This window comes from Lissotriton helveticus, chromosome 1_1 (assembly GCF_964261635.1).
Source record: "Lissotriton helveticus chromosome 1_1, aLisHel1.1, whole genome shotgun sequence".
Taxonomy (NCBI): Eukaryota; Metazoa; Chordata; class Amphibia; order Caudata; family Salamandridae; genus Lissotriton; species Lissotriton helveticus.
This window is the reverse complement of record NC_136057.1, coordinates 1,772,137,524-1,772,261,156: the sequence shown is the minus strand read 5'-3', so window position 1 is coordinate 1,772,261,156 and position 123,633 is coordinate 1,772,137,524. Positions and strand designations below refer to the sequence as shown.

Sequence of the window (123,633 nt, the reverse complement as noted above, 5' to 3'; positions counted from 1 at the left end):
AACAGGCAAAGTCCGATTCGGGAAGCCTAATGGAGGGCTTGAAAAACATTTATCCTGCAATCAATCGTGGGCATGTTACCCACTGGAGGGGATAAATAGTGCTTAAATGGACTACGCTGCCCAAAATGCAACAAATTCGGCATTCGGAAGCCAATTAATACAATGGGCGGCGAGTCATGCACGTCATTTTTTCCTGCTCACGAGGCCTCTGAAGAGATGGTGAAAGTCCATCGAAACGCGTCAGGCCACAGGATGTATTACGGAATCGGAAGCTGCCTGTTTCTTCTAATTAAGGATGTTTCCTTCATCGCAGTGTTGTGCGGCCTCAAATGCTGGGCATTTTTTGGTACATATATATATATATATATATATATATTCCTGATTTCGCCTCTAGCACACAGGAATCGAATCCCAAGAGACGATGCTGACCCAATATCGTGCTGAATATTCTTTATTGTAATTACTCGCCCAACACCACCGCCATGACGCGTTTCGGTCCCTCTCGGACCTTGATCACATATATATATTCACTGAAAAAACCATAGGTTTCACACACGTTATAGTTAGCTGGACATTTCACTCCTACAAAACCATGGAAATTCCCCCGTTATAGTTAGTTCAGCTAACTATAACTCGCGTGCCCGCAATGCCCTGCTGATGATGTCACATACTACATCACTCATGACATGGTCAGTGACATCCCTCATGACATCTCAAATGACATCACTGATGACATCATCAAGGGAATGTGTGTTTTTCTGAAATTTAAATATGTTTTATATATGTATATCTCAAGGTCGATGGAAGAATAAATGGGTATATAAGTGTCTAAATGGATGATTTCTTTGTAAAATTGATTGTATAACTGACTGATTAATTGTATCTTAGTGAATACATGGGTTAGTGAGAAATTTTTAAATATGTAAATATCTGTATCAGTCTCACACATTTTTTGAATAAGTGGCTGCATGGGTTGGTGAGTAGCTACATGAGTGTCGATATAGGTTATTAGTTGGTTTTTTGAGTATCAGTATGAGTGTCTGAGTGTCTATATGGTTCGGTGGGGGATATTACTTAGCGCTTAGACGCATGAATGAGTGACTCACTGTTTGTATGTGTTTTGAAGACAGCATGTGTGCAGGACTGTATGGGTGAATGAGTGTGTGTATAGGTGTGTTAGTGAGTGAATGACTGTCTCAATACTGTCTTTATGACTAAGAACATATGTTTTAAACTACTATATGTGAGTATTGGTGTATATAAGTGATTATATATGAGAGTGAGAGATTGGAAGAGTTCCTGTATAACTAAGTATGTGTTTCTATAAGTGATTGTTTAAGAGAGTAAGTATGTGTACATTTCTGTACAAATAAGTGTAGTGGTGTGTGTATAGCTATATATGCAAGCAAATGGATGTTTGAAAGTTTATTTGCATTTGTGAGTATGTGTGAGAGTAACTTTATGTATGAGTGTAGGTGTGTAACAGGATGTATAGGTGTATGACTACATATGATGAGTGAGCACATGTATGAGTGACTATATACAACTGTTGGTGGATGTGTATGTAGATTTTGGAATTACTGGTTAGGTTGTTCAAACTAGTATTGGTATCTCCATTGTTTTGAAAAGTTATGGGGCAGATTTAAGAGCCCCTTGCGACACTTTTACGCTGCCGTTGCGTCACTTTTATGACGCAACGGCATCGTAAACAATGCGCCATGTTGCGAATTATTTACGATGTGACGCATCTAGGCAGATGCGTCACGTTGTAAAGCCCTGCGCCACATGAAATCTGCGTCAGGTTTCATGTGGGCGTTCTGTCGCAGGGTGGGCGTTCCCTCGTAGGAAAGTCCCGTAAAACTGACGCAGTGAAATCTACAAGATTTCACTGAGTCAGTTTTATGATGCTGCTGCGTCAAATCCTTACGCATGCTTGAAGCAGGCGTAAGGAGTGACGCACCACGTTATGTATGGGTGGCCCCTGTGCATTGCAGGAGTTGCGTCGCGCTTGCGACGCAACTCCAGCAATGCGCCGCCCGTACGCCACAAGATGCATCACGCATCTGCTCTTCCTTGCACCAAGGTGCGCCGCATTGTAAATGCAGCGCATCTGTGGTGGCGCAAGGAGTGAATTGCGTGAACCATCAGTTCTGGCGCATCCCTGTTGATTTGCAGAGATGCGCCAGACCTTGTAAATATGCCCCTTAGTTTCTATTTTTGAATGTGTGTATCAAAGGCTATATTAGAGTAAGAGGAGGTGTGCCACTCTTTCACAAGGATGATGCCATCAGTGATGTCATCAGTGATGTCATTTGAGATGTCATGAGTGATGTCATGAGTGATGTAGTATGTGACGTCATCAGCAGTGCATTGCGGGCACGCGAGTTATAGTTAGCTGAACTAACTATAATGGGGGAATTTCAATGGTTTTGTATGAGTGAAATGTCCAGCTAACTATAGCATGTGTGAAACCTATGGTTTTTTCAGTGAATTTCTAAGGTTTTTTAAATGCTAATTCCTAACTATAACGTGGCTGAAACCTATGGTTTTTTCAGTGAATTTCTAAGGTTTTTTAAATGCTAATTCCTAACTATAACGTGTCTGAAACCTATGGTTTTTTCAGTGAATTTCAAAGTTTTTGTAAATGATAATATTTAAATGTATTAATTGTTATATTTTTTTATATTGATTTACTACATTGTTTTAAAGTATTTCTTTTTAGATATTTTATTTTTTAAATTACATTGCATATTTTTAATTTAAATTGAAAAATTTTTTTTTTTAAATATTGAAATTGTATATATATTTTTTTTATATATATTTTTATTATTTTATAACACAAGAGTAGAAATGCACATAACGGGTGTCATTTGGTGGGACATATTACAGCGGTGAACGGGCGAAGGAATTGAGGAAATACATTACAATTACAGGCTTCTGAAAATATCAATACCAGCTTAGAGCTGAGGCAAAACAATACGATACAGATAACCATAAGCATACCTTATCAGAACCCGCCCACCAGGAATACAGGATACGCAGATTGGACACTCGACACCCGGATATGAGGGACAAAAAGATCAGGAGAATATGCCACATCTCTTGTGAAGAAGGGAAAAGGGAATAGAAAGGTCATAGAACAAAATAAAGGAAAAATAAAAAAAAAACTCAACCCCCCACCCTGCACCCCTGCAGATGGCTACGACCTAACCCCACTAGCAGCGTGCCTGTCGCCCCCTAAACTACACCCCAAGGAAGGGAAAAGATGGAGGAGGAGATGTATTACAAGACGATACGTGCTCCCGGACTCCCCTCCCCCTCGCCAAAAGCAGACATCCCCTACCGTGGTATCAGGCAAGTTATAACAGACTAATAAGCAAACCAATAGGGGAGCCACCGACAGAGGAAAGACCGTCCCGCCCAGCCCCCGGTACCACAGAGGCAGCAAATCCCTTTTCGATCGTAGCAGTCACACCAAACCCAGACAATAAGAATTCCATCTGGCCCGCACTCCCACAGATACAACCCAGCAGAGCCAAAAGAAAGTCACTGTACCGAAGTCAAGTCAAATTCAGCCCTGGCCCTTACGATCCATTGCACAAACCCCATCCAGTAGAACCAATATAGTAGCAAAAGAGTCAAAGCGTTGTTGAAGAAGGAGATCAATATAGCCTGAAAGAGTCAAAAAGGTTAAGTCTCGAAGTCTATCGGATACACGAAAGTCAATCCAAAAAATATTAGTGGTGGTCTCCAGAAGAAAAGGAAGAAGTGAGTCCTTTGCGGGCGATGACTTCGCCGATCTTGCTAGGTGTTCAGGGGCTCCAGTAACGTACCGCTGTAATCGTGCGGGTACAATTGGCACCAGTTTCAGAACATATTCTGGGTTCTCCTCTCGAGGTAGATCAAGCTTCGCGGGGGTAACCGTATGTTGCAGGTCTGACACAAGGCTGGAGTCTGGTCTTAAACAAACAGTCTCGAGGCGCGCAGTCAAATTGTGGAGAGCAGCCTCCATTTGCAGGCGAAGAGCCCCGATGGCAGCCATTACGGTCCCCAGGGTCGTTCCACACACCGTCCGATCCATCTCCGCGTGTACGATAACAAAGCAGATCTTCAACCCCGGAGGCCGGCTACTCTGGGGGAACCAACAGGCGCGGAGTGGACGGAGGCGACTGGCGACTCACTGGCTTGGCAACCTGTACACCACTGCCGAGAGCGGGGGCCCCACCCGCGGACCCCGAGGGCTGCAGCAGCGTCCCGGGACCTGGCCCCCCACCCACCGCGGCAACCACGTCTCGTCGTCGTTCGTCCAGTATTCGCAGGGACCAAAGACCACCACCAGGGTAGAGAATATGTTCCACTCCGATGAGACCGGACTCTGCCGGGCACTCGCGGCCGATGTTGTTCAACTGAAACCCGGCTGGGTCAGTACTCGAGGCCCCGGCTTACACACTGGAGGAGGCCCAAAAATGAAAGACGGTGTAACTTCGTCAATAAAGGCGATAAAAACTCCGGGATTGCTCCCCTGGGCTCAGCAACGATTCAGACACACGGGAGTCTGGCGGGAGGTCAGGATGAAGTTCGGGATAAGTCCGCCAGCGACGGAGGTCGACGGAGCCGGGAGCTTATGCGGCCATCTTGGTTGCTTGCGTAGCTCCTCCAATATATATTTTTTTATTTTATATTTTTTTAATTTATTTATATTTCATATAGCAGGCAATGATATCCTATGGAAGGAAATTCAAGTTACTGGTAAGTATGGTTAGAATTACTTTTCAGGATCAGTAGTGGACTGAAAGATGCAGCACTGACGTCTCTCCTGATAACAGGTGAGTAAATCGGAATTCGTAGTTTGGCTGATTTTAGAGGAATTTTTTAAAGTTCCATAATTCCACAATTAGAAGAATTTCCAAGTGAAACCAGTCAATGTTAGCCTATGGAAGGACATTTAAGTTACTGTAAGTATGGTTAGAATTACTTTTCAGGATCAGTAGTGGGCTCAAAGATGCAGCACTGACGTCTCTCTTGATAACAGGTGAGTAAATCGGAATTCGTAGTTCCGCTGATTTTAGAGGAATATTATGCTCAATAGTGAAGGAAGGGGGCGGGCCTGAGGTGAGATGTGTGTAAACATGCCCTGTGGTGTGTTTTAGATTGCGGAATTAAATACTCTTCAATCCTGAGGTCCTCTGTGAGCCAACTAGCCCACCACGTACCTCCAGTATACGCCAGGGAACTGCGTTGCAGAGAGGTGTTCAGAGGGCACGCCCCCTTTTTACAACACTCTGCAACGCAGCTCCGTGGTGCTTACTGGAGGTACCTGTTGGAATAGTTGGCCCATAGGGGACCTCTGGATTGAAGACAAATTAATTCCCCAACTTAAAACGCGCCACAGGGCATGTTTGCACACATATCACCTCAAGCCCGCCCCCTACCTCCACCACTGTGCAAACATGCCCCGTAGCACGTTCTAAGTTGGGGGATTAAGTCCCCTTGCATACTAGGGGTCCCTGGGGGCCAACTAGCCCACCAGGAACCTCCAGTATACGCCAGGGGACTGCATTGCAGAGAGGTGTAAAAAGTGGCGTGGCCTCATTACACCCCTCTGCGTTTGCAGAGGGAGAACTAATTCCCTTTGCATACTGGGGATCCCTGGGGACCAACAAGCCCACAAGGAACCTCCAGTATGCACCAGGGGGCTGCGTTGCAGAGAGGTATAATGAGACCACTTTTGACACCTCTGCAACGCAGCCCCCTGGCTCATTTGCAGAGGGGGAACTAATTCCCCTTGCATACTGGGGTGCCTGGGGACCAACTAGCCCACCAGGAATCTGTATTTAGAGCGCGCACACACACAGCACATCAAAGGAGAATGTTTTGTTTAGGTATTCATGTTAATTGCAGCGCCATCACAAGCTGCAATTAACATGAATACTTTAAACAAAACACACAATCTGCCCATCACCCTGCAGCTGCGGCGCTCTATTAAGAAAAGAAATTCAGCAAGTCTACAAACAGGGCATGGAAAGCAAACCTTGGGTTTGTAGACTTGCTCAATTTCTCTTCTTACCAGAGCTGGGCTGCGGGGTGAGTGTGTGACTTTGTTAAAGTTTTCAGGTTACTTGCAGCTCGAGACGGGTGCTGCGATTAACCTGAAATCTTTAACAAAGGCCCTCAATCACCCCGCAGTCCAGATCTGTTAAGAAAAGAAATGCAGCAACTCTACAAACACGGCGTGAAATGCACACGTGATGTTTGTAGACTTGCTGAATTTCTCTTAACAGAGCTGGGCTACATCTCACCCCAGTATGGCAAACTTACATTTCCCTGGGGTACATTGTAGGACCTTGAGAAAACGGAATAAGAACTCATCAGTAGTTTTGACTGTAATAAGCAAATTACATCACTACCATTTTTCATAACTTATAACAGCTGAGTTGTGATGTCACGATGTATTCTATCGAACCAGCAGAAGGCACAGCACGAGTAGCTTTTCAGAGCGCTTCCATTCATGCAATATGAACAGTCATTGGCTGAAATTTATGGGGACACATTCATTTGTTGCATTGCAGAAGTTCAGTACAACTCAGAGGTATTTATCTATACATTACTACTCAATTTAGAATACACAGTTGGCTTTAAAAGTAACTTACACCAATTCCATTAAAACATATGTGCAACAGATTCCAAGCTGTTGGTGTGGTGTTTGTTTCCCAGTACCAATTCCACATTTACAACCAGATGGTCTTTTACAATGGAGGGAGCATGCAATCAAGTCACTAGAGTTAGTGGTGATGGTGCGCGGAGTTACCTGCTCAATTACCATACTCACCTGGTCCCACAAACATACACACTTTGATCAGGTAATCCGGCCTTTATCTTTGCCTATCAGGATTTTATTCACTTTAGGACTTATACCTATACACATTGACTTACCCATCCTTGTCACCTGTATTTAGAAACCTAAGGGATCAAAGGAGTTAGAATAATAGGTAGTAAATAGCATTTACATTCCTAAAATAACCACAGACTCTGGAAAGTTTTAAACACTTTATCTATGCAAAATCTTAAATGTCAGAGTCCATAAAAGCAAAGTTAAAACCTTTTGCAATTAAAAAAATAATAACAAATGCAATGATATGTAGAAATATTGTGAGATTTCTTTTAGGCATTGATATCTGGGAAGGGTGGGAAAGGGAAACAGTACAATGACATACCACACAGATTATATTTACCTAGAATGAAGTGAAGACCAACCCTGGCCACGGGCTGGGTAAGAAACACTGGACTCCCCACAGTATCAGGTGCAAACGGACAGGACAGATGCAGGTCAGGACAGGTGATGACCAGGACAGGACAGACGCAGGTCAGGACAGTAACTCTCAGCTAAGTGCAATGCCAGCGTCACAACCCTCTCTGCGGCTAACTGTCGGACCCCAATTGGATTATCGATTCTTCTCCTTCAGCAATTCCCGATTCTTCTGACAGAGTGCTCCGCCAGTACCTCTGCTCTTGATCTCCTATAGCATGCGTTGGGTCAGTGACAGATCAGCTACTTGGACAAGTCGGACAATCTAACTAGCTAAGCCTACCTTAGTTATACCATTTTCCAAGGCAATGTACCACCCACCAGTGTTGCAAATGTATTCCCTTGATTTGATTGGTCAGAAGACAAGGAGAGGTCATCACACCATACCAGTTATGAGATCATCTTCACTCAAAAATAATGATCAATGTTCCCGCCCATAATTTACTTTCCCATGGTTTATTTTCCACCCAGCAATAACTGTTTTGAAATGTATTCGATCAGTTCATATTTTCCTTCCTTTGAGTGGTCAAGCGGTCATCTTCCCAGGAATGTTACAAGTAAGTCTGAAATTGGCTGCGTTTCAATGCCAATGCTTCAGAGTTTTAGAGTTCCTCTGCGCAGATGCAGCTCTTTCAAGATGGAGTTCAGAAACTCTTGTCAGGCCCAAATACTAGCTAGTAGCAAAGTCAAAGAGAAACAATTTAGAACAAGAAATAAATGAATGCACTGTACACCACTTATCTCTACTCTATTCCCATTACTATATTTTAGCTATAGCATTAATAGTTAAGCAGAACAAACAAAGTTTGTTAAAGTATCAGCAGGTGCTTTAGTATGCGAAACATGAAGCGGCCATCTTTAATACTAGTACGCAGCTGTAAAGGTTTCCCACCAAAGCGAAAGACATCACACCACGTGAGTGTGACAAACGCATGCGCAGTATAGTTCCTGCGTTTTTGGCAGCCATATTAAGTCACTCGGGTTAATGTTAGTAAAAGCAAATAGGAAAGCTTCCCCATGATACTAGAAATGTTGTGTAATGCAATTATTAGTTAGACAAAACATGTTGATTAATAAATTACATATTATTTCGAGAGGATTGAATCCGAGCAAGTCTCTTTACGTATGAAACCTTGCTCCATCAGTGGAAATTATTGAAGTGAACATGAATAAAATACATCTAACAAATCTAAAACAAATTTTTCAAGCCATCTTGGAGTTAGACACCCTTATAGAGAAACCCGACCTTTGCCTCTTTCATTCATCAAACGTCTTGGTCACTTGCTATATTCATATTAGAGGAACTTTGCCCCATATATTATGACCCTCCTATCCCATTTAGGGATTTTGAAAGCACGATAAACTGTTAGGACTGGTACACCCAGACCAAAGTGGGTCTGTGCCAGGTCAGAACCCATCCTCTAGCATCATGTGTCTGTCCTGTCTGCTTGAACTCACACCGACCCCTTATCCCTCGGTCTCACAGTGTACCATGAAAATCTTTTGGCGTGGTGAGTTGCATTTACATATTTGCAGTGCTACTAAAGCTGGGTGTTGGAGATAAACTATTGAGGTGGATGAAGATGCTATAAACCCTCCACACAACAACAGTCAGCATAAGTTAAGTGATATCCAATTCATTTTGGAACCAGGAGAGAACCTGTAAAGAGGTATCACTGTCCACTTTAATGTTTGCTTGTCCCGTGGCGCTTTCAGCTTGTATGTTAGAGATAACATGGGACTCATGGGCTTAACTGAGGAGTGGGTCCCCTTGAGGAGTTTGTCTGAGTCTCTGGACATCGGGACAATTGATATATTTTATTTTATTTTAAAAGTTTTATGTAGCGCTAACAACACCACATATGGGTATCAGAGCGCTTTACATCTTGGTAGTTCAGAAGGTACAAGCTGTGGAAACCATATCACAAACAGAACAAGAAACAAACATATCAGATGATAACAAACGTAACAGATCTATAAAAAACAACTGTAAACAAGACCTACATGATCCCGGTCAGGCCTTATGGGAGAGCAGCCGTACCTGGATCTGGTTCACACTATGAGGAGGGAGTCACAGACGTTCCACTACTTTAGTACTCAGATTTATCACTCACTGATCTCATTCAAGGCAGTGCAAGTGGGGTAATCAGCCCATTCAGAATATTACTTTTTGGAAAACACTCCATATCACAGTTATCAGCAAAACAGTGCTATAAAAAATGGTGGCGGTACCACGCTTTTAGAATTTACTTTGCAAACCAACCTTTCTCTCTGACCACTATGCACTTCAATAAGCTAGATACCTTATTGCTACCATTGATCTGGAATGGTTTCTCTATGCACAACAGGCTTCCTGCATCGGAGGCAGGCAGGGGCTTCCCAATTATGAACTTTGTTATATACCAGTGCTTTGACACTGGGTCGCTAAATGGTTTGCAGAGTCGCCCAGAAATTAGTCTTGTATGAAGGCAGTGCTCCTCCTATCAGACGTCTTGGCACAGCTGGTAGCTTCTGGGCATGCTAGGTTGTGACTCCTGCAGTTACTAACTACAGCCAAATGCAGTTGGGAGAAGTACCTTTGCAAGACACGCAATACAGTTGCATGTGCTCTTGGAGTGAGCCGGGGGCTCACCCAGCTAGGAGGCTTGTGGTATCTGGATGATACGAGACCTGTACGATTCGGTATCATTATGGTGTGTGCTGAATCAGTTGTAGAACCCTCTTAAGCCCTCTTAAGGCCCTGTGCGCTTGCGGGTGCAAGCGCACAGGGCCTACCTCCAGCACACGCACACACACTTGCAAAGTGCGCACAGAAACCAAGGGGCAGATATACAAGCCCCTTGCGCCACTTTTGCGTCACTTTTCCCATGTTAAAAATGGCTCAAAAGTGGTGCAAGGGGCTGGTAAATCTGCCCCAAAACTCCATTCCTCAACCACTTACGTAAACATGCATATGCAGATGAGCGGCATAAAAACAGTCCCTTCCTGAGCAGGAGCAGTGGAGGCACTTTTGCAAAGGTCAGATGGAAGAGCGGCTATTCTGACACGGTCACTCTGGGTATGCTGCAGATTACAGATCTCACAGCTTCTACACTTGCTGCTTGCTCTGCTAATGTCAGGAGCCTGTAAAGAATAGCAGAAGCAGTGTGGTGTGATGGCAGTCCTGCCGACTTTGAAAGGAGGAGCCGGATTCGAATCCAAGCAAGCAAAAATAAAAAAATAAAATGTTCTGCCTCCAGAAAAGCTTCTGGGGCCTCATTTATGAGGCCTTGCGTCAGTTTTGCGCTGCTGATGCGTCACTTTTTGTGACGCATCGGCGGCGTAAAACATGCGCCTTGTTGCGCCATATTTAAAAAGTGACGCATCTAGGTAGATGCGTCACTTTTTAAACCCCTGCGCCACATTATACCTGCGTCAGGTATAATGTATGCAGAGGGGGCGTTCCCCCGCAAAAAGCCTCGTAATAGTGACGCAGTGAAATCTATGAGATTTCACTGCGTCACTTTTAGGACGCTGTTGCGTCAAAATCTTGTGCCTGCCTCACAGCAGGCGTAAGACTGACGCAAGCCCTTTCACATGGGGCTTTCCCCATGTGAAAGGACGCATTGCTGGAGTTGCGTCACTTTTGTGACACACTCCAGCAATGCGTCACTTTTGCGCTTACAGATACGTCAGAAATACTGACGTATCTGTAACTTCTTGCGACATGATGCGTCATACATTAAATATGACGCATCATTGGTGTCACAAGGAGTGCGCAGTGAAAAGTGACGCATCGCTGTTTTCACGCAGCGATGCGTCACTTTTCATAAATAAGGCCCCTGGAATGGTATCATAATATACAATGACTTGCATCCAGCAAGTCTGTATTTACCCTAATGCCTCTGGGAGAGAGACTGCGATCACGCTCTAATTTGAGGGCATTCAGACAAGTAAACCCAGGGGCAGCCGGTCCTATTGCAAGACTTATATTATAATATAGTAACCCAGACTTATATTATAATAAAGCTAGCCCAAACTGTGCTCTGCACATACAACTTTCCCTGCTCTCTCATTGAGACTGAGGGGAAAGAGAGGCAGTGTTAACCCCTAAGGGGAAATGTTTCCAAGCTGTGCAATTTCAACATACTGTGACTCAGGGCGAATCACTTAATCTCCCCATATCTTAAAAAGATATCTTAATGAGCCTTTGTGTAATGCAACTGGTGCTCCTACAAAGTGCTCCAGTCCCTTTGGACCAAGTTTGTCCTCATAAAACTGAAAAAAACTAGCAACATATGAGGGCACAATGCAGGAATTAAAGTATTGTAGACAGCATTTATTTATTGTGGTGAACTGACTGCATTTCATCCACAGAAGTGTAGCTGCCCCCATTATGTGATAGACTGTTTCTCAGTTCATGTTTAAAACCTCTCACTTTGAATGAATACTTTCCAAATATTTGGATGTGTTTAAGGGAAACACTTCCACATATTAAAGAAATGCACTTTCTTGAATATTGAATGCAACTGTATCATATTCTAAAATATTCTAACAAGATGTTTGTTGAATGTTTCATATTTCAAATATTATCAAGGATCAGCTCATACGTAGTCTTTTACATATGGTGAAGTTAGAATTTGGGGACATAGGGGAATGAATGGCTCTGTTGAGCTTTTTCCACTGGGTGCTGATCTTAGAGTCACATGCACTTTTTCCCAATTCACCATCAAGCCGCTACAGAGACATCATTGATGTGCAAACTCAAAAATTGTTGGTCGAGGTGCGACAACAGAATGGAGGTGCAGTCATGAAGAACAGAGTCATGCAAATCAGAGTCTGGCTGTCAACTTATACATCTACTTTTTTTAATCCTGCAGCAAAGAAATTGGCAATGAGGACAAATGTGACAGTAAATTTGTTCTGATGTAATTGATTACAAAGGTTGCACTTTAAAATATCTTATGGGGTTAAGACAACCTCTCCAGAGATCTTTGTTTGCCCAGGAAATCTTACCGGATAATAGCGATGGTCAGTTAACTCTGGTGCTTAGTGCAGTTGCTGGAGAGATTCGTGCTTTGTCTATTTACAGTTTTGACTCATAACGCTGCATAGTGGTTTAATGCATCTCCTTTAAAACACACCGTGTAACATGCAACTCACAAATTAAATCATTTTTTGTAGATAGGTAAGTGGGTTACTACTTTTGACACATAACCTTCATTACTGGCAGTACATAAATTGCAATCCTAATGTAGCACAGTGAGCTATCAACCAGCATAAACAAGCCTTTTGCAAACTGCAAGGCATGGGATTAGAACCTTATTGTTTTCTTTCTCAATTTGTTGTATAGTGCTGCTAATAAGGATTCCTTTGCGTAGTAATACATTTTTATAAATACAGACAGCCCCAGCACCATTATATTTTAAATCCATACTTTTTGTTTCTCCCAGTTATGCACTCTTAACATATGCCTACCCTCTTAGAATACATGTGTGTAGCTTATAAAGAAAGGGAAAACAAACTCAAAAACTTGCCTCAAATGTTTCAAGTACTTGACTTGTAAAGTGATACTTGTGTCCCTTTGCATACCCTCCATTATGTTGGAATCTAGATGTTAGGCTCCATGTTGCTTCCACTCAGGATCATTCTTAAATAAAAATAGGGTTGTTTTCCATTTAAATGAGGGCTTTGTTTTGGGCCAGCTTAAATTGTAAATAAGAAGAAAGTCCCTTAACAGCCTGCAGATTCCTGTTCAGAACTGAAATCAGACATCCTGTGGGCCATGCTCAATGTATTCCGATGGTGGTGAATTACATTGGGAAAAATGGGATGTATGACACTACAACGCATGTATTTACATCGCATGCCTTTACAACGCAAGTATTACAACGCAGTCCATTACAACGCATAGTGCTTTTGGGCACTGGATAGTGAATAGTTTAATTTACTATTCCAACTCCAGTCCCCGTGGACACTAGGGAAGGTTATTGGATAGTAAATTAACCTATTCCCTATCCTAGAACGCCCCCCAGAGCAATGTGTTGTAATAGTTTGCGTTGTAATGGTTGCGTTGTAAAGGCTCTACGATGTAAAAGTTGCGTTGTAAGTGTTGTTCACCGGAAAAATATTAGCATACTTCACTTGGTCCAGCCCGGATCCCAGTTCGAGTTCAATAAAAACTGCCTTATTCTTCTGACTGCTTGCATTACCCTGCTGTTCAGTAAATACTTATAATGGTAGCACCTTCTGTGTCCAGTCCTTTTCTAAACTAGGGTTGTAAGTGCTACAGGAGTAAACAATTCATGTCATGAGGGTGTGTATCTACATTGCAAAAATGTCTCATTACCTTATTAAATAGAGCTATATGCGTGTAATGCACCTGTTTCACACCATTGTAAACAGAGGTTTGGAGTGGTAATTTCCACAGATTTATATTGCTGAGCGAATCACTCCAATGCATTGTCTGTTCGTTGAGGCACATAGCCTTGGTTGCGGCGCACAGAGATCTTGAACTGCCACACACAGAGGAAAGAAATTAGAGGGAACATTGGTCCTAGGATGCTTGTTTTCAGTCCATAGAGGACCTGGCCTGGCAGTTCGGGCAGGACTGTTACCATTGGGCACAGGGTCAAGACTGATTTGCATATGGCTGGGTTCAAACCGGAATGGCATGGTGAGCAAACAATCAATGGATTTAGGCCCAGATCTCTGTACTGGGGTGAATGTATGACATTGTTCTGCATTCTGTCCATCAATTGTTATTTTTGCAGAAATATAAACAAAGCATTTACTTAAAAGCAAAAAAAATTAAAATAACAGCTTGCTTGAAACACGACTTTCTGAATGTACAAACAACCAGAGTGCAACACTATCTTGATGGCTGACTGAACAACTCTAGTTTTACAGTTATATTCACAAACATCTCAATCCAGCATACAGTAAAGCTCACTACTACTTAACTCGCGCCACCTGTATCTTAGGTGCATCTGGTACGACTTGAATGTAGGAACCAAAGGTCGGGTATTGCCTTTCTGCATTAATCAAAGTGAGTTTTAAACATGGAACGGAGCTTATGCTTCAGCCAAACATTGCTAATTGAGCTCTACATTCCCATGCAGGTTTTCACATTTAGTGAATAAGTAACTGAGCAGTCATAAGATGGTTAGCATGTAACACAGGTTATTTGAACATGGTGTTTCAAGTGTGCAGTTTTAAACAAGGCAATTTAATAAACCGGGATTGGCTAGAAAAAATAGCTCAATTATTCTGCCAAACTCATACCCTAATAAAAAACTGTTTAAAATATAAAGTACAAACAGTATTTTAGAGACCATTTGAAAATTAGCATGTTTTTGTGCTTTCAGGCAGCCAAAAAAAAGTGTCACATACAAATAGACACCAGCACCTTTTGCAAAAGCCAGAAGTGAACCTCTGAATGGATGCTACTTTCTCTCCAGGCTGGACCTGAGGGTCAGAAAGCAAACAGTCTTGCTGTTTGACATGCAGAGAGAAGGAAGCCTACCTGCATGCACAAAAAGCTGGACTGTACCTGCCAGGAGGAATAGCATGATCCAAGAAAGTCCCAGCTGACATGATGGAACATCACGAGGACCGCTCAAGGAATTGAGACAGCCCAGGACCAAAAATACCACCCTAGCCGGGCTGCATCAACTCTTGAAAAGCTCTGACCCACCATCAGAATCTTGGTACCAGCTTCAACGATCTTCAGTATGGACTGAGAGACATGAAGACCATTGACCATTGTATACCTCAATCTATGAGAAGAGAGGGAGGAAACCAATTTGACATCTTTGCCTATGGCGCAGGTCTGGCGGCTGCTGGCACAGCTCCTCCACGGTGTATAGCTCACGAACAGCAGGTCGGCTTGGCCGGCCTGGAGCTCATGGTGGCGGGAATGCCCAGGTGTCTCTGCGCCACGGGCTCAAACAGACAGTCGGAGGCCTCCGGGCTGGGCTCCTCGCCGTTACTCCTTGTCTACGGGCTGCCACTCCTGTCAAAACTATTGAGAGCCTGAAATGGAGAGCGGAGGCGGCTCTGTGGACTGAGTGCGCATTTGACGTGCGCCGCAAAGGGAACGAGGCTGCACGCACACACTTGCCTAACGGTCTCCCTCTCCTTTCTCTGCTTATTGCATCACTGACATGCACAGTCCGTCCTGCTCAATAAATTAGTACACAGCGTCTCATCGTTGTCGCGCGACAAACCCACACATGGCAGACGACACAGTACCATGTAGCGACACAGAGTTTGGAAAGCTCTGAGTTAGGGAATTGCATTGAAAAACTATAGAACTTCACAGAAAAAAACAGGGACATTATAGTGCAGAAATAGTATTCTAAAACCTTAGAAATTCACTAAAAAACATTTTACACAATAAGTAGGTAATGTTGATATTTTGGACTTCACTATTTTTAGAGAGAGATTTTTGAATTACAATATTTTTTGCCTTGATATTATGTCCTAGAAGCAATCAGAAATGTAATGTAATCACCTCTATCATTTGTGCATGTCTTAGCATCTTTTATTTTCTCTGTGACTGATAGAGACCTCCATGTGGCATCGTTCAGTTCAAACTAGACAAGCACTGGCGTTGCCAATAGGTTTCGCATTTAGAAAGTTGGAGCTATTGGTTTTTGTAAATGACATTTTATATTTATATATCGTTATTGGCATTGTCAATAACAATATATAAAGTAAGTTTGTGTTGGTCAGAGGGGGGTGGGGCAGACAGATATTTGAGGTTGTGGGAGAACACATTTGGCTACTACATGGCTCCTCATACAGGTTCTCAAGCTGGTACTGCCTCCATCTTTATTTATTTTACATTTTGTTAATTTGTTAAGTGCCACTGCACACATTCTCCTACCTCGTGTGTGTGTGTGTGTGTGTGTGTTTTTTTTTAAATATGAAACACTCCAGTTACTGCATGCTCAAACTGAGCCTTTTTGGATAAACATCTTTAGGAAAATCAGAGAAAATGCGACGCGTAAATAAAACACAAGCAAAGATAAAATGATGAAATACATACTTCTTTAAAATGAAAGCATTAAGCAAGAGGAAACGATGTATGAAAATATATAGCTTTAATCTTGAGACATAAAAACACTTTTGGTACAGAACAGACGTGGCGTTGGGGAAAAATATAATACATTGTTTTCAGTGTAACACTACCTACCTCGCTTTGCACAGAGAAACTTGATGTGCCACCCATACACAAAAGAGTGTACCCAGCTCTCACAACGAGACACACATGAGACATCTCTGATAAACCCGTTGCTCTGCAGAGAATGCATTATCGCGACAATCTGTCACAAGGGAAGGAGGTACCGAGCCAGCGTGAAGCCAGCAAAGTGGAATCTGATCAAACAGAAACTGGCTCTCGGCATTGCGTGGGCGGGGGTCGCATTCTGTTGAGGTGTGAAGCAGGCAGGTGGCTCGGGAATCAAATGGAAAGGGCAGCTACACTACCGTACTAGTCTAGGGAAATGCAAAGCAGAAGAATACATGCAGTCACAGGAACTGCTTTAATAAAAATGTAAAATAGCACGTTATTAATTTAGCGTTTAAAGTAAATACTGAGCAGATGTGGCGTAAGAGACGAACCTGCCAGTTTTTGAACTGGGGAACCAGGGGGTATATTATCAAGGGGTTTTATCTCCGCTTTTTTGGCTTTAAAAGCCAAGAAAGCGGAGATAAAATTATCTCCCTATTACCAAGCTGTCGCTAACACCAGTTAGCGACAGCTAATAGGAGATAGCGACCATCATGGGCCCCACTTTGCATGTCAGTGATATTTATCACTAATGATATGCAAAGTGGGCGTGCCAAGATGTTAGCGACTGGAAACAGTCGCTAACATCGCTATCTCCTATTACCAACTTTTGGAGATATTTGCGCTAAGCGCGAATATCTCCAAAAGCTAACACCTGCCCTGAGCAGTTCTTAGCCATGTTATCCAATGGGAGGTGGATAACATGGCTAAGAGCATTTGCTCGATAATGCATGAATATCGCTGACTTTTCAGCGATATTCATGCATTGCGGGCGTTTTTTATCGCATTTGCGATAAACCTTGCTAATAGCAAGGTTTATCTGCGATAAAAATCGCCGATGTGCGGCGATAATTTTTGTCTCTAAACAAGTTAGAGACAAAAATTATCGCTAGTTGTTGGTAATATGCCCCCAGGTTCGAGCACCGGTTACGGCTCAACATCCTGTGATCCTGGGCAAATCACTTTATTTCCCCGTGCTTTAAAAACGCCATGACTTTGTGTAATGTAACTGGTGCTCGGCTAAAGAGCTTTGATGCTCTCGGGCTAATATACCACTTCTCTGCTATTTCTCAGTGTTGTAAATAAAAAGGGTTGTTACTGCCCAGTGCAAACTTCGGGAAAGTGAGTCGTGATTCAAACATCTGACTGCAGTTCACCACATACCTCCGTAGCGAGCGTTTAACTCCCCGAGACGTCCCGCAGCAAATTGCAAATATAAAGAACACCCCCCCAGCAGAATGTGACAGCTGACCTTGAATGATGGTGACAGGAGCAGCGCTGTGCTTATGGACGTTGAATTAGAGTTCAAAGACTGTTGCACTGCTAGAGAGTGAAACTGAGTGAGAAATGATGGTGAGAAAGGAGGACGGAAGGATATCAACAGAGATGGAGAGACCGAGTGTTGGAACAGTGAGAGTGAACCGTGAGAGAAGGGGAAAGCATGGTCGGCCAGCTGAGAGAGAGGAAGAACAGATGGTGAAAGTTGAGAGAAAAGACTAAGATAAGATGGGGCAGAGAAAGGCGTGAAAAAGTTGCAGAAATATGCTGAGGGCGGTGGAGAGGAGGTGGAAAAGAGGAAACAGTTAGAAGGGCAAATAAAAAAGAGAAAGCATGTGGGGAGAGAGGCAGAGACCATGGAAAGGTGGGGTAGAGGAGGAAACAGATAGGGGAGAGCTGGGTGGGTGAGGGTGTGGCGTAGCGGACAGAGCTACTGACTTTGGAACCTGGGGATGGAGAGTCCATCCTTCTCGAGCAGGAGTCAATCCCTATCGAGGGTCGGAATGGGTAGGGAACACCTTACTAAACGGAAGGGGGCGTAACACCAGAGCTGCTTACTTTGGAGCTGGGGATCCAGGTTCGAGTCTCGGCGTCAGCTCAACATCATGTGACTCTGGTCAAATCACTTAATCTCCCAGTGCCTACCAAAAAGGAGTGTGGCCTTGTTTAATGTAACTGGTGGTCGTGTAAAGCGCTCCAATGCCTTCAGGTCGAGTTTGCGCTATATATAACTGCATAAAAAAACCAAATAATAAAGATGAGGGTTTTTGCATAGGTCAAAAATATTTTAGAGAAACCCTGACGTGCATTTGCACCAATGTAAACTCACTTCCGTGTGCATGACGCTCACCGGCGGTCTGGGTAGGAGGACATGCCTTGGCATAAACATAAGATTGGAGAAGGTACTACAAGATGTGGGTAATCACTGTGTCACTGAGTAATCGTGCCCTTTGCGGAACTGCGTGCTCACTGCGTAGTGCGAGGGGGCGAGAGCCAGCATGTACTGGTTGCTCCGTCCTAGTTATAAAGGCAGAGCTTGGGGTTAAAGGTGCTAGAAGATGTTTCCGAGTTCAAGCAATGACGCCTGTGCCTCCCATCCGGTGCCAGAAGGTGAGCTGGATTGGCATGAGGTGATTATAATGCGCAGAACGTCAAAATATTGATAACATCTGTGCTGCAGTGCTAGTGCATTATCATCGCTGCGGAAGGTCACAGTGAGGGATCAAAAGAAAAAGTCCAAAGTACTGGGCTGGAAACCGTGCCTGGCACAGGAAGGATGAACGTTATGAGTGCCCTCCTAATCAAATAGCAGAACATTATCCCAGGAATCCCAAACTGAGCCACAGTTGTTCCAGCCATTACATGGATAAACAAGCATTGGCCACACGACACGGCCAGAAACGAAGGCGAAAGAAGCTTTTAGGGGCGGGGGGAGCAGATCCCTTTCAAGCACGGCCTCGCGGCCGTGAAGAAGTGTGAAACAGCAGGGTTGTTAATTAGGGGGGAGGAGAAGTGAGCACTGGGGAAGCAACAGATGGCTTAGAGGGCCCGAAAGTGCAAGCAATTCTTCTGCGACATATTATTCTAAATTCTTAACATCGCTGTATTGAGAGAAGGCAGGGGCTGGAGAGTGAGGGGGTGGGTTGCCCATATGGAGTGGGAGGGGGGTGGGCTGCCTGCTGGGAGATGCGAGGATGCGAGTCAGGGAGTCACGGGGCCTGCGGCCATAAGGGGAGGAGAACTGGCTGCGGGAATGCGTGCGAGGGGAGAAGTGTGGCAGGCAGATACGCGGAGGGAAGCCGGATGGGGGCGGGAGAGCCTGGTGGGGTCAGGCGGATTAGAGAGATGCTCGTGCTTGTGTGGTCACGTGACCCGCTTTTGTGTTCACGTGACCTCACATGCACTGTGAAGAAACCGCAGTGAAACCGCAGTGGCTTCACTAGTCGATCAAGCCCTTGAATTTTCGCCTATTCCATTCGCAAGCGAATGGTAATAGGCGAAACCTAAAAAATAAACCTATTGCCACCTTCTATGTTTCAGTGTTTGAACTGTAGTTGTACCTCACACATTCCTTGTATCAATATTTGGAATGTATACCAGAATCCTAAGATGCTCTTGCTATGGAATAGTGCTTACAGCTTACTTCTGATATTGGCAGCTGTTCAATAACTTTGGACGTCCACCAAAGCAAGAAAAGAGGAGTGATGCTCCCAGAATGCTCATTGAATCACTTCCATTCTAAAAACAGTTACAATTTCATTCACACATTAGTATGTATGTAAAAATGCACCACACAGAAAACATACCTTACTAGGTTACTGCACAATGCACAATGCACAAGCACAAGGGGGCAGATTTACAAGCTCCTTCCACCACTTTTGCGTCATTTTTAACATGGGAAAAGTGACACAAAAGTGGCGCAAGGGACTTGTAAATCTGCCCCAAGGTATTTAGGGGCCTATTAGGATGGCGGGCGGACCCTAGCGGTGCTGGGACCGGCCGCCAGGGGTACCGCGGTCCCGCACCGGCAAATAGGATGCCATCACCAAGGTGGCATCCCCTATCCACATCATTGTGGCTGCACACTGTGCATTTGCATGCACAACGGGGCAGGCACCGCGCGGTCCCTGCCACGTTGTGTATGCAAATGCAGGGGGGTACCATAGGTACCCCCATGTACCCCCCAGCCCCCCAACATTCTGGGGGCCCACAACAGGCCCCCAAATGTGAAATCCGCATGCCTTTCCATGGCAGCAACGCCGCCACGGAAAGGCTGAATCCCACATGCATAGTAATATAGATGGCGGTGTCTAGCAGACACCGCCACCATATTCAACACTTTTCTGCCCGGTCGACTCATCGGCCGAGCAGAAAAGCGGCGGACAGTCTTCCCGTCCACCGTGGTACCCCCCGCCATCATAATATGGCGGGGAAAATGGGAGGCAGGCGGGAGTTGATGTCGGGCGGATCGCCACTGCCATGCGGGCGGTGCCAATCCGCCCTACATTGTAATAGACTCCTAAGTGTTGATACTGTAGTAGCTTCACAACCATGCTCTTGTGGTGATAATTTCATCAAGGTTGGACAATGATACATTTATGCTTTTGAGTAATAACATGGGGGCATCTCTGGTTGATTACTTCACAATACACATCCATTACTCTAATTCAAATACTACACTGGTAGCAAATGGGATAAGGTTGCAAATCCAGAAAATGGTCTTTAATAAACGTGTTATGGGGTTATGTATATGAACACTGCATTAATGCTACAGTTGATTGAATTGCGCCTTACCATCCAAACATCTTGCTACCTATAGATGTGGTTGGGGTGATCTGCAAACAGTCATTCCTTTCATATGAACAATACAATGAAACACAGTGCAGCTGTCTTTTTAATGGAACTATGACGCGGCCTCAAATATCTTCATTCTCAATAAGAAATGGTTAAGGACTTGTATACCTGGTTGACACTTACCTTGGACTAAAAGCAATAGCTGTAAATTTCTTTCAGATCTGTTTTACACGTGGCAGTGCAGAATTCGTCCTAGAACACAGATCCATGTTGGTTGTTCTTAACAGGGAGATCTTCCCATGTTAGGCATATCCTAATGAGTGTAAGAAGTTGAACAGGACTGGGAGGGTAAAGTAAAATCCCCATGCACATCAAAGACCACTGCTGTTACCTAGCCTCAATTTTTAGCCCAAAGGAAATGGGTGCATTGATTCTGAATACAAACTCTTGTGCTGATGATCATGAAACCTGGTCAGATGCCACTGGCAGTCTTGAGTTTGCAAAATTTGAATTACAGACTCAAAGTTGATAGCTGTGTGTGGTCATGCGCCAGCTGGTGAAAATGTAGATTTACTTTCAAGTTTCTCTAGAACTCTACACTTATTTGCTAAGATAGCGCTGTTACTAGAAGGTACTGAAATCTAGTCATTAAGCTAGTGCTGGATGCGGTTTGCATGGCTGTTTTGAGAATTATGGATTGCAGATCTTAGGGTAACTGTCAAATGTCAGTAGTGTTTCCTTTTTAATTTATAGCCTTAGCTGTACTTAAAATCTATTATTGTAGTGAATTTCAGTAGCCTTTTTAGACATTTGGTAAAGTCATATAACCAATCATAACCACCCTAAACATAACTTCGCTTTAAAAGTTGGTATTTCAGTGAATTTCTGGGTTTTGTTTTATGATATACTCCATCCAACTGTAGAACGTGTTATATAAACCAACTTGTTAAAATTAGAACAGTTATGGACATGACATCACCTATGGGGTATCCTTTTTCGTTTTTCTTTATTTTTCTTAATCTCCAGAGGGTGAGGAAATAGCTGATGATGTTTTTATTCTCCCCGGTCACATAACCGCACGGACATTGGAACAATAAGAAGAGATTATGGAAATTCTACAGTAGCGATGAAAAGCTCATCCTTCACAAATGGCATCCGGTTTGGTGTTTGATGACTGGGAAACAAGACAACCTGGCCAGAACGATGTTGATGCTTCATATATATAACCGTGCATACATCATAACTGACAAACATGCCGTGGTTGATGTTTTTGTTTCAGTGATTGATATCACAGCGCTCGCAGAGGAGCAGCGTCTTCCTGAAAGGCTCCATGGCACTGACTCATAAGTAAGTAGGATGTAGGGTAATGCTCATTATTGAAAGAGCTTTTTGAGTGCTAGATTGGCTTACAGTGGTGTCTTGTTTGTTTTATGTATAGGCATTCCAAATAAAAGGTCTTTCGGACTTAGTTGAAAATCCGAGTGGTTGGCCGCTACGGTGGAGTTCCACGCCTCCACGTAGCACCTGGGCTTCCTGTTCCTTGCTCCTCCTCCTCACTCTGCTCCACGAGGGTGATGGCGCTGGTGGTGCTTTTTGGCGTCTCTGATGTGACTGCGGTGTTCACGGTGTAACGAAGGTTTGCGGATACGTTTTGAGAAAATACATTTATTACCGCTGAAGAGATAAGGAGAGATAAGCGCGGCGTGTCAGATACGCTGCAGAGCGCTGTAGAGCCCGGATGTTCGAGGCTCTAATTAGCCGAGGCAGCAGAGAATTGACGACTGACTAATTTTGGACTCGGCTGTGGTGTTTCTGCCGTTGGTTATATGGAAGTGCATCGCCTGGCACTCGGGCGCACCTGAAGGGATTACGAGTGACTGGGGGTTCAGTCCTGCTGGTGATTGAAACCGTTCTGCCCCGCCGCTTCGGCCTTATGGTTTAGGGTTGAAGCATTCCCGACGACTTGGCTCTTCTTGGCGTTTACTGGACCAATTCTGCTTGTGGTTGAGGATTGAAAGGTCGGAGATCCTGAGGTGAGAAGACATCACCTTGCTATACTGATTTTTGCGCAGAGGGAATCGGCTCTGATTATGGGCAAGCAATTGACGGCCAGGGCCAGGGCGATAATACGACGTCAATAACTAAAAGATAAATCAGAAAAAGCTAAGCGGGCAGGATCTGCTACGGAGAAAGAAAACTCTTCTGTTGAAAATTCGGAAAGTTCTGGGGAGGGTGAGGACAATCTCCTGGGCGACAACGCGATACAGGTTTACCAACAGAACCCTGGTAACTCTAACACTAGTGAGGAGAAGGAAGTATTAGAGTTGCCCGCGGAGGGAATGGATATGGCTTTGTTGGGCTTAGCAGTGAAATCGTCGGAATTGATTCAATGTGTGAATCCAGCAGCTGCACTGGATCCACTGGTATCTAAAAAAGCCCTGACAGTCTGCACTCCTAAGGTCTCTAAACAATTTCCGTTATTTGAGCGAAAAGGGCGCAGTACACATTCCTGCTAATACAGCTGATACAGCTGGGACTCGGGCAGTCCTACCAGGGGCTCCAACCTTATTAATTCCTCCAGTAGTTACCCCTCCCTTGAAAGATTTAGAGAGTCCAGACTCAATGACATAGACTAGCGACTTAGCCAATTTAATAGACCCTCCATCTTTAAACATAAAAACTGCTTTTCTGAGTGATAATGAAGTTTCTACTTTTTCTACCAGTACTTCTATGGTTGTCCCCTCCGCCGCTTTGAATGTTTTGCCACAATCCAATCTAGATTCTATTCGCAATACTATGGCACATACAATGGCACAGAGTCCGATTTTGGGGATGGACACTGAGAAAACTGGGGACTTTCAGATTTCAGTGAAAGATATGTGAAATCTGATTTTGGGGGAAATAAGAGAGATGAAGCAATTTCAAAAGGCGGAATTGGCAGTGATTGTTAAGCGTCTGGATAAAATTGAAGATTCAATGGCTTCTTTTCCAATTCGACTTCAAGAATCTGAGACCAGAATTTCAGGGTTGGAGGACAATATGACTATCGTGCAGAAAGAGATGTATAGTGTATCTAAATCTTCGAAAGCCTTTGAATTTAAATTGGATGAGTTAGAAAATTATAATAGAAGGTCAAACCTTCGAGTAGTGGGCGTACCAGAGAATATTGAGGGCTCGGATATGATGCAATGGATTACTTCTTTCTTTTCTCGAGAGGTTATCCCTGAGTTTAAGGGAGACTTAACAATCACACGTCCGCATCGAGTTCCAGCTCGTCCATTTCTTAATTCTCCGTTTCCCCGGACTATTATTGTTAACTTCGCTGATGTTCGTGTCAAAGAAACAATCCTATCACAGGCCTTTAAGCAAAGACAATTTCATGCCAATCCAACTACTAAATGTCGGATTTTTTCCGACATGTCAGCTGCCACTGCCAGACGGAGAAAAGATTTTGTAAAGATTTTGCAATTATTTAAGGACAAGGGTGTGCAAGCCTCGATTGCACAACAGGCAAAGTTAAAGGTGTTGATCAAAGGCAAATTTCACTTGTTCACTGATGTTGATGAGGCCTGCGAGATGCTTAACCAGCTGGTGCAGGGTTAGGCCCAAATTAGATATTGGATTTTGATTAGATACGACTGTGGGGGAGGGGGCAGATGAGGAACAGGGGGGTCATGGGGTCAGGGGCGCAATAACAAGGCGCCTCTATGAGAGGGGTTGGTGCCATGTAGCCAGCGTGGGGAGGAGGTAAAGGTGTAGTACAGGGCCACGGGGCTAGGTGCTGGAGGGGAGCACCTGGGGTGGGGAGTGGGGTGGGTGGGGGAAAAAATGGAAAATTGAAGTTCTTGTTGGGCTGCGATGGAAAAATAAGTTGGCAAGAAGTTTTTTTCAATGATTTATCAATGATTTATATAGATGTCTATCGGGGGGCTTAGAGTGATTTCCTTTAATGTTAATGGGCTGAATAATCGGAAAAAATGCGAGCCTTTGAGCTATGGATTAAGTCAGAGCGACCAGCAGTTGTAATGTTGCAAGAAACTCATATTCCTGCGGCTAAAATTAATTCCTTTACTATGTTTAAAACCTGGTCTTAATATCGAGGGTTTTCATGCGCTCAAGAATCTAAAAGCGGGGTCGCCCTTTTTTTAAATCAGAATTTAGATGTGGAAATTATCCAGTTTGAAGACGGAGGGGTAGGGCGGTGGTGTTGGGTCACGTGTTTAATAAAAGATAGGAAGAGACCAATCACTTTTGGTAGCTGTTATGCCCCAGTGGAAGATCGTGCCCCAATCTATGAGGAGCTATTTCAATCATTGCTGTTAGTTAGGGGGGATATAGTGATAGGTGGGGATTTTTATATTCTTATGGATACAAAATTAGACTCCTCTGGTGCCTCGAGGAAACAATCTAAACCAAAGTCAAGAAGGTCTATGATGCAGAATATATCTTTATTGGATCTCTGTGACCCATGGCGATCAAAATTTCCACAGAAAAAAGAATTTACTTATTGGTCAGGAAGACACAGATCCTCTTCTCGTTTGGATTTTTTTTTGGCCTCTAGGTTATTAAAATTTTCTTATCTAAAATTCTTACACAACAGATTCTCAGACCACGCAATGTTGCTAATCGAATTTGAAGTAGGGGAAGAAATTAAGCCTTCTAAGAGATGGATATTTAAAAAGATGTATCTACAGGACAGCAACTGGATCTCTTTTTTAAAAATCGATATTGCCGAGTTTATTGCTCGTAATTTAGATACGGCTTCGCTGCATATTGTTTGGGACTCATTAAAAACCTTTATTCGTGGCATCATAATTAGTAAAGATGCAGAAGAATGGCGTACCATTAAACAAACTAAGATTCTACTCTATCAAAAAATCCATTCACTTACTCTGCTTCGACAATCTAATCCTTCTAGTGATGTACAAAAAAAATTAAATGAGGCCAAACGTGAACATAATACGTTTTTTTTCACACAGAGTGAACAGCAATTTTTGATAAAATCTCAGAGGATTTACGAGGAGAGTAATTTCTCTGGTAAACTCCTCGCATGGCAGGCAAAAGAGCAAGCTGCCGCAAATTTGATTCACTCTCTAAAGTGCCCTGTTACTCAAGTAGAAGTATCACAGTCGGATGCTATTGGCACTATTATGTTGTCCCATTATAAACAGATTTACAGTCAACAGCAAAAAATAGATCATTCTAGGCTCCAAAATGTTTTAACCAGATATGATATGCCCTCTTTATCTCAGGTAGGTAGTGATGCAATGATGCGCTTATTTTCTAAATCAGAATTAGAATTAGTGGTTAAGAACTTACCAATTGGTAAGGCTTGTGGTCCGGACGGCCTCCCAGCTGAATTTTTTAAGATTTTCTTTAGTGCCTTTTCCGATTTATTACTACAATTATTTAATTATATGTTAATGGGTGGCCAAGTTTCAGACTCCTTTGGGGAGGGGGCAGTAGTTAGCTTTCCGAAGAAAGGTAAAGATCCAAAAGATTCTAACTCATACAGGCCCATCACATTACTCAATACTGATTATAAGATCCTCACTAAATTATTATCAATACGTTTTAATTCTATTGCAACGGATCTTATTCATTCAGATCAGAACGGTTTTGTGGCAGGCCGGCAGTTAGTTACCAATACACATTTTCTCACGGAGGCTCTAGATTATTTTCAGATAAAAAAAATCCCGGCTTTAATTTTATTATTAGACGCTGAGAAAGCTTTTGATTTGGTGGTGTGGACAACTTTATTTGCTATTTTAAAGCACTTTGGAATCCCCTCACAAATTATTAGTTTAATCCAAAATTTATACACGGGTGCCAGAGCCAACATAATTATTAATTCTGTTATGGTGGGCACAGTGTCGGTCCAACGGGGCACCAGGCAGGGTTGCCCCTTATCCCCTATTCTTTTTTCTTTTTTTATTGAACCGTTAGCCACAGCAGAATCTGTAAACATCCCTCCACCGATTGTGTCTATGGCAAAAATTTAACTTTACGCAGATGATATTATGCTGCTAATTAAGACGGATATTCAATCTCAGACTGCTGCTTTACAGCTTTTTGAAGAATTCGAGGCCTTGGGAGGTTATCGAATTAATAAAAAAAAGACGGAAATATTAGTTTGCGGTGGGGGGAGGTGGATTTACATGATGATTTAGTTGGCTGTATTAATTTAAGACCGAAGAGGTATTTGGGGGTTATGTTTTCTACTTTGGTGTACAATCTTTGTTTACTAGATGGGATTCATTGCCATTTACTATTTTGGGGCGGGTAGCACTTATAAAGATGTCTATTCTTCCACTATTAAATTTTTTATTTTCCGCTATTCCGTGTTTTTTTGCGTAGCAGCTATTTCTCAAAAGTAGAATCTTTATTCTCAGGGTTTATATGGGCAAAAAAAAGCCCCAGGATAGCAATGAGGACACTTTATGTGGACACCGAATTGGGAGGCTTATCCGTACCTAATCTCAGAGATTATTATAGTGCATATTTTGCACAGTATTTAGAACGATTTAAATCCGGAATGCAGAGTCCAAATATATTTATAAATTTTTTTGGGATCAAATTTGTCAAGAGGCTCAGACGCCAGCTCCTTTGCAGATCCCTAAATCACCAAAACTCAGTCGGTATAAGATGATGTATTGGTTTTTTAAACGTTGTGCCGTTTTTATCAAAAGTTATTCTCTCCCGCAGTTTAATTCTAGAACTCCCCTAAGGGATGCTCACATTTTTATGGGAATGAAAATTGGAGTGGATACTGTTTTGCAATGGGAACGGGCTGGGTTTTACACCCTATCAGATTTTTTAAGGGAGGGGGTTTGGCTGTTACCAGGAGAGATGCAGCAATTAATTTCGGGGAATTTTATGTTATTAGGTTCCTATGTTTCGATGTTTAAAACACTGGAACAAGTTGAGCCAAGAATTATTGGTTCTTCTAGCCAGTTATGGGACGATCTGTTTTTGATTCCCCAGATGAGGAAGCCAGGGGCTTGGAAACGTTGTCTAGTTCAACACATTGAGGTATATCTTAGTACGAAAGCCATCAAAAAATGGCAAGAACAGGAGAATCATGTTCTTACTATTAATACCTGGAAAAGTATAAATAAACTGAATTTTAGTGTTCTTCGAGGATCTAATTGGAGGAGAATGTTATTTTTTAGTAAATGGCTCCTGTATCGCACTCCTGCTGCCATCTCTAAAATGTATGCTAATACTAGTGCCATCTGTTTTAGATGTCAGCAATATACTCCTGCTAATTGGTCTCACATTATAGCTCACTGTTTTAAAATTGTGCCTTTTTGGAATGAGATTTTCGAATATTTACAAAAGTATTGTGGGATCCAGATTACTTACAACGTTAAATTAATATTGTATGGATATGATTCTGATCTTGGATTATTAGAACAGATGGTTAAACTATTATTTATTGTAATGGCAGTGGCAAGGTCCCTGGTGCTTCAGAATTGGAAATTAATACAGGCTCCTTCGTTTAATACCTGGCTTAAAAAAATGAGAAATGTTAGAACGAGTGAATTTCGATATGCACAGCGAATTGGTGGGACAAGGAAATTTGATAACATTTGGAGATTGTATTTTGAGTAATATTGGACTTTTGTATTCTGTAAATTATGTTGTTTTGTACACTTACTTTCTGGTTGCCAATGTATGTTATTTTCTTCTATATATTGAAATCATGATACAAGAACTTCAATAATAAAAAAATAAAAAAATAAATAAAATCCGAGTGGTTATGAGTAAGTGCCCTTTGAAAAGTTAGCATTGTTGTGGAGGCAATGGTAGCATTTAAGGCAAGTTGGATAAGTATCTTATAAAATGTTTTTGTTGTTGACCCTGAACAAAGCCCACAATAGTTAAATAGATCGGCTGATCTATCATTGAATCAAAACGAGGTAAGCGGGACACTGCTGGTGGTGGCTAAAGAGAGGGAGAGGAGTGTTTCCCAATGTATAAGGAGAATAATTCCGTTGTTTCCATTTGTTCCTGTCATTACAGCATTACAGGTCCTGAGGAGAACATCACACAAACTAAGGGTGTTCGAAACGCGTCGACCTGCTCTTTTGACCTATTGAGTGTCTTCAACTTTCAGAATGGTTCTCTGAATGGTATTAACTATGCACCTTAGGTCTTGTGAATTTTAGAAAGAATTTTTGTTGAACCTCAAACTGTAAATGTGGCATTTAGTGTATTGGGATGAATGAGTGTTTTTGTTTTTCATATTGTGATTACCAGTGTGAGAGTATGCCTTTCATTTTTATGTCAATTAGTAGAATGTGATGACTATTGTGTAACGTCCTCTTTTGTATTTTGTAATCATGATAAATGTTGATAAATGTTGAAAAAAATCCAACTAAACAAAATCATGTTTAAAGAGTTTTGCAAAATAAATAAAAAAAATGAATTACTTAAAAAATTAAAAGGTCACGTTTGTTTAGGTCTAGGTGACTTCACCAAAAAATAAGTGAAACTAAATGTCAGTATTGGCTCTTCATTGTTTTGGTCTTATTGTGTGGCTCCGCCTTACTGATTAAGAGCCCAACCCAGGTTGTTTTTCATCATATATAACTCATCCATTGTTGTACTCTTTCCCTTTTTCTGAAGAAATATATTTTTTATTTATCCTCATTATTGAACATCTCAGTCCTCTATACCTAAGTGTTTGTGGATCCTTAAACCCAACTCTAGCTGTTCTTGTCAGGACACAGGGAACCATTTGGTCCATCTGTCCCTTTTGTTGTCCTCTATCTGGGTGACAACACGTGTTCTCTGTTCCCAAGGTTATCCCCCTTGCTCCTTTTTAGGCATTTTATTTTACTGTGCCCTGTAGAAGGTGGTTGGCTTCATTGGGATTTTATACAGAAAAGCGCTTCAGCGCAAACAAAGTGGGGGCCGGAAGATCTTACAAAACCAGAGAAAATGCAAGGGACATTGAAAGAAGATCCTTATTAGAGAGTTTATTTTTCTTGTATTTATGGAAAGTTTGCACATTTGAAAATGATTAAACAGAATGTATAGATTATATATGCAAGAACAGTGCACCACTGTTTGTACAACAACAGAAATGGTATTGTCCTATTACTTACCGGTAATCCTCATTACTCCGTGTCCCGTAGTCCTCGACACCTTCATAATTACAAGTGCAGATGATCATCTCCCGACAGAAAAAAACAAGAGGAATGATGGGATACTAATACTGCCCCACCCCCCGGGAGTACATAAGCAGTACTTACCCAGCAGCCCTCCTGTACTAACAAGCCCAGACAGGAAGGCCGGCCGCCCGGGAGGGAGGGAGGGGCGTATGAAGGTGTCGAGGACTACGGGACCCGGAGTAATGAAGATTACCGGTAAGTAATAGGACATTACCCCCAGGTCCCTCCATCCTTGACACCTTCATAATTACAAGTGGAGAATACCATAGCAGAAAACCCGGCCTTCCGCACGCACAAGCACACCCAGGAAACCACAACAAAAGCAGCCACCCAAGGGAGCACCGAGAAGGAAGAAAGGAAAACCGCAGGAAACAGCCGGCCTGCAACCCAGAACAGGACAGCAGGGACAAAGACCGGAGACAAAGAAAAAGGCCAGGGCTCCAAGAAAAGGAGGCCGCCAACCCGAGAAACCGGCAACCGGGACCCAGACCAGGACACCAAGACCAGCCAAAACAACCCACCGGAGAAGACCACCAAGGTCAGAACCAGCAGGAAGGCACATAAGGCCAGGCAGACCCACCAGAAAGACGAGACAACCCGGAAGAAAGCCAAAGAAAGAAATCGACAACAGAGCGCAGGCACAAGCACCCAGCCCAAAAAGGAAGGAGAAGCACAGGCCAGAAACTCGGCCAAACTCCCAAAAAGAAAGGAATCGAGCCCAAGAGACCCGAGGAGGAAACCCGGCCGAGGAGGCCCAGGAAGCAACAAGCACCCAGGAGCCGAACAGGATCGAGACCCCGACCCAAAAGACAGGGATGGGGAAGAACCCCAGAACCCAGCCGAAAGCCCACCAAACAAGGAGAGGCCAACAAGACCGGAAACCAGCAACAAAGAAAACACAACCAGGTCGGGAACAGAGAAACCGACCACAAGCCCAGAAAACCCAACCCCAAAGGGATGGAACACAAGGCAGGAGGGGAGCACAGAGCAACTGGGAAACCCCAGCCGCCACCCAACGAGGCACAGAGGGCAGCACAAAGAAGGCGCCCGTAAGACACAGGACCGCCCAGGAACCCCACACCCAGGCCAGGCCAGCAGCAAGGGCAGGAGCAGCGGGAAAAAGAAAGCACAGGGAGCACAGCACCCAGACCATCACCACAAGGCCCCAACCCAGCAATGCCGGAGAGGAGCCAAGCAAACCGAAAAAAAGAGGTCAACAAACGCCAACAGAACCGGGAAGCCAGGACCAGAGCCAAGCAACCCGACCACGCAGGAGGAACAGCAGGCCCAAGCAAACCCCAGAAGGAGAGCAGAGGACCAAGCAGCAGGAAACCACAGACAACCCGCAGCCAGGAGGGAGGGACCCGCAGAGGCACGAGCACCACAGAACAGCACCCCAACCAGAGAGGGAGGGGCACCCAAACAGACCCACACCGGGAACAAAGCCCGGGAAAGCAAGGGAGGAAGGAGCGAGCCAGGACCACAGAACCAGGAAAGAACCCGGAAACGGCCGGCAACAAACCCCCAGAGCAGGCCGAAAAGGGACTGCACAGCCCGAAACCCAGGAGGCACAGCCCGAGGCCACACACAACCAGCAAGAAGCCGGCAGAACCAGAGCCACAGAACCCCACACAGGCCCACAACACCGGGAAAACAAGCCTGGGAAGAGAACCAACAGCAGGAGAAGGCCCAGAAGGAACCACCAGGAAGCGGCCCCAACGCAGAACACCCCGCCAGGACCCAAAGGGAGACCAGCAAGGAAGCAGAGCCCAAAAAGGAGCCCAACATGCCGGAGCGGCACGCCCCAGCCAAAACCTCAGCCAGGCACCCACCAAGGGAACCAGACGAGACCAGAACAACCCAGGGAGCAAACACCCCCACGAGCAGAAGGACCAAGAAGCCAACAGCACCCAGCAGCACCAGGAGGCCAGGCAGGCACCAACCCGGCCCGACCAGGCACACCCACCGAGCAGACAGCGGAGCACAGGGACAGCACACCACCCCAGAGAAAAGGTGTCACGACAGGACACGGCAGCAGCCAGGAACAAACCAGGCAGGCACCAACGTCAGAAACAGGAGGGGCGGCCAGGAAACACCAGAAGCAAACCAAAGGTAAGCACGGGGAGAGCCAGAGCAGAAGCAACCAGGCCAGGCACACAGAAGGCCCCGGGAAAAACACCAGAAGCCCCAGGCCGGAGCAAAGGGAAGCCCAGAGCACCAGGAAGACCCAGACGGGTGCCCAAGCAGCCACCAACCAGGCCAGACCCAGAAAAACCGCAGGGAACAGATGAGAACAGGCGCAGGCAGGGCGGAACAGAACAGAACAGCCGAACCCAAGGCAGCATAAGCCACCCAAGCGCAGGTAGAGGGGACAAAGCACTCCAGAGAGAGCCCCCGGCACGACACCGGCAAGCAACCAAGGACAGGAACCAGGTGCAGGCCAAACGCCGACCAACCCCATAGAAGCCAGGAAGCGGAGGCGAAGAACCAGGGCACAGCACCGGAGCAAGGCCACCACAGCCAGCCCGCCGTGGAGACAAGGCGACCCACAGAGAAGGCAGACGCCGAAGAAGCGACCCAAACAGACGAGCAGCAGAGGGCAAGGCACAAGCAAGCAGGCAGGGAGAACCCGCCAACACAGAGAAAACCCCAGGAGCAAGCAAAAAAGGCAGAGCCAGCGAAAAGGAACCAGCCCCCACAGAGGCGTCAGGAACCCACGCCAACCCTGGAGGGGAAAACCCCCAAGCCCGAGCGGCCAAGAGCAGGGGCACAATCTCGAAGAAGGGAACCAATCTAGAAGCCCCGCGACATGCCCGCCCACAGAGAACAGAGAAGAACCGGGGCGGGCAGGCGGCAAGGCAGCAGGAACCCAGCGCCCGACCAACCAGCTCCCACCAGACACCCACGCACAGCGCGGGGGGGGCAACAGAGCACACCGAAGCACCCGGCACTGAGCACCCACAGGAAGCAAGCAGTGTGGGCACCGGAGGCAGCAGCATGACCATCCAAAAAAGAAGAGGGGACGAAGCATAGCCCCGAACGCATGCACCCCAAGGAGGAGGTCCCCGCACAAACCACGGCACCCCCAGGCAACCAAGACGCCGGAACACGTCACAGCCAGAACGACAGCCAGCCCCCACAACCAGAACCAGCCCATGAGACACCCAGAAGAAGAAAAGGGGGCGAAACAGCCAGAGCGGGGGCCAACAGCACAACAAGGCCCGCACCGGCACAGGGAAAAAAACACCACAGACCCAGAGAAGGGCGCAGGTGCACGAGCAGCCAAAGAGAACCCAGAACACCCACAGACAGACGAGGGACAGCGAAAGGAGCACAGACTCCAGCGCCCGAAACCACCAGCCACAAAACCACCCAGTAGCCCGCCAAAAATAAAGGCATCCCAGGGACGCCAACCCCATGAAACCCAACCGGCCGAGCGCGGAAAGGCCAGGGCCAAAGGGACGAGAAATGACAGCGAGGGCACCAGCCACATGCGCGTGTGTTAGCATCCAGCAGAACCAACCCAGAAGCATCCACCAACAGCACAACCAAGCCCAGGAAGGAGCAGGGGGCCTGCCCGGAGGGCGGAGAGTGTCCACAGGAAACGAAGAGCATGGGGCACAGCAACACAAAAAGCCGCCCAGGATGCAAAGAAAACGAACACCACGAAGGTCAAAGCGGAGATGAATAACAGATGTAAATTGACACCCAACACAATGGCAATCACACCAACGAACCAATATGCAAGACGTCACAACAGGGACTGAACAGACGGAGCAATGCATAGGATAATTGGCACATGGAGGGTCGGACACGCACAACCCGAAAAGAAGTAAAGACATTCAGCAAGGGCTGTCAGTACTCTGGGATAAATCTCGAACAGCAAGTGAAATGGCACATGAAAAACCAACCAGCTGATCCAGGAGAGGCACGAACTCACAACCTCGGCACGGCTCAGGGCAAGCACTGCTGCAGAAGTACTGCGCGCTAACCGATAGTGCCACCGGGGCCCACTGCCAATACAAAACAGAGGACCCCAGAAAACAACCACAGAACCGGAGCCAGAAGCCCGGGCCCCGAACCAGCAGCCTTCTATTTGCGAGCCATCAACAGAAGGGCAAACCAGAGCCCCAGGACGGAACAGAGGACACCCAGCCAAGGCAGGGGAGCAGCCGGAACCCGCAGCAGCAGCCGCAGAAGGACAGCGCGGCCCCGGCACCGAGGCAGCCCGGGATTTCTTCAGCATGGAGAGGCAGCAGAGGCACAGAGCCGGCCGGCGAATACAGGACACAGAAACATAGGAAGCACACGTCCAGCATCTTCTCCAGAGCACAGAACAAGACAACCGTGTACCGTCACATTTCCAGGCACAGGGGAAAAGACCAAAAACAGCGTCAACACCCAAACACGAACACTGCTGAAGGGCCCAAGGAAATGCAAGTGGTGAGAAAGAAAAACACCGCAAGCGGGACTCACCCAGAGCGGGGGCCCACCCCAGGAACAAGGCCCCCACTCCACACACCATCACAGCCAGGAAAAGCAGGAGCACATCCATCTAGGCACGTCCCCCCGGCTAAGCTCGGGAAGACGAGTCCACGACCCGGAAGCAACATCACGGGAACTCCAGCCCCAGCCGCAAAGGACCGGTAGGCACACAAAGTGCACAGCAGAACACCGGCTTCCAGACAGACTGACTCCCAGCAAGCCCGGCAGGCCAGGAGGCAGTCCAGGGAACCCCGCGCCCACACAGCCAGGCAGTCGGGTGGGGGGAAGAAGAGAAGCACCGCCACTACAGCCCAGCAGGAGCAGCACCAGCACACCATCCATTCTGTCGACAGAGAGAAAAAAAGAACAGGAGGGCTGCTGGGTAAGTACTGCTTATGTACTCCCGGGGGGAGGGGCAGTATTAGTATCCCAGCATTCCTCTTGTTTTTTTCTGACGGGAGATGATCATCTCCACTTGTAATTATGAATGTGTCGAGGACGGAGGACCTGGGGGTAATACTTTGTATAAATATTACTCTTCACTAATTATTGGAGTGTAGGATGTATATGAGTCTTACCCGCGGTTCTCTACTTGATGCTTTTAACTAGCCTTGATGGGTTTGGTCTCAATAGAGGGATGAGTGAGGCATGATTGAGCCATGCTTGTGGGTATGCTAAAAATGTATTGATGGTTGTGGATTGGATCACCCTTGAGATGAAGGATTTGTTTTAATTGTCTCATACGTGTATTTGTTTCATTATACGATACTATACTTGAAGTACAGTATCACAATTTGTTAATGTATTAAAAATAAAAATATATTGAATAAAAAGAATTGTGAGAAAATGTGTTAAAGAGTTTGGGTTATTATAATTGTTGGCTCAAGAAACATGTTGCAAATAATACAAGTTAGTGGAGGTATACCAATGCAAAGATATAGAGTTGGCGTATTTTGTTGTTGTTTTGAGCTTACTCTCCCCTCCACCTGCCTCCTACATTCCGTTGATTAGTGGCCCTATTTTGTTATTTAGGCTACTCCTTTCTCAGTCCACACACTTCAGACCGAATTTTTAAGACAACACTCTGACACCTCTGTTTAACGAACTGCTTGCCTTCTTTTTAGGCCTGGCATAAAGACAGAGTTATCCGTCTCGTCGCTTCATGCTTTCCACAAAAATACTTAAATATATATGCATTCATACAGGGGCTTGTGGTCACCCCTAATCATCCAATGGTCTGTGCAACTGTCATTCGCATTTTGCTTCAGCTCACCACAGCATGCAGCATGGGGTAATGAGTCCCCACTCATGACAATGGTGTTCTTGCCTGTGAGTGACAGCAGCTTGTTTGTGGGCATGTGCCCATCCACAAGAAAGTAGGCCACTTCAGTGCCAAAGCAAAGGAACAGTCCTTCAGGACTTCTATTTTTTTTCCAATGGGTCATGGTTTGCTTATTAAATGAATGCCACGTTTAGATAATAGAAACTTTATTTTTTTTTATTTCACCAAAACTTTAAATGCTTAGTGCATATTTTTGCAAACATACAAACATTAAAAACAAGTGCAGGCTTACCAAGGCCAGATATGTTATCTTTATCAATTCTTGTTAGGGCGGACTTGACAGCACAGCTTCCATTAGAGCTTATGAGATCAACCCAAAAAAATTGATTTTAGAAGCATTACAGAGAGGGGTCTCGGCTCTGCCCACATGTTTTGATTGAGCGGATGTTGTGTACTTCCACGGAAATAAATTAAATGTTTCCCCTTCACTCAGCTTTGATTATTTTGTTTGTATAGCCAACACTCTGACCCACTCTTGGCCTTTTGAGGGCACACATATAGAGGTCGATTAGGATGGCGGACGGAAACGGGTACTGTCCGCCATGGTCGCGGAAAATATACTCCCGCCCGCACCGCGGAGAATCCACGGTTGCGATTAGGATATTCATGTCAAGAAACTCCGACCGCGGCGGACGGATCACATCAAACACCGTCCGCGGTGGACGGAACACATCAAACACCGTCTGCGGTGGACAGAACACATCAAACACCGTCCGCAGCGGACGGACATGACCGCGGGAACAGCCACATCTACCGCCATACCTGCGAAGGCTCCGTGTCCGCGATTAGGATAACGCCGCCTGTACCCCGGTACGCACCGCCATCCACTTCCGCGGCGGAAAAAATGCAACGAGAAACAGTGCATCAATGCGGAAGCCCAACACGAACAACTTCCCTACAGTCAAACCAATGTCAAAAAGTGTGACGGAATTAAATTGCAAACACACGAAAAAGGACAACCCCCCACCTGAAACACCAACACCAATCACAAGCCGCAATGACACCCCCCCCCAAGTACCCAATAATGCACACTAGTCAACACACCCACCTACCACCTGACTGCCAACAGCCATTGAGACACGACTATAAAATGACACACACCCACTACCACAATCCTTTGCATCACAGCATAGCTGCTAGCAAGAGGCCCAATACGACCGACAGCATACACCAATTGAAGGCACACAACCACCACCCTACCACACCCACCACACAAACACCCACCACACCATTCCTACACAACACACAACACACACCTGCACCCCCCAACTCACTCAACCCACACACTGAGCACCACACACCATGGCACCCAAAAAAAACCCTAAATTCACGGAGACCGAGTTGAAGGTAATGGTAGATGAAATTATCCGTGTTGAGCCCCACATATTCGGGGCCCAAGTCCAGCAGACCACTGTGGCGCAAAAAAATCACATGTGGGACAGGATCGTCAGTCGGGTGATTGCGTCAGGGACCGTGCCAAGGACCAAGCACGAAATACAGAGGCGGTGGCATGACCTGAAAACCAGGGTGAAAGGGATCCATGCCAAAAACCTTGTGAGAGCCAATCACACCGGCGGCGGCACACCCCCGGAGCCCATACCCTACACAGACTGGGAGGAAAAGGTGATGGGCATACTGCACCCAGAGAGCCTGGACGGACTTGAGGAAGGAGAAGAGGCTGGTAAGTACAAACCAGGCACCATGACCAGAACGACATGGTCAGCCTCACACAACTGAGAAGACACATCTCCCAGGCCCCAACCCATGCATGTGGGCCACATACTCACCAAAATGTAAATGGCTACCAACAGGCCCCCATGTCCACAGGGAGGGTGGCGGTGGGTGGGGGGTGTGTGTGAGAGGTGGGTGGGGTGTGTGAGAGGTCACCACTACAACTCCCAACAGGCCCCCATGTCCACAGGGAGGGTGGCGGTGGGTGGGGGGTGTGTGTGAGAGGTGTGTGGGGTGTGTGAGAGACCAGCACTACAACTCCCAACAGGCCCCCATGTCCACAGGGAGGGTGGCGGTGGGTGGGGGGTGTGTGTGAGAGGTGGGTGGGGTGTGTGAGAGACCAGCACTGCAACTCCCAACAGGCCCACATGTCCACAGGGAGGGTGGCGGTGGGTGGGGGGGGTGTGTGAGAGGTGTGTGGGGTGTGTGAGAGACCAGCACTACAACTCCCAACAGGCCCCCATGTCCACAGGGAGGGTGGTGGTGGGTGGGGTGTGTGTGACAGGACACTGAAATGTAATCAAATTGAATGAAAATGAATGAAAATGTTTTATTCTGCGCATACTTTGCCCCATGGGCGTCAAGGCGCCTAACATCAAAACACAGCTTATCACTCCAGGGAACGTTCAGTTAGAGATAAGACTTCCTAAAGAACCATGTCTTTAGCTCCTTTTTGAACAACTCAATAGATGGCAACCTCTTAAGCTCAATGGGAATCGAATTCCAGAGCTGAGGGGCCACCACTGAAAAGGCCCTAGCTCCCCATCTTGCCAGCCTGACCCTTGGCACGACAAGTTGGAGCAGTTCAGCGGATCGAAGGCCTCTAACTGGGACATAGCGAGCGAGCAAGGAACTAATCCCACTCATTGATCCCTCCGCCAATGCTCTATAAGTCATGCAAAGAATTTTAAAAGAAATTCTGTGCTGCACTGGAAGCCAGTGAAGATCTTTCCTGGCTTTAGTCGCCGAAGCCACCTTAGGAAGGGCCAATACAAAACGTGCAGCCGCGTTCTGCACAATTTGCAGTCGATGTACCAGGCTCTTGTTGGACTCCATATACAGGGAATTGCAATAATCCAACCTGGAGCCAACAAGAGCGACTGCAATTTGTTTCCGAGCTTGGGGAGAAAGATATTCACGGATTCTATTTAGAGTTCTAATCACACCCCAGCAGGTGGCCACGGTCCTGTTTACTTGAAGGGACATCGAGAGTGAGGTGTCAAATATCACACCTAGATTTCTGGCTGATTGGGAGGGAGAGGGGCAAGTGCCAAGAGACGAAGGCCACCACTCGCTCGACCAGACATCCTGGTTCTTTCCAAAAACCAGTACCTCTGTTTTTTCGCCATTGAGCCTCAGGGAATTAACAGTCATCCAGTCTGCCACCAACTGCATGCATACCCTGAAGCTCAAGGCAGATGTCACCACAGAGGAATGAGCCAGAGACACCATAATTTGAGTGTCATCAGCGTAGGACACTACCTCCATCCCCTGCGATCTTATAAGTCTAGCAAGGGGGGCCACATAGATGTTAAACAGGGTCGGGCTTAAAGCCGACCCTTGTGGCACCCCACATTGCAAAGACTTGGCAGGGGAGAGGTAGTTCCCAAGCATCACTCTCTGCTCTCTTTCTAAAAGAAAGGAGTTTAGAAGACTCAAAGCCGATCCCTCGACCCCTGCCTCCCTAAGCCGAGATGTTAAAATGGCGGGAGACAGGGTATCGAATGCGGCCGAGAGATCAAGTAAAACCAAGACAGTGGATTGGCCAGAGTCCACTTGCCGACGGATCTTGTCGGCCACAAGAGTCAGAGCAGACTCTGTGCTGTGGTGTTTCCTGAAGCCATGCTGTGTGTTATCCAAATATCCGGATTGATCAAGAAAGGCGGACAGATGAGAATTTAGATGCACTTCCAATATCTTTGCAGGTGCCGGAAGGAGGGAGATTGGCCTAAAGTTTTTTAAAAGGCCAGGGTCAAGGGATGATTTCTTGAGGAGAGGCTTCACGATGGCCTTCTTCCATACCGTTGGAAAGGAGCCCTGGGAAATGGATTGATATGAACATGTAATGTCCACAGTACTGATCAGCACAATCTTGTCCCTCAGGTGATCGTAATCTGACTGGTGGAACCAGCAACCGGCCGCAAGACTCCCCTCACACCCATACCGGACTCTCTGGGGAAGATTCCACAGCCAGCTCCGGTGCGGAGGATGGTGCGGGCCCAAGCAGACTGCCAGAGCCATCTGGCTCACAGGAAATCCCGGCCCCGACAACCGTCGCCAGTGTAACTCCTGCAACACCGGCCACAGTGAGCTGCAGACTCACCACCACCACCACCACCAGTACCACCACTCCTGCCTGTGCCACCCTGCCTAACCCACCACACGACGCAGGGCCATCGGCCTCCCACCCAAACAGGGAGAGTGGCCCAGACAGGAGAGAGGCGAGGCCACAACAGCCAATCAGGAGATCCACACTCCGTCGCGCTGAGGAAGCCCACCCACCCCATCGTGAGGCAGAGTCACTTGAAGCCATAGCCAGGTGCCAGGCTTCCTACGACCGTAGCCAGGAACAGGCAGATGGTGCCCACCAGGACTCGGTGGATAACACTAACATGTTGCGGGACATTGCGGGCAGCCTTTGCCAGATAGTGGACATCATGGGCCAGCAGACAACAATGTGGAGGGAATGGATAGCCCGCAACAACCCCCCCCCTCAACCAAGTGTCCAGACGCCACGGCCAGCAACACCACCGCCACCGCCACCTGTGCCCCTGGCGACAGATGTGGCCCCTCAGCAACCTGCCCCCCTAGCTGACTCCGTCCCACCTCAAAGACGGAGGGGCCGTCCGAGGCTGGAAATGGGTGAGAGCAGTGGGGGCGCTCCATCCACACGCGCCAAGAGGGGCCGACAATGACTCTGACACTGCCTGAGCCAGCCATTCACCCTGGCAACTATCCTGTCCCACATAGCCAATCATTGGCACAGGTCTGCTCGACTAGCCTGACATCACCCAATGTGGTGTCAGCACGGACATTTCATCTGCCATTACCTTCAACTCACACTCCCCCACCCCACACTTACTTGTAAATATTCACCAGCACCAATGCACAACCTGTAAATAAATGCCACTTACACACTCAATGATGTGTTGTCTCCATGTTTAATCACATGATTGCCTCAGAAACAGACGTAACCAGGTGCAGGGATCCGAGTCGTACATAATCATGTCGCTGCGGGAGTGACCTAGGGAAATTCAGAGACAGCAAACACACGTCAGGAAACATATTCACACCCATCACACCACACAGCACAGCAACATTCCACAAACCACACTCAACACAAAATCCTTGGATGAGAGGACACACATCATGGAGACTTGCATGTCCAAATAAATGAACACACACCTATGCAACCATCACATAGCAGAACACCCAGCTGATGCACACCACATCCACACAACACCAGCAAACATACATAAGGCATTGTCAACCTGCACAAGAGGTAGTTACTCACATTCAATGAAAATAGCGATCAATGAGCTGACGCCTCTGGTCCACACCTTCCTCCTCACCACTATCCTCATCAGTCGACATGGGTGGAATGGGAGGCCGAGGAACTTGTTGGTCTTCAGGGTCCAAGATCAGTTCAATGTCATTGCGCACGGCCAGGTTGTGGAGCATGCAGCAGGCAATCACGATCCTGCATACTTTGCCTGGTGAATAAGGCAGGGCCCCTCCGGTCTTATCCAGGCACCGAAACCTAGACTTTAGCAGTCCAAAAGTCCGTTCAACCACTCTACGTGTCCTTCCATGTGCATCATTGTAGCGCATTTCACCCGCTGTAGTAGGATTCCGTATGGGACTCAGGAGCCAGGGTTGGGTACGCGAGTCGCCTATGTAGGGGGATGACAGACAGAAATATCACAACCAGATTTGGTGGGTACCCCATGCCACACAGAAAGCACAACAGTCCCCACAGCATACTCACCAACAAGCCACGCTTGACCGGGACGTAGATTTGCCATCAGTTGGGGGACAATGCTGCTCCGCATGATGTGGGCGTCATGTGCGGAGCCTGGAAATCTTGCACACACATGGGAGATGATGTTGTCGGCCAGGCACACCACCTGCACGTTCAGCGAATGGAAGTGCTTCCGATTCCTATAAACCTGCTCACGTGCCCGTGGTGGAATGAGAGCAATATGTGTGCCATCAATGGAACCCACTACGTGTGGTATCTGGCCCAGTGCATAGAAGTCTGCTTTGACTGCTGGCAACTCTTCCGGCCGTGGGAAATGGATGTAGTCATCCTTGTACAGTATCATAGCTTTTAGAACATCCCGAAGTACCATGCTGAACATGGACTGTAACATCCCCCCGGCATGTCCAACTGTGTACTGAAAGGTGCAAGTAGCAAAAAAGTGTAGGGCCGCCATCACCTTTGCTGTGGGTGTAATGGAACCAGGATAAGTCCTTCGTGGCTGCAGGAGACAATTGGGCAACAAGCTCCATCAATCGACGTCGATCTAGCCGGAATTTCCTGATCACCTCCTCGTCAACCATATCCTCCAGCACAGTGTATGGCCGATGCACATTTTGAGCCCTCCTGTGTGGGAGAGAGATGTAACTTGAGTCAACTTACAAACGACGCATAGGTGTGCAACTCCATCACATGTAAGCCAACATTAGCAAGAAGAAAATGTATTTTTCAATGGTCATATGTGTGACATCTCTGATAGTAACTACAATACGGAGTGCCCCATTAACAATGTGCAGCCACTTGCAACAGGAAGTGTGTCAACACGTACAACGCAACTTGGTCACATGTCAACATTACTGACAAGACGTGTGTCATGACCCTAATGTGTAGAAGCCACATCACAGACACACATGCAAGTGCATGCACACAAACGATAATGATACACACACACCATGTCATCATGCACCAATGCCAACACCAATAATGGTGAGCATACGGACATTACATGCATGGTGACACAACAGGCAACACACATACACTGAATGCATGTGTACCCCCACCATTGTAGTGACCTCACATGAACCACACACTGACAACGGATTCTGAATGTGGCGATACAGCCGTGATGTACTGTGTAGATGTGAAGAAGTAAAAACGTCTGTAGGGTCACACCCGACGTTGACATGCACATCTGTTGCACATTGTGTGCACACCGATGGGCATAGTATGGACACACATGGAATAGTGCATGACATATGAAGTTTCCCTATCACGCTCACAACCCTCATGACGCAACTGCAGACAATACACCACGGTGCAGCGTCTGAAAATATACTATAATTGGCGCCGCCATGGTGGTGCACTGCTACCGCTATTCTCGAATGGGCATACGCGGCCCGCGTTCCCTCTTCCCATTGGCTGCATGTGCACGGACCGTCACGGTCACACATCGGCAACCGCACGTGCAAGCTTCCGGGACGGATGCTTCTTTTGCAACATTGTTCTATCACTGGCGCCACCATGGCGGTACACGTATTCGGCGGGGGAGGTGCAGGCCTACACACCCTTTCGATGTAGTCAATGGACATGGCAGTTCATGACCCCCCTTACAGTCACATTGCATCATCCACCGTACACCGGCCGTGCCAGGGCCGGCCTAGGACCGCCGTGCCGGCCATGTCAGCCACCGCCGTGCCAGGGCCGGCCTAGGACCGCCGTGCCGGCCATGTCAGCCACCGCCGTGCCAGGACCGGCCTAGGACCGCCGTGCCGGCCATGTCAAAAAGCACACACCCTACCCTGGGAACCAGTGCTGCCTGTTCACCTCGACCTGCTGCTGCTGAGCTGACCACCGACTGCTGCCTGTGACCATCACCTCGACCTGCTGCTGCTGAGCTGACCACCGACTGCTGCCTGTGACCATCACCTCGACCTGCTGCTGCTGAGCTGACCTACGGCTGCTGCTGTTGTGCCACAGTCCAGGACCTTGCCATGGAGGGAGTGCGAGAGAGCCGGTCGCGTCCCTTCACCGCAGCGGAGCTGGATGTCCTTGTGGACGGTGTGCTCAGCCACTACCAACGGCTCTACGGTGCACCCGGACAGGTGGTAAGTACAGTGGTGTACATGTTGTTGGTCATGAGTTGTTCAGTGGCTCCTGTCTTCTGCAGGCCTGCCGGTGTGCTGTGGGACCTTTACATGTGTAGTGCTGAGCATGGCTGCATGTTGAATCGTGTTCCTGCGATGTTTGTGCATGTCATACTGTCCACTTAAGTTACCCTCTTGTCTCCCATCATGGCAGGTAAAGCTGCCCGTTCGCAAGGCCGTGTGGAGGACGATAGCACGTGATGTACGGGCAGTGGAGGGGTACAATGGACGACACACACACTGCCACAAGCGCTGGGACGACATCTCTAGGCTTAGCAAGAATGTGGCGGAGATGACACTGGGGATGATTCCAAGATCTACACGTCTGGCCCGCCGCACCATGACCCCTCTTATGCACCGTATCATTGCTGTGACGCATCCTGAGCTGTCCGCCCAGCTGAGTGGGGAACCACTGCAAAGTAGCGGTAAGCAGATTGTATGTGTATGTTACTTGGGCCTGCAATGCATGTATTGCTGGTCGGACACAGTAGTGGCTTCCGTGGTGCGTATGTTTAGCTGAAATGCCATGCTGGTGCCATTAGCGGAGTAGGCGTTGGCATCCATGTCCGCCAGGTGGACAGCCCACTTGCTTGGTAGTTGAGGGTTCAAGGACATGCCGTTGAGGTCTGTGGTCACATGGCATGACATGTGTGCAGTTGGCAGGGGTGGGACGTGTGCAGGATGTGTGCCACATGTAGAATGTATGTAATTGAATCTTAGATCTATTGTCCTTCAGTACGTGTGTGTGGCACTTACTCACAACGCGTTTCTCTCTATTTCAGCTTTGGCAGAGGGCACTGACCCGCAGACGACGGAGATGAGTGGTGGCAATGCTTCCGAATCAGAGGTCGCACACACACAGACTGACACTAAAGAGGGCAGCCCAGGAGAGGGGGACAGGACCGTCCCTGAGGACTCGCATATGGAAACACCATCACCCTCATCCTCAGAAAGTGTTGGTGAGTCCGCACTGTTGGCACAGACAGGGAGTGGGCAATCGACACCTTCAGTCGGGACACAGCACACAGGGCCCACACTGCCACCCACTGCAACATGTACTGCTCGTGCTCGCCAGAGGAGGGGTAGCAGAGTTGCCTTCGGTGCAGGAACCGCCGCCCCTGCCCCAGTGCCACAAAGTGCACTTTGTGCAGAGGCTGTTGATCTGCTGCGACAGCTGTGTGTAGGGCAGACCAACATGATCAATGCTTTTCAAGACCACAATAGGAAGTTGGGGCAGGTGGTGGCATTCATGGAGGGGATGCATGGCGATGTTGCTGGTCTCCACAGAACAGTTCAGTCATTGGCAAACAGTGTGTCCTCAGCCATTGTACAGTCGCATAGACAGGGTGCTACTTCTGTGCCACCATCCACACCACTTGATGTTACAGGGGAGAGTGAGTCTTCAGACCAGGCCTCTTATTCTGGTCATTACACTAGGAACAGCCACAGGCAGCAAGGCAGGGCACGGAGGGCACAGACACCATCCCCTAAGCCTGTGATCTCTTTATCCGAAGACGACGTGTCCAACACTGAAGTTGACAGACAGGATCATGGAGGGGTGTGTATGGAAATGGATTCACATGCTACACAGCCATCCCCCACCAACGTGACTCCCAAGCTAAGGCCACCTCCCAAGAGCAGGGACACTCCCAGGGACAAGGACAGTAACAAGGAAAGGCCACCTCCCAAGAGCAGGGACACTCCCAGGGACAAGGACAGTAACAAGGAAAGGCCACCTCCCAAGAGCAGGGACACTCCCAAGGACAAGGACAGTAACAAGGAAAGGCCACCTCCCAAGAGCAGGGACACTCCCAAGGACAAGGACAGTAACAAGGAAAGGCCACCTCCCAAGAGCAGGGACACTCCCAGGGACAAGGACAGTAACAAGGAAAGGCCACCTCCCAAGAGCAGGGACACTCCCAGGGACAAGGTCAGTACCAAGGTGAGGGCACCTCCCAAGAGCAAGGTAGCTTCAAAGGAGAGGCACACTACAATGGACATGTCTGCACCCAGGGTCAGGGCACAGGAAAGGGATCTGGGCCATTCCAGGGACAGGACACCTCCGACGTCCAAGGCACATCCCATGGCCAAGGGTTCTCCCATGGACACGAGCACCATCAAGGACAGGCATATTTCACCCCTGGCTGCACTGAGGATGATGTTTAAGGAACGTACGACACATGTATCAGCGGTCGAGTCACCCCATACCTCTACTCCCATCCACGGCCCGCTAAAGCAGAGGAAGGAGTACACTGTTGTTGCATCCCCCATTCCACATGATGCAGAGGGCAGAAGGCAGGCCCACAGCAAACGGCAGGCAGGGTCCAGCACGTCCCCAGAGAGCAGACCACCACAAGCACATGATACACCTTTGATGTCTGGTGATGCCACTCCACTTACCAGTCCAGGCATGTCCGGGGTACCCCAACGTTTCACAAAGAAACGGAGACACACACCAGTGAGACCTGAACACCCCAATGTCGCCCCAGTACAGCTGTCCCCAGCTCCCAGAGCAACCCTGCCTCCTGGCCCATACAGCCCTGTGGCTCACAATTTCAGTGGTCCTAGTGGCTCAGCTGCTGTTCACTCACATGTGTCAGGTCCAGGCATGGTATTTGTTGGTCAGTGTACAGGGACATGTCCGGCAAGTGTGTCTGGTTCTAGGGCTCATGTGTCAGTCAGTAGATCGGTGGCTGTGTCTCACACTCCTGTTTCTGGTGCTGGCGGTGTGTCTGGGTCTATGGCACATGTATCAGTCACCACAGCTGTGGCTGTGTCTCACACTCCTGTTGCTGGTGCTGGCGGTGTGTCTGGGTCTATGGCACATGTGTCAGTCAGTAGATCGGTGGCTGTGTCTCACACTCCTGTTGCTGGTGCTGGCGGTGTGTCTGGGTCTATGGCACATGTGTCAGTCAGTAGATCGGTGGCTGTGTCTCACACTCCTGGTGCTGTTGCTGGCGGTGTGTCTGGGTCTATGGCACATGTGTCAGTCAATAGATCGGTGGCTGTGTCTCACACTCCTGTTGCTGGTGCTGGCAGTGTGTCTGGGTCTATGGCACATGTATCAGTCGCTCATACGCATTTTACATGTGTTGGAAACAGGGAGCGGTGACTCTTTGTAGCATCGGTACCGACCTGTAACTATTGATTTATAACTTTGTAACATACAGCTAATCGACTAGGTGATGTCTCCATGGCTCTGGCAGGAATGTGATGCTTGGTGCGGGGCATGCTTAGACCGGTCAGTTTAGGAATACATTTAGATGTGGATACATCTTTTGATTTGTTGTCTTTTTCTAGTGCGGTGCATCCATTAACCTGAGCTCGTGCCAGGTGAGGTGGAGTGGTTCCTTCTCATTAAGTGGGTGAGTGAACCCTAAACTACAAATTTGCTGAATTGGTGATTTGTGACTGAGTTTAATAGTCTAAATGCTGGGCAATATTAGTTTATGTCTAGCATATAATAATGATGGCACTAATTGTGCACGTTAAAATCCATATGTATACATGACTTTGTACCCTTATATTATAATTTTCTCCCCTATCTCTAGGATGAGAAGATGTTCACACATACACTTTCAGGTGATATGGTTTTTGTTATTTTTTTCTAGCAGTAGCATTAATGGTCCCGATGAAGCAGCAGGAGATCGCTAGACTCCATGTGTCTGCAGAAACATGTCGACCTTTCATCTTTAGTGGCTATTTGTTAAACCACTATTGCACTGTTTTTATTGATTTAGGAGTGTGAGGGTGTTTATTAAATTGTTTTCCCGACCACTACCTAATTTTAGAGCCTTTTCTTTTCACAATACACATCTTTTTTCACGCACTGCTACTCAGTTCCCATCTAGACACGCCATTCTGTCTCACATCTGTATACATCATTGTGGTTTTTCCTGTGCCTGGTGTAGTCATCTGCCAGCACAGGTTTTTTTACCCTTCAATGTGACAGAATTCATGCATAAGAGATCCCAGATGATGAAGGGCGGTCTCGATGGTAGACTGATGGGAACTCGCATAGTTTAACAACTATTTCCTGTGTAACTTTATTTGGGTACATTGTTCGTCTGATTTTTGACTCTCTGTTAATTTTAGGTTGGTGTGACATGTATCAGTCACCACAGCTGTGGCTGTGTCTCACACTCCTGTTGCTGGTGCTGGCGGTGTGTCTGGGTCTATGGCACATGTGTCAGTCAGTAGATCGGTGGCTGTGTCCCACACTCCTGTTGCTGGTGCTGGCGGTGTGTCTGGGCCTATGGCACATGTGTCAGTCAGTAGATCGGTGGCTGTGTCTCACACTCCTGTTGCTGGTGCTGGCGGTGTGTCCGAGGCGAGTTGTCCAAGCAGTCCACCAGATTCTGTGGTGTGAGGTCTAGTTGCCATCAGTCACATGTCATGTGAGTTTGTGTGTAGATTGACGATTGTAACCTCCTATGTTTTGTTAATCTCCTTGTGACGGCGCGCTTGACACACGTTCTTGGCTAGCCAATGATGTACCTGCTCTGTTGTCCACAATGCCCTGTTGATGCTCTGATACTGCATTCTGCCCTCTCACATGCTGCCTCTGATGTACCTGCTCTGTTGTCCACAATGCCCTGTTGATGCTCTGATACTGCATTCTGCCCTCTCACATGCTGCCTCTGATGTACCTGCTCTGTTGTCCACAATGCCCTGTTGATGCTCTGATACTGCATTCTGCACTCTGATGTGCTGCCTCTGATGTACCTGCTCTGTTGTCCACAATGCCCTGTTGATGCTCTGATACTGCATTCTGCCCTCTGATGTGCTGCCTCTGATGTACCTGCTCTGTTGTCCACAATGCCCTGTTGATGCTCTGATACTGCATTCTGCACTCTGATGTGCTGCCTCTGATGTACCTGCTCTGTTGTCCACAATGCCCTGTTGATGCTCTGATACTGCATTCTACCCTCTCACATGCTGCCTCTGATGTACCTGCTCTGTTGTCCACAATGCCCTGTTGATGCTCTGATACTGCATTCTGCCCTCTCACATGCTGCCAATGATGTACCTGCTCTGTTGTCCACAATGCCCTGTTGATGCTCTGATACTGAATTCTGCACTCTGATGTGCTGCCTCTGATGCACCTGCTCTGTTGTCCACAATGCCCTGTTGATGCTCTGATACTGCATTCTGCCCTCTCACGTGCTGCCTCTGATGGACCTGTCCAGTGCAATGTACTGTTGATGCACTTAGCCCCTCTCACGTGCTGCCTCTGATGGACCTGTTCAGTGCAATGGACTGTTGATGCACTTGGCCCCTCTCACGTGCTGCCTCTGATGGACATGTTCAGTGCAATCGACTGCTGATGCACTTAGCCCCTCTCACGTGCTGCCTCTGATGGACCTGTTCAGTGCAATGGACTGTTGATGCACTTGGCCCCTCTCACGTGCTGCCTCTGATGGACCTGTTCAGTGCAATGGACTGTTGATGCACTTGGCCCCTCTCACGTGCTGCCTCTGATGGACCTGTCCAGTGCAATGTACTGTTGATGCACTTAGCCCCTCTCACGTGCTGCCTCTGATGGACCTGTTCAGTGCAATGGACTGTTGATGCACTTGGCCCCTCTCACGTGCTGCCTCTGATGGACATGTTCAGTGCAATGGACTGCTGATGCACTTAGCCCCTCTCACGTGCTGCCTCTGAAGGACCTGTTCAGTGCAATGGACTGTTCATGCACTTGGCCCCTCTCACGTGCTGCCTCTGATGGACATGTTCAGTGCAATGGACTGCTGATGCACTTAGCCCCTCTCACATGCTGCCTCTGATGTACCTGCTCTGTTGTCCACAATGCCCTGTTGATGCTCTGATACTGCATTCTGCCCTCTCACGTGCTGCCTCTGATGTACCTGCTCTGTTGTCCACAATGCCCTGTTGATGCTCTGATACTGCATTCTGCCCTCTGATGTGCTGCCTCTGATGTACCTGCTGTGTTGTCCACAATGCCCTGTTGATGCTCTGATACTGCATTCTGCCCTCTCACATGCTGCCAATGATGTACCTGCTCTGTTGTCCACAATGCCCTGTTGATGCTCTGATACTGAATTCTGCACTCTGATGTGCTGCCTCTGGTGCACCTGCTCTGTTGTCCACAATGCCCTGTTGATGCTCTAATACTGCATTCTGCCCTCTGATGTGCTGCCTCTGATGGACATGTTCAGTGCTATGGACTGCTGATGCACTTAGCCCCTCTCACGTGCTGCCTCTGATGGACCTGTTCAGTGCAATGGACTGTTGATGCACTTGGCCCCTCTCACGTGCTGCCTCTGATGGACATGTTCAGTGCAATGGACTGCTGATGCACTTAGCCCCTCTCACGTGCTGCCTCTGATGGACCTGTTCAGTGCAATGGACTGTTGATGCACTTGGCCCCTCTCACGTGCTGCCTCTGATGGACATGTTCAGTGCAATGGACTGCTGATGCACTTAGCCCCTCTCACGTGCTGCCTCTGATGGACCTGTTCAGTGCAATGGACTGTTCATGCACTTGGCCCCTCTCACGTGCTGCCTCTGATGGACATGTTCAGTGCAATGGACTGCTGATGCACTTAGCCCCTCTCACATGCTGCCTCTGATGTACCTGCTCTGTTGTCTACAATGCCCTGTTGATGCTCTGATACTGCATTCTGCCCTCTCACATTCTGCCTCTGATGTACCTGCTCTGTTGTCCACAATGCCCTGTTGATGCTCTGATACTGCATTCTGCACTCTGATGTGCTGCCTCTGATGTACCTGCTCTGTTGTCCACAATGCCCTGTTGATGCTCTGATACTGCATTCTGCCCTCTGATGTGCTGCCTCTGATGTACCTGCTCTGTTGTCCACAATGCCCTGTTGATGCTCTGATACTGCATTCTGCCCCCTGATGTGCTGCCTCTGATGTACCTGCTCTGTTGTCCACAATGCCCTGTTGATGCTCTGATACTGCATTCTGCACTCTGATGTGCTGCCTCTGATGTACCTGCTCTGTTGTCCACAATGCCCTGTTGATGCTCAGATACTGCATTCTGCACTCTGATGTGCTGCCTCTGATGTTCATGCTCTGATGCCCACTTTGCCCATGCTCACGCATACACTGTGATTATACCCCTATTATGTGTAATAAAGGTAGTCAATCATGTGTCGTGGTTTGTCGTAGTCATTCCTGCTTGTGTACTACAATTGTGTATTTGTATTTGCTTCTATTCAGTGGTTTCGGTAACATGACACTCCCCCTCCCAACGTCACGACCCTTGCAGGTATTCCCCTCCAGACAGCCAATGGTTTGTGCCTTACCTGCGTCGTCGTCGATAGTGGGCCAAGACTAGGACGTGGTGGATCGCGAAGAGCATCGGGAAAGCGTGTAGCGCTGGGTCCATGGTGGCGAGCAGCTTGCTGTGGGTATCTCTTGCTATGTACGTTATCTTCGCTGTGGGGAATCCGCCGTGTTCAGACAGGTTGTTTTTCCGCAGCGGTTTTATGTGTATTTTCCGCCATCTTGATTTGGGAGACGGTCGTAGGCGTCAGTACGTATGGCGGAGTCTCTGGATTGGTTACGTCCGCCGCGTGGTCGGGTGTAGTTGGGCGGCGGTGCGTGCTCTACCGTCGCGGACGGAATTTTGACACTCTTTCCCATGCTGATATGGCGGACGGAGTGTCCGCGGCAGGCGGACACGGAAAAGGCAGTTTCCGCTTACTCCAGGGCTGCGGTCGCTCTTCCGTCCGCCATCCTAATGAGCCCCATAGTACTGTAAGTGTCTTAGATAAGTATATAACTTAGGAGTTTGTTTTTCTCCGGCAGCAGCACCGATGGGAGAAGAGCAGTCAAAATAAATTAGTTGATGTTTTCCAGTCTCAGCACCCTCCCCTTCCATCATTAACTTTAGAGTCAGTGTGCCCTTGTGTGTTTCAGAGCAGTATATGGTGCCCAGGGCTACACTGATGGTTTGTTAGGTGTGACTTGACAACTCAGCTAACACGTGACCTTATGTGATCAATAAAGAGAGCCTTCAGAGTACTACTGAGTGAGGGACTTCCACACCACCCACAAGTTTTTAGTACAGCATTTTGCTCTGCCAACTATAATTTTGTACATCTAATTAATTATATGACTGTTTGCCTGATGCCTACCTTGTGCAAATGCTTACCTTCACAACAGTAAGTCTGAGGTTTGGTATGCTGACAAGCTACAGGCCTGGATGGTGTACTGGGAAAACTTATGTTCGACGCCACAGATCTGATCCATTTAATATGAAAAGGTATAACAAAGGCAGTAGAACTAGCTTATTTATTGTGACAAGCGTGATAAAGCCAGTAAGCCTTTAACAGTTATCCCATTGTATTACTGGCTATAGATAGATATTTCCTACATGCACAGAATACTGTTATAGGCAAGGATTTTGGCGCTGGGCACCCACAGAGAGGATTCTTGTTAGGCCCTATTGAGAGTGGTCTTATATTGTTCTACAAACTATATTTTTCTGCAGAATTGTATTTTATAACTTTGCATAATGGTTGCCATATGTTCACTTCAAATAGGTGATGGTGACTAAGGTGCAAAGTCAGTGTGAAGGGTAGTAGTCCTTATTGGTTCATTGGGAAATGCCACTGTAGATCTCATGAGGTTGATCGGTTTAGTATGAAACGTTTTGAAAAAGCCATTATGCCTGACCTACTTATTGTGGAAAGTATGTGCTAATTGCTATATACTTTTAAGGATGCATATTTATTACACTATGCTAAAGTTTGTAGGTGGGTATTTTATTTACATGCAATCTCACAGATTACTGTAGTAGACAAGGGTTTAGAGTTGGTGACCCACCCAAGCAACCAATCAACCATGTGGGTAGAAGAGATACTCTATAATAATTCTTATTAGACTGTCTTAGGAGAGATAGGAGTTTACTTAGCCCGCAGTCATTTTTTACACCTTTGAACTTTTATGACTCTACAGCTGATGGTTGCAGAGTGGGAAAGTGTACGCTCGGTATAATAGCCGGAGTTGGTTATGGTGGCAAGTCAATGGTAACAGCTGGGAAACATCCTTTACAACGCAACTTTTACCACGCAGTGCTTTTACATCGCAACTTATACAACGCAAACCATTACAACGCATTGCGCTGGGGGGCGCTCTAGGATAGGGAATAGATTTAATTTACTATCCAACACCTTCCCTACTATCCACGGGGACTGGAGTTGGAATTGTAAATTAAACTATTCACTATCCAGCACCCCAAAGCGCTATGCGTTGTTAATGTTAATGTTAATGTAAAAAAGTATTTATTGAGCGCACTGCCACCGGTTGGTTTCCTGGCGCTAGAGTAGACAGAGAATGAGTCCTGAGGCGAGAGGAGAAAGGCAATCAGTGATACGCTTGTTTAAAAAGCCATGTTTTTAAGGCTTTCCTAAAGAATATAAGGTCCGGGCAAGATCTGATCTCCAAGGGGAAAGTGTTCCAAAGGCGAGATGCCAGAACAGAAAATCTGCAGCCACCAGAACGTTTGCGTTTGAAGGCAGGTGTCTGGAGGAGGGCTTGGTGCGCAGAGCGCAGATTGCGGGAGGGGGTGTACCTGGTAAGAAGATTGTTTATGAATTTAGGGCTTTTCCAGTGGAGGGATTTAAAGACCATGCAACCAGTTTTAAACAAGCATCGTTGGGCCAGGGGTAGCCAGTGGAGGTCCCTAAGCAGAGAAGAGGCTGAGTGCCATCTGGGTTGCGCAGTGATCAACCTGGCTGCATAATTCTGGACCATCTGGAGACGCTTTAGGAGATAAAGGGGTAGGCCTAGATATATGGAGTTTGCATAGTCCAGGTGGGACAAAACCGTGGTAATCACCACCTGGGTCATGGCTGCAGGAGTGGAAAAGCGTCACACCTTCCGGATTTTCCTGAGCTGGAAGAAACACTTGGAGACCACTTGACCCACTTGAGTTTTTAAGGAGAGGTCGCTGTTCAGGGTCACTCCAAGTGTCTTTGCGGCCGGGGTAGGGGTAGGGGCTTAACCCATATCGGATGGCCAGTAGTGAGGGCCCCAGAATTTGGCACTGTCCCCTGTGAGCACCAGCTCGGTTTTTCCAGGGTTTAATTTTAAGTGATTTTGGTTCATCCAAGTTTGAATGAACCGCATGGTAGACTGGAAATGAGAGATGGAGAGTGTGGAATTGTCGACCGTGAAGAGCAATTGCAGGTCGTCTGCGTAATTAAATACAAATACCTGCATATCTCTTAAGGCCTGGATTAACGGAAGAATATATATGTTGAACAGGTGGGGTGACAATGATGAGCCCTGAGGGACTCCACAGGTAATGGACCGTTTAGGGCCAACCAGGGTACCAAGACGGACCGACTGGGAGCGATTCTCCAAAAAGGACTTCAGCCAGTCTGCGGCTAGGCCCCTGATGCCAGCCTGGTTGACACGATCGATCAATATGTCATGGTCGACCGTGTCAAAAGCGGCCGACAGATCTAGGAGCACCAGGGCCTAAGGGGAGTGTCTGTCATCGCAGTCACGGAGCGAGTCGAGGACCGCAACCACCACTGCCTCTGTTGAGTGGGCAGGGCGAAAACCTGCCTGATGGGAATCTAGACAGTTTGAGCTCTCCAAGAAGTTGGACAGATGTTTCGCAACATGGGCTTCTAAAACTTTAGCCAAAAAAGGGAGCAAGGAGATTGGCCGGTAGTTTGCCATACAGGAGGGGTCCGCCCCAGGTTTCTTCAGAAGTGGGATGACTGTTGCCTCCTTGAATGCCAGAGGAACTAGGCCGGAAGTGAGAGAAGTGTTCAGTAAGGTATGGGCCGGCATGGGGACGGAGGACAAACATTCCTTAAGATTGTAGGGGGGGCATTTATCAGAGGGTGCCCCGGACTTGACTCTTGTCAATAAATCAGACAATTGCTCTGAGGTCATGGTAGGAAACCTGTTTAGTGTAACCTCGATGGTGGGGGAAGGGTGAACAGAGGGGATGGCGCTAAAGGAGCTGGGAATGCTCGCTTTGATGTCCACAATTTTATCAATGAAATATGTATTGAGGGCATCACAGAAGGTCTGGGTTGGAGCTACCTTAGGGCGTACACCGTCTAAGTCAGTCAGCTCATTTAAGATTGAGAAGGTATCCTTGGGTTTGTCGGTTGAATTGAGAATACGGGAAGAAAAATAGGCAGATTTGGCGACCAGAATGGCCTTCATGTATTCCTTCCTGGCCGTGATGAACTCAGATTTTAAGTCTGGAGAGTAACAGCGGCGCCACTTTCGCTCAAGTTGGCGCAGAGATAGTTTTTTAGCTTTTAGGTCTTGGGAAAACCAACGCTGAGCATCAGCTCGCCGGGCCAGTTTAATGTCTTTGAAGGGTGCATGGATGTCGCTAGCATTTTGGAGCCAGCCCGCTAGGTTGGACTCGAAAGAATTAATATCAGAGTGTGGGGGAGGAATCGTATTGTTTAGTGTTTTTATGAATTCTGGTTTGTCAAGTGTTTTCCATTTCCTTGCCCTGCAGCAAGTTAGAGCAGTGGGTGATTTGATCACAGACCAAGTAGGTTCGAATTTAAGGAGAAGGTGGTCTGACCAGAGGCAGGGAAAGGTGAGTGGGGATGTGTTGAGTGGAAAGTTGGACCAAATGTGGTCTAGAATATGACCTTTACAATGGGTAGGCAAGAGAACGTGTTGGGAAAGATTCAAATTTGTGAGGAGCTCAGTGAGCTCACAGGATTGAGAACCTTCCGAGGGGTCGTTAAACCAGTAATTAAAATCACCTGCTAAAAGGATCTGAGAGTGATCCATGGCTAAGTTGGCGATTTGTTCACTAAACAAAAAAGGGAAGGATGGCATAGATTTAGGAGGTCTGTACAGAAGTACACACAACATAGTAGTGTTAGGGGTTTCGAACTTTAAGACAAGATTGTCAATGTCCGGTAAGTTGATAGAGGTAAGAGTGGTAGTTTTTAAAGAAGAGTGGATGATAGCTGCCACCCCCCACCAGACCTGCCACCGGCACGGTCTGCATGAATGATGTAGTAGTTTGGGGGGAGTGCAGCTAAAATGTCTGGGGCAGAATCTGGAGTAAGCCAGGTTTCCATTAATAGAAGAACATCAGGGTGCTCTGTAATCAAAAAAAGGAAGATATCCTGCTGGTGTTTGACAAGAGAGCGGGTATTTAAGTAAAAGAAGGTCAGGGAGTGAGGTTGGGGAGTAAGCTTGGGCCGAATGAGACTGGCGTTGTTCGGTGTGGAAAGAATTTCACCAGGGCATGTACAGTCCACCAAGATCCCTAGTTTGTTAGCTTTAATGTGGGTGACTCTTGATATGTGACCAAGTCCGTTGTTGTGGGATAGAAGGGCAGAGCGGGAATAAGGGCAGAGCCGGGCAGCGTGCCTCGCCCCGGGGCCCGGTTGGGCGCGGACGGGCGCAGACGGGCTTGCCTTAGGCGCGCCCGCTGCGCTCGCCCGCTGCGCGATCGGAAGAAACACATTATTTATACAGGAAGGGAGATGATGGCGGGGGCGTGGCCTGTCGAGAAAGGGGCGTGGCCTGTGTCCGCGGCGGTAATGGCGGCACTGGGTTTTGCAGTTTGTTCTGCAGCAGCGCTCAGATCCGCTGTGCGGTTTTTAACCCAAGCGTGTGGAGCCCTGAGCAGGGTACAGGAAATGCGTGCGGGTAGAGTTAAAACAACAAAGTATTAGTGACACTCAAATATTTTAAAACTCGTGAAAACCTACTCCCGGCTTCCGCCTCAGGAGACTTGACTATCCGTGAGGTGCTTGTAATCAGCGACCTTTTGTAGTGATGGTGGGGGGTGTGGCCTCTCGAGAAAGGGGCGTGGCCTGTGTCCGCGGCGGTAATGGCGGCAATGGGTTTTGCAGTTTGTTCTGCAGCAGCGCTCAGATCCGCTGTGCGGTTTTTAACCCAAGCGTGTGGAGCCCTGAGCAGGGTACAGGAAATGCATGCGGGTAGAGTTAAAACAAAAAAGTATTAGTGACACTCAAATATTTTAAAACTCGTGAAAACCTACTCCCGGCTTCCGCCTCAGGAGACTTGACTATCCGTTGTAATGGTATGCGTTGTAAAAACTGCGATGTAAAAGCATGCGATGTAAAAGCATGCTTTGTAATGTCATACATCCGTAGCAGCTATAAGCTTGATTGGTGCACAGGGAAATGTCATGGCAAATGCCTTTGATCTGGTCTGTTTAGAATGAAAAGTTACGACAAAGACAGTAGGCCTGGGATATTCATTTTGAAAAGCATTTGTTAAATCCAATACTCCTCTAACAGTGGATTGCTATTACACTTTGTTACAGACTGTAGATAGGTATTTGGGTACCTGTAATCTCACAGGTTACAATAGTAGGCAGGGGGTTGGTATTTGTCACCCTCTGTGACAAACCCTGGGAGCAGAATTTCACTGTGACGATTCTTGTTAACCCCCAGAAGGGTTGTATATTGTTTGCCTACTGCAATTTTGTACTGTTTGTAATTTTATAGCTGTAAGCCTGATGGTTGCTAGCTTATGTGTACTTTAGTAGGTCTGTGTTGTGTATTGTGTCAAGCCAGTTGTAAAGGCTAGGGACCTCATCAGTTCACTGTGAAACGTTATATCAGATTCCTTAGATGTGACCTGTACATATTGAAAGGTTATGAAAATACAAATAGCTCTTACTTACTTAGTGTGAAAAGCATGTTTTCTAGGCAATAGGCTTTAATTGGTTGATTGTTATTACATTATGCTAAAGCCAGTAGGCAGGCATTTTGTTACATGAACTCGCACAGATTTCCATATTACACACAGGTTTTGGTGATGGTGACCCTCAAAAAAACTATGAGGATAGAAGATTTACACCATGCTAGTCCTTTTTATTTAACTATGTTAGTCGGATTTTATATTGATTGTCAACTGTAATTTTGTATATGTTTGTAATTTCATCACAGCATGCCTGATGATTGCCTTGTGCGAGAACTTACACTCAATACAAATGGTCTGAGTAGGTTATGGTGACAAGCCAATGATAACAGCTAGCTGATTACATGCGCACATCCATCTGAAAATGAGTGAACTTCAGTGTCACGTCTAAGTGGCTATTCCTTTAGTTTTCAATGTTTTCCTTTTATAGTTCTTAATTCATTGCTTTGCGTCTCCTCTTTTTATTCTATTTTGTCTTGAGAGGGTACTACAACTCTCCAGCCTGTGCTAACGGGTCACTTGCTTGCCACTCACTTCACCTACAGAGTGCCATATCCCACGTGACGACTTCCTCTAAACCAGAAGACCCTTATGGAATGCTTGTACCCAGTGGCGATTCCTCCATGGGGGCATTTGGGCGCCGCCCCCCTGATTTCTCGCTGTGCGAGAAGGCAGAAATAAATGGTAGTTATTGCCTTAATATAACTACCATTGTTTCTGCCTTCTCGCACGGCGAGAAAGCAGAACTTCCTGGTTTAGAGTTACTCAAGGGCAGGGGGGAGTGGCTTGGGGGAGTGGCTTGCCCACTGTTGTTAATACTGACTGTTTGGGCAGCCTGAGGCTGCCCAAACAGACAGTATTAACAACAGTGGGAAAGCCACTCCCCCAAGCCACTCCCCCTGCCCTCCAGTAACTCTCCCTGTTCTCTCTGTATGCTGCAGCAGCAGCATACAGAGAGAAAATGACGTAGCCTGGGGCAGCCGGCCGCACCAATTAAAAACGCGGCGGTGGAGAGGGAGGCTGCCTGCCGCGCCGCCTTCCTGATGACGTGCTGCCTGCAGGACTTGAACGAGGACGGCGGGAGTCGGGACGGAGTCTCCGGAGGGTAAGTTACTTTTATTTTATATATATATTTTGTTTTGTTTCCAATCCTTATCCAAACCACTCCCGCTTCCCCTCTGGTCGTCGCGAGTGTGACCCCATTTCCAAACCCCCGCCCCCACCCGCATTGCCGGCCGCGACTGAAGCAGGTATTTTCTGTACTTTGTATTGCATTAAAGTGAACGGGACTCCTTGATAAAATGCATTTTACTATTCACATTTACCAGCAATGCGTTTTTATATCATTTAAAAGTTTCCTGGCTGTTGAAAGGAGCGATGTAAGCTGGCCCCTCATGTTCTTGTATGTTGTTGGATTGGATGAAAACGCACGTTGCCAGAGAGACGGCAGTGCTGTTTGCCAAGTTCAGCGCCGGATGTGCAGACTGTTATTTGAAAATGTAAATAGCAGAAATGCAAAGCAGTCAGTGTACTTATTTAGCTGCCCGTGCGCCGTGCTTTCTCTCAGAGCTGCTTCACAATTCAGGTCCGCATTTGTTTATATTAATTACGCTAACATTAAGTTAATTGGAAAATGGTGTGCTTCACATGTGTTGAAATGTACAGCATTGTGTTCAGACGCCCTCATTTTATGGTCTACTCTTTTACTGGTACACGTTGTAGATTGTCATACTTTTTATATTAGTGCCCGCTAAAAATATTCAAAAAGACCCCAGTGCGCCAGAGCTCTCTTCTTAGGTCCAGGGTGAGGTCTAGAATGTTATCTGCTTGGAAAAGGGGCTGGAAATTCACCACCAGAGCCGTATTCCGAGAAGTTCACTGTTGTTTATTAAAGCCTCATTAATGGCGCTTCTCGCTGATTGATAATGTTTGTTGGGAGACTTTCAGCCTATCGGTAGACTGGATACAGCTTCTATTCTCTGCCCAATGAAGCAAGCATGAGGCAGTTCTAGTGAGGTTGATGTCGAATTGCTTTATTAACCTTCCTGCTTCTTCAAATTTGCTTAGAAATGCACCATTTGTCCACTCTTTTTAAAAAACAATTCTTGGTGGAAGAACCCCCCTAAACCCCCGTAGGTTGTTCAAGCTCACTTGCTATACTCGCTCGCCGCAGTGCGACAAAAATGTTCGCCTCACCACTTTCCAATGTCACCAGCCGCCACTGCTTGTACCCATAATGTATAATTGGTTTATTATTCCTAGATGCCCAACACCTTGCTTATGAATGTGGAAGCCATGCTGGAATTTTAAAACAGAAATAGTCTATGCACAATAATGCTGCATGATTTATTTTATTTAATGCGGTTTTATGGTTGTATGGCATTACAACGCGGGCTTTTACCCCGCATGCCATTACAACGCGGGGATTACAATGAAAGTCGTTACAACGACTTTTGCTGGAGGGCGCTGGATAGTGGAATAGTTTAATTTTCTATTCCAACTCCAGCCCACGTTGACAGTAGGGAAGGTGTTGGATAGAAAATTAAACTATTCCCTATTCAACAGCGCCCTCCAGCGAAAGTCGTTGTAGCGACTTTCGTTGTAATCCCCGCATTGTAATGGCAGTGCGGGGTAATCCCTGCGTTGTCATGGCTGTTCCCCTGATTTTATAGAGCGCCAACTTTACCCGAAGGTGTCAGAGCGCTTTACATAAGAACCAGTTGCAAAACATAAGGAATAAGGATTACATGCGTTACATAAAAGATACAAACAGAAAAAATTGCAAATGTACAAGATGTAAAGTCACACAAGGAAGAGATACAAACAGAAGAAAAATTGCAAATGTACAAATAGTAAAGTCACTCAAGGAAGAGATACGAATGGATATACTCTAAGAGTCACATAGGAATGGTAGAGAGTACAAAGGTCTACTGCATAAACTAGTGATTAGAGTTATGTCTATATACATAGGGAAGGGGTACAAATGGATATACTCTAAGAGTCACATAGGTATGGTAGAGAGTACAAAGGTCTACTGCATATACTAGTGATTAGAGTTATCTCTATATACATAAGGAAAGGATACGAATGGATATACTCTAAGAGTCACATATGAATGGTAGAGAGTACAAAGGTCTACTGCATATACTAGTGATTAGAGTTATCTCTATATACATAGGGAAGGGATACGAATGGATATACTCTAAGAGTCACAATAGGAATGGTAGAGAGTACAAAGGTCTACTGCATATACAAGTGATTAGAGTTATCTCTATATACATAGGGAAGGGATACGAATGGATATACTCTAAGAGTCACATAGGAATGGTAGAGAGAACAAAGGTCTACTGCATATACTAGTGATTTGAGTTATCTCTATATACAGAAAAGCAGAGTTCCTTTAAGTGGGGTCGGAGGGGGATGCAGTCACAGCACCAAGGGAGGGTGGGAGGGATACACGTGTTTGAAGAAAAGGCAAATCAGAAAAGGTAAGAAACATTTGAGGATCGTCAAGGGGGGAAACGAGGGAGAAAGGGTTAAAGGACGAGGGACTGGGAAGATGGTGGGTCAGGGTCCAGAGAGAAGCGGACGAGAGCAGCAGCAAAATGGCGGCCAGGACAAAAGAAAAAGTAAAGAAGTCCAGGAGAGTCCGTGGCGTAGTTTCTTTCATTAGAGTGTGGCTGCAGGGATGCTGCCTGCATCTGGTGTTTTCACGGCCCGCTGCTTTGTTTTGAGGAGGAGTGGGCACCTGTATCTATGTTTAGTTTCAATGCTTAGTTTCAGTGGTATACAAATGCTGCCCTGAGTAATTAACAGCGGCTGAGATTAACTCAAGCATTTAATCCATCACTTTTTTGTATACTTTAATATGTTGCCCTAAGTGGGACGGGTATACTCAGACATGGGTCGGGTGCACGCTTTGTCACTGGAATCAAGCTATATCTGGCTGATGAATCCTAAGTAGGGTGAAACCGGACTTGGGTTGCTTGTGTTCCAAATCAGGGAGGACCTGGCTTGGCAGTTCGCACTGGGTTGTTCCTATTGGAGCAGGGTCAAGACTGATTTGCACAGAGCTGGGTCCAAACTGATGTGGCCTGGTGGGAAAAATACCGATGGATTTGGATGCTTACCGAAGAATTGCTAGTGGCTGATTCAAGCATTCATCCTTTTCTTTTTTATAATCTTTAGTCTTTAGACTGTAGCATATTTTCTTATTTCTACTTGTATTCTTTGAATTTATCATGCATATGTTGTTCAGTTTGTGTGTGTTTTAGTGCACTTGTTTCAGACGGTGAGTGTAAGAATGAGTTAGTGTATGGATGAAGGGATGGATACATGCGTTCAAAGAGAAGGTACAGAGCACACGTTGATCACCTATTGAGAGTCTAAATCCATCAGCCACTTTAGTTCATAAGCTACCTCTATGAGCATTCCCAATGCTTTTTTTTTAACTTGTTCTCTTTCAGCCATAACCAACGCCAGGAGATCCTGTCATTTAGCAGCAACCACCTCTAAAAATCTGATTACGTAATTCATTAATTATATTTAATTCGAAGCGAACACCCTCGTCTCCCTTTGACTAAATCCCTTTATCTGCCACTAAAACCAGAACTATTTACACTGGAGGTAAAAAGTCAGCATTTCGCATCTAATTAAAACGTCGATGGAACCTACCATTCACATCAAAATCAACCTATGTTCGCGACTTTCTTTAAAAAGCCAGCAGAGGGCGATATTAGACCAAAAATCGTTTTAATTTACTATTTCAGAATTTATGCAGGCCCAACCAGCTTTAAATGTCTAATTTGACGGGCCGAAATGCAAAGATACAACTCACGGTGCCCTCTGGCTAAAATGTATGTATTCTCTGTGTGTATCACGTCAACGTCTTTTGTTCTTTCATGAAAGTGCGTAGCCCGGAAACAGTAGTCCGTGTGGTCACGTTGAGCATTTTCCTATCCCTAATGCTGTTCAGGGTTTGATTTGGGGGGGGGGGGGTTAATCCCACCACGAAAAGTATCAGAGGAGACGGATACGGTGCAGATTTTTAGAGGCAGTGCATTTTCTAAAACACAACCCCTTTGTAATGTCTGTATTATGTTTAAATACCATGGGGGTTATTTATGAGCCCTTGCGTCAATTTTGCGCCGCCGGTGCGTCACTTTCTGTGACGCACCAGCGGCGTAAAAAATGCACTATGTTGCGTCATATTTACAAAGTGACGCATCTAGGTAGATACGTCACCTTGTAAACCCCTGCGCCACATTATACCTGCGGTATAATGTATGCAGGGTGGGCGTTCTGACACAAGTAACTCTCGTAGATGTGACGCAGTTAAATCTATGAGATTTCACTGCGCCACTTCTAGGACGCAAATGCGTCAATATCTTATGCCTGCCTCAGAGCAGGCGTAAGACTGACGCAGGTATATTTGAAATGGGACTTCCCCATGTAAAATGACCCATTGCTGGAGTTGCATCACTTTTGTGACACACTCCAGCAATGCGTCATTTTTGCGGCTACATATACATCACAAATACTGACGTATCAGTAACTCCTTGCGACATGATGCGTCATACTGTAAACATGGACCTTCCAGCATGTCGCAAGCAGGGTGCAAAGAAAAGTGACGCATCGCTGTTTTCACGCAGTGATGCGTCACTTTTCATAAATGAGGCCCACAGGGCCTCATTTATGAGACTCCTTGCGCCTCCGGAACAGTCCCTGGTGCAGAAGCCTGGGTGATATTTATCAGGCAGCATCAAGGGCGATATGTATCAAGAAATATTTTGCATTTCCTAAATAGCGATTTTTAAGGAATCGCTATTTAGGAATTGCAAAATGGTATGTATGAAAAAAATCGTTATTTTTTTAGCGATTCCTTAGTCTTCCTTATTTGCGAATTCGCATTTTGCGAATTCGCAATTAAGGAATATTTTCCAATGCATTCCTATGGGCCAGGAGGCCCATAGGAATGATTGCTTTCGCAATTTGCTAATCGCAATTTGAGAATTATTGCAAGGGTGCAGGGGTGTCTCAAAGACACCCTGCTGCACCCCTGAAATCTACATGTGTGTGCATATGGCGCACATACATGCCCTATGGGCATGTGTGTGCATCACATGCCACCTTTAAAAAAGCCAAAATGTGCATTTTTGGAAGAATTCGCAAGTTACCATCAACTACAAGTTGGTGGTAATTTACGAATTCTTAACCGAAATTCGCTAGCCAAAAATGCTACATACATAGCATTTAATGCTATGGCAAAATAAGGAATCGCACAAGTTTGCAATTCCTTATTTTGGGAATGTTTCATACATCCCAAAACATGCAAAAAGGCCGTTTGCGATTTGCAAAGGCCGAAATTCTGCGAGTTTTGGCCTTTGCGAATCACAAAAGGCTTGATACATATCGCCCCAAGCCACTTGTTTTGGCTTATTGCTGCCTGATAAATATCGGTCCCTTTAAGGCAGTTTTTCTGCATTAAAGGGGCGTGCAGTGAGGGTTGCTGGGGCATTCCCAGCAACATCCATGGCTTTTTGACACTGCCCCAGATTTATGAGAAATCATAAATCTGAGGCAGCGCCAGAATCTAACGCCACCCCAGGGGAGGCGTAAGAGAGGCACAACGAGAAGAAATATCTTTATTTCTCTTCGTTTTTACTTTTTATATGTTTGCTGCACTCTGCTGCACACATAGAAAGAGGAAAACGCTTCTTGTGATTACTTTTGTACAGGAGGGTTTCCCTTCCTGTAAAAAAAGATTCTTCCCCGCAATGCAGGCACCCTTGCACCATGGTGCAAACGTGCCTGCGTTGGCACATGGCAGCCCATTGTGCGCCAGTGCAGGGGAAAAGGACAGGAATACTCTGTATCTGATAGATACAGCACATTCCTAGCCCTTTCTTTTGCCGTATGGCAGTGCAGCAGGAAGGCCTGATGCGCTCCTATGGCATAATCTAAAAAATTAGGCCCCAGGTTGGTTACACAAGGGCTGCTGGGTCCTTGCCAGAGCATAAATTCACTTTATGTACATTTATGATATATGGAATAAAATGAAAATCTGGAACAGATGCGGCTCTCCTGGAGCTGTATTGTATACCCTTGTCTGGTATCTCGGCGGGTTTTCGATGCCTCAGGCCTACAACAAGGTATTGACGAAATGTATAATTTTCTACCTGTAACTTCACAAGAAGCCAGCGGACATTAAAAAAAGTACAATATTAGCCTTTGCACTTAGTAGTTGGGGAAAGTGAGACAAACACTGTTCCAAGGCGTTATCTTACTTGATGTTTTATTCTCTTGACATACCGTAACACGTACTTGTAAAGTGTGCATTCACAAAATGGGTATTTTTGGTAATACGTAACAGATGTTTATTCTCATCCAAGGTAATGGATATGACTTCACTGCCCTCGAGTGGATGAAAGCTGGAAGTCTCAGTGGGATTCAAACCTGTGACCATCGCCTAAAACACCCATCCTGGCAGTGCGTCGACCCAAGAATGAATAGTCAAGCAGATATGCAGAATCTATGGAAATACTTCCAGTGGTATCCAAAATGGAGGCGGGGGTATGCAACTAAAGGTGCAGCCTAATACAGGTGAAATAGATTCCAGTGCTTCCAAATTCATAAATAGAGTCTTACAGGACAAGGAATGGCCAAAATCAGCAGTCTAGATATCCTTCACACTAACCATGAGACAGGCAAGAAAACACTTGACAATGTAAACTTAGAAGGGATGCCTAGTCTGCTTGCATCATTACCCTTGCAGGGATACATTTATCAAAATGATGACTTGGGTATCCAATGGGAAGTATCTGCAACAAGCATTGCAAAGATAACAAATCTGCATCAGCAAAAAAAGGTGCTGTTGTCTGGTTTCACAGTGCTTGTTTGTTTGCCTGGCCAGAGCCCTGTCAGGGCTCTGGCCATAGCACGCACTGATCTATGACAGTTATTAGGCTATCCAGTTCTTTGAATGGACCAAGTAAAGATCATATGGTTGGGTGGGGGGGAGCAACCCTACTCAAGCAGCAACCATAACCATTGTCAGGCTGAGGCACAAGTAAACCCCAAATTAAGCCATGCTCAACCCTCTGGTAGCGGTAGACCAGCAGAAAATCACACACTCAGGCTGACCTTGATGGAGTGTGGGTCGGATACAGGGACCAGGTTATTCCCACTGAAAAGCTACCATCTCAGTCCAGCACAAAGAGTCCTGTTCAAAGTTTAGGGGGCTGTGAGGCGAAAAGAAGCATCGCAGACTCTCATCGATGTAGCAAAGAGTCCAAACACAACCTTCTGTAGACTTCCCATTGAAGTACACAGGTCTCCTGCCTCCCCTGCCTTGACTCCAGATCAACAACATAGGGTATACAATCCTTTGTGTGGAGACGGAACACAGCCTATTCAGGTGTAAGTGGGGCTGTGCTTAACTCCGCCCTTCCATCTTACCAACGATGGTCCATCCAGGTAACAGCTAAGCTCTCTATTGTGTATGGCTATCTAGGAGGAATACACAAAGTCTAACTGCCAACTACACCCAGTCATGAGACCCAGGGACAGGCTGAAGGCACTATATGGCTAAGGTAGGAAAATGGCAACTTTCTACAAGTGCAATTTTCAAAACTGGATCCAACAGTCCGACTTCACCATGAAAGAGGATTTTTTATTACAGTTCCAAGGACACCAAACAAGTACTGTTTACAGGTTCCCATTTTTATATTACTGCTTATTAAATGTTTTAATGTACCTCCTATGTTATATTATGGCAGATGCAGGCCTTGCAGTAGTAGGAATCAAATGTAAGACTTTTTCACTACCAGGACATGTAAAACTTAAATTGACTTTTCCGATTTTTTAAATACATTGCACCCTGCCCTATGGGCTGCTAGGGGTGACTTATATGTATTAAAAAGGCAGGTTTGAGCCTGGCAAAAGGTTTAAAACTACACATACAAGCTGCAATAGCAGACCTGACACATGTTGAAAGGGCTACTTAAGAGGGATACACAATCAGTGCTGCAGGCCCACTGGTAGAATTTCATTTACAGGCCCTAAGCACATGTAGTACCATGTTTACTAGGTGCCTACCAAATGGGGATAAACCAATGTAACCATGTTTTAAGGAGTGAGCACATGTACTGTAGCACTGATTAGCAGTGGTAGAGTCCTAAAATCCAACACAAACCAGTTCAGAAATAGGAGGGTGAAGGCAAAATGTTTTGGGATGACCCTGCAGAAAGGGCCAAGTCCGACACAGCCCCCCTTCAGTCAAAAGCCAGATTAGACTAATCAATACCCTAATGTGCTTCACTGCTTAGGAAGTAGAACATGGACTTAGGCTCGGTTATGCAGGGACACTTGTCGGTTCTACGCCTCTTTGAACTCAGTTGTAACCCTCTGTCTGCACTCTCCTGAGCCACTGACCCGACTCATAGAATACCCTTCTCCTCATCTGTGGATGCTATCTGTGCAGCAATTTACCTTTAACTCGCTCACAGATGCATCCCAGTAGGCACACAGTACCACCATGGCCACCAAAGTGATGTGCTCATCCCACCCCTTGGATTAGACTTCTGTCCCCAGCCCAAGGAAAATTCTGCCCATAAGGATGGGCAACTAAGAGAGACCACTGACAGCTGTCAGTGTCAAGAGCCAAGTCCAGGACCATCCACTGCCAGGATGAAGCTCCAAGCGGCGAGATTGGTTAGACCTCTTTTTCAGCCTAGGGACTTGAAAGGAGTTCTCTACGGGCTCCCGAGGGTTCTCTGACATCAGAGGTTTCTCAAAGGAGGGCAACAGCCCCTGGTGTTAGGAACTCTACTTCCACCCTACTTCCCACCAGTTATGGGGTTGCATCCTGAGATTGGCCACTCAGCTCAGGGTCCGCACCCTGAGGATAAATAGGGGACAGGGGTGAGTCCTCCCTCTAACTGTCCCTGGGGCTACTTCCCCCTAAGCCCACAATGATAACCCCTGTGGAGTTCCTAACATTGTGTGGTTTCTTTGAACAGGCAGAGTCCCTGCTTGTGTCCCAATTGGGAGCACTCAAAGCAGCAGGGTTGGAAATGGGGCACCCTGACCCACCACCCACAGAACACCCCCTTGTTTCTCAGATGGCTCTTGGAAACCCTTTGCCCCCGCCTTACTCTGAGACTTGTCTGAGTCATCTTTATCCTCCCTTTCACTCTGATGGGCGGATCTAAATCAGCCTTGCTGGGTCACCCAGGTACCTTCTTAGACACTCTGGTTTTTACCCAGAGGTCCGCCTCCTCAACAAGCTTCCTGTTCGTCAGTCAGCTTGTTGTCCACTAGGTGCTGGTGCAGCTCTGTAAACGATGTACTGAGCATGTGCTTTCGTAGTATCAGGTTAAACAACCCAGTACAATCATCAAGTTTGCTGCCCCACACCCAATTATTCAGTACCTTGCTAGAGTAGTCCAAGAAATCCACTCAAGACTGGTTTGGGAGCTTGTGGCTGTCCCTGTACCTCTGGCGGTATTTCTCAGGGGTCAGTCCATATTTAGCGAGAAGTATGGCTTTCGTTGGGGTGCACCTGTTTTGGTTCTAAACTCCTAGTGTATGCAGTGTTATGTTATGTTAATTTAACTTCGTGAGCGCAACGGTTACCCTAGGGTGTCCTGACGCTGTGCACTGCCCAATTGGTTGCTGTGATATAGGGTGACTATAGGGTAAATAACCAAGCTTTCAGCCCCTTCCTGAAAGAAAGGAGCTCGGTGGAGTTTCTGAGGTGGAATGGTAGATTGTCGCGTGTATTTAACAAGGACCCCCTGAAGGTGCGGATACCATAGTTCCAAGGCCAGGGAATAAAGGTTTATGACAAAAAACAACCTAGGCAACTATACTAAAACAATGTAATAGACATATGGACAAATGGCTACAAAATATTAAGAAAATATATGTTTTATTATAAGTTCCATAAGGACACAACATGTAACATGGTTAAAAAGAAAACAGTGAACATGTATAAAATTATATATCACATAAAGTCAATTAGAGAATTCATACATTTGTAACAATTATTCTAAACATATATTGAACAAATTAAAAGACTAAAAGTGGCAAAATAGGGTCTCAAGGAATGGTAGATTGTTCCAGGCCTTAGAAGCACATGTAATAAAGATCCTAATACCCCAGTATGCTTTTTTGACTGGGGGAACTTTCACTTTTTTTGCGCCCGTGGACCAAAGGGTCCTTCTGAGAACATACCATTGAAACCTTTGTTTTAACACCTTAGGAGCTTCGTAAACAAACCTCCCCAGTGCTGCGCTGTCCATTATCCAGTGCTGAACTGGACGTCCAGCGGTCGCACGCAGCACTGGGGAGGTAGTGCCCGTGACGACCGTTGGCCGACGGCAGCACTTAAGGGGTTAAGTAGTCGAGGCCCACTCCCTTGAGGGACGAAAGATCCAGCACGATTAGTACTGTGTTGCCTCCATGGTCCAAGGACTCTCTAACTTCTTCTGCGTATTTTATCAGGGCCAGCTCTGTACTGTGTTCAGCGTTGAACCCATATTGTGTTGGGTCTAGTATGTTGTTTGTTTGGAGAAATAGGCTAAATTGGGCGTTCATGGCTTTTTCGATCATTTTTGCTGGTTGGGGGAGGCGCGAGATTGGTCTGTAATTGTTTGGGTCCTTGGGATCAAGGTTCTGTTTTCTGAGCAGAGGAAGAATAGATGCCATTTTTCATTTTCTGGGACACTGGCCAGATTTGAATATGGCATTGAGCAGGGGGGTAAGGGCTGTCCCAATGACCTCTGGGATTTGTTTAATCATGGACGCCGGACATGCGTCAAAAGGAGAACCTGATCGGATGGAGGTCAGAAATTTAATAGAGTCTTGTGTCTCTGATGGTGTGAAACTATCTAGTGTCGGTATTGCTTTGGATCCGCTAGGCTCCACCCTAGGTAGCGTCCCCTTTTCCACTTCATGGGTAAGCGTAAATGAGGAGAAAATTGTTTCCACCTTTTGCTGAAAGAAGGAGGCCACATTTTCACATAGTTCCGGACTGCTCTTATTGTTGGAAATGTTGGGAGCAGTAAGTTTAGTTATTGTCTTAAAGAATTCTTTGGAGGAGGATTTTGCTTGAGAGATGTGCTCTGAAAAGAACATCCTTTTGGTGTTAAATAGTAATTTCTTGTATAGGGTGAGGCTTTGCTTATACATCTTTTTATCAGTGCTGTTATAGCCTCTTCTCCAGGCTCGCTCTAATTGTTTACAAGCGTGTTTTTTCTTTCTTAATTCTTCTGAGTACCAAGGGGCTTATGGCTGGGCCCGCTTAGGAGTCCATAGTTTGGCTGGGGCTCATTTATTGCAAGCGGCATCTATCCATTCCTTGTAGGCGGAAGTAGCATTGTCAACTCTTAAAGGAAGAGGGCAACCGGTTGCCTTGAGTAGATCTCCTAACTCTTGGCTATTGATATATTTCCAGGCTCTTATTTCTTTCTTCTTTTTGGGCTCTGGTTTGAATTAATGGCTGTTAGGTGCATCAATTCAAATTGGACGGCGATATGGTCTGTCCAAGGAAGTAGAAGCGCCTCGGTGTAGATCAGATTGGGGTTGTTTGAGTAGATCCCATCTAGAGTGTGTCCTGCAACATGGGTGGGGCCTCCTACCAGTTGACTAGTTCCATCAATTGTCCCACCCTAGTAGTGTTGGGGTCGGTGAGAGCTTCAAGATGAAAGTTGAAGTCCCCCAACACCGTGTAAGAGTCCAAGCACAGCCCCTCCTCTAATAGTGAACGGGCAGACTCCAGAAAGTCGCCTCTGGGGCCAGGGGGTCGCTAGAGGAGGATCCCCTTAAATGTATTATGATAAGAGTTGCGAAGACTAAACAAAGTGCTTCACAAGTTGAGTTAGAAGCTGTGCAGAAGGAAGGCTCCAGGGAATCATGGTATATAACCGTTAATCCTCTCCCCTCCTTATGGTCTGTCTTGAGTGTGGCAATGAAAGCCTGGGGGGGGGGGGGTCGGTTTGGCTAAATGGGGTCCTGAGGCTTTATCAAACCAGGATTCTGTTATGAAAGCCAGCTTTATATTATGTTCCTCGATAAGCAGTGCACACTCCGTGCTGTGCTTAATCAAAGATCTTGCATTTAGTAATAAACATCTTAGGGGAGGCAAATCTGCTTTGTTTTTAATCCCTCCTATCTTGTTATCAGAACACCTAATACATGATATGGGGGAGATTCAGCTGGCAATTGGGACAAATACTTGCCAATTCCTTGGAAGTAGCCTCAAGTAGGATGCTTGGGCAACTCAATTTTCCCCTAGCTGGGCTCAGCTCCAAAAGATCCTCTCTTGAGTAGGTCAAAAAATCTGATGTTGATGAACCAGGGGGACAGGCCCTGAGCCTGGTCCGAGCGCGGACGGGTTCAAACGGGCTTGCCTTAGGCGCACCTTCGGCAAGCTAGCGGCGTGGTCGGGTCACCATGCCTATTTTGTAGCTAGCGGCTAAGAAACAACTAGCCCGCTAACGTCAAGATGGCAGCCCGCTCCTTGCCCCGACTCCCTCCTGATTGGTGTGACACAAGGTAGGCCACAACCATGAGTATTATGGCCACATGCATTCAGTAGATAAACTAATCCAAAGTTCTAAAAATAATATATGTGTCCCTTCTCACTAATAAAAAAACACAGTTGATGGACAGAATGTAGAACAATGTCATACACTCACCCCAGTACAAGGATCTGGGCCTACATCCATCGTTTTTTTGCACTCCACACCACCCTGGGTTAGACACTGGCTATATGCAAATCAGCTCTGACCCTGTGCCTCATGGGAACAGTCCAGTCCGAACTACCAAGCCATGTCTTTCCCAGACCGGAATCAAGCATCCAAGGACCGGTTTCTGGCTATCAGCCTTCATCAGCCTGGATAGCTTGACTCCAGTGGTGTGGAGAGCCTGGGACTCACGTCTGAGCATACCCAGCCCACTCGGGGTGAAAATTGCAAAAAACACAGTTGATGGACAGAATGTAGAAGAATGTCATACACTCACCCCAGTACAAGGATCTGGGCCTTCTCACTGGTGGCATATGTTTCCACAATCCTCTCCTCCCCCATGCTTCTCTTGGTTCTTGTGCACCCATAGGCTCACCTCATGAACAGAAAACAATTTATCTCCCACCACATAATTGGGCATCAGATCTTTAGGTATGCAGATCTTCTTGTCTCCTTCAGACACTGAGGTACCTATTTATGTGGCCATTTGTGTCACTCTTGCACCACGCAATGTGGTGCAGCATGATGCAAACCTTAGGGTGGATTTTTAAAACACACAAAGCCACTTTGCTTGGCTGTGAGTGGCTCCAAAAATCTGGAGTAAGTCTGCGCAAATCGCTGCATTGATCTGCTGTGCCTTGGGAAGGTGTTGTGTGGGTGTTGTGTGGGTGTTCCCACATAACTCCCATGGTTGTTGGCACATTCCCAGATTTACAAGAACTTGTACACCTGGAAATGTGTCATCATCTTACATCTTCCCTGGGGAGGCATGATGAAGAGAAATATCTCCATGTCTCCTCATTTCTTCCTCTTTCTATGTGTGCTGTATTCTTCAGCGCACATAAAAAAGAGGAATAATCCTCCCAGGATTGTTTTTGCACAGGAAGGTGCCCCTTACTGCATGGAAAACAATCCTGCATGCAATGTAGGCACCCTTGCACCATGGTACAAGTGTGCCGGTGTTGGGGATAGGCAGCCAAAAGGGCGTCAGCACAGGGGAAAGAACAGGAATGCGCTATATTGCCTTACATACGGCACATTTCTGCCCTTTCCCTGTAGCGCAGGGCAGATCAGCAAGATGGCTTGCTGTGCTGCACTGCGTGACTTCTATAAATAGGCCCATGAGTGTATGCTGCCACTATAGCTGCTGGACTCTGCTTGTTTAGCTTTAAGGTCTAACTCTCTGAAGCTCCTCTCATGAGACTATTTTGTCTGCTCCAGAGCCAATTTCCTTTCATCCATTTTGAGTTGGGCCATCTGTAGCCTGAACTCCCTCTCTGCCTTCTTGTCCACCAGCTCCTCTGGGGACAGGCTATGCGAGGACACACTGCTTTCTGCTTTGGCTGGGAGTTCCAGCACAGGAGACGGGTCATCAATCTCCACTGAACGCTGTGTTTCAGGGCTGATAATCAAGTACTTATCCTGCTCATCCATGTCATCCTCGTGATCATGCTCCTCTGTGGCTCTTAGTGACTGGTGAACCTCTCACCAGTCACTCCAACTTCTTGGTACCCTTCTTGGCAGGAGTTACCTCTTCTTGCAGAACTGTTTTAGCTCTTCCACAGTGTAAGTTTCCAAGTAGGCCAGCTCTAATTGCATTGCTGCAGGTGTGGTCACAGAAAGTCAGCCAGTGGTAATGGGATTAGATGTGGAAAAAGCAAAAGAAGCCAACTAAGGAGAATTTTAAAAGACTCCAAAGGGTCTCAAAATTATTTATATGGGATGCAAGTGTAACACAAAACTATTGTATGGCACTGCACAAACACAAGTCCAAATCCTCACCGCTGAACCCAGTGTAAAGAAATTGGGTTCAGGGGGTAAAACCTTCCCAAGCAGCAATGACAGTACTTGTCAGGGTGTGGCACAAGCAAATACTAAATTAACCCGGAGCTTAACCCTCTGGTAGCTTGGCGCAAAAGCAGTTGGGCTTAACTTGGAGGTAATGTGTAAGGTTTTTATGCAGCACACAAACAGTAAATAAGTGAAAATACAACACAAGCAAATTTCCACACCAATTTAGAGAAATAGGGTAAAAATGAATACATTTGACACCAAAATGATAAAAATAAAAATTAGTAGAACCAAACTGATGCAATGTTAAAGGTTTAGGCTAAAAACTCTACTTAAAAGCACAAAGCGCCAACTGTAGATATCTGGTCACACAAGACAATGGCAAAGCCACAAGTTCAGGGCGAGTCTGATAGAGCATGGGCCTGATGCAGGGACCAACTTAGTCCCGCTGTACCTGAAATCCTAGTTGCGGAGCATTGCGCCATGCAACAAACAGTCCAGAGGAGTGATGCATGGTCCAGCATCATTGATGCATCGCGCAGCAGCGGTTCTGATGAGCTGCGAGGGCTGCGATGCAGGCTTGCATTGAGGCTGCATCACGCTACCTCGGTTACGATAAGGTGCAGCAAGGTCAGCGGCAAGGATGCGTAGCACTGCATGTGCTCCGATGAGGCGCTATGTGAAGGTCTTGTTTGCATCACTCTGCATCGGTTCTAGGAGAGACAACAGATGGACTGGCAGAGTATCTGTAGCCCCACTAAAAGTCTTAAAAGTCAACAAAAATGGGTTCAGAAAACAGGAGGGTGAAGGCAAAAAGTTTGTGGAATGACCCTGCAGAGAGGGCCAAGTCCAGATGTATCTTTTAATTTACAAGAATGTATCAACATTTCCAATCTTTCAAACTGCAGGTCCGCTTTGCTGTTTTTTTAGCACAGGCCTTTATTACTTTCTACGTAGTGCTATTGCCTCTCTATTTCTTGGTTTCGACTTCAGCTCTTTAATTAGACAAAAGTTTGCTGCTCTACATACTCCCATCAATCCTCAAAATATTAGGTTCCCTTTTTAGGTCGACCCTGGGCAACGCATGCGCTGCTCTGCGAGGGATGCCGTATTCAGGTAGGGACTTAAAGGTTCGCCCACTCTCCGCCCATATTTTTCATTTGCTTGTTTCATTGTCCACCGTAAACTGTGGCTGTTCATTAGTCAAAAGGCTAAGTTGTCCCTCCTTAGTACAGCCTTGCCTCATTTCATAACCTTCCATGACAGCACCTCCTCTTATGTGTGTTGGCTTAAATTACAGCCTCCGAGCACTAGTTTCTCAAATAGCTTAGGACACGCTGTTTCCTAACCCTTTAAAAAAAGTTTTTATAGCACAAATGCATTTGCAGTGCAATAGGTCTCGCATTTGCGAGAGTTTATTTATCTGTTTTAAAAATAACACATAAATAAAAAAAGGCATTGTCATTTACAAATCCTTTAGCTCAAACTCATGTAAATGCAAGGCCTAATGCATTGCAAATGCTTGTTTCCCCACTGGTCTCAAGAACAGAGCCCTTGTGTTAACATTTTTGTTTTTTATATATATATTTTTATTAAGTATAACACAAGAGTAGAAATGTACATTTCGGGTATCGTTGGTAGAACATATTACAGTGGCGAACGGGCAGAAGAAATGAAGAAACATGGTACAATTTTAGGCATCCGGGCAGTATCAGTACCAGCCGGAGCTGGGTCAAAACAATACAATACAAATAATCATAAGCAAACATTATCAGAATCCGCCCACCATGGATACAGGATATAGTAATGGACACTCGACACCCGAATATGCATAACAACAGGCTCAGGAGAATATGCCACATCTCTTGTGAAGAAGGGAAAAGGGAAAAAGATAGGTCATAGAACAAAATAAAGGAAAAATAAAAAAAAAACTCAACCCCCCACCCTGCACCCCTGCGGATGGCTACGACCTAACCCCACTAGCAGCGTGCCTGTCGTCCCCTAAACTACACCCCAAGGAAGGGAAAAGATGGAGGAGGAATGTCATACGATATGATGCGGGCTCCCGGACTCCCCTCCCCCCCGCTGCGAGCAGATGTTCCCTACCATGGTACTAAGCGAGATAAAGCAGACTTGTAAGCAAACTGGTAGGGAAATCACCAAAAGAGAAAAGATCATCCCGCCCGGCCCCAGACACCACAGAGGCAACAAATCCCATTGTCGAACACAGTCAGTAACCCAAGCCCAAAAAAGCAGAACCCCATCTGCCCCTCACTCCCACCGATACCACCCAGCAGTGTCAAAGGAAGTTCCTGTACAGAATTAAAACAGTCAAGTTCAGCCCTGGCCTCTACGATCCATCACACAAACCTTTTTCGATAGGGCCAGCATAGTAGCAAAAGAGTCAAAACGTTGTGGAAAAGGGAGGGGATCAATATAGCATGAAAGGATCAGAAGAGTCAAGTCTCGAAGTCTATCAGAAACACGAAAGTCAATCCAAAGAATATCGATGGAGGTCTCCAGAAACAAAGAAAGAAATAAGTCCTGTGCGGGCGATGACTTTGCCGAGCTTGCTGGCTGGTCAGGGGCTCCAGTAGCGGGCTGCTGTAGTTGCGCGGACACAATTGGCATCAGATTATAATGATGCTCGGGGTTCTCCTCTCGGATAAAATCAAGCTTCGCGGGGGTCACCATGTTGCGGGTCTGACTCTGGGCTAGGGTCCGGTCTCGAACAAATAGTCTCGATGCGTACAGTCAAGTTGTGGAGAGCAGCCTCCATTTGCCAGTGAAGAGCCCCGATGGCGGCCATTACAGTCCCCAGTGTCGGTCCACACGTCGTCCGATCCATCTCCGCTTAATCGATGACAAAGCAGGTCATCAACCCCGGAGGCCGGCTACTCCGGGGAAACCAACTGGAGTGGGCTGGGCGAAGGCGACCGGCGACTTTCATGCTTTGCGCTCTTTACACCGCTGCCAAGAGCGGGGGCCCCCCCCCTGCGGACCCTGAGGGCTGCAGCAGGGTCCCAGGAATCGGACCCCCACTCACCGCGGCATCCACGTCTCATCGCCGTCTGGCTAGTATACGCAGGGACTCGAGACCACCACCAGGATCGAGAATTTGTTTCACTCCGATGAGACCGGACCCTGCCAGGTACCTGCGGCCGATGTTGTTCAACTGAAACCCGGCTGGGTCAGTACTCGAGGCCCCGGCTTATAGTCCAGAGGAGGCCCGAAAATGACAGACGGTGTAACTTCGTCAAAAAAGGTGATAAAGACTCCGGGATTGCGCCCCTAGACTCAGAGACGATTCAGACACACGGGAGTCTGGCGGGAGGTCAGGATTAAGTTCAGGATAGATCCGCCAGCGACGGAGGTCGACGGAGCCGGGAGCTTTTGCGGCCATCTTGGTTGCTAGCGTAGCTCCTCCCCCTTGTGTTAACATTTAATTTAGTAAAACACTCTACAATGTTAGAAGGATTAGTGTCAAGTGAAATACAGGTGCTAAAGAGTTCTTTATTGCCTTGAATGATATTGCTCAATATTATGCTCATATTTGCAAACTTCCAGACCAGCCTTCGCCCTGTATCTTTAGTTGACAGAAGGGAGTGAGGTCCGACTGTTTATCTTAAGATCTTTCTTGGGGATAGTGATTGAGAGAACCAGGGGGTTATCATCACTATAAACGTTTCCCTATACTTCCCCATTTATAATAAGATTCTACAGATTCCTTGTAACAAAAATATAATCAATGGTAGAGCAGAATCTTCTGCAAAAGTAGATTTGGGCAAGCTGGTCTGGCTGGGTCATAGTGCTCCGCACATCATATAGCATTAAGTAATTATTTAGCACGCAACCCCTAGGATTGTGAGTCTGGGTGAGATCCTTGTTTATGAGGGAAAGTGTTGAATATAAAGGTGACATTCTATTGGCCATCTTAGCATTAAAATCCCCTGCTAACAAAACGTTAAACCATATGCCCAAATCAGTGTGTCTACTATGTACACCATCCACAAAGTCAAAGACGTTCCGATAGTTTTGATTATTCCTAAGAGAAAATTTGTCATTATAAAGTTTCAGAACTACTAATCTAAACTTATTTTTTCATATCAAGTCAAAGGTCTCAAAGTTCTCCTCGCAACAAATATAATTGTAATACAACAGTGGATCGCAACCTTGAACCATAATGCAAAACCTGGTCTTGCCTGGACTGAAGAGCACGAAAATGCGGGTAAGTTGTAACAAATATATCTATCACAAGATACATTATCCATGGCCCAAGTTTCTTGAGTTAAAAGAATATACAACTTTTTGATATATTCCAACCAAATGTCCTAATGTAACTTTGCAGACTAGCCCCCAGATGCATCAAGCCCTGATTCTGCGAAATTTAATTTGCGAAAAATACCGAATCGCAAATTAGAATTTGCAGAATGGGATGCATAAAAAAAACATTTCAAAAATGCGATTCGCAGTCGGCCGCAATCGCCGATTGCGGTTTTCGCTAAATCGCTCAAAAATCGCAGAATCTCCTGTTTCCCATGTTGAAATTGCGATTGCGCAATTACCGAAATCGCAAATTGCGATCTCGCAAATTGCGAGATCGCAAAAACGGGAAGTCGCATTTCGAGCACAATGATGACATCACAACCAGGAAGTAGGCAGTTCCCTCACTCATTCTGAACACAGATCTGGAGAGAGGAAGAGGCACAGCACTGAGCTCTATCACACACACCCTGCAGCCCCACAACAGGACATACATCCAACTCCAGAATGTCCCAGGATGCAGCAGGAAGCAGTGCAACTGGCAGAAAAAAAAAAAAACATTTTCCGAACAGGAGCTGGAGTTCCTGATCCAGGGAGTCAGCAGGGACCATGATAGGCTTTTTGGGAAGCAATCCAGGAAGGTGCCTGAAGCAGACAAAAGGCGCATTTGGCAGCGCATCAGGGCGAAGGTAAACTCTGTAGGAGTGACCCAGCACTCAATTGATGAGCTAAAGAAGAGGTGGTATGACCTCAGAGGCCGTGCCAAAGAGCGCATAGCAGAGAGGCTGGGGGAGCAACATGACACGGGAGGAGGAGACCCCACAGTTGCGGACAACACTCCACTCGAGGACCTTGTTGAGGATACCATCAACCCAGCAGCCTGCGTGGGGGTCACTCAGCTGGACACCTCCCAACCCACAAAACAATCCCAAGGTAAGATCCATGCAACTGCGACCCCGTCCCCTAACAATGCCCATGCCCCTAGAGCTAGCCATTTGATAACCCCAGTAATGCAGGCCATGCACATCAGAAACACCATATTGCTTTGTGGGACCTGTAGTGTGACAATAGTTCCCTGATAGCCACACACAGCCAGACCTGTCAAGTGAAACATATCCCTAAAGACAGTCAGGGAATGCAAGCCTGCATGCATGTTGCAACATCCCATGTGCAAGATTCATATCATTAATCATGCACCCATTTACTTCACAGGTGCTGCAGAACCACAGAGCACAGACAGCGAGGCACTCCAAATTGAGGAGACCCCAGAGGAGACGGAGGGAGAGAGCCATCCTGCCCCACGACCACACACACCTGCACCAGTACCACCACCTCCCCATGCGAACAGGGCCACCCCTGCAGCCACAGGAGGAGTGCAACCACCCCATGTGTCATTCATGGCAGTGGAACAGGCCACACCACCACCCAGGAGGCAGACACGGCGCACAGCCACTGTGCGGTCGCAGTCAAGCGGTCGGTTGAGGCAGCAGCGCAACGTGGCAACACGAGCTGACAGGGGGCACCATGCCCAAGATCCAGGGCTTGGTATCGAACGCCGGATGCTAGCTGTCCACCAAAAGTAGGCACGGCACATGGCAGCCATGCAGCTGCAGCTTTACAAGACTGCACGCAATGTGAACCAGCTCACCGAAAGCTTGCAGGAGTTGACGGCTGCAGTGAGGGAGAACAGCCAAATCATGATGTCGCAGCAGGACATCAGCCGCCGCCGCCACCGCCAGCTGCTGACCCAGCTATCAGCTTATACCAGGTCAAACCACCTAATCGGGAATGCAACATCCCAACTCTCATGCCGGTCCCTGACAACGCAAATCCAAATGGTGCAATGCTGCCAGGATGTTGCAAGGGCGTTGGAACAGGTCACAACCGCTGTCCAAAACCAGCAGGTGTATGGCCATGGCCATGCAAGGGGGGGGTGATGGTGCCAGTGAGGGCATATCCAGTCTGAGCAGCCTGTCCTTGCCGGTGGTACCGGAACGGCGCCGCAGTACCAGGCCCAGTGCAGCATCACGGCCCGATACTGGCGAGGTGGATGTGGAGAGGCGATAGGGTGCGTCCGGCCGGAGGCGCCAGTGATTGACTGACATTAGCAGCAGTTCCATGCTGATGTCCCAAGCACGCCTGCTTCGCAATCATGGGGCTGTATCACGTAATACAGTTTTCATGTTTTTTTAACAAAAAAAGTAAATGAAAGATCTTGCTCACATAATTATAAGAATTTATTTCAAACGCAAATCCTACTCATGTCATCATTTCATTTGGCATGCATGAGTGCAGTGTTGTGTGAGGGGTATGGGTGCACTAGAAATAATTCAGTGTGATGTTGCGGCACCTGTGCCCTTCAGCAGGATTCTCCCCGTGTGCATGATGCACATGTGCAGGTGGGCGGTTGTCCCCCTCCGACTCACTGCCAGAGATCTCCACAGGTATCCTCCGCTTGATAGCAATATTGTGGAGTATGGCACACACGGCCACGATGTGGCAGCAGACCTCAGGCTGGTATTTGAGGGCCCCACCTGTCTTATGTAGGATGCGGAATCGGCTCTTTAACATCCCAAATGTCCGTTCAATTACATTTCTAGTGCGAATGTGCGCAGCATTGTAACGCCGTTTCTGTGTTGTAGCAGGGTTGAGGTATGGGGTGAGGAGGTACTCATGGAGGCCGTAGGCGCTGTCACCTGAAGGATAGGAGCAGAGGGTCAGTGCCTCTTATGCGCAGCTACATGGTCTTGACATACTGTATTTGGGCATGTGTACTTACCTACACACCCCTGGCCAAGCGGGTGTGTATGCCACTGTGCCTGAAGATGAACAAATCATGCGTGCTCCCCGGGTATTGGGCCACTATGTCGGTGATGATTGTCTTTGCATTGCAGACCATCTGGATGTTGAGTGAGTGGTAGGACTTGCGGTTCCGGTACATGTATTCTGTCTCAGCGGGTGGGCAGATGTGGATGTGGGTACAGTCAATGCAGCCAATTACATGGGGGAATTGTGCGGTGTTATAGAAGTCAAGCTTTGTTTGATTTAAGTCCTGTTGGGTTGTTGGGAAGGTGATGTAGTGGTGTATACGGCTCAGCATGGCGTCCAGGAAACTATGTAGGCAGCGTGACAGTGTACTCTGTGATATACCCCCTGCATATGCGACAATCCCCTGAAGCTTCCGGAGACCAGGATGTGCAGAGAGCACAGGACCTGGACATGGGTGGGCACAGCATTGGTCCTCCTTGTTGGGTGCTGCATCAAGGGGTCAAGGTCTCTGATGAGCTTCTTTATCATTGCCCCAATCAGCCTGTATTTGGAGTAGATCTCCTCTTCAGTCTGGCCCAGGAGCGTTATCCGCATCCGGAATATGCGTTCCTGGATCCTGCGTTGGTTCCGTGCTGCAGCCTGGAGCCTCAGCCGCCTTGCCACGATGTAGAGATCTGGCATTGTGAATTTCCTCATGCTCCTACTGTGTCTCCTTAAGTGTGTTTGTTTCATCATGCACCTGTTCCTTGTTTCAAATTTATTTTAATTTTTTTCCTAATGAACCTCATGGTTACCACCTGGTTTGACTTCTCCTTAATTTGCGACTCGCATTTAGCGATTTCGTGTTTTTCGCAATTGGCGATTTTTGATGAATTGTATTTGCGAATTATTTGCGAATTCGCAAATTAATTCGCAGAATAGGTGGAGATTCGCTGTTACAGAATCGCTAAGGGGGTTCCACATTGATTCTGCGAATTTCTGTATTTGGTGCTTTTTAATTTCATGAATTGCGGGAGCGGTAATTGCAATCGCAATAGCTGTTTCGCAGCTATTGCAATCGCAATTTCGGTTGATGAATCTACCTGTAGATCATTATATTTCAACTTATGAAATTAGTAAAGTGTCCTGTACTGACCCTTCAATCGTCGGACATGGATGTTTCGCTACGGGACAGCGCGCGCTGCTGTTAGATCAAAGAGTTGCATCAAAAACTTCCAAATCTGAATTCAATAGTGGCATGTCCTTAATAAGTTCATATTCCTGCATCTGGGAGGTTCTCAAACTACAACTTCGCTCATAATCAACAGAAATGGACACTTCATCAAGTGTTAGAACAACAAACAAAGGGGCATATTATTAACAACTAGCGATATTTATCGCTAAATAAGCTAAGCGAAAAATTTTCTATCGCCGTGCATCGAGGGATTTTATCACAGAGATAATGTGCTATTAGCAACGTTTATCTCAAATGCGATAAAATATCCGGCGATATCGGCGAAATGCGTGAATATCGTTGGAAATCCAGCGATATTGAGGCATTATCGCTAATAGGGTCTTATCCTGAATATCCACCTCCCATTGGATATACAGGTTAAGAAGTGGTCTGAGCAGGCGTTAGGCTTTGGCGATATACGCGCTTAGCGCAAATTTTTTTATCGCTACGCCTGCGTTGATAATGGGCGATAGCGATGTTAGTGACTGCTTTCAGTCGCTAACAGGTTGGGTACGCCCACTTTGCATGTCATTAGCGATAAATATCGCTGACATGCAAATCAGGCCCCAAACCGCTCGCAATCACCTAAAAGCTGTCGCTAACTGATGTTAGCGACAGCTTGCTAATAGGGCGATTAAATTATCGCCGCTTTGCGGCCGAAAACGGCCGCAAAAGCGGCAATAATCTCATATCGCCCGCCTTGATAATATGCCCCAAAGTTCCCTTCTCCTCCTGTTATGAAAACGAGATGATTATATCTTCAAACCAGATTGGTTAACTTGGTTAAAAAGAGGCCACATTCTAGAAAAATAATAAGACAAATTTGCCAGGTTGCTAAATTGACATGTTAATATACATTACAATACATGGTATACAAATTTCAAATTAAACATACAAATTCAAAGGAATGTTCAATCAATTAGTGTTTTCTTCAGAAAACATGTTTTGTTGAATTGATACAAACAAAGTTAAAAAAACAATTTAAAACCATACACTCATCACATTTAAAAAAAAAGAAACAATGTGCATAATAAACAAATGAAGAACAACCGTCAACGCATAATTTCGGTGCTAAGGTGGATCATTGCCTTTTTCAGGACAATAGTTTGAATGTTAAAAATCTGAATTTGTAATGGAAAAGCCCTTTTACTTTTTTCTAAAATTGGATGGACGACTCGTCTAATTTTCTCAGTATTAGAAATGCTGAGTTCTACGATAGGACTGGTTCATTGTTACATTCAGTATTGGCTACTCGAGGTTGGGTATCTGTCCTACTTGTCTAAATTTGTAACCAGTCAGGTTTGTAAACAATGTTTTGTACAGAAGATTCAGTATCCACTGTGAAACAGGAGGCCAATCCCAATTTCTCCAAACGTTGATCAATAAAATCCAAGCAGTCTAAATTGGACGCACTTTGACATCCAGAAGATGGCTAAACAATCTATGATCATTGAGCTGTACCTGTCTTACACTTCCCCATCCTCTAATCACCCTTGCTTCTAGTAAGGATAACCCCTACTCACCCCCTTGGTAGCTTGGCTCGAGCATGCAGTCTTATTCCAAAGGCAATGTGTAAATTATTTGTACTCAAAACACACAGTAATACAGAGATAACACCACAAATGGACACCACACCAGAATAGAAAATAAAGTATCTTTATTTAACTCAACAAGACCAATACTACAAAAATCCAACATACAGGTAGTAAGATGGTACTTCAAAAGGTAGTTTCAAGAATAAAGCTTGTAGAAAACAAATAGTTCCACCTGGGGCTATTGCGACGTCATGACAGCAATAAATCTTTGTCCTTTCCTTGGCAGAAGCAGCAACTGCAGGCCAACCTCACACAGCATATAGCAAAGGGGCAGTACTCCTCGTCGAAGCTCTCCAGCTCTTCTCCTTGGTAAAGTATCCTCTTATGTCCAGAAGTGATCTAAAGTTCTGGGGTTTAAGGTCCACTACTTATACCCCATTTTGTCTTTGTTCTTCTTTGTGAAAGGGTCTCTGATCCCAGTCCAAACCAGTTCTGTCCTCACTGGTGCAGTATGACCACAGGAGGTTGAGACAGCATTGTGCAAGGGAGACAGGCCCTATTCAGGAGCAAGGGAAACTCCCACTATCCTAAATGCAGCCAGGCCCCATTCAGCTCCTCTCAGAGTCATCCAGGAAGGGCCAGGCACACATCAACCCCCCCCCCCCCAATCGCTGTCTACAGTGAATGCACATCCCCAGCCCTTGTCATTCCAAAATCAGACAGTCAATCCACAAACAGGCAGAGACACAAAGAAGGGTTAAACAAGAAAATGCCTACTTTCTGAAAGTGTCATTTTCAAACACATAATTTAAAAACCATCTTTACTAAAAGATGTGTTATTAAATTCTGAGTTTAGAGAGCCTAAACTTTACTTCTCCATCTTGTCCCAATGGGAAGTTATACTTTTAAGATGTTACAAAGTATCTCGCATGTTATCCTATAGGGCAGATTCAATAGTGAAAAACGAAATACACTGTATTTCACTATCAGGACATGTCACACACACACCAGTACATGTCCTACCTTTTACATATACTGCACCCTGCCCTGCACCCTGCCCATGGGGGTACCTGGGACCTACCATTGGGGTGCCTTACATGTTAGAAAAGGGAAGGTTAGGGCCTGACAAGTGGGTGCACTTGTCAGGTCGACATGGCATTGGCAGGTCTGAGATATCTTTTCAGGGTTATTCATGTGGGTGACACTGTCAGTGCTGCAGGCCCACTAGTAGCATTTGATTTACAAGCCCTGGCTCACTCAGTGCAATTTACTAGGGACTTACCGATAAATTAAATATGCCAATCAGGGAGAACCAATTGTAATAACAATTTGCACAGGGAGCACTTGCACTTTGACATTGATCAGCAGTGACAAAGTGTCCAAAGCATCTAAACCAGAAAAAAGAAATCCAGCACAGCATCAAAAATACAGGAGGCAGAGGCAAAAAGTCAAGGGAAACCACGCCAAAGATGCCAAGTCTAGCAAGGTCAGACTCAATGTTTTTCTTGTGGGTAAACTTTAAAGTTAGATTTTTTCTCAGAGTCAACAGGACATATAACTGTAGTCTGTCTTGCAAAGTAAAATAATATGCGCCATGCGTGTCATGGGACTAAATGTTAATGACCAATATATGAGAATATAAAAAAAATATGAATACCTGAATTAAAATGTGACTGTAAAGGCCAAAAAGGAATGGCCCAGCCCAATCTCTTCCATGTGATGATGGGAAGCGAGGCCCACCCTTGACCTAGGCTTTACCTGGGTGTGGCCCATGCGATTGCACCGCAGCGGGTGGAAGAACTGTGTTTTATGTACCAATGGTGAGAGAGGTTCCCATCACCTCCGTCTCTTCCGCCCTCCTGGAAGACTGTGATGCACTGTGGGGATTACTGCCCCCAAAACATTGTCTCTTTCATCCTGCGCAGCGGGTGAAGGAGGCGTGCTTCATGTGCTGTTGGTGTCAAAGGGTCCCGCCACCACTGCTCTCTCCTGGAAGACTGTGATGCATTGAGGAAATTTCAGTACCACAAAACAAAGGCCATATTTACAAGGAGCTAGCGCCCCCGAAGCTTCATTGTTTTTGACATGGCTACACACTGCTCCATATTTACAAACTGATGCATTGGGCCCAACGCTTCCGTTTGTATAGGCCTACGTAAAATTATACCTGTGCCAGGTATAATGTATGCAGGGCAAGTGTTCCAACGTTAAAAGCCACATAGAACTGATGCAGTGAAATGTACAACTTTTCACTGTGTCACTTTACGACTTCACAATGTCAAAATCCTTATGCCCTCTTAAACCAGGCATAAGGATTGACACAGGGCTTTTAACATGGGACTCACTTCTGTGTTCTGACACATTGCTGGAGTTGCTTCAGTCTTACGACCAACTCTAGCAATGCATCACTTTGGCGCCAAAAGATGCGTCAGAATTTCTGATGAATCCTTGTGCCATGGAGCACTCTATTGTAAATACAGTGCATCCATGGCATCGTTAGAGCATTTGCGGCAGGCACAAGAAGTCTAACGTATCAATGCCAATGTGTCCGTTTTTGTAAATATGCCAAGTCTCTTGTGTACATCATTTGACAGTAATATAATTAACCCAAGGCAGTTTTAAGATAGAGCTTGGTCGTGTGATTTATACTTGAAATATATATTTTGCTGCTTTCATCTTCTGCTGCTGTGCTTTTATGAATATGTCTTTATAATAATCATTCTACGATCCAAATGCTTATGTAGTACAAAATACATTAGTACAGTGAGTGTTGGGTATTACTTAACCCATCATTTACCTGAACATGGCAGTAAAGGAAGATAAAGAACAGGTTAAGAGAAATAAATACATGTAAAGTCATGTGCACACTTTTTTATGAATCACTTCCCAATGAAATGCTGAACCACCTCAGTAGACAAATAATATCGCCCTGGACAGCTTACATTACAAGTTAGGCTTTTTTGTGCATAAATTATAACCAATGGTGGCTTGTGCCATTTCAAAGTGGTGAGGCATGAGAGTTATGGCAGAGTTTTAAGTAGGGAGCGAGTGAAGCGAGCAAGTGCAACTGCGCAGAGATCACGGTAGCAGACCAGACAAGCTGTGCAAGGACCATTAAATGTCACCTACCTTATATGCCAGCCTGACACAAAGAAAACACATGGATGAAATATCAATATCTTGTTTTTGTGAAAACCAGCAGCTCCTACGTCAGGTTTTGTAGCGCTACCAACAGACATGAATATTAAGCAGTTGAATTGTTCACTTTGAAAAAAGATTGTAAAGAACGGCATATCGAAGAAACAAAATACTTATTCCTTCCTTCTATGTTGGATTACGAGAGGGGGTGTTCGAATTCAGGTGAGATTATACGGTCACTGTGATGGTTTCTGGTAAATTGTGCACTAAAAGCCGTTTTTCACACTATTGGAACGAAGCTGGTTCCCTGCCAGCTTTAAAATGGTGTCCCACGGTTTTTGCACAACGTGCTCTGCGTCCAGGTTAATATTAATAAAGGGCTCCTGGAGGCAGCGAACCTGCGTCTGTGTGCCCTCTTTATCACTCAATAGGGGGATATGTACAAGCAAGTGGCAGAGCATGTCGTAGCCTCCTTGGCTTAACGACACGCTCCACCATTTCTGAAACACAAGGCTGCACTATATTTACAAGAATGCGGGGGCAGGCCTTGCTGTCTGAAAGCTGTTCCATTCAGCAGGCAGCTTCTAGGATGCACTTCATAAAGGGTGAGCTCCTCATCAGTATTTCAAAACCCCTTTAAAATTTATTTTCTCCAGTTTTTATAGTGTGAAGTCAACCCAACTCAATCAAATCCATACATATATGGATTTGATTGAGTTGGGTTGACTTCACACTATAAAAACTGGAAAAAAAAAAATTAAAAGGGCATTATGAAGGGCATCCTAGAAGGTGCCTGCTGAATGGAACAGCTTTCAGACAGGAAGGTCTGCCCTAGTCATCTCTCAGCCTACACACTTTGGGCCTCATTTATGAGGCCTTGCGTTAGTTTTGCGCTTCCGATGTGTCACTTTTTGTGACGCATTGGCGGCGTAAAACATGCCTCCTGTTGCGCACTATTTACAAAGTGACGCATCTAAGCAGATGCGCCCTCCACGGCCTGGTCGCCCCCACGCTCCCCGCCTGCTCTGCCTGCCTACCTCTACCTGCTGCCTGCCAGACGCCGATCCGGCGCCCCAGCCGCCGCAGGGCTGCCCACCAAGCCCGCCGTTTTTTCCCGCCGTTCCTGCCGCGACGCTGCCCCCCAGCTTGCCGATTGGCCCACGCGCTCCCCGCCTCCCAGCGGACCCTCCCTCCCGGCTCCCTTCTTAAGGGAACCCAGACCACGATTCAGGAGCGACCACTGCGCCCTCCACGGCCTGGTCGCCCCCACGCTCCCCGCCTGCTCTGCCTGCCTACCTCTACCTGCTGCCTGCCAGACGCCGATCCGGCGCCCCAGCCGCCGCAGGGCCGCCCACCAAGCCCGCCGTTTTTTCCCGCCGTTCCTGCCGCGACGCTGCCCCCCAGCTTGCCGATTGGCCCACGCGCTCCCCGCCTCCCAGCGGACCCTCCCTCCCGGCTCCCTTCTTAAGGGAACCCAGACCACGATTCAGGAGCGACCACTGCGCCCTCCACGGCCTGGTCGCCCCCACGCTCCCCGCCTGCTCTGCCTGCCTACCTCTACCTGCTGCCTGCCAGACGCCGATCCGGCGCCCCAGCCGCCGCAGGGCCGCCCACCAAGCCCGCCGTTTTTTCCCGCCGTTCCTGCCGCGACCCTGCCCCCCCGCTTGCCGATTGGCCCACGCGCTCCCCGCCTCCCAGCGACCCTCCCTCCCGGCTCCCTTCTTATGACGCCCCCAGAGCGACCGCGCAGCGGACGCGCGCACGGGAGCACCGATTGAGCGCCGAAGGTGCGCCAAAGGTAAGCCCGTCTGCGCCCGTCCGCGCCTGGACCGCGCCCAGTGCCAGGACCCCTGGCCCCCACCGCCGGAAGCCGACCCAACGGACCTACGACGCCACCGAACTCAACGCACTCAACACCGGCCGAACCCCGGGCTGCTACCGAGCCACACCGAGACGCACCCACGGACCCTTCAGCTGCCACTCCTGCAAGTTCACCTGCAACCGGACCCACGCCACACCAGCACCCACCAAGCCGAACTCCAGCAGCACCCACCTGAAGTGCATCCTGCTCAATACCCGCTCCGTCCACAGACACGCCGTCGAGCTCTGGAACCTGCTCGACACCACAGACCCAGACGTCGCCTTCCTCACGGAAACCTGGATGAACGCCTCCTCAGCGCCCGACATCGCCATCGCCATCCCTGACGGCTACAAGATCATCCGGAGGGACCGCATCAACCAGACTGGAGGAGGCATCGCCATCATCCACAGGAACACCATCCGCATCACGACCAACACCGACGACACCCTCGCACCCGCCGAACACCTGCACTTCCAGATCCACGTCAACCCCAAGGCCACCCTCAGAGGCACCCTCATCTACAGACCCCCAGGACCACGTACACAATTCAGCGAGGACTTCGCCGACTTCATCAGCCCACACGCCCTCCCCTCCGCCGACTACATCCTCCTCGGGGACCTCAACTTCCACCTGGAGAACAACAACGACCGCAACACCACCACCCTACTGGACAACCTCGCCAACCTCGAACTCAAGCAACTGGTGACCACCCCCACCCACTACGCCGGACACACACTCGACCCGATCTTCTCTTCCAGCAAGGACATCGCCTTCAGCCACGCCACGGGACTCCACTGGACGGACCACAGCTGCGTCCACTTCAGCTTCAGAAGGACCACGCTCCACCATCACCAGCAACAGGCTCCCCGCAGAAGCTGGAACAAGATCACTGCAGACCAGCTCGCTACTTCCCTGAGCAAGAACCCTCCCACCAGCACAACAAACCCCAGCCAAGCAGCCACCAACCTCACGAAATGGATCAGCGACTGCGCAGACGACCTCGCCCCGCTGAAGACCCCGCCGAGCAGACCCGGCAGCAAGAAAGCCCCATGGTTTAACGACGAACTCAAGAGCTCCAAGAAGAACTGCAGAGCACTCGAGATAACCTGGCGCAGAGACCCAACACCGGACAACATGACTGCCCTCAAGCTCGCCACCCGAAAACACCACCAGCTGATCCACGCCACCAAGAAAACCGCATTCAAGGAACGACTGGACAACAACGCACACAACAGCAAGGAACTCTTCAACATCGTGAAAGAGCTCTCCAACCCCAACGCCGGAAACAACGACATCACCCCTTCGCAAGACCTCTGCAACTCCCTCGCCTCCTACTTCCACAACAAGATCGCGGACATACACAACAGCTTCAGCACTCAACCGACGCACGCCACGACCGAACCACCGCCCCCCACCACCACCCTCCGCGCCTGGACCCCGATCAGCACCGAAGACACCATCCGTACGATGAACTCCATCCACTCCGGATCTCCGACAGACCCCTGCCCTCACCACGTCTTCAACAAGGCGACGCTGTCATCGCACCCCACCTGCGGGACATCATCAACACCTCCTTCGACATCGCCACCTTCCCGGAGAGCTGGAAGCACGCCAAACTCAGCGCTCTACTCAAGAAACCATCAGCAGACCCAACCGACCTCAAGAACTACCGCCCCATCTCGCTGCTCCCGTTTCCGGCCAAAAGTCATCGAGAAGACCGTCAACAAGCAACTGGCCGCCTTCCTCGAGACGAACGGTTCCCTCGACCTCTCGTAGTCTGGCTTCCGGGCCAACCACAGCACCGAGACCGCCCTGATCGCAGCTACCAATGACATCCGAGCCCTGCTCGACAACGGAGAAACAGCGGCCCTCATCCTCCTGGACCTCTCCGCGGCCTTCGACACTGTCTGCCACCGTACCCTAGTACAGCGCCTCAGCAACGTCGGAATCCAGGAGAAGACACTGGAGTGGATCACCTCCTTCCTCGCCGGAAGGACACAGAGAGTCCGCCTCCCCCCGTTCAGATCGGAGGCCACCGAAGTCATCTGCGGCGTTCCTCAAGGCTCCTCGCTCAGCCCAACACTCTTCAACGTCTACATGAGCCCCCTCGCAGCCATCGCACGCCAACACAACCTGAACATCATCTCCTACGCCGATGACACCCAGCTGATCCTCTCCCTCACTAACGACCCTGCCACCGCCAGAGCCAACCTGCACGAAGGGATGACAGACGTAGCCAAATGGATGTCGAACAGCCGCCTGAAACTGAACTCGGACAAGACGGAAGTCCTCATCCTGGGATCCTCACCCTCCGACTGGGACGACTCCTGGTGGCCCCCCGCCCTGGGCAGCGCACCCAAACCAACAGACCACGCACGCAACCTGGGCTTCATCCTGGACTCCTCCCTCTCCATGACCAGACAAGTCAACGCCGTCTCCTCGTCGTGCTTCAACATCCTGCGCATGCTACGTAAGATCTTCCGATGGATCCCCACCGAGACCAGGAAGACGGTCACCCAGGCCCTCGTCACCAGCCGTTTGGACTACGGCAACTCCCTCTACGCCGGAACCACCGCCAAACTCCAGAAGAGACTCCAGCGGATCCAGAACACCTCAGCACGACTCCTCCTGGACATCCCCCACCGCAGCCACATCTCCGGACACCTGAGAGACCTGCACTGGCTCCCGGTCAACAAGAGAATCACCTTCCGGCTCCTCACCCACGCACACAAAGCCCTACACAACCAAGGACCAGGATACCTCAACAGCCGCCTCAACTTCTACGCTCCCAAACGCCAGCTTCGATCGACCAGCCACGCCCTCGCCGCCGTCCCCCGCATCCGAAGAGCCACCACAGGAGGAAGGTCCTTCTCCTACCTGGCCACCAAGACTTGGAACTCCCTTCCGACCCACCTCCGCCTGACCCAGGACCACCTCGCCTTCAGGAAGCAGCTCAAGACCTGGCTGTTCGAGCAGTAGCGGACCCCCTCCCCCCAGCGCCTTGAGACCCTCCGGGTGAGTAGTGCGCTATATAAATGCTCTGATTGATTGAAAAATGCTCTGATTGATGCGTCACTTTGTAAACCCCTGCGCTACATTATACCTGCGTCAGGTATAATGTATGCAGAGGGGGCATTCCCCCGCAAAAAGCCTCGTAATAGTGACGCAGTGAAATCTATGAGATTTCACTGCATCACTTTTAGGACGCTGTTGCGTCAAAATCTTGCGCCTCCCTCACAGCAGGGGTAAGACTGACGCAAGCCCTTTCACATGGGGCTTTCCCCATGTGAAAGGACGCATTGCTGGAGTTGCATCACTTTTGTGACACACCCCAGCAATGCGTGACTTTTACGCTTCCTTGCGACATGATGCGTCATACTGTAAATATGACGCATCAATCATGTCGCAAGGAGTGCCGCTCGCCGAGGAGTTCTGGACCTTGTGCTTCGTGTTTTGCTGCCAGGAGCCCCGTAGGGCATTGAAGCTGTCAGGAGCCCCGTAGGGCATAGAAGCTGTCTTGGGGGAGAAAGGGCTGCCGCAGGAGGACGGGACTGCGAGAACCAGCAGGCTGTGCGTGTACCAGCCAGCACACCTGCCGCCTCTTGCCGTGTCTCCGCCCCCCTGCTTGTGCCTTGATAACTCCTCGCGGCCCCCGCTCCGCGGGAGCCGCTCGCCGAGGAGTTCTGGACCTTGTGCTTCGTGTTTTGCTGCCAGGAGCCCCGTAGGGCATTGAAGCTGTCAGGAGCCCCGTAGGGCATAGAAGCTGTCTTGGGGGAGAAAGGGCTGCCGCAGGAGGACGGGACTGCGAGGCCCAGCAGGCTGTGCGTGTACCAGCCAGCACACCTGCCGCCTCTTCCCGTGTCTCCGCCCCCCTGCTTGTGCCTTGATAACTCCTCGCGGCCCCCGCTCCGCGGGTGCCGCTCGCCGAGGAGTTCTGGACCTTGTGCTTCGTGTTTTGCTGCCAGGAGCCCCGTAGGGCATTGAAGCTGTCAGGAGCCCCGTAGGGCATAGAAGCTGTCTTGGGGGAGAAAGGGCTGCCGCAGGAGGACGGGACTGCGAGGCCCAGCAGGCTGTGCGTGTACCAGCCAGCACACCTGCTGCCTCTTCCCGTGTCTCCGCCCCCCTGCTTGTGCCTTGATAACTCCTCGCGGCCCCCGCTCCGCGGGAGCCGCTCGCCGAGGAGTTCTGGACCTTGTGCTTCGTGTTTTGCTGCCAGGAGCCCCGTAGGGCATTGAAGCTGTCAGGAGCCCCGTAGGGCATAGAAGCTGTCTTGGGGGAGAAAGGGCTGCCGCAGGAGGACGGGACTGCGAGGCCCAGCAGGCTGTGCGTGTACCAGCCAGCACACCTGCCGCCTCTTCCCGTGTCTCCGCCCCCCTGCTTGTGCCTTGATAACTCCTCGCGGCCCCCGCTCCGCGGGAGCCGCTCGCCGAGGAGTTCTGGACCTTGTGCTTCGTGTTTTGCTGCCAGGAGCCCCGTAGGGCATTGAAGCTGTCAGGAGCCCCGTAGGGCATAGAAGCTGTCTTGGGGGAGAAAGGGCTGCCGCAGGAGGACGGGACTGCGAGGCCCAGCAGGCTGTGCGTGTACCAGCCAGCACACCTGCCGCCTCTTCCCGTGTCTCCGCCCCCCTGCTTGTGCCTTGATAACTCCTCGCGGCCCCCGCTCCGCGGGAGCCGCTCGCCGAGGAGTTCTGGACCTTGTGCTTCGTGTTTTGCTGCCAGGAGCCCCGTAGGGCATTGAAGCTGTCAGGAGCCCCGTAGGGCATAGAAGCTGTCTTGGGGGAGAAAGGGCTGCCGCAGGAGGACGGGACTGCGAGGCCCAGCAGGCTGTGCGTGTACCAGCCAGCACACCTGCCGCCTCTTCCCGTGTCTCCGCCTCCTAATTAAAGCCCCGTACAAAATCTGGAATCACAACGCGTTAGCGGGACGCGTGTGCGGGACCTATCCCGGGACAAAGCCCGGACTAAGGGCGGACCCTCTGAGACCCTCCGAGAACCGAGGAGACCGGACTGGGCATATCCATTTGTCTTCAGGTATTGACTGCTCCTGATAATTTTCTTAACCGCCACCGATTACATTGCCATTTTTTCCTATCACCTATAGATGGCCACTATCAATACTGAGCAACCCATGCAGGATAAACAGGGGTTGCTGCTTAATGGGACTTTGGATAATTACTTTCCCAAATCTTCACCTGATATTGCTAGGGAGATTGTTTTGGCGGAGCGGCGGGCAGATCGACGCCGTTCCGTGGAAAGTATAAAGAATGGGTCCGTGTTACTACCTTTAACTCCTGTGATTGGATCTCTTGATACTGTTACTGGCATAATAGCCAATGAGACGATTCTTATATCGGATTGTCAACTCTTGGAAGTAAATATGGTTGTTCACTCACCAGATACCCTATCTAGCTCTGATACGATTGGCTTGCCTGTAACATCACATGCAAGCAGTTTAACTATATCAAAGGTAGACGTTCTGTCACAACTGCATACAGCTCGTAATAAGGCTAAAAAATTGCCACTCACGGAAAAAAACTATGGTCCGCCGCCGATCAAAAAACAGCGGAAAAGGTGGGATCCGTTACAACCTAAATTGAGCTGCTCTGATTTTGGCAAAAAAGTGGCCATAGCTGTTAAGAATCTGTGTGTTTTACAACCAGATTTAGAGGGGATTCACACTATATCTACATCCTCAGTCTTACCTAATACACCTGCAGACAAGGAGGACCGTATGGACACTAGTGCGATTGTTAATGTTCACATTGAGAACAAGGGTCCTGTGTCCTTACTTGATATTGAGAACTTGATCAAATCTTACTCTGCATCTATTTTGGAGAGGTTATTGGAAGTGGAGTGTAGACTGTCCAAAATTGAGAATGCATCGGTTAAAAAAGATCTTGTAGCATATAAAGGTACTATCAATGTAGCCAGTCTAGCATCTAACAATGCACCACAAACTATGCCATCTACAGTTCAACCCCTTTCATCCACTTCCCCCTGTATTGTTTCTATCCCTATCCCAACTGCATCTACCTCTAAATCTATGGGGAATACAGTGTCAGCTATTGTTCATCACCATGCATCCCCCAGACCACCTCAACAAAAAATTGCTGATCAGTTGCTGGGTAAAGTTACAGATAAAACTAGTGATAACACATCTAAAAGTATTGGCAACATACCTAACTCACTTTTGGCAAAACCAACAAGGGAGGTGGGGGAAACTAGACACACCTGGGGGAAACCTAGAAGGGTTCCATTGCCCGAACTTCCACCAGAGGCAGTACCCTACGTGGTAGTTCTAACAGGTGTGCCTGTGCTTGAACAAAATAAGAGGGAGGGTTTTTTTCAATTAAAAAACAAGATAACGCATTGGCTGAGAACGCATAGGCCAATTGCAAACCATATCAATGGGGAAATAGTTCATGTCCGTCGCCTTGAATGGTTGGGGGGCAGAACCAAAGACATTGATGGCGATGTGGTGGTGGTGAATTTTAGGGACCCCAATGCGGTACATTTTATATTGAACTGGCAGATAGGTAGTTCTAATAATATCATAATTCCAAGACCCTTAACGTATTTTTATCCAAGGTCAGTGGTGTTTCCATCTCAGTATCCCCCTCCACACTATATAACCCAAACTCAGCCACTTAATTACCCTCTTGTACAGAACGTTGGGAGTAATCAATGTGTTCAGTATCCTCCGTCTCAACAGAGTACAAGAAGTACGTATTATGCCCCCTGCTCTGTGACAGCCCCAGACCCCATGGGATGGAACTAAATTCCGGTTAGAAATCAAAATTCTCAAAACAGAAGGATGGATCATCTAAAACCCTTCACACCACTTGAAATGTCAAATAGATTTGATATTTTTAGTGATATTTTTAGTGGTCTTGATAATTGCGATTGAAGTTTCCCGAATGGGGGGGATGAGGGAAGAGATATAAGGAATCCCATTGTTCTGGGTGCTGTAAATGAGCGTGATGCATTGGCAACTCTAGTATCCCTATCTCCGGTTAAAACTGTAAATCATAATATAAATATTCCCGAAGAACTGGTAGATCCAACACGCACTTTGAGTCACTCATCCTCCGAGGGCATACCATCGGCAACTCAACTGGTGACATACACTAGTGAAAAGATACCAAGGGTCAATATTGCCATTCCACCTGTACTTGGGGTGTCGGTTAACTTGGTTTGTTGGAATATAGCCGGGGTCGTCAACAACTTGAGGGATCCTGAGTGGGCTAATTTCATAGAATCTTTTGATTTTTGCTTACTCCAGGAAACATGGGCAGTTGATACTCCCCACAGGGTAGGCTATAAGACCTATGGTATTGGGGCAACCCCTTCCAGAAGTGGAAGGTCGTCGGGGGGTCTTCTGATTTGGGTAAAAATAAATCTAAAAGTTAACATTGAGGTGATAGACGTAAATTCTGTAGATATTTTAGTACTAAAAATTACAACCCTCAATGGGAAAAATGTATTCCTAATAAATATCTACAATAGGCCAGCTTCCTCTTCAAAGGAATCTCCAACCGTTTCTAAACTAGATTGTTTTTTGAGAGGGCTGGATCCTAGGGAGGACTTTGTTATTTTGGCTGGGGATTTGAACTGTAACTATGAGCCTGTTTTGGGCCTAAGTGAGATTTTTGAGGAAGAAGATCAGGCGAACAAAATCCTCTTCCTCGAGAATATTAAATCGGTCAAATGTTCCACTTTGGCTCTCCAGTTGATCAAATTATGCACAGAGCATTTCCTTAGGGCTTGTAACGGTCGGTTACCGTCCGACACCTTAAAAAAACCAACCTTTAGTAGGAACACCTATAAGAGTAATTTGGATTTTGTGATAGTTTCCATCCCCCTTTGGTCGTATCTTGTAGATCTAGAAATAATGGAGAGGGTCGAAAGCGATCACTTTCCCTTAAATTTGACCTTAGATGTTGCACTATTTAGTGATCCATCCTTACTACTCTCATCTGAGGAAGGTGTTGGCGATAACAACGAGATCCATATTAGTAATAATAGGAGATCGCTAAAATGGCCATTTATTTTGGATCATAGTGATATTCTTAGTGAAATATACTCACTCTTTGCTGGGACCTTTGCTCCATACCTAGATTTAACTCCTGTGGAGGAAGTAAAGACTCCCTTTTTGACTATACATCAGGAGTTCTTTCTCAAATTAAAATTATTGGTAACTAAAATGCCTAAAAAACCCCAGCAAAAGACCCAGAATCTGTCTCATCGTAAGCCTTGGTATGATAGATCCTGTAGAGAGTCAAAGAGGGAATTGTTAATTGCGATTAAATCCAAGTCGCAATTGGATGTACAAAAAGCAAGAAATAACTACAAGTCTCTCCAAAGGATATCGAAAATAGCGTGGGAGGAAGAGAAATGGGCCGAATTGCTGCTAGCCGCGAGATCACGCGATAATGTAGCTTTTTGGAGGCTAGTAGCAAATGGGAACAATGTAGGTAGGGTGGTTAAGGACACCTTCTTAGATGAGCAAACTTGGGTAACTCATTTTACAAACTTGTATAAAAAATATGATGATTCCCATATAGCATCAAACACAGTAAGTCACGAAATTCCAGCAGATCCGCTTGTTTTTACTCTGGGGGAAACAGAGCTGGCTATAAGCCAAGTAAAAACTGGGAAAGCTCCAGGTTTGGATAAAATCCCTGGGGATCTTTACAAGCATGACTCAAAAATATGGGCACCTTATATTAATTATCTGTGCAATAAATTATCAAACAGTTTAGAATTTCCCGAAAGTTGGAAGGGAGCCGAAATTGTTTTAATATATAAAAAAGGAGACAGGAAGGACCCCTGCAACTATCGGCCAATTAGCTTAATGGACATCCTTCAGAAAATCTACTCACGCCATATTTTATTACGTGTGAGCAATTGGTTGGATGAAAATTCATTTTTGACCAAATTTCAAGCCGGGTTTAGAACAAAAGTCAGCACCATAGATCAGTGCTTTAGATTCTGCTGCCTCTATTGGAAGTACGTAAAGATAAAAAAGGCCCATCTATATGTTGCCTTTGTTGATTTAAGGGCAGCATTCGACTTAGTGCCACGTGATCTTCTGTGGAAAACGCTGAGTGCAGCGGGTATGCCAAATAATATAGTAGCCCAGATTATAAAATTACACGAAGGGAACTTTGCGAGAATCAGATGGGGTCCAAATGGCGAATTATCACGAAAAATTCCAATTGAACGTGGAGTTCGTCAAGGATGCGTCCTGGCTCCCACGCTCTTTTCCATTTTCGTGAATGATATTCCCTCATACTTAGAGAGATGCAAAAACGACTCACCTAAACTGAATGGCGAAAGGGTAGCATCTCTATTATTTGCTGACGATACCATCTTGATATCCCAAACAAAGAACGGCTTGCAGACTTTATTGAATACTTTTAATGACTATTGTAGGCAAAAGGGGCTGGAGATTAATGTAAAAAAAACAAAATATATGGCCCTAAACCCAACCAAACCAGACAAGGGTTGCTTAACTTTAAAAGGAATAAAATTGGAATCAGTGCCTCATTTTTCATATCTAGGGGTGACACTAGATTCCAACTTTACCTGGAAAGCTCAATTGGAAAAAAGCAAAATGTTATTTGCTCAGAATGTCAAACCAATACTTAGGGAGCAAAGCCTAAGTACTAGTAAAGCGGTGCTTCCAGTAATGGAACTATTTAAATCCAAAGTTCAGCCATCAGTGCTTTATGGTGCAGAATTATGGGGGCCTGGGTCCAAGGAGACCTTTAGCGTCCAAGATAATAATTTCATGCGAAGCTTGGTAAGGGTTCCGAGAGGCACACCATTAGTACCTCTGCAATTGGACCTCAATTTTAAAAGAACAGACCATCACGTTCTTATCAGACCGCTAATGCTATGGGTCAGATTGTGGCATGTCCCTGAACTTCAAGCTTATAGAGATGGGCTGATAGAGATCAAGGCGCTGGACAGCCAGAAAACTATTCCATGGCTTAGACATGTTAGTACTTGGTTTAATAACATAGGTCTGAAACACTTTTGGGAGAACCCTGAGCTGTTACCATCTAACCCTAAATTAATCCTGAAAAGAGCCTTTTGGTCCTATGTAGCAAATATGACTGTAAACACCATAACTAGTGGCTCATTAGTCTCAAAATTTTTAAACTTTAAGGATGAACCCCTTTATGAGACCTTTATGGACGAAATAGAGCCTCCACTTGCCAAAACATTATTTTTAAAATTTAGATATGGTAATCTTTTATTAAAATCAACTTTGGCTCGTTGGGCAAGGAACCGTGATCCATCTTCCCAAGCATTGGAGGAAGTTTGCTCACTTTGTGAAAACAATCAGATAGAGAATGAGCAGCATATTCTTTTTTTCTGTCCTTTGTATGGTCAAGCAAGAAAAAGATGGATTAAACCAATATGCCTATTATTAGGCTTGAGCTCCTGCCCTCAGGCTCTGAGAATCTTAACTACAAACACATCGCATCAGATAACATTTAGTGTTAGTAGATTTTTACTTTCTATTTGCTACCGGAGGAAAAAAATGGGTCATCAGCTGTAACCGAGTTTCTATTATCCTATGAACTTGAATCTGTTTTCAATAGTACTACTTAACCGAATTTGTTCTCAGAATTATTGAGGTGTCCTCCAGTCTCATATGATTTTATTGTCATGTTCCGAGTGCCTTTCAACATGTATTGCACAGTTTCAAAGAATGTGTTTAATATTTTAACTGAATGAAACTTTTTTTATTGGATTGTAATGTTTAAATTGTTCTTTTATGGCGTGAAGCCGAAATAAAGATTCGAATGAGTGCGCACTGAGAAGTGACGCATCGCTACTTTCACGCAGCGATGCGTCATTTCTCATAAATGAGGCCCTTTGCCTTTAGAAAGAAACTTAAGACTTCTCCCTTTGCCAATATGTTTAACAATCTTCCTCCGTTCTTTATTTAGGTCTGGCCTAGACACAACCGAAGCTGTTTCGCCTGCTTCATATTTTCCAAAAAACCATGATAAAATTCAACAAGCTGGGGGCTTATTTATGAGAGGTTTACACCGGCATAGCATCACTTTTTTTGACACTCGGTCGGCACAAGCCTCTCAATCATATCTATGAAGCGACGCAGAGCCATCTGCGTGGCTTTGCATGGTCTCGTAGACATGGAGAAAGACAAAGCAGCACAAGTGACTGACTTGCCTTCATCGTGCCTTACTTAATTACGTAAACCTGGGGCAGCTCGAAAACCTTACGCCTCCCCAGAGCAAGCATAATGAGGAGAAATATTTTTACTTCTCCTCGTTTTTTCCTCTTTCCATGTGTGCTGCATTCTACAGTACACAAAAAAAGAGGAACAAGCCTCCCGGAATTGTATTTGTGCAGGAAGGTGCTTCCTACTGCACAAAAACAATCCTCCCTGGGTGCCTGCGTTGGCGCTAGGCAGGCTATTGCATGCCAGTGCAGAGGGAAAGCACAGGAATGCACCAGACTTCATAAATATGGTGCATCCCTGGCCTTTCACATTGGCATAGGGAAGCGCTGCAAGAAAACTTGCAGCCCTGCCCTATGCCAATTCCTCATAAATGAGGCCTATATGCCTAAGCATACAGGGACTTTGGGTCAACCCACTTCATCGGTTGGTCTATTCAAGTGTCATTTACCTTCTGCTGCCGCCCACAAGCGCCTACAACACGGGGCAATAGGTCACACCACTTCAATCCTTGGATCTCTTCATTGTGGATGACAGCACTTTGGTTGTGCACATTGGAGTAAAAATTAGTTCACTTCAGAGCCAAAGCTATGTGGGCAATATGTAGTCCTCTAATTTTGACAATTTTCGTCATGGATCCGGTTTTACTTTTTTTACCAGCATATAAATGTAGTCTTTAGAAGGCAGCATTTTTACTTTGAGTTACTTTTAAACTTTTAATGCCAGTTGTATATTTTTGCAAAAAATAAATACAATGCAGGCTTGTCACTGTCATGCCGATTTTACTCACCAATGTGTGATTTTTCATTCCCTCCCAGTCGAATATCAACGAAAGGGCACCCTGTCTCACAGTTTCAGCCACACTTTTAGAAACTTCATTTATTCATTCGTCCAGTGTGGTCATGTCCAAAACCCCTGGTCTCCCTCCAGCTCAGTTCCCATGTCTGCCACCTAAACCAGAACTATTTAGAAAGAGTACAAAATACTACTATTTAGCACCCAATTAAAAAGTTGATCTTAGTTTGCCATAAGAACTTTGCAAGGCAAACTACATTTCTGAGCTCGTTCTGCTTGGCAGTGCCAGCAGATGGCAGCATGGCACCAAAAATCTGTTTTATTTGCTCTTCCAAAATTCAGTCTAGGTTCAAACAGCACCGTATGTTCATTTAACAGACTGCAAGCCGAAGAAACAATTCACAGTAGTAAGGGCCTCATTTATCAGGCTGTGCGTCATTTTTACACCGCTGGTGCGTCACTTTTTGTGACGCACCAGTGGCGTAAAAAATGCGCCTTGTTGCGCCATATTTACAAACCCCTGCGCCACATTATACCTGCGCCAGGTGTAATGTATGCAAGGGGGGCATATTGACGCAAGAAAGGGTAGTAGAAGTGACGCAGTGAAGTTAATGAGATTTCACTGCGCCACTTCTAGGACGCCATTGCGTCAAAATCTTGCACCTGCCTCACAGCAGGCGTAAGACTGACGCAGGGCCTTTCACATGGGGCCTGCCCCATGTGAAAGGATGCATTGCTGGAGTTGCATCACTTTTGTGACACACTCCAGCAATGTGTCACTTTTGCGCTTACATATACGTCAGAAATACTGACGTATCTGTAACTCCTTGCGACGTGATGTGTCATACTGTAAATATGATGCATCATTAGTGTCGCAGGGAGGGCGCAATGAAAAGTGACAGATCGCTGTTTTCACACAGCGATGCGCCACTTTTCATAAATGAGGGCCTAAGTGTTTGAAAATTATGTTTCCTCCGTGGTTAGGGCGACCAGATCTTGCGACCCAAAAACCGGGACATTTCGCAAAAATAGAGGAAGGACTACAAATTGACATCAATATAGTGGCACAGAATGGCTGACCTCATCCTCATTGAAACACAGAACAGGCTAAGAAAATAAATAAAATATAATTTTTAAAACCAGCATTATACCTGGGAATTAACTTGCTTACTCATAACAGCTGCTTACTAGCCCTGCTTTGGAAGATCTAAAAAAGTGCCACTCACTGTTTTTGGTTTACTCTCTTAAAAAACAGGGACATGAGAAAATGTTACCGAAATTTGCAGGGACAGCTGTTGAAAAACCGGCCCCCCTCCTCATCGTCCCCATTCTTGGGTCACGCCTACAGCCACCCTAGGGATCGACCCTCCTTCTCCCCTCCCCAGGAGCTATGATCCTCCATACGGTCCCGCCTCTAGGCTTAAGGAAATAAACAGGGAGATTCTAAAACTCAGAACTGGCATACAAAAACTCATTAGCATCACCTCGGAGCTGGCTTGACCTATTGTCAAACAAGACCTCGCAGGAGATCCTGCAAATGAACAACCAATACCCGAAACTACCAACTCCTTCCTCTATGTTATTGAGCGATCCTTGGCAAAAAGCGCCTGTCCAGAACTGGAATACCACTCCCTACCCTAACGTCCCATCTAGACCCACCAGATCCAAGAATCACCTATCAGACCCGGACATTCTCTCCCTCCTCCGAGCCCACAACTCCTCTCAATCTGTCAACCCAGTCTCTCCTGGAACCACACAAACTTCCCCACTAAACCCTCCTGGAGCTAGTAAGCACAAGCAAGGCATATCGGAGATTATACAAAGTATTCCACCAAACCTGTATAGAGCTCCCAGGCACACGCTAATGCCCTAAACATTGCTAACCATATGCTAGTTCCCATTACACAGCCTTCTCCCACAGACCACAAATCACACCTGAAATGCATGTTGCTTAACTGTAGATCACATGTGAAACATGCCACAGACCTTGCTGATCTCATCCTAGATCAGGAACTAGACCTCCTAATCCTCACTGAAACATGGTTTAGCGACTCCTCAGGCCCTATCCTTGACATCCTAGTTCCTCCTAGCCACAACATTATTAGACTCAATCAAGTTAAGAGAATGGGAGGAGTCATAGCCTGTATTTACCACAACAGTCTCTCAGCAAAGAAGTCCCCTTCTGCAACTCTCTCATCCTGTGAATATTTGTGCATAGACATAATCAGCAATCATAGACCCTTATGCAACCTGCACATCTTTTACCACCCACCTGGAGACAACCTTCCTCTGATCGAACAAACTATGGAAACCACCTCGTCCAACCTGGGTCTCCACTGCCCCCAGGTCTTCCTTGGTGACTTCAATCTTCACTGGAAAGACCTGAATGATCAGGCGGTGAACAGTCTCAAACACTTCCTAGCTGACCTCAGCCTGACTCAATTTTCTGACAGCCCAAACCACTATTTAGGCTAGACCCTTGATCTAATCATCTCCAATCCCAACTCCATTCAGCTTGAATCTATTGGCCCCTGTGACTGGTCAGATCATCACTATATCACTGTCCGAATCCTTGAAAGATGGAGCACCAAAAGATTCCAACCATTAAAACAAAAACATTGCAAAAGACAGCTGCAAAACACAAATGTAAATGAGGTAATATCTCATTGCAATCTGTCACTACCGCCGCCTGCATGCATGTCCGACGTTGACAAACTCACTGAACATTACAACAACTCTATGATGACAGCCCCGAATGCAATTGCCCCCTACGACTAAAAAGAAAGTCAAGCAAAGACTTCAAACCATGGTTCAATGACTACTTAAATACAGACAGATGCAACCTGAGACTAGCAATAAGTTCATGGAGATCCTTTCCATCTATTGATCTCCATAAGATTTTAAGACTGAGAAGGAGTAGGAACAACAAACTCATCAGGTTGAAAAAAGCGACCTTCTTCAAATCCCAACAGGACAAAGCTAAAAAATCACCCCAAAAAGCTGTTTGACTGATTAAGCTACAATCCAATAACACTCCGATACAATCACCTCTCATCTCCTGCCCTCTGCCAAACAGCAATGACTGTGCTGAATTCTTCCTTGAAAAGGCAAGCAAGATTGAATCTGATCAAATGTCTGCCTTGATCAATCTATCGCTCTCTCTGGACTCCTCCTTACCCTCGCAGCCTCTTATTGTACCCTGTCTCACCCCTAAAAAACATTGCATTTACCAAAGAAGCTAATTTCCAACTGAGCATCTTAAGGAAACTTAAACCCTACCTTCCCGAGGATGATTTCAAATCTGCTATGCAAGCATTAGTCAACTCACGGCTGGAATTCGGCAGTGCTACACTCTGCAGTCTACCGAGATACAGATTAGCCCACCTCAGGGCATCTCTGAATGTGGAGGCTAGGCTCATCACTGGCTCCAAGAAAAACAACCACATTTCTCCGGACCTGAAATCTCTTAACTAGCTTCCATTTGAGGCAAGGATTCAAGTCAAACTTACATGTTTTACTCATAAAGCACTGCATTTCATCACTCCTCTGTACCTGGCAAATAAGCTTGAACTGTTGGGTGATTCCTGTTCCTCTAGGAACTCCAGTACCTAGCTGCTGAAGCCGGAGATATTTTAGAAAATGAAAACCTACAATCGTACATTCTCAGGTATTGCCCGGAGAATCTGGAACTCCCTTCCTGCAGAAACTAGATTGATTCCTTCAACACTTACCTTCAAAAGAGAAGTGAAAGCATTACTGATGAGCACGGCGCTGAGTTAGAAGCTTTTGTCTTTTTGTCTCCTATCATGTAGTGCTGATTAATTTGCTACCTGGCAATTGTATGGCCCAATGCCTGACTCTATTATGTCATTTTGTACTTGCTGTAATTTCTATATATCATTGCTTTTCTCTCACAATTATCTACCTATGTGTTCTGCAACTCGTATGTAAAGTGCTCTGATAGCCTCTAGGGTCATGTTCACACTATATAAAACTTTAAAAAAAAAAAAATAAGTCACCTTTAATTTATTCAATTCTTGTGAGTGTATACCACTTACCTGGGTGCTCACGTTGTACATTTTACAGTAACTGTTTGAGCACGAGATACTGGAATGAATTTCCACAAATATTTTTAATTTGTACCTCACCTAGTAAAATGCCTTTATTTGTTTTGATCCTAATACAATGTTTATTTCCATCACACTGCAGAATTACAAAACTCTGGGGCATATTTACCAGGGAATGAATGGAAGAGCGTGGCATTCAGCACAAAATGCTAACACCACGCTCCGCCATTCTGAAGATGTAGGGATGCACCATATTTACAAAGATACAGCACATCCCTGCATTTTCCTTAGCGCTGGGGCTAAATTTAACTGCCTAGCACCAATGCAGGCATCCATGAACCGATGTATGACATTACTACGCATGCTTTTACATCGCATGCCTATACAACGCGGTTTTTACAACGCATGCCTTTACAACGCATAGTGCTTTGGGGCGCTGGATAGTGAATTGTTTAATTTAATATTCCAACTCCAGTCCCCGTGGATAGTAGGGAAGGTGTTGGATAGTACATTAAACCTATTCCCTATCCTAGAGCGCCCCCCAGCGCAATGCGTTGTAATGGTTTGCGTTGTAAAAGTTGCGTCGTAAAGGCACTGTGTGGTAAAAGTTGCGTTGTAAAGGATGTTTCCCCCATGAACCATAGTGCAAGGGTGAGGGAATGATTGTTTATGTGCAGGAAGGTCTTCCTTCCTGCACATAAACAATCACAAAAGGCGATTTGTAACTCTATGTGTGCTGCTTTTTGTGCAGCACACATAGTAGTTGCAAATCATCATTTTTTTAATGATTGTTTATGTGCAGGAAGGGGCACCTTCCTGCACATAAACAATCATTCAAGGCAATTTGTTGTTTCTATGAGTGAAGCAGAGTGCAGTACACATTGAAAGGGTAAAAAAGGGGGGAAATGAAGCATTTCTCCTCTTTTCACCATGTTAAAAGACCAGGTTTTCCCTGATCTTAATTTTGGCGGAGCCTCCTTTTTACTCCACCCTTGTAAATAGAAGGCAGCGTCAAAATCAATGGGAGCTGCGGCGGAACGCCCACCGCAACACCCATTGCCCGCCCCTTTCACACTAAGTGGAGCCTGAAAGGGGGCTTTATTTACAAGGTAAAATTAAGCCACGTTAAGTGGCTTAACACCGCCTTGTAAATAAGGCAAAGCCCCTATCGCCACAGGAACGTTGTTAAAAGTGATGTTCCTGTGGCGATAAGGGCTTGTAAATATGCCCCTCTGTTTCATGTGTGCTTTCATAATTGATTATATGTTTTGCAATATTTCATTTACAGAAATTTTATTTGTGTTTGTGATTAAAAAAAAAATCCTACAGGGTACCCGTTCACACTCCCCAGCAAGATGGTCACACACTTCAATTACAAATGCCTCTCAATTCGCTGTCAGAGAAAGAAAAGTAGACATCAATATCTTTGTTTAGAATAAGCAGCAATTAGTCAGAATATATAGCCTGACCTTTGACCTCTATATTTAAAAACAGTTATCTTTAAACGCACAGTAAATGAAACAATGTAAAAACACATCTTTAATGCTCTTCACCCTCTAAAGCTTATCATGGTTATTTTGCAGCAGCCCTCTACCCCCTACTTCCAGACACCAGGTCTCACAAAGGCTGGGTCTATGCTAAAGTTTCAACATACCCACTGACTGCTTCAATTAGTTCCAGTGAAGGTCGGGGTGTGCACATTTATTTCATAAAGATATAATGAAAATCTAGAAGAGGTGTGTCCCTCCTGGGCCAATGCCGGTCATCCTCAGTTGGTATGGTGCAGAGAATTTGTAATGCCTCAGACAGACATCTCTGTATTCTCGTAATGTATAACGTTCTCTCTGTGACATCACAGGTAGCTGACAGACATTTTAAAGAGCAGGTTAAATATCCTAATTTGTAGTTATGTGATTGGGAAATGAGAGACAAATACTATTTCGAAGCGTCTCTTACATGATCTTTTTCTCACTTAGCATGTAGTTACAGGCTTGTGAAGACTTTTTTATGCAGATCATGCAGCTTTACGCAACTTTGCATCAAGGGTGCACCCATGGGTGGTACTTGCCATTTCAATGTAACCATCTATGTTTATTTGTACCGTAAAACCGTATCTACTAAAATTGTTAGACTGGGCTTTGCGTGAAATAATAACTCCTCGTTGAAGCATTCGTAAAGTTGGAGAAATTCTTTGATTTCTCCAAAGACTTCACATACTGTATCGGAATGTATTTGCTTTGAGTGGACAGAGCTTCCATAGTGACTCCTTGTCAACTTTCTCTGCTGAAGATTCCAAAGAATCTTCTGTTCTTGGGCTTTCTCTGCAAAGGTCTTTCTCCTGATGAACTCTATATTTGTGATTTAGCTTTCAGTCCTCTTTACTTATATTTAGAAGATCCTTAATACATACCTTGTTCCCTTAGATTTTCCATTCTTTGCTTGTAGATGAGAGTTTTGGGCCTGTTAAGAAAAAGCAGCAATATCTTAGCATTTCGTATATTAGTATTTTTTTATTTTGTTCTAGACAAAATGCAATTGCATTACTATTCCTTTTTTGATGGTTATCTTTATGTTGATTGTCGAGTCCCATTTTACTACTCTTGTAATTAACTTTGAAATTTCTTTTACCTTATTTACTTAACAACGTCTGCCATCTCTGTGTTGATTGTAAATTTAATGTTTTGAATTATAAAAATTGGAAATGTTCCTCCACAAAATTAGAGGCATGATTGTGACTCATGCATGTAACCTTATATTCCCCTGCATGTCTGACTCTTGTTATGTCTGCTTTTTCATGTTTATTGTAAACATTGGGCCCTGCTCCAGAGGTGATTAAATGCAGCCAGGTATCTCAGAATTATAGCATTTCTTGTCTACAGAAGTGTCTTTCATGATCAGGTGAACATGTTTTAAGAGATTTGTCACATGGAATTTACTAAGCACTTTATACACCACTGATCTTTGATATGAGAAGTGTGGGTGAGCTTTCCCTCAGTTAGTTAACCTACTGGTTCACAGGAAGCCAGGCTAAAATGGAAGTAACCTTGCAAAAGGGTGCCAGACAGATACAGTACCAGATAGTGGTACTAATAAAATGTAACATTTTACTGTACAAAAAATGCAGAGGGTCCTTCAAGTATCACATCAGAATCTCCATGCAATTGAGGGAAGAGCCTAGCTCTTCCTTTAGGACAGGTTTTGATGTGTAACATACAGTCGTGGCTGGCATGACTCACTGATGGGGAGAGTAGAGGGGTCGTGCGGGGAGAGGAGTTAATTCAAAAAGAAGAATGTAAACTTACCTTCGCCTGCGGTCCCGAGTCGTGTCTCCTACTCTCTCTGCTCCGTGTCCCAGAAAGCAGGCAACCTTCCTCTCCTCTCCTAAGCCAATCAAAACACTGCAATGGCAGTGTTGTCATTGGCTGGGACACTGACCACACAGGCGTCTATGGGGAGGCCGTTTTCTTCATGCAGGCTGCATGCAGCCAACATGGAGAAAACGAAGAGTGCGTATGACTGGTCAGCGCCCACAACAGTGGGCAAGCCACTCCTCCCCTGCGGCAGGACCAACCACCCACCCGCCCCAACCAAACCCTTCCGCTTTCTCATAATACCATTTTATGTTTCTGCTTCTCGCACTGCGAGAAAGCAGTGGGGCAACGCTCCTCCACCCACATGGAGGATACGCCTCGGGTAGTAAAGGGCTCATTGATCTTTAGCCTCCATGAGAGTCTACCAGCGGAATTGTTCAGTGCCCATGGTCTGACTCATTGTCAAGGAGTTGGATGAGTTCAGTCTCAATTGAGCGATGGGTGTTCATGGAGTGCAGGGTGGGCCTGCACTTTATGGCAATTGGCAAAAGCCTAGCCACTTGATGTTGTGTGTCCCAGCGCATGGCGCACAGAACAGAGATTGTCTGGTCTCTGCACCAGCCCGGTCAGAGTTATTGTTCTTCGTTGTGCATGCAAATGCGCATGCCCAGTCAAGTGATCGGCAGCAGTACTGGAACCTGCAGTGAACCTGCTGTGCTCTAGTTGCGCTACACACAATTTGGAGATTCTTGTTTTGTTGGATCTTCCTCTGCCTAAACACAAGAATCTCTCCCAAACAAAGCTGGAAGCCCATTCTGGGTCACGGTGGTGATGATCAGACATCAATCAGTGTCTTCTGAGGACAGAGGGGTCTCCTTCCTCTTTGGAAAATGTCAGTTGAATGAATCCACTAAAGGCAGTCACAATGCACTCAGTGCCTCACACTAGTATTCATTAGCAGCATAGACCACAATGTTTGCAATAAGTCTTCGGGTATATCAAGGGCACTCAAGATTCTCAAAAAAAGATGCACGAGCACTTGTGCAGCCTAGATCTCACCCTCTTGCTTGGCTGTTGCAGGTATTTCTGAATTTCAGCAGCAGCTCCAGCTCATCACCCCCTCATTTCCTTCACTGCTCCTGTCTTCTAGGCCATGGGTACTCCAATAGGTGCCACACATGAGAACTATTGGCTTTGTCAATGCTTGTTCCGTTAAGGTGTCTGTATTATATTTTGTTTACAATTATATGTAGGTTAAAAGCTACAGAATTATTTGTTCTTTTAAGCTACCTGACTGATCCACACTTATTGACCCTGCCCCGTCGTACTTCAAAATCACAGTCCCTAAACGTTATTATTCACTTTTCAGGTTTGAGCAGGCCTCCTTCCAGAAAGTACAAGCTAGACTGTAAAAAGAAAGCCCATTAGCAATGTTGCATAAACACATACAGTTACAACATTGGGGCATATATTACGAGGAGGTGGCGAAGCACAGCGTTAGCCAAGGCTTACCGCTGCGCTTCGTCACTTACAAGGATACGGTGCGACCCTGTGTTTTCCCCTGCGCCGACGCTCATTTTAGCTGCCTAGCGCCAACGCAGACACCCTTGCAAGGGTGCCTATGTTGTAGGGGAAGATTGTTTATGTGTAGGAAGCTGTCCCTTCCTGCACATAAACAATTTGAAAGGGCATTTTGAAACTTCTATATGTGCTGCTTAATGCAGCTCACATAGAAGATGCAAAACATCATTTTTTTATTGATTGTTTATGTGCAGGAAGGGGCACCTTCCTGCACATGAACAATCAATGGCCTTTTGCTGTTTCTATGTGTGTTGCACAATGCAGCACACATAGAAATAGCAAAAATGAGGAGAAATTAAACATTTCTCCTCATTGCGCTTGTTTAAGACCAGGTTTTCCCTGGTCTTCTGCCCCATATTTACGATGCCTTGTAAATATAAGGTCAGCGTCAAAATCAATGGGTGGTGTAGATCTACACAAAGGGCCCTTAACCAATGGCGGTCGGTGCAGGGAAGCACGGTGGGACGGTGCGGGGAGGGTGGAGTAGACAGACGACGGAATAGGGATTCTGTTGACATCCCCCTGCCCAACTGCGCCTACCTGCACAGACAACTGTTGCCCTTCACTTGCACTTCACATCACAGCTTTGGAAAAAGATCTCCAAGAAGAGCCCCCTTGAGGGCGCCGGTCAGGCATTGCAGCGCCGGCACGTCGGGGAGTAAACCAGATGATGAAGCATGACACACGCAAGGGTGTGTGAGGGCCCCATTTCCAAAAGGGAACTACTCCCCTTGTAGTGACTCCTTTTCTCTGACCTACTCCCCTTTGTCCTTTGTCCCCTTTAGGAACAGCATACCTTTTCTTTTGAGAATTAACAGTGGAGCATGTATGCTGGACCTTTATGTGGTCTAGGCAGGGCCGGACTGGCCGTAGCGGGCACTGGGCAATCCCCCGGTGCGCCGCACGGATGGGGGCTGGTTTTGGGCCCCTGCGGGCCGTTTTTGTTACAGTGCCGTTTTTGCAGCATAGCTGCAAAATCGGCCCTGCACCAAAATCGGCCCCAAACCGGCCCCGGCAAAGAGCTCGGCGGCACCTACAACCTACAACCAAGTGGGGAGGGGAGGCCGGCTGAGCACTTTGCCAGGGCCGGTTGTGGTTCCCTGTCCGGCCCTGGCTCTAGGTCCCCAATTTTTTTGGGGGGGGTGGATAAAACTGACTTTAAACATCTCTATCATGTGCCAAAGGACAGTTCCGGGATAACTCCCACCCCATGACCGCACCCGCCCCAATTCCAAGTATCTTCCACTAGACTAAAATACGTTCTTCACGTCTGGCGCGAACCTCCACACCTTACAGGAAGTTCGAGGCGACCGCATTCATGAGTTGGTGCCACAGATTCCAACCTTTGGAACAAAACAGTAATTGGAAGACTCTCCTGTGATCTGCATTTCTAATAAAGGCCGTGTCTGGCCAATGAATCCTGTCCAAATTACGTAAACGTGCTAAGTAATTTTGGAGACACGTCGGTTCTGTCGTCTGTTGCGTTATCCCACAGGATATTAAAGTCGGCCTCCACGTTGCGTAGGCCACGGTTACTCAAACTCCGGCTGCTTTTGGCGTTCCCATACCCGGCCTCCGCTTCAGATCTGTGCTGCCGCAGCTGCTAACACTTATTGCAAAGGAGGAGGGCTGGTCAAGAAAGAACATTTTCCCATGGCCGAGGAACCGAGCCCCACCAAGAACGCGGGGTGCTTGCAACAGGAGAAGGCGCAGACGTGACACAGCCGTTGCCAAACCGTGCCAGAAAAGCACAGCTGCCTGCGGCCCCTCCAGCTTCCCAGCTCTGCAGTACACAGTCACCCGGGCAGGAACTGGGCCCGGCTTCGTTTTGAATTACAGTCTGGAGACAGAGAGGGTCCTCTCACACGTGGGATGGCGTAATGCAGAAATCTTAGCCATTGGGCCAGCTTTTGTCGGAAAGAAATGTAGAGGCCATGCCTTGCCGTCAATTTCTTGGCTACACTTTTTGTTTAGAAATAGCGTTTTCTGGATCCTTCCTATCTTTGGTCATCAGGGCAAGACCTATTGCGTTGCCGATGCTTGTGTGTGTTTCTTTTTTTAACTACAACGAGTCTGCCTGGTCTCTGCCCAGACAAGAATCACTGATTACACTCTATTCCACCCTGCTTATGTGACAGGGTACCCCTCTACTGTGGGCTGTGAAACTAACATGCCTGAACTAATCCCTGCTTCCCCACTTCACTGAACCGTGTAATTCTGGGCAAACCGATCTTATGCCCTTGTCCTTCACCTCCCTTAAGTGTAGAATAGAAATGCTTGAAAAAAAGGGTAGCGTTGGAACTAAGCATTATCAGAAACAGACTCTTGTCGCTGTTTAGGAACATTTTATCCCTAATCCAGAAAGAAAAGGAGGTGGAAGCAAACGATAAGGCAAAAGCATTGATCTGGGCTCAACATTATGCTTCATTGTGCGGGCAGTGACTGGACTCTATATAGCATCTTCTGGTGCCCCACAAGCAACCAACATTAAACAATGCCAGTGTAAGAAAGTTGGACGAGCGTGGGTCTTATGTAGGGGTTTATTAGTGGCAGTCAGAAGGCTCCTTTTCCAGATCTCAATTACGACCTTTGGGGAGGTCAAGGTTCAACATGGGTCCAAAGGAGATTTAGGATTCTTCTGTCCTACATTCCAGAACAAAAGTACTTAAACTGGTTTTGGCAAAGATACTGATAAGTTTGGGTTCATTAACACGATTCTGTCATCATGTTCTCTAAAATGAGATATTTCTCCTAGGCCACAGCTTGATCCCCATTTCAAACCAAGACTTCAGCGGAAAAGGAAAGAGGGGTGGAAGGATCAGAAACAGCGAGATACATCAAAGGAGATATCACAGAGGAGTAAACCTGCTGGCGCTTCGAGGCCATTGGTTGAAAAATACATTCTGTATGTTTTCATGAACTAAAACACTATTAAAGTGTGAAGTCTAATTTTCCCGTCCCATTATTTACCCTTGCATGCCATGTGATCTTAGTTTTTATTGTTGTCCCGAAGAAATCACTGAGGTCTCAGGTATATTTTGTGATTACCTCTTCAATATAACTGTATAGATTATTTACCTAGACTGCTGTGCTCTTTCAAGTAGTGAGAAAAGAATTCGGTTTTCTACCACATAGAAAATGAATGGTTATTTCAAAATGTGGTGTTTTTTTAAGGTAATCATTTTATCAACCTCAGAAGGATTTAAGACTGAGTCAGGCCCACAGGCATTCCAACCTGTGACCTGCAGGTTATATATAGATCCCTACAGCAGGGACTTTGACACACAGAGTCATCATCAGGAATACTGAAACTGTGCAGAATTGCAGCATGGTTGATTAAATTATGTGGCACAGATTTGAAAATTGTGCGGTTCCAGGCTGTTTGTAGCATCACCTCGCTGTTTAGTCATTTTAACACACTAATTGTAAAGGGATCCTAGCACTATAGAAAATACAAAGATGTTTTAGCAAGAAAAGTATGCACATTAACTGAAAATGTTGTTCATATAAACTAAATAGAGAAATTGTCTTTCATGGAAGCACCAAAGCACCATTTTCTGCATTGCCCCTTCTAGTACCCAGAATAATATAGCTTGCGCAACACGTACAATATCGGACTCAGCAGAAAACGAGCCTCTATGTGCACACTCCACATAATTATGTAACTACATGTGACTCTTTTATTCTGTAAGTCTTACTTGTGTATTAGAATTGCTCTTCATTGTTGGTTTAACTTAGTCTTCACATGGATCACTAGAACACCTCTTTTCTGTAAGAAACAGCCTTGCTTAATTTGTAAAACAATATGTGCTGGTGCCCAAAGCTTTGCTCGGAAGCTTGCGGCAAGCAGTATGGATATCGAGAGTGCCAAATGGCAATTCTGTGTAGTCTTGTTTCCACTTCATGCCTCTGTTAAAACCCCTTCGATGCTCATGACGAGCTCAGCTCGTCATGAGGTATACCTCTAGGGTGCTCATGACGAGCTGAGCTCGTCATGACCACGCCCATTATCATTATGGCCCAGCACAGGAGGAAAATAACTCAAGCAGCCAAGGTGTTAACACCACCAGACACTTCCTGCCTCTTTGTCACACATTTGGGGCTTCTTTTTCTTTGCTTCTTTCTCCGTTTGGCAGGGTTTTTCTGTCTTCCTCCTTCTCTCCCCCTTTTGTATTTTTCACTCTCCTGTTCTGGACCAAAGTCTGTTGACAAAAAACAATTGTTTGTTGGTCGCCTAAAAATGAGTGCCGAACACAACCTGCAACCACCGGCTGAACGTAAGCACTGTGCTGAATGATATTTTACTTTATAGATGTATAATGTAAGTGTTTCACTAGCGGTGCACTGTAAGATTCAAGCTCAGACCATAAAAGCAGAAGTACTTTTTGGGGGGATTTTTCTGAACTATGAGTGCTTTCTTGAAATTACTGCTGTTCTGAGAACGGTGTTTGTGGTGCAACAGGAATCTCCATGAATAATGAAATAAAACCTTTTCATGACAAAGGAGAAATAATTATTTATACCTTTGATAAATAACATGTAAATATGTCTTTTTTTATGCGGCAAACAGAGACATTAATATATCCTTATAGCCCACATAGCAGGCTCAACCGGCCATTAAATGTTCGCCCTAGCGTATTCGGCTCGGGCCTTTAATAATGGAAACGGGCCTTTAATGCCCGGTGGAGGGCTCCAAAGCTATTATAGCATTGGCCCATAGTAGACGATGCCGTTCCAAAATAAATACAGAACAATACAGTGGCAACTCGGACCTCACACGGTGCGCATTCAGTAAATTAAATAAACCTAACTTTGTCTTTGCCAGAGAATGGTGGCTGCCATTATGTGTAATGTCGCACTCAGACTCCTCTGCCTGAAGGTACTGTACAGGACATGGGTCGATTTTTCTGTACATGCTCTTCGTGTGAAGTGGACATTTTGCAAATTAAGAAGAGCCCACCCCCATTTTGTTTCACTTGGCAAGCTAGAAAGCACACCAGTTTAAATTAACATCAGTTAAATGAGCCCCACATTGTAGACTCAAGTCAAGTCAAGTCAAAAAACTTATATAGCGCACTACATACCCATAGGGTCTCAAGGCGCTTGAGGAAGGGGGGGAGGTTTACTTATCGAATATCCAGGTTTTAAGCTGTTTTCTGAAGGCTAGGTGGTTTTGAGTAAGGCGTAGGTGTATGGGGAGGGAGTTCCATGTTTTGGCCGCTAAGTAGGAGAAGGATCTTCCTCCCATGGTGGCTTTGTGGATGCGCGGAATAGCGGCGAGGGCTTGGTTGGACGAGCGTAGCTGGCGGTTGGGGGTGTAGAAGGAAAGGCGCGTGTTGAGGCAATCGGGTCCAAGTTCGTAGAGGGCTTTGTGTGCGTGGGTGAGGAGACGGAACGTTATCCTCTTGTTGATGGGGAGCCAGTGAAGGTCTTTCAGGTGACCGGAAATGTGGTCTGTGCGGGGGATATCTAGTATGAGTCTGGCTGAAGCGTTTTGGATGCGTTGGAGTTTTTTCTGAAGTTTTGCGGTAGTACCGGCGTACAGGGTGTTTCTGTAGTCCAGTCGGCTTGTGACCAGTGCGTGGGTGACAGTTTTTCTTGTTTCGGGGGGGATCCAGTGAAATGTTTTTTTGAGCAAGCGTAGGATGTTGAAGCATGATGATGAGACGGCGTTGACTTGTCTGGTCATCGAGCGAGAGGAGTCCAGGATGATACCCAGCTTCCGTGCATGGTCCGTCGGTATGGGTGCTTTTCCTAGGGCCGTAGGCCACCAAGAGTCGTCCCAGGCGGAGGGGAATGTACCTAAGATGAGGACTTCCGTTTTGTCCGAGTTCAGTTTAAGACGGCTTTGTTTCATCCACTCGGCTACTTCTTTCATCCCTTCGTGTAGGTTGGTTTTGGCGGTGATTGGGTCTTTGGTGAGTGAGAGGATCAGTTGAGTGTCATCAGCGTAGGAGATGATGTTGAGGTTGTGTTGACGTGCGATGGTAGCGAGGGGGCTCATGTATACGTTGAAGAGGGTAGGGCTGAGAGAAGATCCTTGTGGGACGCCGCAGATGACTTCGGTGGCTTCTGATCTAAAAGGGGGGAGGCGGACTCTCTGAGTTCTTCCAGCGAGGAACGAGATGATCCAGTCCAATGCTTTTCCTTGAATTCTGATGTTGTTGAGGCGTTGTATAAGGGTGCTATGACAGACTGTGTCGAAGGCTGCAGAGAGGTCAAGGAGGATGAGGGCGACTGCGTCTCCGTTGTCCAGAAGTGTTCTAATGTCGTCTGTTGCTGCGATGAGTGCGGTCTCAGTGCTGTGTTTGGCTCGGAAGCCAGATTGTGAGGAGTCGAGGGATTTGTTGGTTTCGAGGAAGGCGGCGAGCTGATTGTTGACGGCTTTTTCAATGACAATGGGAGGAGCGAGATGGGGTGGTAGTTTTTGAGTTTGGTGGGGTCTGCTGTGGGTTTCTTCAGAAGGGCGCTGAGTTCGGCGAGTTTCCAGCTTTCTGGGAATGTGGCGGAGTTGAGAGAGCGGTTGATGACGTCTCGGAGATGGGGTGCGATAATGGAGTTTGCTTTGTTGAAGATGTGGTGGGGGCATGGGTCTGTTGGGGATCCTGAGTGGATGGAGTTCATCAGGCGAATGGTGTCATCAGTAGTGATTGGGTCCCAGTCGTGAAGGTTATTCAGAGGGGGTATAGGTTCGGAGGTGAGTGGGGTGGACTGGTCTACGGGTTGGTTGTCAAAGCTGTTATGAATGTCGGCGATTTTGTCATGGAAGAATGATGCGTAGGAGTCGCAGAGGACTTGAGAGGGGTGATGTCGTTGGAGCTGGCGGCGGGGTTGGTGAATTCTTTGACGATGTTGAATAGTTCTTTGCTGTTGTGGGCGTTGTTGTCTAGTCGGTCTTTGAGTGTTGATTTCTTGGTTGTCCGGATAAGTTGGTGGTGTTTGTGGGTGGCATTTTTGAAGGTGGCATGGGTGGAAGTGTTTGGGTCTTTTTTCTAGGTTTTCTCAAGGGAACGACTGAGCTTCTTGGATTTCTTGAGGTCATCGTTGAACCAGGGGGCGTTCTTGCTGCCTTGCTTGATTTGATGTTTTTTCAAGGGTGCTAGTTTGTCGGTGCTGTGTGTTAGCCATTGTGTGAGGTTGATGGCGGCTTGGTTAGGGTTCGACGAATAGGTAGGAGGGTTTTGAAGCAGCGATGTGGAGATCTGGTCGATGGTGATTTTGTTCCAGTTTCTTCGCAGGGTTGGTTGAGGGTGGTTGTGGATCGTGGACTTATTGTATTTGAAGTGGATGCAACTGTGGTCCGACCAATGAAGAGCTGTGGTGTGATTGAAGGAGATATGCTTGCTGGAGGTGAAGATAGGGTCGAGTGTGTGTCCTGCATAGTGGGTGGGGGTGTTTGCAAGTTGTTTGAGTCCGAGATTTGCGAGATTGTCCAGAAGGGTGGTGGTGTTACTGTCATTGCTCTTTTCCAGGTGGAAATTGAGGTCTCCCAGTAGAATGTATTCCTCGGAGGGGAGGGCGTGTGGGCTGATAAAATCAGCAATGTCTTCGCTGAATTGTGTGCGGGGTCCTGGTGGTCTGTAGATAAGGGTGCCTCTGAGTGTCGTCTTGGGGTCAGTGTGGATCTGGAAGTGAAGGTGTTCGGCGATAGCGAGGTTGTCGTCTGAGCTGGTTGAGACGCGAATGGAGTTCTTATGGACGATGGCGATGCCTCCTCCTGTTTGGTTGGTGCGGTCCTTTCGGATGATCTTGTAGCCTTCCGGGATGGCTATGGCGATGTCTGGAGCTGATGAGGCATTCATCCAGGTTTCTGTTAGGAAGGCGATGTCCGGAGAAATGGTGTCGAGTAGATTCCAAAGGTCGATGGCGTGTTTGTGAACCGAGCGGGTGTTAAGAAGGATGCATTTAAGGTGGTTAGTGTCGGATATCTGTTTGGTGTTTGTGGATTTGTTGTGGGTCTTGATGCGGTCGAATTTGCAGGAGTGGCATGTGAAGGGTCCATGGGTGTGTCCTGGTGCGGCTTGGAAGCAGTTAGGGGGTCGGCCTGGGTTAAGTGCTAAGAGGGTAGAGGCGTCGTATGAAATGCGGTAGGAGTGGGTGATGCGGGGACCAGGGGGTCTGGCGCTGGGCGTGGTACAGGCGCGGACGGGCATAGACGGGCTTACCTTTGGCGCACCTTCGCGCGCATCCGCTGCGCGTGGACGCTGCGCGTCAATTGTTCTGCCATATGTAGGTATAGGGGGGGGGCGGAGGGAGGGAGGGTCAGCTGGGAGGCGGGAGCGGGGTGGAGCTGCAGGCTGGGACGGCACAACAACAAACAAGATGGCAGCAAAATCGAAACCTAAGGCAACGTGGTTGGGGTGGGCAGAGGCGCCGGCACAGATCGGCAGATAACAGCTGATGAATTAAAACGACCAGCAAGTTATGCAGATAGCGTAACGCTGAGGTTAGGCTAAATTAAAATTACAAGTGGACGATTATACAATTCAAGCGCAGGCACAATTAAATATCATAACGCTAAGGCTTGGCTGCTAAATAAAGATCACAAGTGAAACGATTTTACAGTTTGAGCGCATGCACGAGCAACGATACCAGCAGGGAGCCTTTAGGAAAGCGATGGAGCGTGGGGGAGCGACCGCTGCAGATGGAGGCAGGACGGTCACCCTCATCAATAAAGAGCCAGTATAAAGTGGCAGCTTCATTTTTAAAACATCATTATGTAATTGTAGGAAAATTTCGAAAGAAGCAAGCCATTTCTAATTTTGCTTTTATTAATTATAACAAATGTGTTGTGAAACAGGCTGCAAATCTTCCCTGTAAAAAAAAGGCCTGCCTTAGGAACACATTTTGCATTTCAGCAAATGTCTGGAAATAAAAATTAAATGGAAATCAAAGTAAAATCGTCAACATGTATTTTAATTTTGCCTTTTCTCTCCTTGTTTACTTGAATCCGCAGTCAGGGAACATTGAGGCAGCTTTAGTCCACATATTGAAGTGATTTCTTCTTACATTTTAAAAGCAAATGTAGTACGAAAGGGGAATTAAAAACAGCCTTGGATGAGATACCGATTTTTAATCCTAACCACACTTTTTGAAACACTGACCATGAAAGGGAAAAAAACAGACAGTTCACAACTGTACTTGAACATTAAGGACTTGAGCAGTGGTATGAAAATGTATTCAGACAGAGAGAATAAACAAACAAAAACAACAGACAGCTATGTATGTGAAAAAAACATTATTTATTACATTATTAACACCGCCTTGTACTTTGCGCTACAATTACAGTACTAAAATCATGGAATAGCATGTAACAAATTTAGGAGTTAAACATGCACTCATACATTTTGAGAGGAAGGAGTGAACTTTTCATATCATGGCAACCATCAAAAATAATTTGTTACAGTAAGATTTAATTTAAATAAAAATTGTCCATTGCCATTTAATATGATTTTATAGTGTGAGAAAACATCAGACATATTTGTTTTCATATTGTGATCTGTGCTGCTCCGTAGTATCCTCTATGAAGGATAGTCTTCTATTTCTACATAGGTTTCTGGATCCATTTATGTATTTTTTTAATGCATTTGCTAGTACAGTGGACCATACAATTAGATCCTCTGATGATGCTTTCCAGTAACTCTGTACACTAGTTTCGCTTTTGTGGCCAGTGACTGCCTTTCTCTGATGAGCTTCAAGACCAATATATGCGAGCAATTGCACATCTATAGCGCGCAGACAAAGGTTTGTGTCAATGTGACTTAATCCTGCTTTTCTTCTGGTTTCTTAGTCATCCAATTGTGTTTTTCCCAAGACGCTGCTTGAAATAACGAACAGAGGCAGTTGCAGTATCCTCCACTGTAACTTTCATTGGTTTAACATAGGAGCACGTGAAATCCCTGGACACTTTGGAAACAGAAAATTTTAAAGATTTCACAGGACATATACCACTGCCCGGCTGGGCATAAATGCAACCTCTGTTTTGGTATCCTAGTTTGTCTTGTACTTCTTTGTGTTTTTTTGTTTATTCATTAAAATTTAAGGTTGAATACTATTGTTGTTTTTCATTTGCTTGGAAGGTGAAAGCATTTTAGGCAACTCCCGTAATCCTTCCGTGGCATGTCTCGCAAGGTGTAGTTGGGTATCAAAACAGCTTTTTACTGCAGTGAAATAGTTTCATCACAATTCAAGATACCACAGTGTTTTATCAATGACAAGTCCTGTGCTGATATAAATTCTTTTCTTATACTGAGGTCTTTTCCTTCTCTACTTTGTTTTTTTATATTGCTACTAACACATTGTTAGCGGGCCCAAATAGAGCATCAGGCATGATATTAACAGCACTGCTAAAAGGAGGATTGTTAATGTGTCTATTTAGTCCAGCCCTTACTGATATTAGGTTTTGATTACTATAACATTCCCCCTTAGCATTTCTTACCTCCCCATAAAAATGGCTGCAGAGTTCAGTCAGTGGTTTAATCTCAATATCTGGTACATGCCCATTTTCTACCAACCAGCCTCTGAATGTTTGCATAGCCCATTTTGTTGCTGTTCTAGTTTTGGCTTCTGCCCTCCAGTCTTCAAGTATATCCAGTTCATGTGCAGCAACGTTTTTGTGACATTTTCCAGGCATCTCTCCTTTTACTCCAGCTGGTTTATTTACCCATTGGAAATGTCTCCAAATAACTTAAAATAAATGTGTTGAGGCTTTTCACAATACTGTAATATCTTGGAGGATTTTCCATAGCTACTGCTCAGCTCTTCACCTTGGTATGACTGTTGAGCTAACTGTGCTTTTAAACAGTGGAACAGATTGCTAGTGGCAGCTTGTGGTGTTTAGAACACTCAGCTGAGAGGGTGTTTAGCAGTGAATACAGATTCCTGGAGCTGCATTGTCTTCAGTGGAGCTCTCAACATTCCAGTGCTCTAATATAGCATTAGAGCCTGACGTAGCGGCCTCTACTGGCCATTAAAGGTTGCTCCAGGTTTAAAGGTTTGAGCCGAAGGTGAGGGCCTTTAACAAGGGAGCAGGCCTTTAATTGCTGGCAGTGCCCGCTACATCAGGCTCTAAGGCTATTGGAACATTCCGCCACTAGAGGGTAGAATGTTCTAATTTGTAAAACAGAGACTTCACAGACCCGAGGGGGTTGAAATCCCCTCAGGCCCCATGAGGCCTTTGTTATACATTGGAATGTTGATGCTCCGGGACACTACTGGCCATTCCCAGAGCACTCCATTGTTTTCAATGGAGCGCCCAACATTTCAATATTCTAATAAGACAGGGTAAACGTTTCACCTCATTAGTGCCAATTTAATACCCCAATACAGCAACCAACCACTAAAAGATGACCAGATAACCTTTGGAAAGCATCTACCACTGCTCTCCATGATGTCTGAGATTTTTCAACTAACTCTTGTACCGTTTGAGACACAAACTATTTTTATTGAAATCTGTAAATTATGCACTAGAGAGGGAAAAATGAGGCAAGTGGGGTAAATATATAATCATGCAGAAAATGCTGAAGACCCAGAATCACATTTTTTTTTAAGTGACACTAGTTATCATAAGCTTTGGTAGCGGCAAAGCCAACAGTCATGACATAGTCCTGCCAAAACAGGTACCACCTTTGCATTTTATAAGAGCAGTCTAATTTCTCTCTGCTGGGGTCGCTCAGTGTTTCCATGATTTAGAACCCAGGGTGTAACCGATAATTTAGTATGTGTATACCCGAACCTGGACGCCACCCTATACATACGTTTCAGTCTCTATCCTCTCCTGTCTCTGCCTATTTTCATCCCCCTTTGCCTGTTTGACATCCTCCCACCAATGGGCAGGCAAAAGTCTGCTCTGTCGTTACTGATGTGTCACTGTCGCAAATTCTTTTTGGGCATCAGGAATGCTCAGAAAAGTTATCATATGCCAGGCATGAAACTGGTGCCCTCTTCAAAGCCCTCATCCTAGATGATCCGTCTAGTACCCCTCATTCACACCTTCATGTGAAAGTGAATGAAACCACAGGGTCGGACAGGCACTCTTTCATTCCACGGAACATGCAAGTTTCTACTTGTCTACACCCCTGCAGTAGCTCTGCTTCGAACCAGCCCAGCCTTCTCCAGATCCCACCATGGCCTTAACTAGAACAAGTCACAACCCTCTATATCAGAAGTTTTGGTATCGAACAACATATGCCCTGTCTAAACCATCCCATGTCCTGCCAGGTACCATACATCAGGAGTTAGAGTAACATATTTTAGTGCTGTCGGCATCACTGCACTAAAATGCATTAGTCACACATTACTATCTCCTAGCAGTATGACAAGGTGCCGCAGGCAGCCCTGTGGATTAAACAGAGGAGCCAACACACTTGCTGTGTGCTGCTGCGCCCAGCAACATGATAATCCTAAATCAACCTAGTGCCTCTTTAATTACCTACCAGGCACTCCCTGCTCATTTTTCTCACTTCTGCAGATTCCTGCTTTTTTCCTTTGAGACGATTTTGGCGTCTTCCTCTTCCTTCTTTCAGACATGTGTGTTTTCCCCTCTCTTGCTCTCAGCAAATATCTGATGTGGAAAAATAAATGGCAGTCCCCAAAAATAAGTATCTGTGGCCCCTACCACAGGTTCAAATTAAGCACTGCTTATAACAAAGCCTGGCCTTGTTTCGATCGATCATTGGGTAGAAACAGGGCCGGATAGGGAACACAAACCAGCTCTGGCAAGTCAGTTGGACCGGCCCAAGGGGGTAATTGAGAAGCACTGCTGCAGCTTTTATAGAGGGCCAATACGGCAGCACTGCTGCAAAACCAGCCCCCGGTAACAAAAACTTAACCTACCACTCAAAAAACTGGCCCCCTGCCCTTCCAGCCCACAGGGTAAATGCCCGGTGCCCTCTATGACCAGTCCAGCCCTGATTAGAAAGCTCGATTCAGACACAGCTTACTTAAAATCGCTATTTGTCCTACCAAATACTCTGCTTAGAACAAGTCATTGCAGTGCCTGTAATCAGCTAAGCCCATCCCCTACCAGAACCAGACCCAGCTGCCCCTGGTACCAGCACCAGCCATCCCTATCTACAGCACTCACCAAAAGTTATTCCTCTTTTCTACTGCTTCCAAATACTGTGAGAACAAAACCTCAACCACACTGGGAGCACAGTGAAACCAGCAATCTCTTCTTTCTAAGAAAACAGGAACTGTGAGTCCCTTGTGGCCTGCCCCTCAGCTGATCCGGATATTTTTACAAATGAAAGGAAAATACAATCATTAAATGTTTTGAGCTGGTCAAGCCCAGTCTGTAGTTTTTTTCGTCACGTGGGTGTTCATTCTTGTCTTTATTATATGTGCAATACTCACTACTGTAACAAAGCAGAGGTTTCTTAAATTGTATTTATTTAAAATGTGTTGCCTTTTGTAGTGCTTGATTGGCGTCCTCTAGTTAATTAAAATTGTCGCAGTCTAAAAAGTAGAAGCACTACTTTTCAGCGTTGACAATGGACGATGAAGCAGACATCTTGTCCTTTTGCCATGAGGCTTGCAATAATGAATACCTGCACTTCTTTCATTTAAAAGGGAAAGTACCTGCACTTCTATGCACTGCTGCAATACATTTAATAGGCAAATATTGTCGCTTTTCAGGAGCAAGTAGGGACTCTGCAAAGTAAGCACCAGCGCTTCTATATTTCCATTTAAAGCACTGTGCTGAAATTACATATGAAGTCCATCATTTATGTTTGCGCTTGTAGGCTGCATCCTCCCTGCATCGGTGGTTCACTTTGGGATCGAGAACTATTAATGTTTGATGAATATGACTACATTCTGGCCATCTTCGCTGCTCCAGCGTCCTACTGGGACCAAAGTCTCAATGCAGGACAGGCCTAATGCAAGTGCATGATTACTGTTGCAATATTTGTCTAGCATTATATATCATGTTGATTGACTAAAGTGTCCTGCAGTATTAGAGGTGGGCGAGCCATTGAAATCTCGAGCCAGGCTCAAGCATGGATCTGGCTCAGCTTGAGGTCGTGTCAGAAGCCCGAGCCCATAACGAGCCGAGTTTTCATGTGCCTTCTGCCCAGTGGTGAGGCGTAAAATAATAGTCATACTGCACTGCGGCGAGCGAGCGTAGCGAGCGAGCCTGAATAACCCTTGAAACCCCCCCCGGGAAAAGTTTGAAAAAAGAGTGGACAAATGGTGCATTTTCAAGCAAATTTGAGGTAGCAGTAAGGTTAATAAAGCAATACGATCGAATTATTTATCATTTAAGAAATTGCCAATTTTTTATGAGCTATAGAGGACAATCTTTGCATATGCTGATGTAAATATGCGCAGCTGTTTACATAGGTGTGTCTGGGATTCCAAACACAGGCGACCTGGAGAAGAAAAGGCAGGAAGATTGAACGAGCCACGGGCATCCTTGGATCAAAAGATGACAATCATCCTAAGGCTCAGTGGAGTATCTAGATTACCCCTCTTATGAAAGCTATAGTCACAGGTTTAAATTCCACTGAGTGTAAGCCTCTCACTGTGTGGCAGTAGAAAAAGGAGTGTGTTTTCAGTAGCAGAAACTGTTTACCCTCACAAAAGTTCACCAACCTTTGGTAAATCCATAATGTATGTTTAAATACACATAAATCCACAAAGAGTTAATCCAATGGCAATGTACAAT

General features: G+C 46.5%; 1 long non-coding RNA gene across 1 annotated transcript; it reads left to right on the top strand.

The window, feature by feature from the left end:
- Positions 1-58,713: 58,713 nt before the first annotated feature.
- LOC144774431 (uncharacterized) lies at positions 58,714-119,002 on the top strand. The gene is made up of 3 exons (XR_013600252.1): positions 58,714-58,785; positions 65,072-65,282; positions 118,759-119,002. It is a non-coding gene; the product is annotated as an uncharacterized LOC144774431 (long non-coding RNA).
- The last annotated feature ends 4,631 nt before the right edge of the window (positions 119,003-123,633 follow it).